Source organism: Oncorhynchus keta, chromosome 17 (assembly GCF_023373465.1).
Source record: "Oncorhynchus keta strain PuntledgeMale-10-30-2019 chromosome 17, Oket_V2, whole genome shotgun sequence".
Taxonomy (NCBI): Eukaryota; Metazoa; Chordata; class Actinopteri; order Salmoniformes; family Salmonidae; genus Oncorhynchus; species Oncorhynchus keta.
The window spans coordinates 5257539-5366333 of NC_068437.1; the positions used below are offsets into that span (position 1 = coordinate 5257539).

The 108795-nt window shown below is 43.9% G+C and overlaps 6 protein-coding genes and 1 long non-coding RNA gene across 9 annotated transcripts; 4 read left to right on the forward strand and 3 right to left on the reverse strand.

The window, feature by feature from the left end:
* Positions 1-3431: 3431 nt before the first annotated feature.
* LOC118396325 (transcription initiation factor TFIID subunit 6-like) lies at positions 3432-15602 on the forward strand. Its single transcript, XM_052465338.1, has 15 exons — positions 3432-3648; positions 7750-7910; positions 8101-8187; positions 8596-8749; positions 9004-9060; positions 9222-9338; positions 9583-9704; positions 10331-10408; positions 11343-11444; positions 11684-11866; positions 12014-12088; positions 12197-12322; positions 13910-14083; positions 14291-14482; positions 14725-15602. The coding sequence occupies exons 2-15, from the start codon at positions 7755-7757 to the stop codon at positions 15019-15021; spliced, it is 1920 nt and encodes a 639-aa protein (XP_052321298.1). The 5' UTR covers positions 3432-3648; positions 7750-7754; the 3' UTR covers positions 15022-15602.
* Positions 15603-30516: 14914 nt separating this feature from the next.
* On the forward strand, positions 30517-46072 carry sat2b (spermidine/spermine N1-acetyltransferase family member 2b). Its single transcript, XM_035790453.2, has 6 exons — positions 30517-30689; positions 35999-36050; positions 36141-36224; positions 42975-43076; positions 43323-43363; positions 43567-46072. Exons 1-6 carry the CDS (start codon positions 30627-30629, stop codon positions 43744-43746), a joined length of 522 nt encoding a protein of 173 aa, XP_035646346.1. The 5' UTR covers positions 30517-30626; the 3' UTR covers positions 43747-46072.
* A 14048-nt stretch (positions 46073-60120) lies between these two features.
* LOC118396329 (ATP synthase subunit g, mitochondrial-like) lies at positions 60121-68777 on the reverse strand. Of its 2 annotated transcripts, XM_052465354.1 has the most exons (4): positions 68312-68480; positions 62383-62543; positions 60282-60418; positions 60121-60159 (listed from the first exon to the last, which is right to left on the reverse strand). In XM_052465354.1, the coding sequence occupies exons 1-3, from the start codon at positions 68361-68363 to the stop codon at positions 60320-60322; spliced, it is 312 nt and encodes a 103-aa protein (XP_052321314.1). In that variant the 5' UTR covers positions 68364-68480; the 3' UTR covers positions 60121-60159; positions 60282-60319. The 2 variants fall into 2 exon arrangements, with proteins under 2 accessions (XP_052321314.1, XP_035646347.1); XM_035790454.1 differs by having other exon boundaries at positions 60121-60418; positions 68312-68777.
* Positions 68778-73086: 4309 nt separating this feature from the next.
* On the reverse strand, positions 73087-75187 carry LOC118396207 (histone H4 transcription factor-like). The gene is made up of 5 exons (XM_035790308.1): positions 75183-75187; positions 74382-74465; positions 74023-74161; positions 73671-73795; positions 73087-73426 (listed from the first exon to the last, which is right to left on the reverse strand). The coding sequence occupies exons 1-5, from the start codon at positions 75185-75187 to the stop codon at positions 73087-73089; spliced, it is 693 nt and encodes a 230-aa protein (XP_035646201.1).
* A 113-nt stretch (positions 75188-75300) lies between these two features.
* On the forward strand, positions 75301-76586 carry LOC118396208 (histone H4 transcription factor-like). Its single transcript, XM_035790309.2, has 4 exons — positions 75301-75526; positions 75785-75896; positions 76135-76287; positions 76396-76586. Exons 2-4 carry the CDS (start codon positions 75830-75832, stop codon positions 76569-76571), a joined length of 396 nt encoding a protein of 131 aa, XP_035646202.2. The 5' UTR covers positions 75301-75526; positions 75785-75829; the 3' UTR covers positions 76572-76586.
* A 3458-nt stretch (positions 76587-80044) lies between these two features.
* LOC118396330 (nuclear cap-binding protein subunit 3-like) lies at positions 80045-94546 on the forward strand. 2 transcript variants are annotated; one of them, XM_035790456.2, is made up of 12 exons: positions 80045-80303; positions 84749-84851; positions 84977-85102; positions 85173-85307; positions 85516-85652; positions 85750-85858; positions 86595-86694; positions 89884-89984; positions 90302-90614; positions 91164-91351; positions 91620-91802; positions 93360-94546. In XM_035790456.2, the coding sequence occupies exons 1-12, from the start codon at positions 80145-80147 to the stop codon at positions 93647-93649; spliced, it is 1944 nt and encodes a 647-aa protein (XP_035646349.1). In that variant the 5' UTR covers positions 80045-80144; the 3' UTR covers positions 93650-94546. The 2 variants fall into 2 exon arrangements, with proteins under 2 accessions (XP_035646349.1, XP_035646348.1); XM_035790455.2 differs by having other exon boundaries at positions 80048-80303; positions 91164-91357.
* A 9619-nt stretch (positions 94547-104165) lies between these two features.
* LOC127908185 (uncharacterized) lies at positions 104166-105036 on the reverse strand. The gene is made up of 2 exons (XR_008066234.1): positions 104577-105036; positions 104166-104370 (listed from the first exon to the last, which is right to left on the reverse strand). It is a non-coding gene; the product is annotated as an uncharacterized LOC127908185 (long non-coding RNA).
* Positions 105037-108795: the final 3759 nt, after the last annotated feature.

The following is a 108795-nucleotide window of genomic DNA, read 5'->3' on the forward strand; positions in this document are numbered from 1 at the left end:
CAGCTGATTCTCGTTGTCTCGGATTGGGAACCGTTTATTTAGGCAGCCTGAGTGCAACGTTGTATTTCGTGGGTGATTGTACCTGTCTTAGTGTTAGTCACCAGATAGGCTGTATGAGTTTCATTCGTTTGTTGTTTTCTTCTTCCGTTATTTCATGTACCGTATTAGCTTCATTAAAAGTCATGAGTAACCTACACGCTGCATTTCGGTCTGACTTACTTCAAACAACAGACGAATATCATTACACAATTGTGCAGGTTCTCCAACTTAAAAAGATGAGAGATGCCTGTAATTTTCATCATAGGTACAATTCAACTATGACAGACAAAATGAGAAAAACAAATCCAGAAAATCACATTGTAGGATTTTTAATGAATTTATTTGCAAATTATGGTGGAAAATAAGTATTTGGTCACCTACAAACAAGCAAGATTTCTGGCTCTCACAGACCTGTAACTTCTTCTTTAAGAGGCTCCTCTGTCCTCCACTCATTACCTGTATTAATGGCACCTGTTTGGACTTGTTATCAGTATAAAAGACACCTGTCCACAACCTCAAACAGTCACACTCCAAACTCCACTATGGCCAAGACCAAAGAGCTGTCAAAGAACACCAGAAACAAAATTGTAGACCTGCACCATGCTGGGAAGACTGAATCTGCAATAGGTAAGCAGCTTGGTTTGAATAAATCAACTGTGGGAGCAATTATTAGGAAATGGAAGACATACAAGACCACTGATAATCTCCCTCGATCTGGGGCTCCACGCAAGATCTCACCCTGTGGGGTCAAAATGATCACAAGAACGGTGAGCAAAAATCCCAGAACCACACGGGGGGACCTAGTGAATGACCTGCAGAGAGCTGGGACCAAAGTAACAAAGCCTACCATCAGTAACACACTACATCACCAGGGACTCAAATCCTGCAGTGCCAGATGTGTCCCCCTGCTTAAGCCAGTACATGTCCAGGCCCGTCTGAAGTTTGCTAGAGAGCATTTGGATGATCCAGAAGAAGATTGGGAGAATGTCATACGGTCAGAAGAAACCAAAATATAACTTTTTGGTAAAAACTCAACTCGTTGTGTTTGGAGGACAAAGAATGCTGAGTTGCATGCAAAGAACACCATACCTACTGTGAAGCATGGGGTGGAAACATCATGCCTTGGGGCTGTTTTTCTGCAAAGGGACCAGGACGACTGATCTGTGTAAAGGAAAGAATGAATGGGGCCATGTATCGTGAGATTTTGAGAGAAAAATTCCTTCCATCAGCAAGGGCATTGAAGATGAAACGTGGCTGGGTCTTTCATCATGACAATAATCCCAAACACACCGCCCGGGCAACGAAGGAGTGGCTTCGTAAGAAGCATTTCAAGGTCCTGGAGTGTTCTAGCCAGTCTCCAGATCTCAACCCCATAGAAAATCTTTGGAGGGAGTTCCAAAGTCTGTGTTGCCCAGCAACAGCCCCAAAACATCACTGCTTTAGAGGAGATCTGCATGGAGGAATGGGCCAAAATACCAGCAACAGTGTGTGAAAACCTTGTGAAGACTTACAGAAAACGTTTGACCTCTGTCATTGCCAACAAAGGGTATATAACAAAGTATTGAGATAAACTTTTGTTAGTGACCAAATACTTATTGTCCACCATAATTTGCAAATAAATTCATTAAAAATCCTACAATGTGATTTTCTGGATTTTTTTTCTCCTTTTGTCTGTCTTAGTTGAAGTGTACCTATGATGAAAATTACAGGCCTCTCTCATCTGTTTAAGTGGGAAAACTTGCACAATTGGTGGCTGACTAAATACTTTTTTGCCCCACTGTATAACAGATTGACCCCGACACATAAACTACTGCAGCATAAATACTGGAGCTTGAGACAGGAGGGGTCGGGACACACTGTGGCCCCACCCGACGATACCCCCGGACAAGGCCAAACAGACAGGATATAACCCCACCCACTTTGCTAAAGTACAGCCCCCACACCGCTAGAGGGACTATCATTTGTTTTTCAACAGGGCAATGACCAAACACACCTCCTGGCTGTGTAAAGGCTATTTGACCAAGAAGCAGAGTGATGGTGCTGCATCAGATGACCTGGCCTCCACAATCACCTGACCTCAACCCAATTGAGATGGTTTGGGATGAATTGGACTGCAGAGTGAAGGAAAAGCAGCCAACAGGTGCTCAGCATATGTGGGAACTCCTCCAAGACTGTTGGAAAAGTATTCCAGGTGAAGCTGGTTGAGAGAATGCAGAGAGTGTGCAAAGCTGTCATGAAGGCAAAGGATGGCTACTTTAAAGAATAAAATATATTTGTTTCACACTTTTTTGGTTATATGATTCCATATGTGTTATTTCATAGTGTTGATGTCTTCACTAGTATTCTACAATGTAAAAAAATAAGAAAAACCCTTCAATGAGTAGGTTTGTCCAAACTTTTGACTGGTGTATATATATATATATTTATATATTTGTTTGTGTGGAATTGGTCTGAGGACCTACAAAAGGGGGATGGCCCGTTTACCGCCAGTGGCCCATCTGCTGTACAACAAAGTATGACCTGTACTTTGTTGTATTCTAACCACATTCATGTTCCCATTATGCCTGTAGCACCCCTTTTGTGGGGTGAGACATCCCATGTCCCTGTTCATTAATAAAGATGACCTGTAAACTCAACCAGTGGAGGCTGTTGAGGGGAGGACGGCTCAAAATCACTGGAATAGGGTAAATGGAATGATATTGATACCATTCCATTCACTCCATTTCAGCCATTATACTCCATTACAGACATTTTCATGAGCTGTCCTCACCTCAGCAGCTCTACTGAATTTTTTATTTTATTTAACCTTTATTTAACTAGGCAAGTCAGCTAAGAACAAATTCTTATTTACAATGATGGCCTATCCTGCCCAAACCCTAACCCGGACGATGCTGGGCCAATCACGGCCGGTTGTGATACAGCCTGGAATCAAACCAGGGTCTGTAGTGACGCCTCTAGTGCTGAGATACAGTGTCTTAGACCGCTGTGCCACTCGGGAGCCCAATCTGAATTATAGATTGGTCCCCAGATTAAAAAGAAGTGGATAGGTGTAAGAAATATTATGATTGCATTCCTTTCAAACCTGTGGATTAGGGTTGGAATGAGTTGTATGAAGTAGATTTAGGGCAAATAGCTCAGAATAAAACTAGAACCATCACTGACAGGCAGAACTAGCCGATTGGTGAAAACATCCAACTAATCTTTACAGATGTGTAGTATCAAATATTTCTAAAATCGTTTTAAAAAATAGTATATTGTAGAGAAATAATTATTGGAACTACATTTTACAATAAGACCAACTTCATAAAAATGTATACCACCATAGATACAAATTTACCACGGTTCAAAATATAGGATGACATTACATTCAAGTAAACATGTTTGAGGACCTTGAAAAACAAAACAAGATGGCGGATTTTCTGAAAAAGGGTTCGGAGCTGCAAACCATAGCTAAATCAGTTAAAAATAAATCTACAAATAAATAAATACTGTAATTAGTTAGGTTGGCAAACGAACCACTGTCAAACATTTAAATAGTATTAGTTTGTTTTGAATAATTTTGTATTTTCTCCTGTTGCTGTATAACGACCGTATTGGTAACTTTGGAAGGTAAGAGCGCTATGCTAGGCTAACCAACTTGGCTCGCTAGCATTAGCTAACCATTACATCAACAAAATGCACGGAACTGTATACAAATTGTTTGAATAACACATATATCGCAGAATCTGCTGCATATGTTGTTTTTGGTTCTGATGTGTAATTCGCTTGTAAACTATCGGGTAAAATCTCAGACCGGGTAGGTAATTTAGGCTGGAACGGTCTAGTAGCTAGCTATGCTAACTAGCCTGCATGCCTGCAAGTTGTTATTACATTTTGATGACTACCGTTCGCTCTCTGAGTTTTAAAGAAGAAGCCTAACGTAGCTTTATAGGCTGTGGACCGACCCTATGTAATCAATCAATTGGCTAATTGTTTGGATTCAAATACCAGGCTTGAGCTTCTTCTCATCTCATTTTATTTTATCTCCCGGACCGAAGGCTCGTTCAAAGATTAAGAAATGGAAGCAATTTTCCTCCACTACACACAAGGAGTTTTGAACTCATGAGAACAACCCTGCACTGTAAAAAAAAGAATGCTGTTGTTTTTACAGTAACTTAATGGCAGACAGTCACCTGTAAGTTACTGTAAACAAATAGTACAGTATGTAACTTTGGTTAAACAGTACAGTAATGTCCAAATAAACATAGGTTTAACAGTACAGCACTGTTAAATCAACGTTTCTTTAGAATTTACGGTAACATACTGTACTTTTTAACATTAACTTACAGGTAACTGGCTACCAGTAAGTTACCATTAAAAAAACAGTATTTTTTTACAGTGTGTGGAAGGAGCTCAGTCTATGGAAAACATGCAGACGAGGTGGTAGGAAAATGATCAGCAAATTGAACTGCGAGCAGTACAACATGGACACTGGGGTCCAAAATCGCTTGCCAGTTCTGCAGGCTGACCCTCAGGCAATTGACGTGACCCACTCCAAGTCAATCCTGTTTATAATTGACATGCTCCCTCTCGGCCAAATCGTCAGAGATTATAACATCGACTTCCACGCTTTCGATAACCAAACCGGACACCATCTCTGCCCAAGCAAAACTCAGCAGCTGCCTAGAGGACATCAGGGCATGGATGAAAGGTAACTTTCTCCAATTTAACAGTAGCAAGACTGACGCTTTGCTTATTGGGACACCCAAACAGTTTACCAGTGCTGCAAACATCTGCCCCACAATCACTGGCCAGGCCATCCACGTGTCCTCTGTCATCTCCAACCTAGGAGTCAAGTTTCATCCGTCTCTGTCCTTCGATGCCCACATAAAACAAATATGTAAAACACAATTTTTCCATCTTACACTGAACACAAATATAAATGAAACATTTTCTAAGATTCAACTGAGTTACAGTCCATATAAAGAAATCAGTCAATTGAAATAAATAAATTAGGCCCTAATCTATGGATTTCACATGACTGCATCTGTTGGTCACATATACCTTAAAAAAGGTAGGGGTGTGGATCAGGAAACCTGTCAGTATCTGATGTGACCACCATTTGCATCATGCTGCGCGACACATCTCCTTCATAGAGTTGATCAGGCTGTTGATTGTGGCCTGTGGAAAGTTGTCCCACTCCTCTTCAATGGCTGTGCAAAGTTGCTGGATATTGGCGGGAACTGGAACACGCTGTTTTACACATCGATCCAAAGCATCTCAAACATGCTCAATGAGTGACATGTCAGGTGAGTATGCAGGTCAGCTGGTGGATGAATGGCACAACTACGGGCCTCAGGATCTCATCACGGTATCACTGCATTCAAATTGCCATTGATATAATGCAATTGTGTTTGTTGTCTGTAGCTTATGCCTGCCTATACCATAACCCCACCACCACCATGGGGCACTCTGTTCACAATGTTGACATCAGCAAACCGCTGGTCTCCACAACGCCATACGTCTGTCATCTGCCCGGTACAGTTGAATCTGGGATTCATCTGTGAAGAGTACACTTCTCCAGTGTGCCAGTGGCCATCGTTGGTGAGCATTTGCCCTCTTATGTTGGTTATGATGCTGAACTGCAATCAGGTCAAGACCCTGGTGAGGACGACGAGCACGCAGATGAGCTTCCCTCAGACGGTTTGTGCAGAAATTCTTTTGGTTATGCAAACCCCCAGTTTTATCAGCTATCTTGGTGGCTGGTCTCACACGATCCTGCAAGTGAAGAAGCCGGATGGTTACATGTGGTTGTGAGGCTGGTTGGACATACTGCCACATTTTATAAAGCGACGTTGGTAGAGAAATGAACATTAAATTCTCTAGCAACAGCTCTGGCTGACATTCCTGCAGTCAGCATGCCAATTGCACGCTCCCTCAACTTGAGACATCTGTGACATTGTGTTGTGTGACAAAACAGCACATTTTAAAGTGGCCTTTTGTTGTCCCCAGCACAAGGTGCACCTGTGTAATGACCATGCTGTTTCATCAGCTCTTGATATGCCACACCTGTGAGGTGCATGGATTATCTTGGCAAAGGAGAAATGCTCACTAACAGGAATGTAAACAAAATCTCTCAGAATTTGAGAGAAATACGCTTTTTGCCTATGGAACCTTTCTGCAATCTTTTATTTCAGGTCATGAAACATGGGACCAACACTTTACATGTTGCATTTCTATTTTTTGGTCATACCCTCACTCTCCCAGCCAGATGCAGATAACCTAATCCATGCCTTCATCTTCTCTCGGATCGACTACGGCAATGTGTTGTTTGGGAGTCTCCCAGCTAAATCACCACAGAGGCTCCAACTAATCCAGAACAATGCTGCCAGGGACCTGACCAGGACCAAGAAGTCAGATCCCATCACCCTGATCCTGGCCCAACTCCACTAGCTACCGGTCAACTGCAGGATTGACTTCAAAATCCTCATCCTTGAATTTAAACCCTTGAATGGATTGAGGTGCACCTACATCAGTGACCTCATCTCAATCAGCGAGCCACCTCACACTCTCCGCTTCAGCAACTCCCTGCTGCATCAAGTCTCCAAGACACGTCTCTGAACTATGGGGGACCGAGCCTTCTGCTCCCTTGCCCCTCGCCTATGGAATGCTCTCCCTGACCATCTGAGAGCTGCTCCGTCACTCGGAACTTTTAAAACGGGACTTATAACCCACTACTACAAGACTTAGTCCTAGACCCAATGTAAAATGTATTTCGCACCTAGCCCACTATTGCTATTTTACCTCCATTGATTCTAAATGTATGTTATTTTTATTGCATATAATGTTTTACTTTTTTCCTCAGTTGAGCTTTGAGATAACTCTACTGAAAAGCAGTTTTACAAATTAAATTTATTCTTATTATTATGTAAAGTTGAAGACACATGCATGCAAAGCTTTTGCCCATTCGGACAGAATCAGGGAACATAAGCTGACTGGCAGCTAGTATATTTGTGCTGCCTTCAATGAGAGGTGAAATGTGTATTTTAATGACGTTACAGTAGAGTAACGTCATCTGATCTGGAATATCTCTAATCATGAGGTTTTTATGTTTTTATTTATGCAATCTTGCATTCACCATCCATTCATGAATTTCCAGAAGCCTAACATTAGATACAGTGACAGCCTGGATTCAGAGGCATGCTTTGTGTTCAAAACAAATGAGTCGTTTTAAATTAATCATAATGTTTGTTTTTATAAGATGCAGCTGGAAGTGAGTTATATTTAGAACCCAAAACAAAATGAGTCGTCTTAAATGAATCAGAATAATGTTTGTTTTCTAAGATGCAGCTGGAAGGGAGTTATAACATGGCCATTAGAACCCAAAACAAGATGAGTCGTTTTAAATGAATCAGAATAATGTTTGTTTTCTAAGATGCAGCTGGAAGTGAGTTATAACATGGCCATTAGAACCCAAAACAAGATGAGTCGTTTTAAATGAATCAGAATAATGTTTGTTTTCTAAGATGCAGCTGGAAGTGAGTTATAACATGGCCATTAGAACCCAAAACAAGATGAGTCGTTTTAAATGAATCAGAATAATGTTTGTTTTCTAAGATGCAGCTGGAAGTGAGTTATAACATGGTCATTAGAACCCAAAACATAGGAAAAATTGTTTTCTTTCAGCTTGACGTCCCTCATTCACCTTCCAACTATTCCTCTATCCCACAGCCACCATGGCGGAGGAGCGGAGGCCGAAGCAGTGCACTGTGGTTCTGCCCACTGAGTCCATGAAGGCCATGGCAGAGTCCATAGGAGTGGGGCAGCTACAGGAGGAGAGCTGTGCCGCCCTGAGCGAGGAGGTCAGCTACAGAATAAAGGAGATCGCCCAGGTAAGAGCAGGGCCGAGTTCAGTAGGGCACACCGTAGCAAAGTGATTTGCGGAAAATGAGAATCTGTTATTTTTGGATGACTCACGCTGACATGTTGCACCTCAGTTCATATCAATACCAATGTACACAGGGTAATTATGTTATGAAATGTGATCATTTTCTGTTTTCCCCCTCCCTTTTTGTCTTCCAGGACGCGTTGAAGTTCATGCACCACGGAAAGAGACGTAAACTGACGACAAGCGACATAGATCATGCTCTTAAACTGAAGAATGTAGAGGTGAGGGGGACTATACTACGCCATCATGGAGAAATGGTTCTTTCTTTGGAGAACTTTTCACAGGACCTCAATGAAATATATAGGCTATATTGAAAGCAACATTTTAGATGTTATTTTTCATAAACAGACTTGGTTAAAAATGTCAGTAGAGCAATTACTAAGCTATCTTCAGATAAATGATTAAAGCCTCTGTACAAATGAAACCTAACCTGTTTTGGGTTGCTAGTGTTACAGAATGTATTGATATCAGTCAATTGGTGGCATACTTATTGATGGCAGTTACTACACATGACTTGTTAATTTCAAGTCACTGCACATATACATGCACCATTTCAGTTTCAGTGTGTATCTATGCGAACAGTATTAGTCATCCCAGTGCTCGGTTTCATAGAGGCCTCTCCTCCACAGCCTCTGTATGGGTTCCAGTCGCAGGAGTTCATCCCGTTCCGCTTTGCCAGCGGAGGAGGGAGGGAGCTTCACTTCTACGAGGAGAAGGAGGTGGACCTTAGTGACATCATCAACACACCCCTCCCTAGAGTCCCACTTGACGTTTCACTCAAAGGTATACTTCTGTTTTGTTTTGTAAAAAGGTTGTATTAACTTGACAAAAACATATACCTCCACACAGAATGATACTGACCCATTTAAACATTTCAAAGGTATAGACCTACTTATATTGATGTTGATTGTATTTTATTAGATCCACTTCCATTGTTATCCATATGTCATATGATGGTATTATCTTTAAACAAGTGTTTGGGTTTGTTGGTTATACAAGCTCTGGTTGTACCTCCTCTCTTGTTTTCTGTTCCTCAGCTCACTGGTTAAGTATTGAAGGTGTCCAGCCTGCTATACCAGAAAACCCACCCCCAGGTGAGATGTCTGTCTGTGTCTGTTTCCATCCTTCTCTATCATCTACTTGAGTAAAGCAGCATTCTTCTCCAAACAACCACATTTCCATCATGTGTATATTTTCACTGTGTATATACCATCTCACTTCTTTCCCCTTCTCTTTCCCCTTCTCTTTCCCTCAGCCCCCAAAGAGCAGCAGAAGGCTGAGTCTACAGAGCCCCTCAAGGTGGTCAAGCCTGGTCAGGAGGAGGAGGGCTCCATCCAGAAGGGCCAGGGAGCTATATCTGCAGAGGCTAAAGGTCAGGAGCTTCTGATGTGTCTGTACGCCATCTTAAAATTGTACGTGACGCATAACATGTCAAACCGAACCATACTGTGTTGGCTCTGATATTTTATTTTCACATTGTCCTTTCCAGCACGGTTCAAGCCGCTATGGTAGATGTGTAACTAAGCCAGTGAAGTGCAGCTTGGCTCAGCACGGTAGTGTGAAAAGGATACTAGAAAAGCTATTCTTATTTAATCAATGTTTGTGGTCCCTCCCAGGTAAGAAGGAGGGTCTGATGAGGATGAAGCCCCGCAGTACTCACGAGCTCTCAGTGGAACAGCAGCTCTACTACAAGGAGATCACGGAGGCCTGCGTCGGGTCCTGTGAGGCCAAGAGAGCTGTGAGTTTTGTGTCTTGAGTCAACCAGGTTTCTGGCTAAAATGTCCCGGTACTGGGTAGAGTTCATGATGCTGTTGACCTTAACAAGGGCCCAGGACCAGTGGAAACAAACTAGCCCCATAACATCAGAGATCCACCACCATATTTTACAGTAGGTTTGGGGTTATTTTCTGCTTATCACATCTTTCTCTCAAAACCACCACAGGTGTGCGTGACCAATTGAGCTATATTTTAATGTCATCCAACAAATGTAAATGCGTGCATTTTGCTAAAGGGCATTGGCACTTAGATTGGACCCGGTGCTATGGTCAGATGACATGAAAAGAGAGCTCTTTGTCTTTCGACCCCCATCTTTTTGATAGAAAATACATTTTACTTGTTAAACAAAATATATTTCTTTGAGCAATTGTATTAATATCAATAATAAATCATTTTCATTTCATTTTTCTGCATACAATATAGCTAATTATGAATATTATTTATTTTATACAGTATTTTTTTGCTCATTTTTATCAAGGGTGCCAATCATTTGGGTCATGACTGTATTTCTGTGTGTATGGTTTTCTTATTGTTGCCACGTTATAATGCCATCTCTCTGACCCAGTATATCTCTCTTGTCTTCTTCAGGAGGCTCTACAGAGTATTGCTACAGACCCTGGGCTCTACCAGATGCTCCCCAGATTCAGCACATTTATCTCTGAGGGGGTGAGCTTCTCTTCCTTCCTGTCAATCTCTAGTCTCTACTCTGTCAATCTCTAATCTCTACACTATTTCCCAATTGTCGAAACAAATCTTCCCTTTCTTCATCCTCATCTTATTCACTGCACTGATCTGAAAGAACTGACCAGGTGAACGCTAGCCTAATGATGAGCTTACGCTATATTGTTTTCACCTGTCCAGTCATTTCCAATCATTGCAGCTGAGGGAAAGGAGATGAGGAGAAGACATTGTCAAGTTATTTAGATAGAGCCTAAGTGTTTCAGTGCATTAGGGATCATGGCCCTGTGACCTTTAGCTTGTTCTTCTCTCTTACGTCCTCCTCTCCTCCTGTAGGTCCGTGTGAACGTGGTGCAGAACAACCTGGCCCTGTGACCTTTAGCTTGTTCTTCTCTCTTACGTCCTCCTCTCCTCCTGTAGGTCCGTGTGAACGTGGTGCAGAACAACCTGGCCCTGTGACCTTTAGCTTGTTCTTCTCTCTTACGTCCTCCTCTCCTCCTGTAGGTCCGTGTAACGTGGTGAGAACAACCTGGCCCTGTGACCTTTAGCTTGTTCTTCTCTCTTATGTCCTCCTCTCCTCCTGTAGGTCCGTGTGAACGTGGTGCAGAACAACCTGGCCCTGTGACCTTTAGCTTGTTCTTCTCTCTTACGTCCACCTCTCCAACTGTAGGTCCGTGCGAACGTGGTGCAGAACAACCTGGCCCTGTGACCTTTAGCTTGTTCTTCTCTCTTACGTCCTCCTCTCCTCCTGTAGGTCCGTGTGAACGTGGTGCAGAACAACCTGGCCCTGTGACCTTTAGCTTGTTCTTCTCTCTTACGTCCTCCTCTCCTCCTGTAGGTCCGTGTGAACGTGGTGCAGAACAACCTGGCCCTGTGACCTTTAGCTTGTTCTTCTCTCTTACGTCCTCCTCTCCTCCGGTAGGTCCGTGTGAACGTGGTGCAGAACAACCTGGCCCTGCTCATCTACCTGATGAGGATGGTCAAGGCCCTCATGGACAACCCCACACTCTACCTAGAGAAATATGTAAGAGTTTTAACACAACTAAATATCATACACAGTTTACTGAAAACTAAAACTAAACACATGACACAGGTCAATATTACACACAGTAAACTGAAAACCAAATGATACTATAATTCTAATAATCTTTATTTCTGGAGCATTTTGACACAGACAGACCTCAACTCAGTGCTGATCATAACACCTGCCATTTGATGTGTCCCTCTCTTGCTCCTCTCTCTGATTCCCTGGTGGTGGCCTAGCTGCATGAGTTGATCCCAGCGGTGGTGACGTGTATAGTGAGTAAGCAGCTGTGTTTGCGGCCTGACGTGGACAACCACTGGGCTCTGAGGGACTTCGCTGCCCGTCTGATGGCCCAGAGCTGTAAGACCTTCAGCACCACCACCAACAACATCCAGTCACGCATCACCAAGACCTTCACCAAGGTATGTGGAGATGCGTCCGATTGATCAACTTTTACTTGGAAGGAAGTGTATGTGTGTTTTTAGTTGAAATAACATATAATACTGGGATTGAGACAGTAAGTGTTATTATGAGCCATGAACATCTCCTTCTCTTCATCCTTCTCTCAGAGCTGGTTGGATGAGAAGACCCAGTGGACGACACGGTATGGTTGCATCGCTGGACTGTCTGAACTAGGACCTGACGTGAGTACTGCCTTTCTGCCATTTTGAAGAAATATTCTCACCCTGGTCTGAGCTGTGGTATAATAGTGTACTCTGTCTCTCACCCTCTCATCTCTTTCTCCCCTCCAGGTGATCAAGACGTTGATCCTGCCCAGGCTCACTGTAGAAGGAGCTCGTATCAAAGCTGTGTCTGAGGGACCTGTGGTCTCCAACATCGATAAGATAGGAGCCGACCACGTCCAAAGCCTTCTACTGGTGAGGAGCCGAACACAGACTGTTATTGTTCTACTTATTATTTTATTTTAATTTATTTCACCTTTATTTAACCAGGTAGCCTAGTTGAGAACAAGTTCTCATTTGCAACTGCGACCAGGCCAAGATAAAGCAAAGCAGTGTGACACAGACAACAACACAGAGTTACACATGGAGTAAACAATAAACAAGTCAATAACACAATAAACAAGTCAATGACACAGTAGAAAAAAATAATCTATATACATTGTGTGCAAAAGGCATGAGGAGGTAGGCAATAAATAGACCATAGGAGTGAATAATTACAATTTAGCAGATTAACACTGGAGTGATAAATGATCAGACGAACATGTGCAGGTAGAGATACTGGTGTGCAAAAGAGCAGAAAAGTAAATACATAAAAACAGTATGGGGATGAGGTAGGTATATTGGGTGGGCTATATACCGATGGACTATGTACAGCCGCAGCGATCGGTTTAAAGTTGGTGAGGGTGATAAAAGTCTCCAACTTCAGAGATTTTTGCAATTCGTTCCAGTCGCAGGCAGCAGAGAACTGGAAGGAAAGGTGGCCAAATGAGGTGTTGGCTTTAGGGATGATCAGTGACATACACCTGCTGGAGTGCATGCTACGGGTCGGTGTTGCCATCGTGACCAGTGAACTGAGATAAGGCAGAGCTTTACCTAGCATGGACTTATAGATGACCTGGAGCCAGTGGGTCTGGCGACGAACATGTAGCGAGGGCCAGCCGACGAGAGCATACAGGTCGCAGTGGTGGGTGGTATAAGGTGCTTTAGTAACAAAACGGATGGCACTGTGATAAACTGCATCCAGTTTGCTGAGTAGAGTATTGGAAGCTATTTTGTAGATGACATCGCCGAAGTCGAGGATCGGTAGGATAGTCAGTTTTACTAGGGTAAGTTTGGCGGCGTGAGTGAAGGAGGCTTTGTTGCGAAATAGAAAGCCGACTCTAGATTTGATTTTGGATTGGAGATGTTTATTAATGAGTCTGGAAGGAGAGTTTGCAGTCTAGTCAGACACCTAGGTACTTATAGATGTCCACATATTCTAGGTCGGAACCATCCAGGGTGGTGATGCTAGTCGGGTGGGCAGGTGCAGGCAGCGAACGGTTGAAAAGCATGCATTTGGTTTTACTAGCGTTTAAGAGCAGTTGGAGGCCACGGAAGGAGTGTTGTATGGCATTGAAGCTCGTTTGGAGGTTAGATAGCACAGTGTCCAAGGACGGGCCGAAAGTATATAGAATGGTGTCGTCTGCGTAGAGGTGGATCAGGGAATCGCCCGCAGCAAGAGCAACATCATTGATATATATAGAGAAAAGAGTCGGCCCGAGAATTATTGTTGACTACAATGTTAATATTCCATTGAAGATGGATCTTTATGATAAAACATGTTTGTTTTAAATAGGACCACAGACAACATATCATATTGACCACTACATACATTTTGGGCTGGTTTCCCAGACACAGATTAAGCCCAGTTCTGGACTAAAAAGATCCACTGAACATGTCTAAGACTGGCTACACATACCCAACTGGAAGAGAGACATTGACTAATATCCTCTTCTCTCTCAGAAACACTGTGCCAGCGTTATCGCCAAGACTCGTCCCCTGCCTGACAACATGGAGCAGTACCGGACAGACTATGGTTACCTGGGGCCCACGCTCTGTTCCCACGTGGTTAAAGCCCGGGCCCAGGCAGCACTACAGGCCCAGCAGGTCAACAGAACCACACTTACCATCACACAGGTAGGGCACCTAGATGTGTAAAACCATGTATATTAACTGCCTAAGGTCAGAGTCAATTCCATTTCAGTTCAATTTATATTCCAATTCAAATTTCTGTTAACTTCCAGAATTGAAATGGAATTGACTTCAACGCTGATATGAACTGACAATATCAGCAACTGTAATGATCCAACGTTACAAAACCCCATCTGTCTGTCTGTGTTGCAGCCTCGGCCCACCCTGACGGTGTCTCAGAGCGGGATAGGAGGGTCGGGGGGGTCCCGTTCCCCCAGCATCATCAAGGTTCCCAGCTCCCTCACCCTCATGTCCACCCGACCAGGCACCCCAACACAGCCATCGCCACCGGCAACCAAGTACATCGTCATGGCAACCAGTGCAGGGGCGTCCTCCACCCAGCAGGTACTGGACGGTAGTCTTGTTGTTGTTTTTTTATCTTGATTTGCAATTATATGAAATAGTAACAAAAACAAACTCTTGTATTCACTCTATGTCCTCCTAGATTCACTAGACATTTAATATACAGTCATTGATATCCTATACATTCCTTTTTTTATAGACCTTCAAGTTTCTCTGATAAAAGCCTCTAGATTATCTCGATGCCCTAGTTAAGTGTTGTAATGTAATATTCCCCTCTCCTCCAGGTGATCACCCTGAGTTCCTCCTCGGGCTCCTCGGTAACCAGCACGGTTGCCAGCGCTACCTCCACCCTGCAGCCTCTGGTCAAGCTGGAGTCCAGAGGGGCCGGTGGCCTCGGGGGGTCGCGACCCCTCCAGAAGTACATTGTGGTGTCTCTCCCCACGTCCGCCTCTTCCTCCCTGGAGAGTAAGAGTGGCATGCTCCCCCCCTCCTCTTCCTCCACCTCTCCCATCTCGCTGGAGGCCGGAATGAAGATGGATCGCTCAGACTCTCCCGGGGCCAGCACACAGTCCCCGCACTAAGATACTGGCTGCATCCCAAATGGCACCCTACTCCCTATATAGTGCGCTACTTTTGACCAGGGCTCATAGGGCTCTGTTAAAAAGTAGTCCAGGATCGGTAGGGCTCTTGTCAAAAGGAGTGCACTATATGAGGAATAGGGTGCCATTTGCGACGCAGACACTGGCTTGTAATTGGCTTAGGGTGGTCAGACAGCCCGCTGATTGGATGTGGATGTTGATGGTGATAATGAGAAATACCTCTACCTCTCTGATAGGACAGAGATTAGGTGCTTGAAGGGGGAGGAAGGGATTACTTTTGGGAGCCGGGGTGGAAACTAGCAACTTCTGAGTCTAGAGTAGCAGAAGAATTGTCAGAAAAGGGGGATATTATGCGAAAGTGATTGATAGAGACCAGATGGGATGGCGGGAGGAGTGGATGGATGGGTGCATGCAGTAAAGTGCACAAATCGCATCTCTTTTCTTATTGTACATACATTCACACGTGTCTCAAAGCTGTGTGGGCATTTATAATGGTTCAACCAACATTCTAATTGATTTTATGTTCCTTTTTTACACTATAATAAACCTGATTTTGTAATGATTTTATGGCGATTGCTTCGTATTTTAATTAGTGGAGGTAGCCTGGGTGTCAGTCAGTTTCTGCTCTCTTGTCAGTTCCTTATGGATTTTTCTTCCAGACATGACATGTTTGGCTTCACAATGACAGCAGTGGAGTTGGCGAGAGAGCAAACGGATCTAGGATTAAGCTGAAGTGTAAGAGGATGATTGACAATATGGTTAACAGCTGACAATAGAAATAAAACTTAGTAGCCTAAAGACCTACATTCCTTACATAAACATCCTTACATTCTTAGGAAGCAATGCAGGTTGTTGTTGCTGAGACTTAACATTGAAGAGGCGGGAAAGGAATTGTGACAAACGTGCCATATACAGTGACTCCTGTAAATATTGGGACTTGAAGCGTTTTTTCTTCTTTTGACTCTACTCCAAAAGTTTGAGTTATAACTCAAACAATGACTATGAGGTTAACGTGCCGACTGTCAGCTTTAATTTGAGGGTATTTTCATCCATATCGGGTGAACCGTTTAGAAATGACAGCACTTTTGTACATAGCCCCCCCCCCCCCACACGGATATACCCCCTAGACATGCTAACCTCTCACCGTTAGTGGTAGGTCAGCATTTTTTGGGGGGGGTATGATATTTGTTAACTGCTAGGTTACCTGCCGCTAGGATGCTGCTCATCCTTTTAACAAATAAAGAGCTGTGCCTGCCTTAGCTCTGGTCCTGGGCCCGTTTCCTAAATAAAGAGCTGTGCCTGCCTTAGCTCTGGTCCTGGGCCCGTTTCCTAAATAAAGAGCTGTGCCTGCCTTAGCTCTGGTCCTGGGCCCCGTTTCCTAAATAAAGAGCTGTGCCTGCCTTAGCTCTGGTCCTGGGCCCGTTTTGTAAATAAAGAGCTGTGCCTGCCTTAGCTCTGGTCCTGGGCCCGTTTCCTAAATATAGAGCTGTGCCTGCCTTAGCTCTGGTCCTGGGGTCGTTTCCTTTGCTCATTTCCCAATAGCGATGGAATTTAGGCTTACAAGTGTTTTAAACTATCCATATTTTCTACAACAGTCGTAAATGTAACATGTGTTTCCCAAAATGCCATGCAGAGGGAATGGTCGCTAAGTGCGTCATTGGAGCAATGCTGCTTTCATATCAGATTTCTCCATTCAAATCTTTCCTTAAACATTAGAATTATGTCACAATACTAACGACTGAGATATTACCACCTACGGCTGCAAATATTGAGGCAGTTTATTATAATGCTTTACCCAATAAAAATTCACAAAATCCCCGATTTGGCACATCATTGCGCACATGTTAGGTCACATATCATTGAATGCAGTATATTGAGACAAATTACAGCCAGTAGCCTACATGTTGCAAAATAGAACTCAATATTCAACCATGCTGGTCATTTATGAACATTTGAACATCTTGGCCACGTTCTGTTATAATCTCCACCCGGCACAGCCAGAAGAGGACTGGCCACCCCACATATGCTCTCTCTAATTCTCTCTTTCTTTCTCTCTCTCGGAGGACCTGAGCCCTAGGACCGTGCCCCAGGACTACCTGACATGATGGCTCCTTGCTGTCCCCAGTCCACCTGACTGTGCTGCTGCTCCAGTTTCAACTGTTCTGCCTTATTATTATTTGACCATTCTGGTCATTTATGAACATTTGAACATCTTGGTCATGTTCTGTTATAATCTCTACCCGGCACAGCCAGAAGAGGACTGGCCACCCCACATAGCCCGGTTCCTCTCTAGGTTTCTTCCTAGGTTTTGGCCTTTCTAGGGAGTTTTTCCTAGCCACCGTGCTTTTACACCTGCATTGTTTGCTGTTTGGGGTTTTAGGCTGGGTTTCTGTACAGCACTTTGAGATATCAGCTGATGTACTAAGGGCTATATAAATAAATTTGATTTGATTTGATTTGAATTGAATGAACATGAAATGTAGGCATATAGCCTACTGCTAGTTAAGATGGTTCTGTACTGGATGGCCACCATTTTGCAAGCTCTGATCCATTTTTTTGTGTGATTATTTTGTCATTTATTTTTACTCTATTTTCACTAAATGTATCCACTATTATTTCCTACAACCAACAAGAAGTCTTTAACATCAGATTGGGCTCTCTATGTAATTCCAACCCAAGAGGAAACGCCAGCCTTACAGAGGCAAGAGAGGGGGGATCCTGGTGAGATTAAGGCGAAGGGAAAACCGACCACCTCTTCCCTCCATTCTACTGGCTAAGGTACAGTCACTTGATAATAAAATCGATGACATCCGATCACAGATTTGCTACCAACGGGATTCTCAGAACTGCAATATTCTTTGCTTTTCAGAAACATGGCTCCCGGACAAGATACCCCCCATGGCTATCCAACTTGATGGGATTCTCCATTCACCAGGCAGACAGGACAGTGAGGTCGGGAAATCTCGAGTGGGGGAGGGTTTTGCCTCTTCATCAACTCCAACTGGTTTGCTAAGCTAATACCCGCGTGGTGGAAGTGTCTTGGAATACCTGATGTTGAAATGCCGACCCTTCTACCTCCCGAGGGAGTTTTCAGTTGTTATCGTGACTGCTGTATACATTCCACCTCCGGAAAATAAAAATAACAAGCTGGTGCTAAACAAACTGTACTAGCCTATAAACAAGCAGGAAAACCTACACCCTGAGGCTGCCTTTCTGGTTGCCGGGGATTTTAATTTGTCGTCACTAAGACACGTGATGCCCAACTTCCAACAACACGTCTCCAACACCACTAGGAGTGATAAAGTCCGAGACCCCTGCTATTCTACCCACAAGCAAGCATACAAGGCCCTCCCTCGTCCGCCGTTCAGCAAATCAGGTCATGACTCTGTACTATTACAGTAGCAGTAGCAGAAAACGGAAGTACCCGCGAATCCCTCCTTTGAATAATGGTCACCAGAATCAGAGGTTATGCTACACGACTGCTTTGCTAGCGCTAATTGGAATATGTTTTGAGACTCCGCCGATAACATTGACGAGCTAACTACCTCCGACACTGGCTTCATTAGAAAATGCATCGGCTATGTTGTACCCACGCTTAGGGTTCGCTGCTTCCCCAATCAAAAGCCAAACTATACTAAAGAACATAGCTACCGCACACAGAGCTATCGTAGACAACCCTGACGCTATGGCAGAGGACAGGAATAAGTACAAGAAGGCCCGCTATGACCTCCGCAGAGTCATTCAATGAGCAAAAGGACAATATAAGAATTAGGTGGAATCATATTACATAGGCTCCGATGCAAGCCGCATGTGGCATGGGCTACAGTCCATTACGGATTAGCCAACTGCGATCTGCCCAACGATGCCTTTCTACCAGACAAACTCAATGATTTTTATGCAGGCTTTGACAACTACAACATTGAGCCGGGTGTGAGGGCCATCACAGACCCAGAGGATTGGGTGATCTCACTCTCCAAGGCCAAGGACAGAAGTGTCTTTAATCAGGTCAACAAGACTGCGGGCCCCAACGGTATTCCAGAGCATGCGCAGAACACCTGGCAGGCATATTCATGTTACTTTTCAACCTCTCCTTGTCCCAGTCTGTAATCCCCACATGTTTTAAGATGATCACAATCATTTGTGTTCCTAAGAACATGCCACAATGTCTACCACCCTGTTGCACTCACTTCTGTAATCATGAAGTGCTTTGAGAGGCTGGTTATGGCTCACAATAACACCACCATCCCAGACACACTAGACCCACTCCAATTTGCATACCGCCCCAACAGATCCATCGACTACACTCTTCAAGCTGCCCTCACCGACCTAGATAAGAAGAATACCTATGTGAGAATGCTGTTCATTGACTACAGCTCAGCGTTCAACACCATTGTCTCCTCCATGCTCGTCATCAAGCTTAGGACTCTGAACACCTCCCTCTGCAATTGGATCCTGGACTTCCTGATGGGCCGAACCCAGGTGGTGAGGGTAGACAACATCACCTCGGCAAAGCTGAATTTTAACACAAGGGCCCCACAAGGGTGTCTGCTTCGTGCCCTCCTGTACTCCCTGTTCACCCACGAACGTGTGGCCACGCACGACTCCAACACCATTATCAAGTTCGCTGACGACACGACGGTGCTATCACGACGGCCTGATCACCGGCGACTATGAGTGAGCATAGCATAAAGGGAGGATGTCAGAGACCTGGCAGTGTGGTGCTGGAGCAATAACCTCTCCCTCAACGTCAGTAAGACCAAGGAGCTGATCTTGGACTACAGGAAACGGGGGGGGGGGGCACGCCCCCATCCACATTGACGGGGCGGCAGTGGAGCATGTAGACTGCTTCAAGTTCCTCTGTATCCAAATCACGAAAAATACTTAAAATGGTCCAAACAAACACGCGCAGTCGTGAAGAAGTGTGACAGTGCCTCTTCCCCTTCAGGAGGTTGAAAAAATGTGCAATGGGCCCTCAAATCCTCAGAATGTCTCTACAGCTGTACCATTGAGAACATATTGGATGGTGATAAGGATCAGGATCCAAGATGGCAGCATGTCAAGTCATTTGTCTGTGACTAGTAGATTTTAATTTACTAAAAACCTATTAATTTATGGTGGAGCAAATCCACAATTTCCTTGTTGTGTAGTGCAAACTATTTTGTTTTGCTGGTGTAAAGATCGCGGGTCTCCCACAACTCGGATACATTTTCTTTCTTGGAAATCAGATACATACATTTTCTTTCCTGGAAATCAGCATTTGTTCTACCACTTTTAGAAGGGGGAGATCCAACTCTTTTAAATAATTATAGGCCAATCTCAAAGCTGTCACCCATGGCGAAAATACTTGAAACACTTGTTAGTGGAGAGCTAAAAGAGGTTTTATATATTAACTCTATTTCCTCAATGTACCAATCGGGCTTCGGGAAGAAGCGTAGCACAATTACAGCGGCCATGAAGGTTTTAAATGATATCACTGAAGCCCTTGACAAAAAACAGCACTGTGTGTTTAACTTTTTATTGATCTCTCTAAGGCTTTTGATACAGTTGATCATGCTATACTAAGGCAGAGATTGTCGAGTGTAGGTCTTTCAGAGCATGCAGTTGCATGGTTTGCTATCTATCTGTCTGATGGAACTCAGTGCACTCCATTTGATGGGTTCGTGTCTGTTAAATTGTCTGTCTGTAATGGTGTGCCCCAGGGCTCTGTACTTGGTCCCCTCTTATTCACTATTTATATAAATAATTTAGACAAAAATGTGCAAAATGCGCACCTTCACTTTTATGCCGTTATTTATTGTTGTGCCTCGTCTCTCACGAAAGCTTCCCAAAACATGCAAACTGCTTGTTGTACTGTTCAACATACCTTGTGTCAATTGAAGCTTATTCTCAATATTGACAAAACTAAACTAATGGCGTTTTCTAAAGCAAGAAATAGACCTCTGAACCTTTCACCTATTACTACCTGTCAGGGCAATGAGATTGAACCTGTAACCTCATATAAATATATTTTTAATTGATGACGGCTTCTCTTTTAAACAACTTACAAAACAATTAAAGCATTTATTGGAATTTTATTTTTAGGAATAAGGCCTGTTTTTCTTTTGAAGCTAGAAGGAGGCCTTTACTAGACTATGGGGATATTTTATATATGAATGCTTCCGCTCAGTGTTTGAGATCAATTGACACCCTTTACCATGGAGCATTGAGATGTATTTTAAACTGCAAAACCCTTACGCACCACTGCCCTTTATATACAAGGGTTGGCTGGACTTCTCTAGTCAATTGTAGGCTCAGGCACTGGTATACTTTTATTTACAAAGCCATTTTGGGTTTACTACCATTTTATTTGGGCATTTTTATTGTTCAGAAATGTGGTGGGTACTCTCTTCGTTCGCTGGACTTTATCCTGTTAATTGTACCAAATGTCCAAACTGAATTTGGTAAAAGGGCTTTTATGTATCCCTGTCCGCCATCGGCTTGGAACGCCTTACAAAATACTTTTAAACTGGAAAAACTTATCCCGATTGGTGTTTTTAAATCATTGATGAGGGATTTTGTGGCTGATTGTGTAATGACTTGTTGCTGACTGTCTTGGCCAGGACACTCTTGAAAAATAGATTTCAACTCTCAATGAGCCCTTCCTGGTTAAATTTACATTTACATTTAAGTCATTTAGCAGACGCTCTTATCCAGAGCGACTTACAAATTGGTGCATTCACCTTATGACATCCAGTGGAACAGCCACTTTACAATAGTGCATCTAAATCTTTTAAGGGGGGAAGGATTACTTTATCCTATCCTAGGTATTCCTTAAAGAGGTGGGGTTTCAGGTGTCTCCGGAAGGTGGTGATTGACTCCGCTGTCCTGGCATCGTGAGGGAGTTTGTTCCACCATTGGGGAGCCAGAGCAGCGAACAGTTTTGACTGAGCTGAGCGGGAACTGTACTTCCTCAGTGGTAGGGAGGCGAGCAGGCCAGAGGTGGATGAACGCAGTGCCCTTGTTTGGGTGTAGGGCCTGATCAGAGCCTGGAGGTACTGAGGTGCCGTTCCCCTCACAGCTCCGTAGGCAAGCACCATGGTCTTGTAGCGAATGCGAGCTTCAACTGGAAGCCAGTGGAGAGAGCGGAGGAGCGGGGTGACGTGAGAGAACTTGGGAAGGTTGAACACCAGACGGGCTGCGGCGTTCTGGATGAGTTGTAGGGGTTTAATGGCACAGGCAGGGAGCCCAGCCAACAGCGAGTTGCAGTAATCCAGACGGGAGATGACAAGTGCCTGGATTAGGACCTGCGCCGCTTCCTGTGTGAGGCAGGGTCGTACTCTGCGGATGTTGTAGAGCATGAACCTACAGGAACGGGCCACCGCCTTGATGTTAGTTGAGAACGACAGGGTGTTGTCCAGGATCACGCCAAGGTTCTTAGCGCTCTGGGAGGAGGACACAATGGAGTTGTCAACCGTGATGGCGAGATCATGGAACGGGCAGTCCTTCCCCGGGAGGAAGAGCAGCTCCGTCTTGCCGAGGTTAAGCTTGAGGTGGTGATCCGTCATCCACACTGATATGTCTGCCAGACATGCAGAGATGCGATTCGCCACCTGGTCATCAGAAGGGGGAAAGGAGAAGATTAATTGTGTGTCGTCTGCATAGCAATGATAGGAGAGACCATGTGAGGTTATGACAGAGCCAAGTGACTTGGTGTATAGCGAGAATAGGAGAGGGCCTAGAACAGAGCCCTGGGGGACACCAGTGGTGAGAGCGTGGTGAGGAGACAGATTCTCGCCACGCCACCTGGTAGGAGCGACCTGTCAGGTAGGACGCAATCAAGCGTGGGCCGCGCCGGAGATGCCCAACTCGGAGAGGGTGGAGAGGAGGATCTGATGGTTCACAGTATCGAAGGCAGCCGATAGGTCTAGAAGGATGAGAGCAGAGGAGAGAGAGTTAGCTTTAGCAGTGCGGAGCGCCTCCGTGATACAGAGAAGAGCAGTCTCAGTTGAATGACTAGTCTTGAAACCTGACTGATTTGGATCAAGAAGGTCATTCTGAGAGAGATAGCGGGAGAGCTGGCCAAGGACGGCACGTTCAAGAGTTTTGGAGAGAAAAGAAAGAAGGGATACTGGTCTGTAGTTGTTGACATCGGAGGGATCGAGTGTAGGTTTTTTCAGAAGGGTGCAACTCTCGCTCTCTTGAAGACGGAAGGGACGTAGCCAGCGGTCAGGGATGAGTTGATGAGCGAGGTGAGGTAAGGGAGAAGGTCTCCGGAAATGGTCTGGAGAAGAGAGGAGGGGATAGGGTCGAGCGGGCAGGTTGTTGGGCGGCCGGCCGTCACAAGACGCGAGATTTCATCTGGAGAGAGAGGGAGAAAAGGTTAAATAAATAAAGGTTAAATAAAATAAAATAAATATTGACTGGCTGCATCACTGCTTGGTATGGCATTAAGACTGCCCTCGATCGTATGGCGCTACAGAGGGTGGTGCGGACAACCCAGTACATCACTGGGGCTGTGCTCCCTTCCATCCAGCACCTCTATATCAGGCAGGATGAAAAGAAGGCCCAGAAAATGGTCAAAGACTCCAACCACCCAAGCCATAGACTATTTACTCTGCTGCCACGCGGCAAGAGGTACCGGTGCGTCGAGTCTGACACCAACAGGCTCTTGAACAGCTTCTATCCCCAAGCAATACGACTTATAAATATCTAACATAATATCTACATGGACTATCTGAGTTAACCTTGTATCTTTATTGACCTCTATGCACACTCACAAGGGCTCTACACACTCACACACACTGTCACTCCAACCGTCACACAAACACTCACTCCATCATTTTCTCACTCACACATAATATGCACATACATTTAAACTGACTCTAGACTCCCGCACAACCACTAACATATATCTTATTTCCTGTTGCATAGTCCCCTTACCCCGATACATATTTACCTCCATCACTCCAGTATCCCTGCACATGTAAATATGGTATTGGAACTGACTTTATAAATAATTCCTGTATATAGTATGCTTACTTACTTACTTTTTTCATAATTCCTATTTTTATTTCTCGTGTGTTTTGTTTCTAGTAATACATTAATATTGATCATTGCATTGTTGGGTTTTGAGTTAGCAAGAAAGGCATTTCACTGTACTTGTGCATGTAACATTAAAACTTGAACTTGAAAAATGACGTTTTAAGTGAAATATTAGCTTTTGTCTGAAGCACAAACAAGGCTGTTCAGCATCAGCAGCTTGACTACTGCTAGAGCACTGTACCTTTATTGATCTACTGTTCTTCAACATCAGATGTATTCACATTGGATGGGTTGATTAGGGTTCATACCTCTCAAACAGCCTAATACATTCTCTTCGAGTAGGTTTACCCAACATGTGACTCAGTAACAGACATAACATACATAACAAGAGAAAAAAAATCTATGCACAAATTTCAAAATTGCACCTGGTGTATTTTACTATTCTTACTCTCAATAGTCATTTGAGACCCCAATGAGTTCCTAAATGTTTTTTATGTTTTGGGTCGGGGGCCCTAAGTGACATGCCTGGAACCATCTCTGATTACTGTGCATTGTAATGGCAGCATAAAGTGGTTGTTTTTAAAAATGGTACAGCTCTATAACAGTTTAAGCTACAGATACTGGATTAAACCAACTGTAAAAAGGTCTTACATAACTAGTTGATTAACTATTTCATGTTTTAAATGTGCATTCATTTGCATAAAATGAATACATTTACCACAGTACCCAACTTCCCCCATGAGGGATTTTATGAATACCCTGCTGGGCCGAACAACGCTATTTACCTGGTTACTTGTTTATTTGAATCCCCAGATCGAAATGTACTGCGGGGAAGGGTGGTCCAAAATAGGGGAGGGTTGTCAAACTTGTTTTTTTTTTGCTTTGGGGGGGGTTGTGTGTTTGTTTTTGGGGGGGCACAGGGGAGGGTAATGAGTTTTTTGGGGGCACAGGGGAGGGTAATGAGTTTTTGGGGGGCACAGGGGAGGGTAATAAGTTTTTGGGGAGCACAGGGGAGGTTAAATTAGTTTTTGGGGGCACAGGGGAGGGTAATGAGTTTTGGGGGCACAGGGAGGGTAATGAATTTTGGGGGCACAGGGGATGGTAATGAGTTTTTGGGGGCACAGGGGAGGGTAATGAGTTTTGGGGGGCACAGGGGAGGGTAATGAATTTTGGGGGCACAGGGGATGGTAATGAGTTTTGGGGGGCACAGGGGAGGGTAATGAGTTTTGGGGGCACAGGGAGGGTAATTCGTTTTTGGGGCACAGGGGAGGGTAATGAGTTTTTGAGGGGCACTGGGGAAGGTAATGAGTTTTTTGGGGGGCACAGGGGAGGGTAATGAGTTTTGGGGGCACAGGGGAGGGTAATTACTTTTTTGGGGGCACATGGGAGGGTAATGAGTTTTTGGGGGCACAGGGGAGGGTAATGAGTTTTGGGGGCACAGGGGAGGGTAAATTAGTTTTGGGGGCACAGGGGAGGGTAATGAGTTTTGGGGGGGCACAGGGGAGGGTAATGAGTTTTGGGGGGGCACAGGGGAGGGTAATGAGTTTTTTGGGGGGCACATGGGAGGGTAATGAGTTTTGTGGGGGCACAGGGGAGGGTAATGAGTTTTTGGGGAGCACAGGGGAGGTTAAATTAGTTTTTGGGGGCACAGGGGAGGGTAATGAGTTTTGGGGGGGCACAGGGGAGGGTAATGAGTTTTTGGGGGGCACAGGGGATGGTAATGAGTTTTTGGGGGGCACAGGGGAGGGTAATACGTTTTTGGGGGGCACAGGGGAGGGTAATGAGTTTTTGGGGGGCACAGGGGAGGGTCATGAGTTTTTGGGGGCACAGGGGAGGGTAATGAGTTTTTGGGGGCACAGGGGAGGGTAATGAGTTTTTTGGGGGCACATGGGAGGGTAATGAGTTTTTGGGGGGCACAGGGGAGGGTAATGCGTTTTTGGGGGCATAGGGGAGGGTAATTAGTTTTTTGGGGGCACAGGGGAGGGTAATGAGTTTTGGGGGGCACAGGGGAGGGTAATGAGTTTTTGGGGGGCACTGGGGAAGGTAATGAGTTTTTTGGGGGGCTCAGGGGAGGGTAATGAGTTTTGGGGGGGCACAGGGGAGGGTAATGAGTTTTTTGGGGGGCACATGGGAGGGTAATGAGTTTTTTGGGGGCACAGGGGAGGGTAATGAGTTTTTGGGGGGCACAGGGGAGGGTAATGAGTTTTGGGGGGGCACAGGGGAGGGTAATGAGTTTTTGGGGGGCACTGGGGAAGGTAATGAGTTTTTTGGGGGGCACATGGGAGGGTAATGAGTTTTGGGGGGCACAGGGGAGGGTAATGAGTTTTTTGGGGGGCACATGGGAGGGTAATGAGTTTTTTGGGGGCACATGGGAGGGTAATGAGTTTTTGGGGGGCACAGGGGAGGGTAATGAGTTTTTGGGGGGCACAGGGGAAGGTAATGAGTTTTTTTCTCTGGTTTACATTCGGCTCTTCTGCTCTTATTTTCCCTTTAAACAATGGCTTGACTTAGTTTTGATATTTCCCTAATAAAGTTTAGAATAGTTTGTGAAGGTTTGGTATGGTGTCTTAAGCTTTAGCAACTGCAGGCCTATGATATGAAGGCATTGCATCCCGGCACTCCAACTCACTCCATCAGTTGAACTTGAGGTGAAGAAGTTTGTTTCAGGCCTACCAGAAGTTACTCCTATAATCTACCAACATAATGCTTCTCTTTATACAAAATATACTGATTGAAAATGTATGAATTACCCTCCTGTATAGCAGACGCAGTAGCCTTCTGACATAAAGAAATGCATTTCGGTGTCGAAGGATGACACCGGCATATCTCTGCCTCTCTGGGTTAGGCCTAGGCTTCCGTTTTTATTTTATTTTATTTTAGTATTTATTTTATTTGACCTTTATTTCACTAGGCAAGTCAGTTCAAGAGCAAATTCTCATTTACAACAACAACCTGGCCAAGATAAAGCAAAGCAGTGTGACACAGACAACAACACAGAGTTACACATGGAGTAAACAATAAACAAGCAAATAACACAATAAACAAGTCAATGACACAGTAGAAAAAAATAAAGTCTATATACAGTGTGTGCAAAAGGCATGAGGTAGGCAATAAATAGGCCATAGTAGCGAAGAAGTACAATTTAGCAAATTAACACTGGAGTGATAAATGAGCAGATGATGTGTAAGTAGAAATGCTGGTGTGCAAAAGAGCAGAAACGTAAATAAAACAGTATGGGGATGAGGTAGGTAGATTGGGTGGGCTATTTACAGATGGACTATGTACAGCTGCAGCAATCGGTTAGCTGGTCAGATAGCTGATGTTTAAAGTTGGTGAGGGAAATATAAGTCTCCAGCTTCAGTGATTTTTGCAATTCGTTCCAGTCACTGGCTGCAGAGAACTGGAAGGAAAGGCGGCCATAGGAGGTGTTGGCTTTGGGGATGATCAGTGAGATATACCTGCTGGAACGTGTGCTACGGGTGGGTGTTGTTATCGTGAACAGTGAACTGAGATAAGGCGACGCTTTACCTAGCATAGACTTATAGATGACCTGGAGCCAGTGGGTCTGGCGACGAATATGTAGCGAGGGCCAGCCGACTAGAGCATACAGGTCGCAGTGGTGGATGGTATAAGGTGATTTGGTAACAAAACGGATGGCACTGTGATAGACTGCATCCAGTTTGCTGAGTAGAGTATTGTTAATGGGATATGTTTTAATAAATGATTAGAATATTACACTCTGAAACCATATGATTGTATGAAATTGATTAGAATCATTAGATTATTTTATTGCTGTGTGTGGTTTTAGTCAGTAGAATTATATATCCGGGAGTGTAGTTCTTAGTAAGAATTAATGTTTTGGTGACAATATGTTTAGTATCTTGATAACAGACTGTCTCAGCAAGATTCAGTGCCCCTTGTCTGGGGGCACTGAGAACTTCCCAGGGTCTCTCCCTATCTTGAGGGAGGGCGGGAAGAAGTTATTCTCACGGACTCCCCTAATCTCTGTCGGCTGGGTAATAGGACAGTGTGGGCGTAGGATACCTAATGTTTTGTGTGAAAGTATGTGTGTCACTATAAAATGAAGGTCTTTGTACTGTGCACGCCAGAACGTTCCTGTGAATAAACATTTGACTATTGTAGACTGGGCCTCTGCCTGTTTTCATTTCAATCCGTATCTATTTCAATCAGTAGCTGCCACGGTCAACCCCCTCTTCAAAGGTGGAGACACTCCAGACCCAAACTGTTATAGACCTCTATCCATCCTGCCCTGCCTTTCAAAAATCTTCCATTTCTGAGCTGGTCATGGGTGCACTTCAGCCACGCTCAAGGTCCTAAACGATATCATAACCACCATCGATAAAAGACAGTACTGTGCAGCCGTCTTCATCGACCTGGCCAAGGCTTTCGACTCTGTCAATCACCGTATTCTTATCAGCAGACTCAATAGCCTTGGCTTCTCAAATGACTGCCTCGCCTGGTTCACCAACTACTTCTCAAATAGAGTTCAGGGTATCAAAGCGGAGGGCCTGTTGTCTGGACCTCTGGCAGTCTCTATGGGGGTGCTACAGAGTTCAATTCTCGCGCCGACTCTTTTCTCTGTATATATCAATGATGTCGCTCTTGCTGCGGGTGATTCTCTGATCCACCTCTATGCAGACAACACCATTCTGTATACATTCGGCCCTTCTTTGAACACTGTGCTAACTAACCTCCAAACGAGCTTCAAGGTCATACAACACTTCTTCCGAGGCCTCCTGCTTTTAAATGCAAGTAAAGCTAAATGCATGCTCTTCCACCGATTGCTGCCCGTACCCTCCTGCCTGACTAGCTTCACTACTCTGGACGGTTCTGACTTAGAATATGTGGACAACTACACATTCCTAGGTGTCTGGTTAGACTGTAAACTCTCCTTCCAGACTCACATGAAGCATCTCCAATCTAAAATTAAATCTAGAATCGGCTCCCTTTTTCGCAACAAAAGCATCCTTCACTCATGCTGCCAAACTTACCCTCGTAAAGTTGACTATCCTACTGATCCTTCAAAATAGTCTCCAACACTCTACTCAGCAAATTGGATGTAGTCTATCATAGTGCCACCCATTTTGTCACCAAAGCCCCATATACTACCCACCACTGCGACCTGTATGCTCTCGTTGTCTGGCCCTCACTACATATTCGTCGCCAGACCCACTGGCTCCAGGTCATCTATAAGTCTATGCTTGGTAAAGCCCTGCCTTATCTCAGCTCACTGGTCACCATATCAACACCCACCAGTTGCACGCGCTCCAGCAAGTATATTTCACTGATCACCCCCAAAGCCAACACTTCCTTTGGCCGCCTTTCCTTCCAGTTCTCTGCTACCAATAACTGGAACAAATTGCAAAAATCACTGAAGCTGGAGTCTTATATCTCTCTCTCTAACTTTAAGCATCAGCTGTCAGAGCAGCTGTACCTGTACACAGCCAATCTGTAAATAGCCCACATAACTACCTCATCCCCATGTTGTTACTTATCCTCTTGCTCTTTTGCACCCCAGTATCTCTATTCTCTACTTGTACATCATCGTCTACACATCTATCACCCCAGTGTTAATGCTAAATTGTAATTATTTCGCCTCCATGGCCTGTTTATTGCCTTACCTCCCTACTCTTTCACATTTACCCACACTGTACATAGATGTTTCTATTGTGTTATTGACTGTTCTTCTGTTTATGTGTCACTCTGTGTTGTTGTTTTGTCACACTGCTTTGCTTTATCTTGGCCAGGTGTAAATAAATAAAATAAAATATAAACCAATATGTGTTGCATATCCAGTGATAATACTGGCCTACTGGTGAAGTATATATATGTATATATTTTAATAAATCAATATTTTGTTGGTATGATTCTTGTTTATTTACTGGTGCTATTGTTCAACGATTCAATTTTGAAATGATGGTTTAAGAAAAGTCTTACTGTATTTTGTTTGTAATTGCACAAACAAATTGCACTGTACGGGAAAAACGATTCCATTGGCCACAATGCGAATCACTGTATATAGAATACATATAAGCTTATAGAGCAAAAACGATTCTATGTGCTGCAGTAAAAGATCTCTAGGGAGTACTCAGTAGGGTCTGTAGAATGTGTATATGGTGTCATTTCATGGGGCTCTGAATAATACAGTGTGTTGCTGAACTTTTACTGTTGTCAAACAGCTTAAAATGGGTTGCCTGGACACTATACGGTACAAATATAGCACTGTACAGGAAAAACTATTCTTTATGCCGATGTTTCATTCTTAAGTTTTTATTGTATCAGAATACAAAACGTAATGAATCATTGTTAGTGTTTAAACAATTATTTTTCATATATCGTTAATAAATACAGGCTATTGACGTTTTATACTATTACGTGGAGGACTTTTATTTATTTTTTTAAATCTGAAATTCCGTGAACCGGAAGTCGCTGACGTAACAGTGATGACATATTTCCATTGATTTGTACAAGTCGATACCAGTCGATTCGTTGCTGAAGTTTGTTTATACCGTAGCCAACGTCCGCTAAAATACAGGTTTAAAAAAATGCATTTTAAAGTCCGCGCTGCAGCAAAAGAGGATTGTAAGGAAATATCTAGAATGATTATGGTGAGTTTGCTAAACAACATCGCTACAACGTTGGACACTCAACTTGTCACATGTTGCACAGTGATTTTGCTGCACTCACTGCTTTATTACATTGTCGCATTCGCAAGCCAAATAGCCAATCATTCATAATAGCTGCATTTATATTGCAGTATAATTGCCTGTGTCCAAGTTGTGTTAGGCTGCTACAGTTTGCTGAGTGCAGTCATTTTGCAGTTCAAGTGCAGATTTATTTTTACATTCTGCAAGTTATGTAAGGATGGAAGTAGAATGCTGGTTTGAAACCCGGGGTGCATTGTTTGATTAAAGGTTTGTTACGTTGCGTAACGGCTTGTCCTGTGTAATCATTCGTCCAAAACGTTTTGCAATGGAAACCGTTATCTCCAAACGGAAAACGTTTGGAGTTATTTTTACTCTGCTGCTACTCACTGTTTGTTATCTATGCATAGTCACTTTACCCCTACCTACATGTACAAATGCCTCGACTTGTACCCCCGCACATTGACTCGGTATATAGCCTCCAGGTTATCAAATGGCTACCTGTCCTATTTGCTTTGTGCCCCCCCAACCCTATTTTTTTACGCTGCTGTTACTCTGTTTATCATATATGCAGTGTCACTTTAACTATATATACATTAATGTACATACTACCTCAATTGGCCCGACAAACCAGTGCTCCCGCATTTGGCTAACCGGACTATCTGCATTGTGTCCCGCCACCCACCAACCCCTCTTTTACGCTACTGCTACTCTCTGTTCATCATATATGCATAGTCACTTTAACCATATCTACATGTACATACCACCTCAATCAGCCTGACTAACCGGTGTCTGTATGTAGCCTCGCTACTTTATAGCCTGTCTTTTTACAGTTGTTTTATTTCTTTACCTACCTATTGTTCATCTAACACATTTTTTGCACTATTGGTTAGAGCCTGTAAGTAAGCATTTCACTGTACTACACCTGTTGTATTCGGCCCATGTGACAAATAAACTTTGATTTGACATTGACTCGGTACCCCCAGTATATAGCCTCCACATTGACTTGGTACAGGTACCCCCTGTATATAGCCTCCACATTGACTTGGTACCGGTACCCCCTGTATTAGACCGCATTTTGCATTGGAGGCATACATGTCTACTGTATAGCCTTACCTATAGTGTGCACCAATAAAATGGGGTATCAGCCTACTCAGTGACACCCAAAGATTACAACTCTGTAGATTTTACAATAAAATGAGCGTCATAGCTCTTATTGCAGCTTTTTGAATGTGGCAAGTGAGGACTCATAAAGGTCATTTTGAGGGTTCATGAAAAAATGTCACCACCCTCCTAATTTTCACATGACTCCTCTTGTAGGGTGAACATTTTTTGCACCCCCTCATTGAATTAACTCAAAAATAATGATTACGACCACAAACAATAATTGTAGAGACCCTTTATTTATAAGAGTGAATATCGACTATCACTTCAGCATGCTTTTGTGCCACAGTCGATGCCACGCAGGGCTACAGGGCAGAAGGTTGAGAGTTCGCTGACCACCACAGACGAGACGCTACCTGCCTGTTTTATTACACTACAATCAGAGCCAGCTGCAGAGAACAAGGGGGCACCTGGATGGTTCATTGGCTGTTGGTGAGAAGGGCCTGGGGGGTTGGGAAATGGGCCGGAGAGGTGATGAACCGGGCCAGGGAGATGATAACTCAAGGGCCGATGAACCATCTGTAGATTGGCCCTCGGGGCTCTGCTCCATCTCTGGACTGCCCAAAACACTATACCCTTTCAACACCTACAAGCAGATGGCGAAAACATTAGAATACAATACAAGCAATCTTAAATCATCTCCATGGTCTCCTTTTGACTTAAAATTCTTAATCAAAAGAACTGATTTCATAAACATCTCAATCTAATTAACACATGGTTATTTGTAGTGGCCTTTTCAAGTGTTCTGTTTTCAGATGTTTTAACTAGCTCTGCTAATCATTATGACAATACAGGGATCTAATATTTCCCTCTCACAATTTCTCCCATCCAGAAAAAAGAGCTGATTTGACATGTTCTAACTAGGTCTGCTAAACCGTAATATGTAATGATACCGTAAAATACTTCAGTTGAAAAACTCACTCAATACTTCCCCTCAGTCTTTGCAAGGAATGATACGTTGAGTTTCAATTTCCAGGTAGAATAAAACGGTGTTGAACAACGAAGCATATTACAAGGAGCCACTCGTTTTTTTTTAACGAAAAAATGAAATTGCAACACTGCACTACACTCCGTCGACTTTGGACAAACACTGCTATGGCCCAATAGTCATTGCATAGGCTGTAAACCTAAATGTAGGCCTACAAAGTCTTACATTGGGGATGGGCACGATTATTTGAAAAGACATTAGTATTTAGTTACTTAGGCCTATATATTTTTCTAAAAATGATATACTCTCCTATTTTAAGAGGCTCCATGTGAAGTGGGGTTTTTCTAATCAATGCAAAATGGAATTAAAATGATGGAATTAAGTTGGCTAAATGAGAAGGAGTAGGCTACATGATCATACTAATACTTACCTGAATACTGACCTGAGATCTCGACCGCCTTGGGCCCGGTGTGTTGATGCTCAGGAGGAGACCTGTGTGTAATCCTCTCTGCCAACTCCTGCAGGACAATGGAAACACCAACAACCACTCACATTCCAAGTATTCTGAAGAGCAAGTTTCCACCCACTTTCTAGTTGTTATAAAGTTACTAAACCCGTCCCACAACACAAATCTTTACCCTAGACCGGGTCTCTAATATATTCCCAACTCTACTCCCTGAACCTTTACCCTAAACCGGGTCTGTAATCTATTCCCAACTCTACTCCCTGAACCTTTACCCTAAACCGGGTCTGTAATCTATTCCCAACTCTACCCCCTGAACCTTTACCCTAGACCGGGTCTGTAATCTATTCCCAACTCTACCCCCTGAACCTTTACCCTAAACCGGGTCTGTAATATATTCCCAACTCTACCCCCTGAACCTTTACCCTAAACCGGGTCTGTAATCTATTCCCAACTCTACCCACTGAACCTTTACCCTAAACTGGGTCTGTAATCTATTCCCAACTCTACCCCTGAACCTTTACCCTAGACCGGGTCTGTAATATATTCCCAACTCTACTCCCTGAACCTTTACCCTAAATCGGGTCTGTAATCTATTCCCAACTCTACCCCCTGAACCTTTACCCTAGACCGGGTCTGTAATATATTCCCAACTCTACTCCCTGAACCTTTACTCTAAACCGGAACTGTAATATATTCCCAACTCTACCCCCTGAACCTTTACCCTAGACCGGGTCTGTAATATATTCGAACTCTACTCCCTGAACCTTTACCCTAAACCGGGTCTGTAATATATTCCCAACTCTACCCCCTGAACCTTTACCCTAAACCGGGTCTGTAATATATTCCCAACTCTACCCCCTGAACCTTTACCCTAAACCGGGTCTGTAATCTATTCCCAACTCTACCCACTGAACCTTTACCCTAAACCGGGTCTGTAATCTATTCCCAACTCTACCCCCTGAACCTTTACCCTAAACCGGGTCTGTAATCTATTCCCAACTCTACCCCCTGAACCTTTACCCTAAACCGGGTCTGTAATCTATTCCCAACTCTACCCCCTGAACCTTTACCCTAAACCGGGTCTGTAATCTATTCCCAACTCTACCCCCTGAACCTTTACCCTAAACTGGGTCTGTAATCTATTCCCAACTCTACCCCCTGAACCTTTACCCTAAACCGGGTCTGTAATCTATTCCCAACTCTACCCCCTGAACCTTTACCCTAAACCGGGTCTGTAATCTATTCCCAACTCTACCCCCTGAACCTTTACCCTAAACCGGGTCTGTAATCTATTCCCAACTCTACCCCCTGAAACTTTACCCTAAACCAGGTTTGTTATCTCTACTCAACCCCTTCCTAAATTATATATTTTTATTTTTAATCTTTGCATTATATTATCCAATAAAGTTTGTTTGAATTCAAACCGAGTCGCGGAAAACCAAAGGAGAACTCCAACACCCCTCCCCTTGTCCCTTGCCAAACTTCACCTCACCCTATTGCTGGTGACCAGCATGCTGCTACACTGGTGCTGGTCACCAGCAAAAGAAAAACATGAAGGCGGTGCTAACTACAACTAAGCATTTAGCCCACTAAGCTACCACTAACCTGCTGAGCTGTACAGACCCCACGGTCCGGCTTTAAGTAGCACACGTATAACCCAGCTAACGGAACATCTCGCCCATAGCTATGGTTACTGCTTTCCCTGTACTGGATGAACTAAACCAAGCACTCGAATTTGAATGCTTCGTGCTGCTTATTCCCTCCAAGGTGGAAGAAAGAAAAGGGGTGATTCCAACGCCAGAATAGCCCAATAAATATGTTAACAATATGGATGAGTTTAACATGCAGCATTTTTTTTAAATTCCTTAGACGACTTAGCACATGACATGTGTAGTTAGCATAATGTATGAAATTAGGAAACGTTTTATACTACATCTGTTCAAATTGTTGCAAACTCTGTTTTACATAAAGCATGAAGATATGTTAATAATATGACCACCCTACTTTGAGTGATAAGTTACTGTAATGATGTATTCCGTGCAAATAGTCTGGGTAGCCATTTGATTAGGTGTTCAGGAGTTTTATGGCTTGGGGGTAGAAGCTGTTTAGAAGCCTCTTGGACTTGGTGCTCCGGTACCGCTTGCCGTGCGGTACCAGAGAGTCTAAGACTAGGGTGGCTGGAGACATTTTTGAGGGCCTTCCTCTGACACCGACTAGTATAGATGTCCTGGATGGCAGGAAGCTTATATGTTTACTAATGTCAAACACCCTATCTTGAGATATTGGACAGAAAGTGTTGAATTTAAGATTCCAGACAAGTAATTTGGTGCCTCATCGGAAGGGATTATCATTGACCTTTTCCGATGACTTGAAAATAAGGTCTCAACCATAGTAAGTCCTATCCTGATTTAAATCTAGTGTGTTTCTGAGAAGTTGTTCTATATCATGGAATACACCCGAACCAAAGTTCTATTTTGACCCCCATCACCCAACTTACATGGGAAGTGAAGTGGTCCGCTATTGGCCGTTGCTCTTGTCAGTCTATGAAGCACATTGTGTCATTGGATGTTCCTGAGACTCTGCCCCTACGAGGAGTTACCCCATAGTGAGACACCATCATAGAGCCATGGTTACTTTAAGTAACCTTAAGTTTCTTCATGTAGGCCTACTGTCTTTTTACATGTCCACCCCCCCACATGTGTCTGTTTCCCTTAGGAGTTGGCTGTGTATGAGAACATGCCAGACCAGGTGAAGACTTCTCATGAAGGTTATTTTACAACTTTTGCCAGTAATTTTAAAGTTATTTCTTTAAACTTGAACCTGAACTTAACCTGTCTCTGTTTCTCTGGCACCCCAGACTTGGAGCGTGATGGGTTCTCTCCAAACCCCTTCTATGAATGCCTGGTCGCTGAAGTGCCAGATGAACACAAGACCAAAGATGGTAAAAAAAAATCTGCATTTCAATGCAGCTTAATGCCTGTACATGTGAAAATGTATTGTGCTTGTTTGGAAGCTCATGTTCATATCAAATTTGATCCGATTGCAGTGCTTAATCATTAGTATTCATCCCCCTTGGATTTCTTTACATTTTTATTACAAAGTGGGATTACAATTGATTTAATTGTCATTGATCTACACCAAATACTCTTGTCAAATGTTTTTTTTTCTCGACTGAGGGACCTTACGGATAATTGTGTTTGTGGAAAGAAATGGGCTAGTCATGCAACAATCATGTTGCACACAGAGTGAGTTCATACAAGTGATGTCATTTGCTAAGCAATTGTTTACTCCTGAACTGTTAATACTTTGTGCACCCTCCCCTGGCGAGGATAATGGCACTGAGCCTTTTTCTGTAATGTTTTATAAGATTGGAGAAAACATTGAGATGGATGTTAGTCTATTCTCCATACAGAATCTGTCCATATCCATGGAATCATTCGATCTGCACCCATTCAAACCACAGGTTTTTCAATTGGATTCAAGTATGGAGACTGAGATGGCCATTGCAAAATGTAGATTTTTTATGTGTGTTTGAGGTCATTGTCTTGCTGGAAGATCCACTTGCGGCCATGTTTCAGTCTCCGGGCAGAGGCAACCAGGTTTGTGGCTAAAATGACTTGGTAGTTGGTAGAGTTCATGATGCTGTTGACCATAAAGTCCCCAGGACCAGTGGAAGCAAAACAGCCCCATCATCATATTTTACAGTATGGTATTATTTTCTGTGCATGCATCATTCTTTCAAAACCAAATCCAGCACTGGTCTGCATGGCCAAATAGCTCTATTTTCATCTCATTTGCCCATAGCACCCAATTCCAATCCAAGTGCCAATGCCATTTAGCAAACTGCAGCCGTTTACATTTTCTGGTTGCTCTCAATAAAAGGCTTTTTTTTATGTCAACCTTTCTAAGTAGCCTATTATCATGGATGTGGTGTCGAATTGTAGATCTGTAGACTCCAAGATGCAACCAAGTTCTTAAATTCTCCAACTTTGGCTTTGGACTTTTCTTTGCCTCCTGAAGCATCTTCCTCACTGTGCGTGGGGACAAGATACACTTGGATCCTCTACCAGGCAGGTTAAACGTCTTAAATGTTGCCCTAATGATGGTAAGATCTGTATGTGTTTTTTCAGTAGTTTTCTTTTGTACCCATTGCCTGATTTGATGAAAGTCAGCAACCATTTGTTTCTTTCCCCATGGTGATCATGACGGGGATTGTACAATCTAATTTCTATACCCCAGTGGCGACATGAAAAAATGATATAGTATACTTTGGTCTAAATACTGTAGTATTACAATATTTAAATACTATAGTATTCACTAGTGTTTTTGGACATGACTGTAGTAAAATATAGTATTCACTTGTGTTTTTGTGGACTTAACTGTAGTATATTATAGTAACGCCTGCCGATTTAGAGTTAGCTAAAATGACATAACTACCAGACTAAGCCGGTTACTGTTTAATGAGGAGAACACCTCGACCAGAACATAAGACACGCAGGTTCGTGACAGGCCACCTATTGAGTTGGGTCAACAGTTCTGAGAAATGCAACGGACCAGACAACACCTTAGCAAAAATATAAACAATGCATTACAATTGTAACATCTAAACGTTAGACAGGTTCTAGGCCAAATAGAGGGAAACCGTATAGAGGCAGATATGAAGAACAGGCAGCGTTTAAAGCTTAGAGGATTAGGTTTGCTTGTTTGACACAAATAACACATTAACAAGAGTACACCAAAATGACTTATTTGATCAGTTACTTTCACTGGATATACAACAGTGGTTTCAGAGATTCAAGTTCACAAGATGCCCAAAAACAGAGAGAAACAATACTGTACTTCTGATGGTAGAAAATAACAGTTAATTAATTAATGTTAATGTTATGTTAATTAATTAACTTAATTTACATAAATCGATATTTTAGAAATACAAAATGACTACTTAAAGACAGTCACCTTTAGTGGAGGGTGCTGCCAATAAACTGCCTGGACCTCAAACCAGCAAAGCCTCTTCCAACAAATGAGCTGAAAACAAAAGGATGACATTGCAGTGGCTTTCCATAAGGAACATCTTTAAAATGTGTTACACATGAATAAACTCACCGATGGTCAAACTCAACACACCATTTAGAACTATCAACCACACCCTTTAACATTTATTCAAGACCGCATGGTCACCAAATGGTTGCTCACAAAAACAAACCGACGCTGCCGTACAGTCTATAAACAAAAAGGACCTTCCCGTTTACAAAGCTCTCCCCTGAACATGATCAAGGGGTGCTTTTTATACAGTTCTTGCATGTCCTCCCCTAATAAGGGTGCCCAGGGAAACACTGACAAAAACTTTGGTTCCTAGCCTGTCACACAATATTCTTTAGTTAAATGATTAACTGATTGAGGGTTATGGTGATGCCCATCTACTGTGGGACTCCAGTTAAAGAGCAGGTGGAGGCTGTATATGTATATATATATATATATATAGTAGCAGTTAATAATGAAGGACCAGAAAGGGGGTGGAATAGTATGCAGCATGGCAGGCCGAGGCTATAGCAGACCAAATGATCAATGGCTGCATAGTATGGCAAGCAAACAAAATAAAAATAGCAAGCATAGCCATAAAACAGGCCTAGATAACAAAGGCCATGCACCAAAAGGGCAACTATTATTAACGTGTCAATACGTCAACAATCATAAATATGCTATAGGTATTTGAAATGCTCCTCTTTGAGAATATGATATGTGACTTCAAGTCTTAAATATTTATGATTGAGTAGAGCAAGCCACTATCTGGGTATTTTATACTGAACAAAAATATAAACACATGTAACAACTTGTAAGATTTTACTGAGTGTAAGTTCATATGAGGAAATCAGTCAATTTAAATAAGTAAATTAGGCCCTAGTCTATGGATTTCAGAGATATGCATCTGTTGGTCACAGATGCCTCACAATGGGCCTCAGGATCTCGTAATGGTATTTCTGTGCATTCAAATTGCCATTAATAAAATGCAATTGTGTTTGTTGTCCGTAGCTTTTGCCTGCCCATACCATAACCCCACCACCACCATGGGGCACTCTGTTCACAACGTTGATATCAGCAAACCCACACAACACCATACACGTGGTCTGCGGTTGTGAGGCCAGTTCGATGTACTGCCAAATGATGTAAATTGATGTTGGAGGTAGCTTATGGTAGAGAAATGAATATTCAATTCTCTGACAACAGCTCTGGTGGACATTCCTGTAGTCGGCATGCCAATTCCACGCTCCCTCAACTTGAGACATCTGTTGCATTGTTTTGCACATTTATGAGTGGCCTTTTACTGTCCCCAGCACCTGTGTAATGATCATGCTGTTTAATCAATTTCTTGATATGCCACACCTGTCAGGTGGATGGATTATCTTGGCAAAGGAGAAATGCTCACTAACTGGGATGTAAACAAATTTGTGCACGAAATTTGAGAGAAATAAGCTTTTTGTGCGTATGAAACATTTCTGGGGTCTTTTATTTCAGCTCATGAAACATGGGACCAACACTTTACATGTTCTTTTTAGATTTCTGTTCAGTGTATTATTCATTGTCAGGTAATTGTTAATTTCTGGGCATGGTAATAATTGCTGCCAGTTGTTTATTAATCTTTGTACAGGATTCACTGCTCTGTGACTTGGATGCAGGGGAGGGCATTTGTGTCAGGTTTGCCCTCTATATAACTCTATGGTAAGGTATTTATATAGGATGGTTCGAGGGCGTCTCCTTTCGAAGGCAAGCAATGTGTACCGGTGGCGACGGGAGTAGAACAGAGTTGAGTGTGAGGGTTGTTTTTCTGTGTGGCGACTGCTCATGCTCTCAGAATGTTGGCACCCGGAAAAGACACATTTCCGAGTTGAAAAGGACTATTATGAGATGGAGTTACATTGAGATGCCACCGGGCTGCAAGAAAAGTCGGGCGAAGAGGAATATTGGGACAGGGTCTATTGAGAATTTTCCAGAACATGTGTGGTCATTATACATTTCAGGATAGTCAGCAAGATGAGTGCACTCTATATGTGGGTCTGGGTCATCAGACAACCATTAGACATGCACCTGTCTGGGGAGTGGACATGACTGGTTATTTCTGTGACAGTGTTGTGGCCTAATATGTACTGTTGCTATGGTTACACCTCTTGGGTCTTTTCCAGAACATGGGTGTTCCTTTCAGAGGAGTTAGCAGGATGACATGTCTGGTTATTTTTGTAAAGTGCTATGGACTGTTGCTATGGTCCTACATCCATGCACCTGTCTTAGTTGAGAACAAGTCTGTATTTTTTTACTATTGCTGTGACTTTACAGTTTCCATGCCCTAGTATGAAACCAAACTAAAATTAGTGCAAGGCAATACGATAACTGTGGCTAAATGCCAGAGGGGATGTGTGACGTCAGGAGGAAAAATGTATAAGAAGTTTGTGCCAAGACTGGAAAGGGAGTTGTTTTCATGAACCAACTCAGCTTTTATTATGTCGTAATAAAAGTCTGTTTGAACTCACTGGCTCCGTTATTTGAGAAATATGATTGGCTGAATATTTCCACGATAGGACACCGAAATGTGGATTTCTGATGTATTTCAAGGCCTACCTTCAAACTCAGTGCCTCTTTTTGCTTGACATCATGGGAAAATCAAAAGAATCAGCCAAGACCTGAGTTTTTCTTTTTTTAGACCTCAACAAGTCTGGTTCATCCTTGGGAGCAATTTCCAAATGCCTGAAGGTACCACGTTCATCTGTACAAACAATAGTATGCAAGTATAAACACCATGGGATCACGCAGCCGTCATACCACTCAGGAAGGAGACGTGTTCTGTCTCCTAGAGATGAACGTACTTAGGTGCGAAAAGTGCAAATCAAATCCAGAACAACAGCAAAATAAATTGTCAAGATGCTGGAGGAAACAGGTACAAAAGCATCTATATCCACAGTAAAACGGGTCCTATATCGACATAACCTGAAAGGCCCCTCAGCAAGGAAGAAGCCACTGCTCCAAAACCGCCATAAAAAAGCCAGACCACGGTTTACAACCGCATATGGGGACAAAGATTGTACTTTTTTGGAGAAATGTCCTCTGATAAGATGAAACAAAAATGGAACTGTTTTGGCCATAAGGACCATCATTATGTTTGGAGGAAAAAGGGGGAGGCTTGCAAGCCGAAGAACACCATCCCAACCGTGAAGCACGGGGGTGGCAGCGTCATGTTGTGGGGGTGCTTTGCTGCAGGAGAGTCTGGTGCACTTCACCGTTCTTGTGATCATTTTGACCCCACGGGGTGAGATCTTGCGTGGAGCCCCAGATCGAGGGAGATTATCAGTGGTCTTGTATGTCTTCCATTTCATAATAATTGCTCCCACAGTTTATTTCTTCAAACCAAGCTGCTTACCTATTGCAGATTCAGTCATCCCAGCCTGGTGCAGTTCTACAATTTTGTTTCTGGTGTCTTTTGACAGCTCTTTGGTCTTGGCCATAGTGGAGTTTGGAGTGTGACTGTTTGAGGTTGTGGACAGGTGTCTTTTATACTGATAACAAGTTCAAACAGGGGCCATTAATACAGGTAACGAGTGGAGGACAGAGGAGCCTAGTTACAGGTCTGTGAGAGCCAGAAATCTTGCTTGTTTGTAGGTGACCAAATACTTATTTTCCACCATTTGCAAATAAATTCATTAAAGATGTGATTTTCTGGATTTTTTTCCTTCTCATTTTATCTGTCATAGTTGAAGTGTACCTATGATGAAAATTACAGGCCTCTCATCTTCTTAAGTGGGAGAACTTGCACAATTGGTGTCTAACTAAATACTTTTTTGCCCCACTGTATGTCAAATACTGTGTATATGTTTAGGCCTCCCGAGTGGCGCACCACAACGCATCACAGTACTGAGGTGCCACTACAGCTATGACTAGGAGCCCCATAGGGTGGCACACAATTGACTGTCCGGGTTTGGCTGGAGGGCTTTGGCTCATTGTGCTCTAGTTTGTCTTTGTGGTGGGCCGGGCGAAGCTGACTTGGGTTGTCAGTTGAACAGTGTTTCCTCTGACACGTTAGAGCGGGTGACTTCCAGGTTAAGCGAGCAGTGTGTCAAGCAGCGCGGCTTGGTGGGACATGTTTTGGCGATGAGACAAGGTCGTAACTACCAATTGGGTATCTCAAAATTGGGGAGAAAATTGTCAAGAAAATGTATACTGTAAGTATGTTAAAAGCACTGTGTGTGAGTATCCCAAACCTTGCCAACAGACAAAAAGAGCTGTACATTTATCAGTAGTTCACCAATCAAGGAATTTATGGGCTTGGCGACAGTAACAAGGTGTGATGTGTCAGGTCCCAAACATTTGGCACCATCAGGCGACGTCCTGACAACTGATACACATTAATGTTCTTGCACTGTCCCATAAAACGTGTCTAGAACATGAATATTCTGGAAACATTGTAACCGTGCTCTAGATATGTTCTGCTTGACATTAAGGGAATGTTCTCCTAACTTTAACACCAAAAAATTCTAAAACGGCTCTCATAAGGTTTTTGCTAACATAGATAGAATATTCTCCTAACTAACGGAAAACTGGACGCTCAAACATTAGGGGAACATTACGGGTAGCATTACAAAAACGTTCTCTCTTCATAGAATTTTTAGTTGCGTATCAGCTGACACTGCTTGTTTGTTGTGTGAAGGGTACACCGTCGTTGGGTACGCCCTTTACTTCTACACCTACAGCACATGGAAAGGGCGGTCAGTGTACATGGAGGACCTCTATGTAATGCCTGACTTCAGAGGTAAATATGCACGTACACTTATTAGCCTACTGTACAACTATACTACAGTATCTGTACAACAGTGTCTGTTAAGTTCATATTTGAATCAGCCAAATGTCCTACCAGATGTACAGAAATAAATGGAAAATTGGAAGAAATAAATGCCACTTTGGGCTTTGCATTTGGTGTTTAAACACGGGAATGAGAAAGTACTGCTCTTAGGCTAGAAATGCTCCACCTTATGTCTGTTTATTTTTCTCCCTGTAGGAAAAGGCATCGGAACGGGACTGATGGCCAAAGTAGCTCAGGTCGGTTTCATGTTCCACTGTATGGCTGATCCCAACTGGAACTCCTCCATCTATCTCCCATGTTTATTATTATGTATGATTGACACATGAATGACATTGTGTGATGAGAAGGTTAATTTATTGCCATTGAACCACGTCCTCTGAATAGAAGTGATGCTGTGTTCTCTCTATGATTGATTAGTTGTGTACGGTTGCTTCTCTAGGTAGGGGTGGAGAAGCAGTGTGTGCGGCTGCAGTTTTCTGTCCTAGAATGGAACAAACCATCACTAGATTTCTACATTGCCAAAGGTGCCGAGGACCTGACTGCCAAAGAAGGTTGGCACTTCTTACGGTTTCATGGACAAACCCTGGACACATTAGCTAAGGAAGCACCTAAAGATTAGATTTTATAGGCCTGGGTCTAGTTTGGTTCCGCCCATAACATCACACAGTGGGCAGGTTCATTTTGCGTTGGTAGGTGGGTGGAATGGAAATTCCGCTCAGCCGGGGCCCTGGGCGATGCAAAACAAACTCTCCCAGTCATCCTTTATGTTTAATGTGCATTTAAATATAGTCAAACATTATTACATTTTTATACATATATATATAACGTTTGGACACACCTACTCATTCAAGCGGTCATCAAGGCAAACAGTGAATACTTAAAATGTATTTTGATTTGTTTAACACTTTTTGGGTTACTACATACTACATTGGTGTCTTCACTATTCTGCAATGTAGAAAATAGTCCAAATAAAGAAAGATCCTGTAATGAGTGGTACTGTATGTGTATAAATATCATTTGTTTAGGTTGATGTGTCCTCAAGCTGTATTTAACCTACATCTATAAATCAGAAAATGTACATTCATACCTTTTGAGGTACAGCAGTAATTTTGCTGGATGTGCAGGAAGTGGTGATATAGCAGCAACTTTGCACTAGCACATAGCCGGTTGAGCATTTGTCTGAACATTGTGAGCAAGCATATTAACTGATTGGCTGATTTCTTTTGATTTCCCATGATGACAAGCAAAGAGGCACTGTTTGAAGTTAGGCCTTGAAAAACATCCACAGGTACACCTCCAATTGACTCAAAGTATGTCAATTAGCCTATCAGAAGCTTCTAAAGCCATGATATCATTTTCTGGAATTTTCCAAGCTGTTTAAAGTCAACTTAGTAAACTTCTGACACACTGGAATTGTGATACAGTGAATTATAAGTGAAATCATTTGTCTGTAAACAATTGTTGGAAATATTACTTGTCATGCACAGTAGATGTCTTAACCGACTTGCCAAAACTATAGTTTGTTAACAAGAAATGTGTGGAGTGGTTGAAAAACAAGTTTTAATGACTCCAACATAAGTGTATGTGAACTTCTGAATTCAACTGTACATATCTCCCTGGTATATTACATCATTAATTCACCAGCATACAATACATGTTTGGGCTCACCTTGTGCTGTGCTCACTTGAACAGTAAGGTGGCGATTCGTGGGAAAATTTTCTCATCAAAGTCTGTCATTCTCTGTATTTATGGTGCTTTCAAGACAACTGGGAACTCAAGAAAAAACAAGGTTGAATCATGACATCAGTGATCCTCAGTTCAGAGCTCTACATCGAGGCCCCAGTTCCCAACTTGGAATTCTGAGTTGGATGGCCGTTCAAAACATCTTTTCCCAGTCAGAGGTAGTTTTTTTCCTGGGTTCCTGGTTGTCTTGAACTCACTGAAGTCCTGAGATTTCCCAGTTCTAAGTGTCCAGTTGTTTTGAACATGGCAGAAGTCATATCCTTTTAAGCTTGAAAACGTGACCCTTAAACTCAGACTTTGACCACACACCCTCTCCACTGAATAGCTGGCTAGTGATTGCTTTGCAACATTTGCAGTTAGCCACTGATTCCTTCCAAACCACTCATTGTTGAATTTGCGATTTCCAACTTGTTGTGTAATGTATATGTCCAATGGCGGATGAGCACCGATACATTTTATCTATAATTTCTGTTCATATGACAAGGATTGAAAAGGATTTGCCAGTAGATTGTCGACGTGATTCATGATGTTGACTGCTTGTCTAGCTTGCTAGCTAAGATTTTGAAAGTATGATGTTGACATGATCAGTCAAAGCTACTGTAGGTATAATGTGATTTGAAATAATTTTATCTGTGGCCAATGACCTTTGAACCTTTTTTGGATGGGCGCTTCAAATGTAACTCTATGGCAGCACCGAAGGGGCTTGAATTCTTTAGCTCTCCTCGTAGATTTTGCGGTGACATAGTGTCCCCATGAGTGACAGAACACAGACAATCACAGCTTAACTACAGAACAACAGCTACATCCCGTATTTTCCGGAAACAAGAGACCATGTTTGTATGCAGGTTTTTTTCAATCATTCTTTTTTTTTTACTTCATTTTTTAAGCTTAACAGGTGGGCTCAAAACAGGTGGGGTTTTGCCCTGAATAACAGGTTACTGGCTGGTGACAATAAAACAGGGATTGAAATTGTTGAGGAGTTAGGTCTTTCTGGTTTCATTCTACAAAATGTCCCTTAGAGTGTAGTGTTGAGCTGATAGGCCTGATACGTACAGTAGATGAAGTTTATTTTTAATTTTATTTATAGGCTATACAATTAAAGATAGGCTACATCATTATAATCACATATGATGATGATGACAATAATAGTACATTAGAATTCTTAATGTTCCACAATAGTAAATAAAGAATGTTTTAATACATTTCCTTTTGTATGAATAATTGAAATGTATCATTCCACTATTGAAATTACTCATACAACTTATCCTTCTTTACATAATCATTCTTAAATTAATGGAGTTTGGAACCACCAAGTCTCTTCCTAGAGCTGGCCACCCAGGCAAACTGAGCAATCGGGGGAGAAGGGCGAGATGGTCAGGGAGGTAGGTGACCAAGAAGCTGATGACAGAGCTCCAGGGTTCCTCATCTCTGCAGCATTCCACCAGTCAAGTCTTTATGGTAGAGTGGCCAGACGCAAGCAACTCCTCGGTAAAAGGCACATGACAGCCTGCTTGGAGTTTGCCAAAAGGTACCTAAAGGAAACAAGATTCTCTGGTCTGATGAAACCAAGATTGAACTCTTTGGCCTGAATGCCAAGATTGGGAAACTAGTCAGGATCGAGGGAAAGATGGACAGAGCAAAGTACAGAGAGATCCTTGATGAAAACCTGCGCCAGAGCATTCAGATTAGGGCAAAGGTTCATCGTCCAACAGGACAACGACCCTAACCACACAGCCAAGACAACATAGGTGTCTTTGAATGTCCTTGAGTGGCCCAGTCAGAGCCTGGACTTGAACCTGATTGAACATCGATGGAGAGACCTGAAAATAGCTGTGCAGCGACGCTCCCCATCCAACCTGGCAGAGAAGAAAGTGAGAAACTCCCCAAATACAGCTGTACCAGCTAGTAGCGTCGTACCCAAGAATACTCAAGGCTGTAGTTGATGCCAAAGGTTCTTCAACAAAGTACTGAGTAAAGTGTCTGAATACTTATGTAAATGGGATATTTCATTTTTATTTTTGTGCTAATATTTGTAAAAAACAGTTTTTATTTTTGTCATTATGGGGTATTGTGTGTAGATTGATTTAGAGAAAAAACGATTGACTCCATTTTAGAATAAGGCTGTAACGTAACAAAATGTGGAAAAAGTCAAGGGGTCTGAATACTTTCCAACGGTACTGTATGTGAAGGCTATTCCAGCACTAAGGGATGATGCCTTCGCTTGCCGAGCAAGTTACCTCGTCATGTAGAGCAGGTATTACATTCTTCACATTTTCAAACAGTCCATTTATCTGGTCTGTTCATTGACTACAGCTCAGTGTTCAACAACATAGGGCCCTCAAAGCTCATCACTAAGCTAAGGACCCTGGGACTAAACACCTCCCTCTGCAACTGGATCCTAGACTTCCTGACTGGCCGCCTCCAGGTGGTAAGGGTAGGTAACATCACATCCGCCACGCTGATCCTCAACACAGGGGCCCCTCACAGGTGCGTGCTCAGTCCCCTCCTGTACTCCCTGTTCACTCATGACTGCACGGCCAGGCACAAGTCAAACACCATCATTAAGTTTGCTGATGACACAACAGTAGTAGCCTGATCCCTGACAACGACGAGACAGCCTAAAGGGAGGAGGTTAGATGATTGTGGACTACAGGAAAAGGAGGACCGAGCACGCCCCCATTCTCATCGACGGGGCTGTAGTGGAGCAGGTTGAAAGCTTCAAGTTCCTTGGTGTCCACATCACCAACAAACTAACATGGTCCAAGCACACCAAGACAGTCGTGAAGAGGGCAAGACAAAACCTATTCCCCCTCAGGAGGCTGAAAAGATTTGGCATGGGTCCTCAGATCCTCAAAAGGTTTTACTGCTGCACCAATTATGATATAATTTTCTTAGCTCTTACTTTTTAAATATTTTTTATAGGTATTTTCTTAAAACTGCATTATTGGTTAAGGGCTTGTAAGTAAGCATTTCACTGTAAGGTCTACACCTGTTGTATTGGGTGCATATGACATACAATTTGATTTGATTCTCCTAGCGCTGGCTGCAACAGTCATCCACAAGGTGTATCTGTCTAAAGTACCCCTTTGGGTCATTGACACGTAAATTATCTGATGAAGTCAAACTCATTCTGAAGAGGTTGCAGCCTACTAGGATACTTGGTTTTCTTTCCCTTGGCATGTGCGCTTGTGTAAGCATAAACACACATGTACAATGGAACATTTAATGAGCATTTATACTAGGATCACATAAGGGTCCCAGCAAAATACCAGCCTTGGAAAATTGACCCTGAAGCCCTTTGACTCTACAACTACATTAACCACCAGTTTCTCCCCAGAGGTCCACAGGTCATCCCTGTAGACTGTCCGAAGCTAGTGCCTTACAGCTGTAGATTTATCATGTAGTTATCAACTTAGGATAGTGCTCTAAGCAACACACCACTAATTAGGATCGCCCTACATTAGACAAAATGGCATCATTTAGCCAAGACCGTGGACGTATATAGAATACAGTCCAATTAGATTTTTTGTTTCATTTTCTTTGACACTTAGGAAGTGATAGAGCCACAAACAAGTTCCCCATACGACCACTAGTAAGTGCCACAACGGCGCTCATTTGGGGAAGAAATGAAGTGATGTTTTGCGTGAGTGTTGTGCATTATTAACGTCTGTCTAAGTTACTGCCTAGATCCACCATTTTGGAGAACCAGACGATGTGTCCAGAACAACTATCCACAACCAGGACATCCCCTGGCCATTCTTGTGGTGGTCTGGAGCTTGCAGAAATCCTACCAGGGTAAGCCAGCAGAGGGGGACTGCTACGATGATCCACAAACCAGGACATCCAATAGTCATTCTTATGGTGGGTTGCAACTTGTAGAATCGTTCCAATCAAATAATCAATAAAATATATTTATAAAGCCCTTTGTGACATTGACTGATGTAAAAAGTGCTATACAGAAACCCAGCCTAAAACCCCAAACAGCAAGCAATGCAGGTGTTGAAGCATGGTGGCTAGGAAAAACTCCCTAGAAAGGCAGGCACCTAGGAAGAAACTAGAGGAACCAGGCTCTGAGGGGTGGCCAGTCCTCTTCTGGCTGTGCCGAGTGGAGATTATAACAGTACATGGCCAAGATGTTCAAATGTTCATAGATGACCAGCAGGGTCAAATAATATTAATAATAATCACAGTGGTTGTAGAGGGTGCAACAGGTCAGCACCTCAGGAGTAAATGTCAATTCGATTTTCATAGCTGTGCTCAGAGTTAGAGACACCAGGTGCGGGAGAGAGAGTTGAAAACAGCAGGTCCGGGACAAGGTAGCACACCCGGTGAACAGGTCAGGGTTCCATAGCACTTGACTATAACCATCACAACCATCGGCCGTCTAATATGTCCATTATTAGAACTCAATCAAATAGATGTTGATAGATGATGATGCACTAATAGTAATGGTATTATGTAGACAAAATACTAACCACAACAACCAAACATGTGAATCATTGTGAGGGCAACAAACTTGTGAGAAACAATATAAAATATATATTTTTTATCGAGCATATAGAAATCATTAGTGAACTTTTTGAACGGTTTTATAATGATTTACTAAACTTCTCTTCATGGATATCTATGCTCCTGGTTTTAATTCCAAATGACCTAACCTACAAGACGGCCGATGCCCAGGAATAGGGATAACTACCCTGACGTGAATACAGTATGAAACAACTTTGGATGATTACCGTGATCAGGTGAAATAAAGGTTTATTATGGACATTTAAAAAAATTGTCTTTGTATCCTTCTGAAAATGACAAACAGTGTAAGTAATTTTTATTTTTTGCTATAGCAGTTGTACAAGACAAATAAGACAAAATAACATAACAGAAAAAGAGAAGTGTAAAAAGGACAAGAACCACCTGGTGACCAGATCGTTTGTGTCCATTCCCCTGACTATCCAAACCAATCAAGTCCCTTTCTTTTTCGGCTGGGCTTCCCACACCTCCTTGGTGAGGTCCAGTGGGCTGTTTAGTCTCTTCCCGTAGAGGAGTTTGAAAGAGGGAAAACCTGGTGGATGACTGGGGCACTTCTCGGACCGAGAACATTAGGTGGGGTAGTAGCTGGTCGCAGTTCTTTCCGTCCTGCTCAATGACCTTCCACAGCTTTTGCTTGAGCGTTTTATTGAAACGTTCGATGAGCCCATTCCATTGGAGACCGCTACCTGTAGGGGAATGGCCTTGGGATATCGGGTGGCATAAGCTACTATTACCAGGATGTACTGGCGTCCTCACGCAGGTTTTACCAGGGGCCTCACTATGTCCATGGCGATGCATTCAAATGGCACCCGATGATCAGTAAATAAATAAAATAAAAATATTAGTGTAACAACCGTTTTAGAAAGTAATACTGAAGTCGTGCACAATTATCAGTTTCTATTTAGGTTTTGGGAAGTGTGCATTTGGTGCAGTGATTTGACACTCCGGGCAGATGGGACAATAGTCTTCCACGGCCCTCCTCATCCCGGTCAGCGATCCGTTCCCGGGTCTTCTCCATTCCCAGGTTGCGCCCCCAACAGATGGTGTGGGAAAACTGGAGAATGGTTCCCAACAGCACCTCTCGAAGTTCCCCCTGTTGGTGCGACACCGGATAGAAACGGTTATTCTTGATTTGGAAATGGGAGTATCGCCAGCCACTCACCCCTGGAAGTAACTGGCCGTCCACTGCTATCAATCATGTGGGCCGTGGTAATCACTTGCACCATACTTGGTAATAAATCAATAGAATACTGAGATGTTGAAATAGCAGCAGTTGTGTTGTATGGTACAGGATTTCTTTCGATTCAATTATTTCACCTGAATTTGGTGCTGTCTCTGGTAGTACTGCCGGACGGTATATGAAATAACATTTGTCCATATTGTTATCGGCTTTGTTGTCACGGCGCCGGTAGCTGATTTATTGTGCTGTCTTCTGGAGTGAGGACCTCACAGCCTATTAGGAATGAAGCCAGTGTATTGCCCTAGGGGATCAACATACTTGTTTCGAACACGTCAGACACAACATCTAGGGATCACCCACTCTGTTCCCTTGTCCCAGGGCTCCATACTGCCAAACAACATATTGTCTGTATGCTGCATTTCGGTACGCCTTGTGGTCTGTGCCTGGATCCTGCAGATCACCCAATGCCAACATGTCATTTCTTACAATTTGGATTAGCCGCAAAATCCCCTCATTCCATGTGTGCCGTTCTGGTCACACATCTGTTGGGGCCCTGGTCGCAGCACATCCTCTCCAGGTCAGTGGGCATTGCCCGGAAATTCAGGCAGGTGCAACAGTGGGTCTGTCATCTGTCTAGGATGTCTGGGGATCCTGGGATAGGCCTTCAAAACTTCATTATGTCAAACATCCCTCCTGGTAGATGGATAGCGACTTGCTCCAGGACCTCTTCCTCCAGAACAGCTCTCTCAAATTAGCCTGTAAAGACAGTGAAGAAAAAAAACAGAATTAAGTAAAATATTGTGTAAGAAGGTCTCATGCACACTTCTACAATCAATATGATACACATCTTGATATGCAATGTAGCTAACAAAATCACCACTTGTACTGAAACCAAATTAAATGCAGTAATTATATATTTTTAAATGTACACCTTTTTTCGTGGTATCCAATTGGTAGTTGTTAGTCTTGTCCCATCATCGCAACCCTACGGACTCGGGAGAGGCGAAGGTCGAGAGCCATGCGTCCTCAAAAACACAACCCAGCCAAGCCACACTGCTTTTTGTCACACTGCTCGCCTAACCCGGAACCCATCCACATCAATATCTTGGAGGAAACGCCATCCAACTGGCGACCGTTGTCAGCTTGCAGGTGCGCGACCCACCACAAGGAGTCACTAGAGAGTGATGGAACAAGGAAATCCCTCCCCTAATGACGCTGGGCCAATTGTCGCGCCGCATGGGTTTCCCGGTCACGGCCGGCTGTTCCATGGCCTGGGATCAAACCGGGGCTGTAGTGACACCTCATGCACTGCGATGCAGTGAGGCCCGCAGTAGCTGTAATTGATTTTTAAAAATGATGAAATTGAATGGGTTGCCTAAAAAAAATCTTATTTGGTGCACATTTAGCACCCGTTGTCTTGTTCACATTAGGATCTATTACATCAAATAATGGAACCTCAGTTATGAGAAAATGTCCCTTGAATGTTTTGGTATCTACTGGAGAGTGCTTCTTTCTCTACAACCATTCAGCATCATTCACACCCTCTTAAAGTCTTTAGCCACACCCATCTCTTTAAGGATTCACATCTGAGGCTAGCTACTAAACAACTAAAGATCTAGTTGTTTAGTACATAGCCTGGCTTATATTTTTTTATTTTTTTTATTTAACCTTTATTTAACTAGTCAGTTAAGTCAGTTAAGAACAAATTCTTATTTACAATGACGGCCTACCAAAAGGCCTCCTGCGGGATCGGGGGCCTGGGATAAAAAATAAATACAATATATAAGACAAAAAACACGTCCCTAGAGACACCACTAAATAGAGAGACCTAAGACAACAACAAAGCATGGTAGCAACACAACATGACGACAACATGGTAGCAACACAACATGGTAGCAGCACAAAACATGGTACAAAAATTATTGGGCACAGACAACAGCACAAAGGGCAAGAAGGTAGAGACAACAATACATCACACAAAGCAGCCATAATGGTCAGTAAGAGTGTCCATGACTGAGTCTTTGATTGAAGAAATTGAGATAAAACTGTCCAGTTTGAGTGTTTGTTGCAGCTCATTCCAGTCGCTAGCTGCAACGAACTGAAAAGACGAGCGACCCAGGGATGTATGTGCTTTGGGGACCTTTAACAGAATGTGACTGGCAGAACAGGTGTTGTTTGTGGAGGATGAGGGCTGCAGTATATATCTCAGATAGGGGGAGTGAGGCCTAAGAGGGTTTTATAAATAAGCATCAACCAGTGGGTCTTACGATGGGTATACAGAGATGACCAGTTGACAGAGGAGTATAGAGTGCAGTGATGTGTCCTATAAGGAGCTTTGGTGGAAAATGTGATGGTAAAGAACATCTAGCCGCTCGAGAGCACCCTTACTTGCCGACCTATACATTTTAAGTCTCCGTAATCTAGCATGGGTAGGATAGTCATCTGAATAAGGGTTTGTTTGGCAGCTGGGGTGAAAGAGATTACAATAGAGGAAACCAAGTCTAGATTTAACTTTAGCCTGCAGTTTTGATATGTGCTGAGAGAAGGACAGTGTACCATCTAGTCATACTTCCAAGTACTTGTATGAGGTGACTACTTCATGCTCTAAACCCTCAGAGGTAGTAATCACACCTGTGGGGAGAGGGGCATTCTTCTTTCCAAACCACATGACCTTTGTTTTGGAGGTGTTCAGAACAAGGTTAAGGGTAGAGAAAGCTTGTTGGACACTAAGAAAGCTTTGTTGTAGAGCATTTAACACAAAATCCGGGGATACTACGGGTGTGTTTGAAAATGTTTTCTGGAGTGCCAGAGTGTGCTCTGTGTAAAATCATTGTCAGATCGGCCGTTCGTAAATTCAGAGCGTTTCTGTCTCGGAGCATTCAGAGCGCACACTTGCAGGTACCTAACCAAAACAAATTCAAATAATAATATATTCCATTACGGGAAAGGGGGGCTGAGATAATACAAAATACAAAAATAAATTAAATAACCATCTCACTCTTTCAGTCACATTTAAATCACATCCTTAATAAACAGGCTCAGGTACCTGTGAGCATTAATCGACAGGATTCCATGTAATGCCTCTACAGAAAAAAAGTCCTTGAGTCCCAAAAAACGCTCAGCTGCACTCACAATGATCCCTATTTTCTCCCATTTCCTCTTCGTTTACGCTGTGCAGTTGATAACCAAAGTAATAAACACGACAAAGTCCACCTTGTTAACATGCAACATGTCAGAATCCCTCTGCTGACAAGGAACATCATCTGGTGTCTCTGCTCCTACTACCATTACTTCTTCAACTTCACTCCTTTCTTCCACTCTTCTCAACCCCTCCAGATAGGAAACGTTCTGGACAGCCCTTATTCTTGCCATATCCATCTCCTTCATCCTAACAGGACACTTCAGAAATGTGGGTGCATGTTCACCACCACAATTGCAGAATTTAGGTTCAACTGGCATATAATACTCCTCCCGTCTACATACACTTGACACATTAGGGAATAATTGACATTTATCACACTGCATGGGTTTGGACACGTAGGCTTTCACATGGAATCTTATATAACCCAAATACATGAGAGAATTGACAGAATTTTAATTAAAAAACTATAGAATGGATGGAGTGGGCTTCAGCACTCCCATGCGGGTCAGTCATTGTGCACCAACCACTTGATCAAATTATTCATGTATATACTTTGAATTTACTTCTAGCCCCCCAGAGATAACACACTTATTAGGCTCCCTGCTTCAAAGATTCACACACAACACATTCCAATCCAACATCCTCTTAAGGCGCAAAGCTCGCTCCTTCTATTCCATAGAAACACAAAAACTAAATAAGCCCACTTATCGTTATTCTCATTGAAGTCACCTCATCCAACGCATCCACAATTTTAAGAGACTTCAAACAGATCTCCCAGCTAACAACATCGATCCAAAACCCTTATTCCAACCAAAAAAGACCCACAACTGGGTTTGGATTTACACTACCACTTTACTTCTCTTATTTCCTTTTGCATTTGCCACTGTAATACAATTCTTATCACTCTCATCTCCACTTGACAATCCATCTGATTCAAACAGAACTTCCGCTTCCGACATTTTCCTCCTAGCTGGGAGAGTTGGGGTTTCTGGGAAATTGAGTTCTAATCTAGAAAAAATACAGCATTCTAGCCGGAGGGGTCTCTAAAAACACCTGTACACACAAACTTACATAGAGCAACTTTAAGAAAAATTACAGACATTAGTGCTCTAAATCCTTGAATACAAAACTTTCGCTACATGTCCTAAGTAATGATTTAAGCCATAGACACAGGAAGTAGTTTGGGGGTAGGGGGTGCTGTGATTTTTCTTTGTCGCTGGCTATGCTGTGATAAGCTGTCTAACTCCAGTAAAACATGTCATAATTTATAAATGTCAGTATAAATCTGAAAAGTGAGTACTCACAGATTTGGAACAGAACATACATTTTAAGTATTGATAGTCGTTTGTCAGCCGATGCCAGTTGATTCATGCATATCTGTCTCGTTCTGAGTCCAGACACGTTCACTACTATGGGACAGCTGGAGATCGAATTTGAATATTGAAACAATGTTGCAAATGTCGATGAGACAGATAGCAAGGTTTATACAAATCTCTGCTGTTGAAAACTAAATGTTAGTCTAAAATAAATGTGAGAATGTCTAGATGCTTTTTATAGTGATCAAGTTAATAAATTGCCTGGCTGGGCTGATGAAAAGTTTTAGAACACCTACTCATTCAAGGGTTTTTCTTTATTTTCCTATTTTCTACATTGTAGAATAATAGTGAATACATCAAAACTATTTAAAAAACCCATATGTAATCATGTAGTAATCAATATTTTATATTTGAGAATCTCCACCCTTGCCTTGATGATAGATTTGCACACTATTGGCATTCTCTCAACCAGCTTCATGAGGTGCCTTGCCTTGTTTAAAGTTAATTTGTGAAATGTCTTTCCTCTTAAATGTGAGGAAATGCTCAAACTTAATGTTCAAATGCATTAAGAGGAAATAAAGGGTGGGAATCTCAAATATAAAATACATTTGGATTTGTTTAACACTTTTTTGGTTACTGCATGATTTCATACGTGATATTTCATATCTTTTAATGTCTTCAGTATTTTATAATGTAGAAAATAGTCAAAAATAAAGACAAACCCTGGAATGAGTAGGTGTGTCCAAACATTTAACTGGTACTGTACTGTACAGACACACACACACATACATACACCACTGTTCAAAAGTTTGGGGTCACTTAGAAATGTCCTTGTTTTTGAAAGAAAAGCACATTTTTGTCCATTAAAATAACATAAAATTGATCAGAAATACAGTGTAGACATTGTTAATGTTGTAAATGACTATTGTAGCTGGAAACAGCTGATTTTGTATGTAATATCTACATAGGCCCATTATCAGCAACCATCACTACTGTGTTCCAATGGCACGTTGTGTTAGCTAAATCTAAATGTATCATTTTAAATGGCTAATTGATCATTAGAAAACCCTAAAATTATGTTAGCACAGCTGAAAACTGGCCTTCTTTAGACTGGTTGAGTATCTGGAGCATCAGCATTTGCGGGTTCGATTACAGGTTCAAAACGGCCAGAAACAAAGAACTTTCTTCTGAAACTCGTCAGTCTATTCTTGTTCTGAGAAATGATGGCTATTCCATGTGAGAAATTGCCAAGAAACTGAAGATCTGGTACAACGCTGTGTACTGCTCCCTTCACAGAACAGTGCAATTCTGGTTTTAACCAGAATAGAAAGAGAAGATGGAAGGCCCTGATACACAACTGAGGAAGAGGACAAGTACATTAGAGACACCTCAAGTCCTCAACTGGCAGCTTCATTAAATAGTACCTGCAAAATACCAATCTCAACATCAACAGTGAAGAGACGACTCCGGGATGCTGGCCTTCTAGCCAGTGTTTCTCTGTCCAGTGTCTGTGTTCTTTTGCCCATCTTAATCATTTCTTTTTATTGTCCAGTCTGAGGTATGGCTTTTTCCTTGCAACTCTGCCTAGAAGGCCAGCATCCCGGAGAAACCAGTGGTATATGGTCTTTTTAGGTGAGTACTGATGCCGCCCTGTGGCCACTTTGTTAAAGGCAGGTGTGCAAAATATTTTGCTTGGCCATTCCCAGAGCGCATCCCCAGAGCGCATCCCCAGGATGCTGTTGGAGAGACGCATCGCTGACGTCTTTTTTTGGTGCAGTCCGGACCGGCCTTGATTTCCACATCCACCCATTGACATTGGTTTTTGGTCCGGACAGGACTTTCATTCAGAACTGAAAATGAACGTGATTTCAACGTCCGGAAAATACTTATTTTTCAACGTACAGGAAAGATGCCTTTTAGACCTGTTGTCACCTTCGCTTTGCAGGTCTCAGCAGAACAGCAAGCACTGGCCCTGGAGGGGAGTTCAGATAAGACTCGTTCATACTTCCCAGTCCGATAATCAGATTCTTTGTCAATCAATCATTCAGCAAAAGCTCGGTAAGATAACTTCTACAACTCTAAGTGCACCATTAAACCATTGTTGTGTTCAAATGATACTGGAGTTTGAATCTCAGAATGAGGGAAGTGGTGACAATCATGTCTTGAAGTGAAACATTGGGACTGTGCTGGAGATTTCAGGTAAGGGCCAATATGCCATTTCAAACCCATTTCACATCTGAACTGTACCAGTGGAGGCTGCTGAGGGGAAGACGGCTCATAATAATGGGCGGAACTGGGTAATTGGAATGGCATCAAACACATGTATTTGATACCATTCCACTCATACCGTTCCAGGCATTTCTACGAGCCCATCCTCCCAAATTAAGGTGCCACCAACCTCCTGTGAACTGTACAGTGTACACCTAACACAGAAACTCACTCGCAGCTTTTGGGAATTAGTCAATTAACAGGTTAATTCTTTCACTTCAATGTTAATTATGAATCTGTCCATCAGAATTCCCAGCAAAACTGAATACTGCATTGCAGTTACATTATGTCCATCTCATCAAAGCTACTACTTTACTAACTTGCCTCTTCATGTCATGCTGGCCAGCATCTGTGAAAAACTCCCAACAGTGTAGTGATAGTGTTCAACCACGCCGCCTGGCAGAAGTAGAGACATGGCACTACATGCTCATCTCTTCCCAGTGTCTGCTGATGGCCCACCACAAACCTGGCAGTGGAGCAGATAACCTTAGACCCAACCAGTGGAGGCTGGTAGGAGGAGCTATAGGAGGATGAGCTCATTGTAATGGCTGGAATGGAATAAATGGAACAGTATCAAAAACATATGGAAATCTTGTTTGACTCCGTTCCATGAATTCCTTTGCAACCATTACAATGAGCCCGTCCTCCTATAGCTAGCCCACCAGCCTCCACTGGAAACAAACTAGGTAGGCCTAAAAATCAACAAGCTCCTCCTTGTGTTACAGCATGTATCAATTGCTAATACATTTGTTTTTTTCCCATTGACTTTTGAACATTTCCAACGCTCCTGATGCTAAAGGGAACCTTTTGTGAGTACATGCGTCACATATCATGTGTCACCTCTTTAAACACAGGGTTTACGCCACTGAGGCCACAATTGTCATTTGGATTTCTTTGACATGTTTTTGCATGAGTGTGCAGCCTCACATTTGAACTAACCTGAAGGAGGATCCTGAGGTTGTGCAACAGGGGTTCCGCAGGTACTTGGTCAACGTCGTGCAAACACCGTCAGAGGACCGGGAGCGAGAGGAGATGTCTATCATTAGTTAATATTGTCAGAAACCCAGGGTTCTTCATTGATCATCGCCGATGTTTGGATTTACACTCTGTAGTCAAAGGATCTGCAACCCCTTTGTGACTTCACCACAGCGCACCTCAGACATTTCTGTGCACGTTATACAGTGGTCTCCTCAGAGGAGGAAGGGGCGGACCGTCCTCAGTGAATTTCATAAAAATAGTAAAACAGTTTGCCTTTTTAGATAAACTATATTAAATATATTCACGTCACCAAATAATTGATTAAAACACAATGTTTTGCAATGAAAGCACTCTTTAGGGTAGCGCCATGGTCTAGCTGGAGGACAGCTAGCTTCTTTTCTCCTCTTGGTACATTGACTTCAATACCAAACTTAGGAAGCTCATGGTTCTCACCTCCTCCCAAGATTTACACGGTAATTATGACGACTTCCAGAGGACATCCTCAAAGCTCTTGCAGCATGAACTGACATGTAGTCCCACCCAATCAACGGATCTGAGAATGAATCTAGCAGTGAAAGCATAACCTACAGCTAACTAGCACTACAGTACATAAAATGTGGTGAGTAGTTGACTAAAATACAAGTTGAACAGTTTTGAATACATTTTTTGCCTTCTCAAACAGAGCGACGTTATATTAGCTAGCTGGCTTTGACTATCCAACAACACTGGAACCCTTCCAATTCAAGGTAAGTTTGACTACTTTGTCACCGGGGCAAACCTAATGTTATTGCATGATTGTAGCAGGTTTACTAAGGTGTTAGTTATATTAGCCATGTTGACTATGTTACTTTAGCTAATATGGTGACAATGATGTAGGCTGTGTGTAGCGGTTTTGAAATGGTTTGGAAAAGTTTTCACCTGGTCACATACAGCTGGTGTGAATTGAAGTACACAAGCAAAGGGCAAATATGAGAGGCGGAGAGCACGTAGTTGTGAGACTGATTACACTGGATGCTATGAAAGTAAACTCTTTACGCGTGATCAGGGGTACATTCATTCTGCCGATTCTGTTGTAAAATGTTTATTATAACAGAAGCAAACGGAGCGGGGATAAAAATACCTGGATTTGTCCAATAGAAACTCTCGTTTTCAACTGCTGGACTAATGATTTCGCCCTAGATCAAATGTTTCTCTGGATCTGTGTGCACCTACATTGTAAAAACGTTCAGTATCATGTAGTAGCCTAAACCCATCACTGCTACATTGAACTGGGTGAATGGAATATGAATTAGTCATCCAATATGCCATAATAGAAATAAGGCCATGAGCATGAGACAAAAAAAATAAAATCCTCCGTCATCTTAAAACACCGACCGCCACTGACGTCAGAATTTATTCCAACTTTAACCAATCCGCCGTCAGCGACCTCTCATTTTACGTAACATAATTCCACCGCTATCTAGATTTGAGGTGGCACAAAGAAAGCTTAACCAGAAAATGAATCTTTGTCAACCTTCAACTGCACTTGGATGTTTTGTTCACAGGAGGTTGGTGGCACCTTAATTGGGGAGGACCGGCTCATGGTAATAGCTGAAACGGAATATGTGGAATGGTATGAAATACAAATACATAGTTTCCATGTGTTTGATGCCATTCCATTTACTCTGTTCCGGGCATTATTATGAGCAGTCCTCCCCTCAGCAGCCTTCACTGATTGTGTTGTTTGTATATAAAAAAAGTTCTAAAATGTCTACTATTAAACACTTTACACTAAAAAGTCTCAGAATAAAGTTGGCAACTTCAATAAGTCCTGAAGTGTCTAAAAAAGATAGGTAACAGTTCTTTAAACAATGGACATTTATTAACTGATCTCCACAGGTGGAAGGTAAGAGTACAACAGTTCTTTAAACAATGGACATTTATTAACTGATCTTCACAGGTGGAAGGTAAGAGTACAACAGTTCTTTAAACAATGGACATTTATTAACTGATCTTCACAGGTGGAAGGTAAGAGCGTACAACAGCAACAGAACAAGGTTTAAACGGCGTATCCAACAATGCCTCCTTTTCCGATGCACTCTCCAATGTAGAACCACATCAGCACTTCAGTGCAGACCAATCCATTTCTGAATGCATCCTGTAACAAAAGCATATTGACATTAATCCCAAACAAATACCAGAGTCATATCTAAAAACCAACATGGCAGACAATTCCATATTTCCCAATTGGTTAGGATGTAGGCCTAATGTCTCCACTAGTGGATTGCAGCTACTTATTTTGATAATGACGGGACTACATGTAAGAGTTGAGATAAGTCACAACCAATGTTCCCGCTAAGCTGTGAGCTTGTGCAAGCAGCAGCCCCAAGACTACTAAGACTGAGCTGCCACTCAGAAATATCAGCCCACAGAGAGAAGCAGGAGATTGAACTTGACAAAGTTTTCTAGAGCAGTGGTTACAAACCAGTTGATAGCAAACCTGGTCAATCTCCAAGTCATTCCTAGACAATCGACTCAACACTTTGTATTCAACCCTTTTAAACCACAAAATGCATGTTCCTTCCATTTCCACTCAGCACTACAATAGTAATGCATGAGTAGTAATGTATCTATAGGCTTGGGTTATTTGTAGCCTGGGTCTTTTTTTAATATCGAGGAATATTTCACTTCCTCTGTTCATAGGCATAACGTGATTTTGTACATGAGGAAATAATGGATGACTGCCCCTTTTGGTCAGTGTCAGCGGAGGAAAGGGAGAGCGGAGGGATGAGAGGCTCAGTCTGCTGCCCTCTCCCTCCACTAAAGCTGACTACAGCTGTAGACGCCATCATTCCAGTAAAATGAAAAGCGAATTATTGAAATGTAGACTCACTCAACTGTGTTTCACAAGTAATACAACAGATCCATGACCAGTGTGGTCATATAGCCTACCTCATTTTTTAAAATAGAATTTGTACAAAAGAAAATGTCCCAAACAACAATGCATTGGCAGGGCAATTCAACCAAAGCCAGTATGGGGTGGTAATATATTGGGCCTATAGCTTACTGCACAAACCTCATTGCTAGAATACTGTTTTAAACGGGTTAATGTTGCATATTCTTACAAGTCATTAGCGGTAGATCTCGGCTAGTATTTTGACCCCAGAAAAGGTTTGTGACCACTGTTCTACAGTTTTCCCTTTACTGTGGCAATTGGGACACGCAATATTAGCCACTTTCAATGCAACATACCGACACAAACTATGCAACAGATTTTGTTGTAGGCAGAATGCATTGCAGTAGGATTCTATTGCATTGACACGCACTACTCAGACCGGTGCAGCATTAGCGGTCGTGAGTAGATGCGCTTGTTTAGAGATCAAAGCGAGAGCTGCATGTAGCCACGTGTGCACATTGTTCATATCCTTTGCTAGTTAGTGAGCCCAGTGATCATTTGTAGTCAGCACAAAACATGTACATTTCTAGACATCTTTGAAAAGAGAGTCAGGTAAAGAGCTTTTTTATGTCTTAAAGGGGCAGTGTTGCATTTTGGACAGGCTTTGAATAAGCTAAGTAGCCAATAGGCAGAGGGTAGCATAATTTGTCTGATTATCTGTAATAATGGTATGGGGAATAATAATGCCCTTTATTTAGTAAAGTGGTTTCTTACATCAAACAACATTTTCAGACACATCCTTGTCTGAAGGACAAGAGGATAAACAGATGTCAAGCCCTGCATGTTTTTTTCCCCCATAAGTGTCATGGAATGTAGGCCTAAATTGAACACCACACATTGGCTGCTACTGTAGGCTGAATGATAGAACAGCTATTTCCATGTTAAATGTTATGAGATGTATTTTCTCCATTGTTTTTGATGGTAGACCTACAGTATGATAGCCACAGTACTACAGACCCAGTGTTCACAGCAAATGCACACTGGAAGTTTACAACGTTCAAGTTTGCGCTCAGCAGACCTGAAATTTGCTCAGTGACAATTTGTTTTTGAGGGAACATTGATCACAACACCCACATTCAGAGAGCCAATGGGCAAAAGAAAGAACTTGCTAGCTACTTATACAGTATTGCATTGATACCCACTCAAGCAATCTTCTCAGTTCTCACCTTCACTGTCGTCTGTCCAAGGCGTCCACTGTTGACACCGGTGAGGATGTTCTTGATTCCTGCAATGGCCTGGGGAATCTCGGCAGGGGAAGGTGGCACAAGCTCGACTTTAGCGTAGTGCCAGAAGGTCGCTAGCCGGGGCTTGGAGTAGGTGGCAGCGGCTGAAAAAACAAGATGAACACGTCATGAAATGTGTCCTCTGCTGCATGCTGCTTGGTCAAGCAAGACAAGAAACATTAGCTAACGTTAGATGTAGTTTACAGGTGAGACAGCTAGGTGACTCAAAGAGCTTGTCAGAAGACCTACCTGAGATTGACATTAGCTAGTTAGGTAGCCAAGTTACCTAGCTAACACCATCTACTATAATTAGTTACCACATGTAGCTAACCAACACTCAGTTGGAAACAAGTTTTTATTTGAGATTGATGGTGACATGGCTTGTTCGTTTGCTTACCATTAGCTAACTACACGGAGTGCACAAAACATTAACACCACAAGGATATACACTTTATTCAGTACTACTGCAGTTAGTAAATAATTCCAATAGATGGAAGCATAAGACCACAAATTACATTTCTGAAGAATATCTAGCTTTCTCCCTGGATACACCACTCCCCTCACAGGAAAATTCCTGCTCGCGCTTTTTTCTGTCCCTTCCTTTCCACACTGCTAACGAAAAGGAAGAACTGAAAAAGCATTTAACAGATTACTGTGGCGTAATATAATGATGCTTCATGTTTATTATTACCAGTTTTTATATCATGTTTATACTTCAGGATTATTGATAATCGTTATAGTAATGAACATTAAATTCAGTCACCTCTGGTTGACAAAAACGTATTTTCCTAGGACATTCATTGTCAAATTCATCAACCAGCATCGACCCTGCTCTGCCTTCTCGCGCAAGCGAGGGGCATGTTGAGGTAAATTTGCTAACCGCGAGGATTACATGTGACTTATTGGCGAGCTGGAAGATGCACTCGTCCTCTCTATTCCCGAAGCAGTTTACACCCAATATGATTAAGTTATGGTCTTTTTATAATGCAATTCTACTAGGGTTGGGGGTAGCGCATCTGACTAGTGATTATTTGGCTGGGGTTCAGTACCTGCTATAGTCACAATTTGTTTGCTCTCCCAAAAGCAACACAGCCCTAATACGAGATATATAGCTAACTGTAAAGTAATGAGTGACCATTGTAGAAAATCATGGGACATATAGTCTTTGGTTGCATGCTATTTTAGGTCACTCATATTGCTGCTATAGCCTATAACTGATGCGTCGGGATCTTATGCTGCCATCTATTGGAAATATTTAGCAATTAAAAGTTATCAATTCACATATAGACATCAGTGAGGCATTGTGACACAAACCAATGGGCTGGGAATAGAACCGTTCGGAAGGTGGGTTGGTGCAGCGGTGCTCCATACAAATAATAGGAGCTTTAATTTTTTATTTTACCTTTATTTAACCAGGTAGGATAGTTGAGAACAAGTTCTCATTTACAACTGCAACCTGGCTAAGATAAAGCATAGTAGTGTGAACAGACAACAGAGTTACACATGGAGTAAACAATTAACAAGTCAATAACACAGTAGGAAAAAAAAAGAGTCTATATACATTGTTTGCAAAATGCATGAGGAGGCAGGCGAATAATTAATTTTGCAGATTAACACTGGAGTAATAAATGATCAGATGGTCATGTACAGGTAGAGATACTGGTGTGCAAAAGAGCAGAAAGGTAAATAAATAAAAACAGTATGGGGATGAGGTAGGTAAATTGGGTGGGCTATTTACCGATATCCTATGTACAGCTGCAGCGATCGGTTAGCTGCTCAGATAGCAGATGTTTGAAGTTGGTGAGGGAGATAAGTCTCCAACTTCAGCAATTTTTGCAATTCGTTCCAGTCACAGGCAGCACAGAACTGGAACGAAAGGCGGCCAAATGAGGTGTTGGCTTTAGGGATGATCAGTGAGATACACCTGCTGGAGCGTGTGTTACGGGTGGGTGTTGCCATCGTGACCAGTGAACTGAGATAAGGCGGAGCTTTACCTAGCATGGACTTGTAGATTACCTGGAGCCAGTGGGTCTGGCGACGAATATGTAGCGAGGGCCAGCCGACTAGTGCATACAGGTCGCAGTGGCGGGTGGTATAAGGTGCTTTAGTAACAAAGCGGATGGCACTGTGATAAACTGCATCCAGTTTGCTGAGTAGGGTATTGGCAGCTATTTTGTAGATGACATCGCCGAAGTCGAGGATCGGTAGGATAGTCGGTTTTACGAGGGTAAGTTTGGCGGTGTGAGTGAAGGAGGCTTTGAGGCAAAATAGAAAGCCGACTCCAGATTTGATTTTAGATTGGAGATGTTTAATATGAGTCTGGAAGGAGAGTTTACAGTCTAGCCAGACACCTAGGTACTTATAGATGTCCACATATTCTAGGTCCGAACCATCCAGGGTGGTGATGCTAGTCGGGCGTGCGGGTGCAGGCAGCGAACGGTTGAAAAGCATGCATTAGTTGTGTTTTTTTACTAGCAGTTGGAGGCCACGGAAGGAGTGTTGTATGGCGTTGAAGCTCTTTTGGGTGTTAGATAGCACAGTGTCCAAGGAAGGGCCGGAAGTATACAGAATGGTGTCGTCTGCATAGAGGTGGATCGGGGAATCGCCCGCAGCAAGAGCAACATCATTGACATATACAGAGAAAAGAGTCGGCCCGAGAATTGAACCCTGTGCCACCCCCATAGATCCTGCCAGAGGACCGGACAACATGCCCTCCGATTTGACACACTGAATTCTGTCTGCAAAGTAGTTGGTGAACCAGGCAAGGCAGTCATTAGAAAAACCGAGGCTACTGAGTCTGCAGATAAGAATATGGTGATTGACAGTCGAAAGCCTTGGCCAGGTCGATGAAGACGGCTGCACAGTACGGTCTCCTGATTCTGCCTCCTCAACCCTCCTCTCCTCCCTTACTGCATCCTTTGACTCTCTATGTCCCCTATCCTCCAGGCCGGCTCGGTCCTCCCCTCCCGCTCCGTGGCTCGACGACTCATTGCGAGCTCACAGAACAGGGTTCCGGGCAGCCGAGCGGAAATGGAGGAAAACTCGCCTCCCTGCGGACCTGGCATCCTTTCACTCCCTCCTCTCTACATTTTCCTCCTCTGTCTCTGCTGCTAAAGCCACTTTCTACCATTCTAAATTCCAAGCATCTGCCTCTAACCCTAGGAAGCTCTTTGCCACCTTCTCCTCCCTCCTGAATCCTCCCCCCTCCTCCCTCTCTGCAGATGACTTCGTCAACCATTTTGAAAAGAAGGTCGACGACATCCGATCCTCGTTTGCTAAGTCAAACGACACCGCTGGTTCTGCTCACACTGCCCTACCCTATGCTCTGACCTCTTTCTCCCCTCTCTCTCCAGATGAAATCTCGCGTCTTGTGACGGCCGGCCGCCCAACAACCTGCCCGCTTGACCCTATCCCCTCCTCTCTTCTCCAGACCATTTCCGGAGACCTTCTCCCTTACCTCACCTCGCTCATCAACTCATCCCTGACCGCTGGCTACGTCCCTCCCGTCTTCAAGAGAGCGAGAGTTGCACCCCTTCTGAAAAAACCTACACTCGATCCCTCCGATGTCAACAACTACAGACCAGTATCCCTTCTCTCTTTTCTCTCCAAAACTCTTGAGCGTGCCGTCCTTGGCCAGCTCTACCGCTATCTCTCTCAGAATGACCTTCTTGATCCAAATCAGTCAGGTTTCAAGACTAGTCATTCAACTGAGACTGCTCTTCTCTGTATCACGGAGGCGCTCCGCACTGCTAAAGCTAACTCTCTCTCCTCTGCTCTCATCCTTCTAGACCTATCGGCTGCCTTCGATACTGTGAACCATCAGATCCTCCTCTCCACCCTCTCCGAGTTGGGCATCTCCCGGCGCGGCCCACGCTTGGTTGCGTCCTACCTGACAGGTCGCTCCTACCAGGTGGCGTGGCGAGAATCTGTCTCCTCACCACGCGCTCTCACCACTGGCGTCCCCCAGGGCTCTGTTCTAGGCCCTCTCTTATTCTCGCTATACACCAAGTCACTTGGCTCTGTCATAACCTCACATGGTCTCTCCTATCATTGCTATGCAGACGACACACAATTAATCTTCTCCTTTCCCCCTTCTGATGACCAGGTGGCGAATCGCATCTCTGCATGTCTGGCAGACATATCAGTGTGGATGACGGATCACCACCTCAAGCTGAACCTCAGCAAGACGGAGCTCCTCTTCCTCCCGGGGAAGGACTGCCCGTTCCATGATCTCGCCATCACGGTTGACAACTCCATTGTGTCCTCCTCCCAGAGCGCTAAGAACCTTGGCGTGATCCTGGACAACACCCTGACGTTCTCAACTAACATCAAGGCGGTGTCCCGTTCCTGTAGGTTCATGCTCTACAACATCCGCAGAGTACGACCCTGCCTCACTCAGGAAGCGGCGCAGGTCCTAATCCAGGCACTTGTCATCTCCCGTCTTGATTACTGCAACTCGCTGTTGGCTGGGCTCCCTGCCTGTGCCATTAAACCCCTACAACTCATCCAGAACGCCGCAGCCCGTCTGGTGTTCAACCTTCCCAAGTTCTCTCCACGTCACCCCGCTCCTCCGCTCTCTCCACTGGCTTCCAGTTGAAGCTCGCATCCGCTACAAGACCATGGTGCTTGCCTACGGAGCTGTGAGGGGAACGGCACCTCAGTACCTCCAGGCTCTGATCAGGCCCTACACCCAAACAAGGGCACTGCGTTCATCCACCTCTGGCCTGCTCGCCTCCCTACCACTGAGGAAGTACAGTTCCCGCTCAGCCCAGTCAAAACTGTTCGCTGCTCTGGCCCCCCAATGGTGGAACAAACTCCCTCACGACGCCAGGACAGCGGAGTCAATCACCACCTTCCGGAGACACCTGAAACCCCACCTCTTCAAGGAATACCTAGGATAGGGTAAGTAAGGGTAAGTAATCCTTCTCACCCCCCCAATAAGATTTAGATGCAAGTGGCTGTTCCACTGGATGTCATAAGGTGTATGCACCAATTTGTAAGTCGCTCTGGATAAGAGCGTCTGCTAAATGACTTAAATGTAAATGTACTGTCTTTTAATCGATGGCGGTTATGATATCGTTTAGTACCTTGAGCGTGGCTGAGGTGCACCCGTGACCGGCTCGGAAACCAGATTGCACAGCGGAGAAGGTACGGTGGGATTCGAGATGGTCAGTGTCCTGTTTGTTGACTTGGCTTTGGAAGACCTTAGATAAGCAGGAGCTGTTGGCCGAGGTTGGAGTAGCCAGGAGGAAGGCATGGCCAGCCGTTGAGAAATGTTTGTTGAAGTTTTCGATAATCATGGATTTATCGGTGGTGACCGTGTTACCTAGCCTCAGTGCAGTGGGCTGGCATTGTGACGCAAACCAATGGGCTGGGAATAGAACCGTTCGGAAGGCGGGTTGGTGCAGCGGTGCTCCATACAACTAAAAGAAGTTGGCAGGGGTGAAAGATCCTTTATGAGTTAACGCGATTACTTCATAAACTACGGGAAGCTGCTGGAACATACGGTCTTATGAAACTCGGCCCCATGCAATTAACTCGTTTATTTAAAACAGCGTTAAATGTCAGCCTACTGTGGGAAGCATTGGCGTCAACATGGGCCAACATCCCAGTATAACACTTTTGAGACCTTGGAGTCCATGCCGCGACTTATTGAGTCTGTTTTGAGGGCTAACAACTCAATATTAGGAAGGTGTTATTGTTTTGTACACTCAGTAGTTAGCTAGCTGCAGCCGGGAAGATGCGCTAAACTGTAACATAGCTAACTACTAGCATAGCCACCGATGCCAGCGTGACCGTCAACTTGAATACACTAACATGTTTTAATAGCGTCGACGTTAGACTTATGTCTAAATACAATCATTTAACTTACCTCCGATCAAAGTAGGTACTTTGGCCACCAATTTCTGGACTGCCTGTGCCATGGTGGTTTGCTTTAGAGTCGTGAAAAATACGCAATCGGCTATTTGCTGCAACTGAATGTCACCTCCAGCAAGAAGGACCCTTCAAGTGCGGCTGCCCTATGATCTGCCTGAACGGAAATAGCTGCAGAGCTGCCTAATTTATTATTAATATTAATATATATATATTTATAAACCTTTATTTAACTAGGCATGAATCATAAACTACTGTTATTCTTTTTTTCCCCACTTAATCTCGATGTCGAAATCTTTTCAGAAAGGTGAAAAATCGTTTTCAATGTCAATAACAGACTGGCAAATTGAGGCCAGTGTATGAAAATAAAATAGTCCCGTAAATGTTCAAGAATGAAAAGTATTGTAATGAAACAGCAGGGAACAGATCTCGAACCCTCGACCTTCGAGCCCGAGTTCCGGCGCGCTATCGACTGTGCCGCAAAAGCATGCTCGTGCGGCAGAGTCGATTTCCAGTATGATTAGCACCTGTATAATCAACGTTTATTTAAAACAGGACCTTCGTGAAATGCTTACTTACAGGCCCTAACCAACTGCAATTTTTAAGTAAAAAAATAGGTATTATGTGAACAATAGATAAGGAAATAAAAAACAACAGTAAAAAGAAAGACAGTTAATAATAACAGTAGCGAGGCTATAAAAGTAGCCAGGCTATATACAGACACCGGTTAGTTGGGCTGATTGAGGTAATATGTACATGTAGGTATTACATTTACATTACATTTAAGTCATTTAGCAGACGCTCTTATCCAGAGCGACTTACAAATTGGTGCATTCACCTTATGACATCCAGTGGAACAGTCATTTTACAATAGTGCATCTAAATCTTAAAGGGGGGTGAGAAGGATTACTTATCCTATCCTAGGTATTCCTTAAAGAGGTGGGGTTTCAGGTGTCTCCGGAAGGTGGTGATTGACTCCGCTGTCCTGGCGTCGTGAGGGAGTTTGTTCCACCATTGGGGGGGCCAGAGCAGCGAACAGTTTTGACTGGGCTGAGCGGGAACTGTACTTCCTCAGTGGTAGGGAGGCGAGCAGGCCAGAGGTGGATGAACGCAGTGCCCTTGTTTGGGTGTAGGGCCTGATCAGAGCCTGGAGGTACTGAGGTGCCGTTCCCCTCACAGCTCCGTAGGCAAGCACCATGGTCTTGTAGCGGATGCGAGCTTCAACTGGAAGCCAGTGGAGAGAGCGGAGGAGCGGGGTGACGTGAGAGAACTTGGGAAGGTTGAACACCAGACGGGCTGCGGAGTTCTGGATGAGTTGTAGGGGTTTAATGGCACAGGCAGGGAGCCCAGCCAACAGCGAGTTGCAGTAATCCAGACGGGAGATGACAAGTGCCTGGATTAGGACCTGCGCCGCTTCCTGTGTGAGGCAGGGTCGTACTCTGCGGATGTTGTAGAGCATGAACCTACAGGAACGGGCCACCGCCTTGATGTTAGTTGAGAACGACAGGGTGTTGTCCAGGATCACGCCAAGGTTCTTAGCGCTCTGGGAGGAGGACACAATGGAGTTGTCAACCGTGATGGCGAGATCATGGAACGGGCAGTCCTTCCCCGGGAGGAAGAGCAGCTCCGTCTTGCCGAGGTTCAGCTTGAGGTGGTGATCCGTCATCCACACTGATATGTCTGCCAGACATGCAGAGATGCGATTCGCCACCTGGTCATCAGAAGGGGGAAAGGAGAAGATTAATTGTGTGTCGTCTGCATAGCAATGATAGGAGAGACCATGTGAGGTTATGACAGAGCCAAGTGACTAGCGAGAATAGGAGAGGGCCTAGAACAGAGCCCTGGGGGACACCAGTGGTGAGAGCGCGTGGTGAGGAGACAGATTCTCGCCACGCCACCTGGTAGGAGCGACCTGTCAGGTAGGACGCAATCCAAGCGTGGGCCGCGCCGGAGATGCCCAACTCGGAGAGGGTGGAGAGGAGGATCTGATGGTTCACAGTATCGAAGGCAGCCGATAGGTCTAGAAGGATGAGAGCAGAGGAGAGAGAGTTAGCTTTAGCGGTGCGGAGCGCCTCCGTGATACAGAGAAGAGCAGTCTCAGTTGAATGACTAGTCTTGAAACCTGACTGATTTGGATCAAGAAGGTCATTCTGAGAGAGATAGCGGGAGAGCTGGCCAAGGACGGCACGTTCAAGAGTTTTGGAGAGAAAAGAAAGAAGGGATACTGGTCTGTAGTTGTTGACATCGGAGGGATCGAGTGCAGGTTTTTTCAGAAGGGGTGCAACTCTCGCTCTCTTGAAGACGGAAGGGACGTCTGGTTAAAGTGACTATGCATATGTGATAAACAGAGGAGCAGCAGTGTTAAATAGGGTTTGGGGGGGGGGGGGACACAATGCAAATAGTACGGGTAGCCATTTGATTACCTGTTCAGGAGTAAAAGCTGTTGAGAAGACTTGGCACTCCGTTACTGTTTGCCATGCGGTCGTAGAGAAAACTATGACTGGGGTGGGTGGGGTCTTTGAAAATGTTTAGGACCTTCCTCTGACACCGCCTGGTGAAGAGGTCCTGGATGGCAGGCAGCTTAGCCCCAGTGATGTATTGGGCCGTATGCAGAGCAGTTGCCGTACCAGGCAGTGATGCAACCAGTATGACCCATGCCAATTATTTTTTGTTTCCTGGGGGGGAATAGGCTTTGTCGTGCCCTCTTTACGACTGTCTTGGTGTGTTTGGACAGCCCCGCCAATGAGAATGGGGGCGTGCTCAGTCCTCCTTTTCCTGTAGTCCACAATCATCTCCTTAGTCTTGCTTACATTGAGGGATAGGTTGTTATTCTGGCACCACCCGGTCAGGTCTCTGACCTCCACCCTATAGGCTGTCTCGTCATTGTCGGTGATCAGGCCTACCACTGTTATGTCGTCTGCAAACTTAAAGATGGTGTTGGAGTCGTGCCTGATCATGCAGTCATGAGTGAACAGGGAGTACAGGAGGGGACTGAGCACGCATCCCTGAGAGGCCCCTGTGTTGAGGATCAGCGTGGCGGATGTGTTGTTACCTACCCTTACCACCTGGGGGGTGGCCCCTCAGGAAGTCCAGGGTCCAGTTTCAGAGGGAGGTGTTTAGTCCCAGGGTCCTTTGCTTATTGATGAGCTTTGAGGGCACTATGGTGATGAATGCTGAGCTATAGTCAATGAATGGCATGTCCAAGTTGGGAAAATGCAGTGTGGAGTGCAAAAGAGATTGCATCATCTGTGGATCTGTTGGGACAGTATGCAAACCGGAGTGTGTCTAGGGTTTCTGGGATAATGGTGTTGATGTGAGCCATGACCAGCCTTTCAAAGCACTTCATTGGCTATAGATGTGAGTGTTACGGGTCGGTAGTCATTTAGGCAGGTTACCTTAGTGTTTTTGGGCACAGGCACTATGGTGGTCTGCTTAAAACATGTTGGTATTACAGACTCGGACAGGGAGAGGTTGAAAATGTCAGTGAAGACACTTGCCAGTTGGTCAGCGCATGCTCGCAGTACATGTCCTGGTAATCTGTCTGGCCCTGCGGCCTTGTGAATGTTGACCTGTTTAAAGGTCTTACTCGCATCAGCTGTGGAGAGAGTGATCACACAGTCGTCCGGAACAGCTGGTGCTCTCATACATGTTTCAGTGGCAGAGGAAAAAAGCAGATCACCAGTATGGGACTATTACATGGAATTGGCATCAGGGAAAGCAAGGCGTCTTATTTGTGATAAAGTTGTAAGCATGGGGTCAGCAACAGCTAAATCAAAAAATACCACCAACCTGTAGAATCACCTTAAGAACACCCATCCAAAAGCCCATATTATATTAAGTTAAAATAAAAGTGTTCATTCAGTATTGTTGCAATTGTCATTATTACAAAAATGTGTGTGTGTACATATACATATATACTCGTTTTAAAAATCGACCGATTAATCGGTATCGGCTTTTTTTTGGTCCTCCAATAATCGGTATCGGCGTTGAAAAATCATAATCGGTTGACCTCTAGTTTAATTCAACATATGTTCTCTTTTCGACTCACTCTGTATATTTGCATATCTCCTTAGCTATCATACTCTGCTTCCACTGGACATTCTACTGAACTCAGTCCTCCTCTATAATGTTATAGACAGAAGCAGACTACATGGCAGACCAATCCAAACTCATCTCTGGGCATGTCCAGCCAATCATGGCTAGAGGGAAGGTTCCTGGCTTTTTCCATGGCTCGTATTTTATTCCTATTTACAGATGGCATAAACATTTGTTATTAAAGGGACATGAAAGTTCACATGTTCCAGAACACATTTCTGCCAACAAAAATAAAAGTTTAGTTCAAATGCCTCCTGTGAAGTAATGACGCTTGACATAGGGCTAGTTTCCTGAAACGAGTCACATTTAGGCAAGTTCGCTGGTTCATTGATTTATCCTGCATTATAATATAGGCTACCCCTATCTAGTCCCTTCAGCTTAGCGCAAAACATTTTATGATGCAAAACATAGCAACTGTCTGGGTCTTCACAAATAATGGATCAGTTGTTGGAAAACACCTCTTCAGTTCAACTCCACATCTTCTAAAATGTGTGCTGTGATGAGTGCGCCCTGCACTGAGGGCAGATAAGAAGAGGAAGAAGAGGTCCTCCTCCTCACACTCAGACAGGTGTGCCCAGTGACAGGTGCAGCTCTCCCGTCCTGGTGCCTCTCTGTGCTGGGTCACTGCCCAGATGCGAGAGCCATGAGAGAAGCAGTATGTGTAAGAGGTTGTAGTAGTTATACGACCTGCATGCCCAGCTGCTGAGCAGTGTCCTGTAGCATCACAGTGTCCTCCCCTGCCTGAGACGGGTCAACACTAGTCAGAACATAGAATACCCCATCCCCCTGATCCCACACCCCACCCAACAGCACCCCTCTCATCTCCACCTGTACGTCCGTGAAGTGTGCTACCGCCCTGGCATCCTCCTCGTCTTCTCCAGGCCCCAAGCTATCTGTCTGGGAAGCGTCCTCTCCCTCCTCCCCCTCTGGTCTCTCTCTCATCAGTTGCTCTGTCAGCTCCATGCTCTCATAGCGAATCAGCTGCAGACGCATAAAGCCGTCCTCGTGTTTCTTATACCTGGGAGAGAGAGGGAAGAGAGAAACAATACTTAGCCACAAGACCAAAATGATGATCCAAATAGGCTCAGACTTTCTCATTCATTCCCATTCACCCACTAATGATTCTGGAGCCAAACTACTTATATAGAATGAGATCTTACCAATGCAGACTATCTCAACCACATGCACTTTCAAATTGGTTGTCCTAGTATCCTGGCTATAAATGTTCTCTTTGCCATGTTGAATGGCTCAGTAGTTGGTACCTGAATCGTGGGTGTCCAGAGGGCCATTTGAACTGGTGCTTCTTGCGGAGGTGGGCAGTGAGGTTGTTTCCCCTAGTGAAGCACTGCTCACAGACATGACACTTGTAGCGAGCCACAAAATCTCCCTGAGTTGTCAACACAAAAGGTAAACATCTTCAAATAGAGTTTAGGCTTTGAGCGCATACATTATAGTTGTCTTTACATGGCTGACTTGCACAACAGGGCTTCAAATAGTTATTTTCAGCATGGTTCCAGCAAACTATGGTGGATGCATAACTAGGCCTGTCCAGTATAGCTTAGCTTGGCTCAGCAGAGTGAAAAGTATAAAAATGTTGACATCTCCCTCTCTCACCTCATGTACGTTCTTGTAGTGGTTCTTGATGGAGTGCAGTGAGCGTGTGGTGTAGTCACAGTTAGTGAGGTCACAGCGGTAGGCCGGCTCAGTGCTGTGGGTGTCCAGGTGTTTACGAAGGTCGATAAGGTTTTTACAGCTGACACACACACCACAGGAAAGATGGGTTATGATGGGTCACCTTTTACTAACATTCAGGCAATTGTTAACACTTGACCACACTAAACAGGTACTTCTTAAACATAATTTATTTCCTTTTATAATAAAGTATGGACATCATCTCTGTCAAAGAGGGATAGTGTTGGCTTATCATATAGACCGGGAGTCCTGGGTATTACTTTAGTATCTACCTAACCTACCTGTACTCGCAGTATTCACAGCTGTAAGGCTTCTCGTTGCTGTGGCGGAACTTGACGTGGTTCCGCAGCGATGAGCAATCTGCGCTGTGCTCTTGCAGTCATCTTTACAGGATGGCCACTCTTAGGGAGAGTAGCAACAGTGCTGAACTTTCTCCATTTTCAGACAACAACAAAAAAGGCATGCACTGATTCTCACACACAAGCCTGGCATCATTCACAAGTGATAATGTAATCATTCACAAGTGATATGATAATATTGTCACCCATCAGACTGTTCTTGATCTAATCTTGTCTTTACATACAGTGGGGAGAACAAGTATTTGATAACCTGCAAAATCAGCAGTGTTTCCTACAAAGCATGTAGAGGTCTGTAATTTTTATCATAGGTACACTTCAACTGTGAGAGACGGAATCTAAAACAAAAATCCAGAAAATCACACTATGATTTTTAAGTAATTAATTTGCATTTTATTGCATGACATAAGTATCTGATACATCAGAAAAGCATAACTTAATATTTGGTACAGAAACCTGTGTTTGCAATTACAGAAATCATACGTTTCCTGTAGTTCTTGACCAGGTTTGCACACACTGCAGCAGGGATTTTGGCCCACTGGTCATTTTACAACATTAACAATGTCTACACTATATTTATGATCAATTTGATGTTATTTTAATGGACAGAAAAATGTGCTTTTCTTTCAAAAACAAGAATTTGTAAGTGACCCCACTTTGTAACGTAACAAAGTGGAAAAAGTCAAAGGGTGTGGATACTTTCCGAATGCACTGTAAACAGTGTACATCATGACGGTCTTCCATAATTATGGGATAATAATGTTGACCGAACCCTGTGAGTTTATATTTGGAATTTCGTAGTCACAAATTGAAATTCATGTCTCTTGTTTGTTTTCTGTCACTAGGAGCACAGTTGTATATGGAAAGAATGTGGGTTCTGTTCTGTGGAGAGTGCTGAGGAGTTGAAGCGCCACGTCTATTTCCACTGTTACCACACCAAGCTGAAGCAGTGGGGCCGGGGGGTACTCAAGGCCCAGCCCAGCCTCGGCACCTGCACCATTGGCCTCCACAACCGCAACATCGTGCCTGACATCACAGACAACTTAATCTGCCAGTGGGACCAATGTGAGGTGAGACGCTGTTAGTGTGGGTCATATCTAGCTTAGATGTGAAGCTTGTGGACAGACATAGCATTAAGCCAGGCATAGACAAGGAACATGCACAGAACACACACAGCTCTTTTCTTTTAGATGGGTTTAGGTTCTATTCAAGTGGATGAAGCACATCAGGTTAAGTGGGGAAGTTATCAGATCATGTACTTTTGTTGGTCTTACTCTCATAGTAACGGTCTTTGACAATAACACGTCTTTTTGTATGTGTGTTTGCAGCAACCCTCTCTGGTCAACCCAGAGTGGTTCTACCGCCATGTGGAGATGCACAGCATGTGTATGGACGTACCCTCTGCTGAGAATGATACATTGGTGTGCTGTGGCTGGAAGGGTGAGTCCACTGACCCCTGTCAAGATGGTAGTATAGAAAGTAGCAGCTTACAACTATTCAGGAGAAACCACTGAGTCTTTCAGTTGGTGTGTAGTTTTTTATTATCTTGGCATTGACTGTGGATGAAATCGGTAAGAGCAGGGTTGGCCTATAACTGGCTGTAATGATACCTGGAACCAGAGTGAATACCACAACTGAGAATATCAACTGTACTTATTTTCCCCTGACTTTTCTTCAGACTGCGAGGCCAGGTTTAAAGGGCGTTTTAAGCTGCGGGAGCACCTGTGGAGCCACACTGGGGAGAAGGTGGTGGCCTGCCCAATCTGTGGAGGGATGTTTGCCAACAGCACCAAGTTCTTTGACCACATCAGATGGCAGACCACAATCGAGGGTGAGAGGGGAAGGTCAGGGGTGGATTGGATTAATGGCTTTGCTAACATTGTGGAGTATAACCCAATAACATATTTACTACCTAATGACTGTCTCGTACCTCTCGTAGGTCAGAGGTTCCAGTGCTCCCACTGCTCCAAGCGCTTTGCAACGGAGAGACTACTGAGGGACCACATGAGGAATCATGGTCAGTCCCTTGAACTCCCTTCTTTGTATTTTCGATCCCTCCGATGTCAACAACTACAGACCAGTATCCCTTCTCTCTTTTCTCTCCAAAACTCTTGAGCGTGCCGTCCTTAGCCAGCTCTACCGCTATCTCTCTCAGAATGACCTTCTTGATCCAAATCAGTCAGGTTTCAAGACTAGTCATTCAACTGAGACTGCTCTTCTCTGTATCACGGAGGCGCTCCGCACTGCTAAAGCTAACTCTCTCTCCTCTGCTCTCATCCTTCTAGACCTATCGGCTGCCTTCGATACTGTGAACCATCAGATCCTCCTCTCCACCCTCTCCGAGTTGGGCATCTCCGGCGCGGCCCACGCTTGGATTGCGTCCTACCTGACAGGTCGCTCCTACCAGGTGGCGTGGCGAGAATCTGTCTCCTCACCACGCGCTCTCACCACTGGTGTCCCCCAGGGCTCTGTTCTAGGCCCTCTCTTATTCTCGCTATACACCAAGTCACTTGGCTCTGTCATAACCTCACATGGTCTCTCCTATCATTGCTATGCAGACGACACACAATTAATCTTCTCCTTTCCCCCTTCTGATGACCAGGTGGCGAATCGCATCTCTGCATGTCTGGCAGACATATCAGTGTGGATGACGGATCACCACCTCAAGCTGAACCTCAGCAAGACGGAGCTCCTCTTCCTCCCGGGGAAGGACTGCCCGTTCCATGATCTCGCCATCACGGTTGACAACTCCATTGTGTCCTCCTCCCAGAGCGCTAAGAACCTTGGCGTGATCCTGGACAACACCCTGTCGTTCTCAACTAACATCAAGGCGGTGTCCCGTTCCTGTAGGTTCATGCTCTACAACATCCGCAGAGTACGACCCTGCCTCACACAGGAAGCGGCGCAGGTCCTAATCCAGGCACTTGTCATCTCCCGTCTTGATTACTGCAACTCGCTGTTGGCTGGGCTCCCTGCCTGTGCCATTAAACCCCTACAACTCATCCAGAACGCCGCAGCCCGTCTGGTGTTCAACCTTCCCAAGTTCTCTCACGTCACCCCGCTCCTCCGCTCTCTCCACTGGCTTCCAGTTGAAGCTCGCATCCGCTACAAGACCATGGTGCTTGCCTACGGAGCTGTGAGGGGAACGGCACCTCAGTACCTCCAGGCTCTGATCAGGCCCTACACCCAAACAAGGGCACTGCGTTCATCCACCTCTGGCTCTCTCGCCTCCCTACCACTGAGGAAGTACAGTTCCCGCTCAGCCCAGTCAAAACTGTTCGCTGCTCTGGCCCCCCAATGGTGGAACAAACTCCCTCACGACGCCAGGACAGCGGAGTCAATCACCACCTTCCGGAGACACCTGAAACCCCACCTCTTCAAGGAATACCTAGGATAGGGTAAGTAATCCTTCTCACCCCCCTAAAAAGATTTAGATGCACTATTGTAAAGTGACTATTCTACTGGATGTCATAAGGTGAATGCACCAATTTGTAAGTCGCTCTGGATAAGAGCGTCTGCTAAATGACTTAAATGTAAATGTAAAATGTAAAATTTTCACGTTGATCTATCGTTTGCTATGTAATCATAGTCATGAGTTTTGCTCCCACAGTAGCTAAGAAAGTAATACTAAGTGTATGTTGTGTAGTAAGCTGTTAGTAACCCATGTGCCTCACCATTATAATGTGGTCTATTTTCACCGACGGAGGTATTGTAAACATATCGTTCCTGGTCGGCGTGTTCTTGTTTTCTAACTTTTTCAGTACAGCTTTGACAGTGCTACTGATAGTAGTAATCAAATCAAATCAAATGTATTTATATAACCCTTCTTACATCAGCTGATATCTCAAAGTGCTGTACAGAAACCCAGCCTAAAACCCCAAACAGCAAGCAATGCAGGTGTAGAAGCACGGTGGCTAGGAAAAACTCCCTAGAAAGGCCCAATTGTCCCTAGAATTTCTAAGCAAACAGCTGGAGTCAGGGCTTTCTCCTATAGAGCTTCATTTTTATGGAAGGCTCTGCCTACCCATGTGGGTGCTTGGCTTGCACGTGCAAATTCAGCACACACAACATTCTATAATAGAATTGTGTTATTTGACGTGTCAAATGAAAAGCTTATTTAACGCGTCAAATAGTGTTATGATGTGTATCTTTTTTTTTGACACACAAAGACCCAAACGGCGTCCAAAGTGCCTCACCCTAATAATTTAGTTTATTTTCACCTATTAATTTAGCCTTATTTTTTTGTTTGTTGTCCCACCAAGATTTACATGCTAAAATTGCCACTGCCTCTGCTGCAGAGGATAAGTTCATTAGTTACCAGCCTCCGAAATTGCAGCCCAAATAAATGCTTCACAGAGTTCAAGTAACAGACACATCTCAAAATCAACTGTTCAGAGGAGACTGCATGAATCAGGCCTTCATGGTCGAATTGCTGCAAAGATTCCACTACTAAAGGCTAAAGGACACCAATAAGAAGATTACTTGCTTGGGCCAAGAAACACGAGCAATGGAAATTAGACCAGTGGAAATCTGTCCTTTGGTCTGATGAGTCCAAATGGAGATTTTTGGTTCCAACAGCCGTGTCTTTGTGAGACGCAGAGTAGGTGAACGGATGACCTCTGCATGTGTGGTTCCCACCATGAAGCACTGGAGGAGGTGTGATGGTGTGGGGGTGCTTTGCTGGTGACACTGTCAGTGATTTATTTACAATTCAAGGCACACTTAACAAGCATGGCTACCACAGCATTCTGCAGCGATACGCCATCCCATCTGGTTTGCACTTAGTCCCACTATCATTTGTTTTTCAATAGGACAGGACACCTCCAGGCTGTGTAAGGGCAATTTGACCAAGAAGAAGTGATGGAGTGCTGCATCAGATGATCTGGCCTACACAATCACTCGACCTCAACCCAATTGAGATGGTTTGGGTTGAGTTGAACCGCAGAGTGAAGGAAAAGCAGACAAAAAGTACTAAGCATATGTGAGAACTCCTTCAAGAGTGTTGGAAAAGCATTGCATTCCCTCTTCTCCAAATCTCAGTCCAGTCCAACATCTGCATCTCATTTGAGCTTCATTTGAATATGATGACGGTTTATTTAATTTAAGTAACTAAGCCATCTGACTGACATCTGATAGACAAATAAATGCAACTTTGAAAAACACATCTCCACACCTGATCCCATCTACTCAGCTCACTTGCCTCCCATTGGAAACGACAGGATATGGTCTATCTTGGGTAGTTAAAAAATATATTTGCTTCTAAAGAGCTAGTTGCTCTGCAGTGCAATCTAGCTTGACTTGAGGAAAAAGTAACAAAATAAAACATGTTTATTATCACCTGAAACAATATATTTATCATGTCTTGAATTAAAATATATTTTACAATCTCCCAAAATAAATGTGATATCTGAGGAGGGACGGTCTCCTCACACTGAGTACAGTGGTTGGCGGTATTTTTTATTTATTTAACCTTTAACTAGGCAAATATTGCACCATAACGTTGGATGCCAACCGCTGATAAACCTCACCGAAGAAGAACTCAATCTTGCGTTATTAACGCTACGCTCACAGGGTTAATTAAGCAAAGCTTTGCCCACGAGACTCCGTGAAGACGACGTACGGCGAAATGAAGTACGTCACGACGTAAACCGGGCATTTTTTCCTGTTTCGAAACCTGTCGCCCGCATCATGGCCGCAGTACGCAGCCTACGGGTTTCGGTGAAGTCAGACTGCTCAGAGTCGGATTCAGACGGAGATGCCCGCGAATTTGAACCGATGGAGGTGGAGGAGGGCGAACTCGAGGTAGAGGACATCCCCGTTAACCTGTCCTTGAATGACGTGCTGCCGGTGAGTAAAAGTTTTACGAGGCCGCGGGCTCGCGTACCTTCTGGGCCTACGGATAGTGTCTGGTTATTGGGGAGCTCAATGAGCTACTGTAGCAAGACGGCCAAGTAGATAACGCTAGCCACTGTATAACTAGTCAATATCCTCGCTTTCAGTACCCATGTTTTTAGCTAGCAGCCAACTTGCAAGCTACAGTATACTTGTTGATTTTTAAGCGGTAGCAAACTAACGTTAACTTTACATACATATGACGAACTATGCGGGACACATTTTCTGATTATTATATTTTAGTATAATAATAATAATGATATTATATATTATTACATTTGTAGTCGGTCCAAATGATTAGCCAAGCAAGGGAAGTTTTCAATTTAAACCTTCAGCCCTCGTTTTCAGTGTAGTTTGCAAGTGCACAATTATGTTCAATTCGGGGCATTGAACGCCCCATAATTCAATTTGCAATGATTGTACATCTGCTAAGAGATGTCCGCCAAAACTTAAGTTGAACGTCAATATGGAGTCAACATACAAGTGTAAGTAAAAATGTCAATTTTCCTTCTTCGGAAGTAGCTTGGCAGGCTAACGTTTAGTTAGCTAATTCATTTGCTAGCTATCATACAGTAGGCGTACACTAACTATATAATTATTAATATAAGTAATCACAATTGACTGTGGCGCAAACTACCGGTGGCTGAAAACAACACAATCGTTGCGGGATGAACGAGTGAATTTCCGGGCAGTCCATTTAAAAATAATTCCTTCCTCCCTCACCCTGCCAGTGTATAATCTGACAGCTCTCTGGATTTAGGAACGCACAGAGCGCACTCTGGCACTCCAGATTGCCCATTCGTAAATACAATCTGGCAACGCTCTGGATTTCCGAACACCCAGAGTGCTCTCTGCCACTCCAGATTGAATTTATGAACACACACGAAACCGTAAAATGTTTAGCTCGTCATTTGTTATGCTAGCAATAGGTTGCATAGTAACTAACATCAACTTCTAGTATACTCAACTGAAACGATACCATTTGTTTAGTGTACGAAAATGAACTAGTAGTATATACTCAATTAAGTATGTAGTATACATCATGCAAGTATGGGTATTCGAAAAAACATCTTAGTTGATTGGTAGTTTTGAAGTAATCGTGAAAAAAACAGGTCTTATTTTAGGGCATTTTTCACCCTGCCAGCTCTTATTAGCACCGTGTCACCAACTGGCCTTCTGAACATTCTATTCCTAGCCCATTGTTTTACGTCACAATACCAGCATTGCCATTGTGAGCAATGTAAACTGCCAGCGTTAACCTTGATGGCTGACCCATGGTAACTTATTATTAACAAGGTTATGGCTACTTCATGAGTGAGCTCACCATTCGCCTGGTTACATGTTGCGGTGACTCACGATGCTAGGGATGCATCAAATGTTAAACATTTTCTGGTCATGGGGTAACATATATATATATATTTTTTAATTCTCAGAAAAAGGTGGGAAAATCCGAACAAAACGCTAGACTGTCATTGAAAATAACAATTTGTTCGTAACTGACTTGCCTAGTTAAATAAAATACCCTGAAGCATCGGTTAAGGGTACAAGCAGCAATATGATTGACATAAATCAGCATGCAACCAATGTTCCATGATTTTCCAAATGGTCACTCATTACTTTGTGTGTATAATCTCGTATTAGGCCTGTGTTGCTTTTGGGAGAGTAAAAAGATAACTATAACAGGTATTGAACCCCGGCCAAAGAGTTTACTAGTCAGATGTGCTAACCTCAACCCTAGTATGTGTAACTGATGTGAAATGGCTAGCTAGTTAGCGGGGTGTGCGCTAATAGCGTTTCAATCGGTGACGTCACTCGCTCCGAGACCTTGAAGTAGTGGTTCCCCTTGCTCTGCTGCAGCTTTTGTGGATCGATGAGTAATGATGCTTCGAATGTGGCTGTGTGCAGAGGGTCTCTGGTTCGAGCCCAGGTAGGGGCGAGGAGAGGGACGGAAGCAAAACTGTTACATTGATGCTGTTGACCCCGATCACTGGTTGCTGTGGAAAAGATGGTGGTCAAAAGGGGGGTGAGTGTAACCGATGTGAAATGACTAGCTAGTTAGCGGGCGTGCGCTAATAGCGTTTCAATCGGTGACGTCACTCGCTCTGAGACATTGAAGTAGTTGTTCCCCTTGCTCTGCGTGGCCCACGGATTTTGTGGAGCGATGGGTAACGATGCTTCGTGGGCAGTTGTAGATGTGTGCAAAGGTTCCCTGGTTCGAGCCCAGGTAGGGGTGAGGAGAGGAACGGAAGCTATACTGTTACATATACATGCATTATGAAATCATCTTAATATCTCACATGACCGTGTGAATGAACAGCGTCTGAATATAAAATACATAAGCGTGCGTCTTCCACAGCCAGCCAAGAAATAACGACATGCAACCCTTGTGGTTAACAAATTTACCTCAACATGCCCCTCGTTTCAGCGAGAAGGCAGAGTGCTCGCTGCCGTTGACGGCACAAGTTTTTAGCGGACCTTTTTGAGATGGCTACTTGTGCGAGAAGGCAGAGCGGCTGGTTGATGAATTTAACAATGAATGTACTAGGAAAATTTGTTTCTGTTGACCAGGGGTGACTGAATTAATGTTCATGATTATTGATAATAGTTATAGTAATCAAGTATAATATGAAAACTGGTAGTATTAAACATAAATCATCATATTACAAAGTAATAGGTAAATACTTTTTCAGTCCTATGTCTTGAGTTAGCAGTGTGGAAATGGATGGGGGAAAAAACTTACGCAGAGTTTTCTTCTGAAATTTAATTTGAGATCTTAGGTTGTAATCTATTGGAATTATTTAGCAATTGCAGTAATACTGAATAGTGTATATTCTTACTCAAGTAGTAATTACTCAGAATTGCAAAATATAACATTTTATAATTAAGTTGATCACTTACAACCTTAAAATAACAATTTATAGCATAACAATGAGACTGACACTAACCAAAAACACCATACTATTTATACGTCAATATAAATCTGGTAGCTCTCAAAAGAGCCTTTGCTTTGCGGAGCAGTTCGTTTTCCAGAGTTTGCTGCCTGCCATGTCATCAGTTATTGCTACGCTTTCACAGAGAGGCCTAGTTTACATTTAACATTCTTGTCATTTAGCAGACACTCTCGTCCACAGTGACTTACTAGAGCAATTCGGGTTAAGTGCCTTGCTCAATGGTATATTGGCAGATTTTTCACCTAGTCGGCTTGGGGGTTTGAACCTGCCACCTTTTGGTTAATGCCCTTAACCGCTAGACTACAAACTACAAAAAGGCAAATGGTGGTAGATAAACCATATGCTGGTTAAATAAGGCTGCTTTTAGAACTTTCATACAGCCATTGTTTTGCGGAAATGGGGACATGACTATTTCGCCAAATATCTCAAGGTATATTTCCCCCTTCTGATGACCAGGTGGCGAATCGCATCTCTGCATGTCTGGCAGACATATCAGTGTGGATGACGGATCACCACCTCAAGCTGAACCTCGGCAAGATGGAGCTGCTCTTCCTCCCGGGGAAGGACTGCCCGTTCCATGATCTCGCCATCACGGTTGACAACTCCATTGTGTCCTCCTCCCAGAGCGCTAAGAACCTTGGCGTGATCCTGGACAACACCCTGTCGTTCTCAACTAACATCAAGGCGGTGGCCCGTTCCTGTAGGTTCATGCTCTACAACATCCGCAGAGTACGACCCTGCCTCACACAGGAAGCGGCGCAGGTCCTAATCCAGGCACTTGTCATCTCCCGTCTGGATTACTGCAACTCGCTGTTGGCTGGGCTCCCTGCCTGTGCCATTAAACCCCTACAACTCATCCAGAACGCCGCAGCCCGTCTGGTGTTCAACCTTCCCAAGTTCTCTCACGTCACCCCGCTCCTCCGCTCTCTCCACTGGCTTCCAGTTGAAGCTCGCATCCGCTACAAGACCATGGTGCTTGCCTACGGAGCTGTGAGGGGAACGGCACCTCAGTACCTCCAGGCTCTGATCAGGCCCTACACCCAAACAAGGGCACTGCGTTCATCCACCTCTGGCCTGCTCGCCTCCCTACCACTGAGGAAGTACAGTTCCCGCTCAGCCCAGTCAAAACTGTTCGCTGCTCTGGCCCCCCAATGGTGGAACAAACTCCCTCACGACGCCAGGACAGCGGAGTCAATCACCACCTTCCGGAGACACCTGAAACCCCACCTCTTTAAGGAATACCTAGGATAGGATAAAGTACATTTAAGTCATTTAGCAGACGCTCTTATCCAAAGTAATCCTTCTCACCCCCCTTAAAAGATTTAGATGCACTATTGTAAAGTGGCTGTTCCACTGGATGTCATAAGGTGAATGCACCAATTTGTAACTCGCTCTGGATGGAGCGTCTGCTAAATGACTTAAATGTAAATGTTGACTTTGTGTTTCTAGGAGGCGATTGAGAGGACGGAGAAGAGCACAGAAAGTTCCCACTTCTGTGCACAGGCCAACCCAGCCCAGATTGTGGTGCTAGACAGAGACACCATGAAGAAAGGTACATACACACACACAGCGCTGGATAGAGACAAAATGAAGAAAAGTACATGCAAATAGACTTAGCTGGCTTTTTTTTAATCACTTTCACACTTATTCATATACTGAATACACTCTCTTTCTCAGCCATCCCTAACTTGCGCCTGGAGGCGTTGCACGTGGCGGGTGTGGATGATATGAGCACCCAGGATGTGTTTGGCTACTTTAAGGAGTACCCTCCAGCACACATCGAGTGGATCGACGACACCTCCTGTGAGTAACACACAGCGGCAACTGACAACAAATGGGCTGTTTTAACATGTCATTAAATATGGTTTCCTAGGTAACGTGGTGTGGCTGGATGATGTCACTTCCACCCGGGCTCTGATCAACATCAGCCACGTGCCTGACCCAGAGGTGGTTACCAAAGAGACAGACGACACCAAAGAACTTGGTGATCCCACCCAGGAGAGCAAGGGTACTGTTCGGAGCGTGTGTGCGCTTGTTCATGTACTGTCCAGTGTGTGTGTCCTTGTTCCAATGTTCAGTGTCTATGTTTTATGATCAGATATAGTGGGTAATTCTGTGTTAATGGTCAGAACTGCGATGTTGTGCTTGTGTGGTCAGTCATATGAAGCATGTACTTGATGTGTTTTGTCACTGAAATTTGCCTGCCATTCTCTCAGCTCGAGGGCAATCCGATGATGATGATGGAGATGTGGAGGAGGAGCAAAAAGAGCCGGTGAAAGAGAACCGTGAGGAGAGTGAGGGAAAAGCCAGCGTGGGAGAGACTGAGGAGAAAACAGAGCCTGAGACCACTCAGGTAAAACTGTATGCCTGACTGTTTTCTGTGGAAAACATTGCATGTTAGTAACCTGTGTGTCTGTGGAAAAGCTGCATGTTGTTTATCTTTGTTTCAGGTGGACCTGCTGTCCCAGGCAGAGATTGAGTCACTGCTCCGGAATGACCTACGTCCAGCCACCAAACCCTTCAAGGGCAACAGACTCTTCCTGAGGTTGGCCACTCACGGTGAAAATGCTTGCATACATACATGCATGCATACATGCTAACATGCATAACATACATACAGTACCAGTCAAATGTTTGGACACTCTTTTCTTCTATTCTTCAAAGTAGCCATTCTTTGCCTCGATGACAGCTTTATACAATCTTGGCATTCTCTCAACCAGCTTCATGAGGTTACCTGGAATGCATTTCAATTAACAGTTGTGCCTTGTTTAAAGTTCATTTGTGTCATTTCTTTCTTTAATGAGTTTGAGCCAATCAGTTGTTGTGACAAGGTATGGGGTGGTATATAGAAGATAGCCCTATTTGGTAAAAGACCAGGTCCATATTATGGCAAGAACAGCTCAAATAAGCAAAGATAGACTTATTTATCATTACTCTAAGACATGAAGGTCAGTCAATCCGGAAGGTTTCTTCAAGTACAGTCGCAAAATCCATCAAGCACCATGACGAAACTGCCACAGGAAAGGAAGAGAAAGAGTTACCTCTGCTACAGAGGAGTAGGATGGTCAAATAAAAATCCTTGAATGAGTAGGTGTGTCCAAACTTTTGACTGGTACTGTACAGACACGCTCACAAGACGTATACACACTACAAACAAAGGCTTCGGACACCAAGCTAGCAACATTTATAAGTCACAAGTATTAGTTTCTTCTTGAGAATTTGAAGATGTATTTGACATCTGAAGGAGTGGCACGATTAGGATTCTGGTACAATGTTTCTCTCACTGTGTGTTCAGATGATAAGAAGGAGCTGGGTGCTGCGAGGAAGAGCAGATATTACATGAAGTACGGCAACCCCAACTACGGAGGCATGAGGGGCATCCTCAGCAACTCCTGGTAACCACACACACACCTACTTCCTTGCTTCAACATTCATTCATACATGCTGGATAGGCACACCAGATGACCCTGTGGTGCGTCTCCATGGCGATACAGTGGTGTGCTAAGCCATCATGGCAGCCGCCACCAGACAGTCAGACCCTCATCACCACCATGGCTGACCGGAACTGATATGCTGCTACATGTTGTACATGGTCCTCCTTTGTCTTTTTGCTCACTATTTCCTGACATGAGTCTGCACTTTCCCTCTATCAGAAAAATACAAGGTTCAACATTACTAACATTCAGGGATGCAAACTAGTCACCTTTCGGCTGAATTTCGCCATTTTGAATCCAAAATAGGTGACCTACGTGAATCGTGTAGATCCGATGGGGGCTTTGGATCACTCCTGGCTGTAAGCGAACAAGTGATGCGCGTTTGTAAGCGAACAAGTGATGCGCGTTTGTAAGCGAACGAGTGATGCGCGTTTGTAAGCGAACGAGTGATGCGCGTTTGTAAGCGAACGAGTGATGCGCGTTTGTAAGCGAACGAGTGATGCGCGTTTGTAAGCGAACGAGTGATGCGCGTTTGTAAGCGAACGAGTGATGCGCGTTTGTAAGCGAACGAGTGATGCGCGTTTGTAAGCGAACGAGTGATGCGCGTTTGTAAGCGAACGAGTGATGCGCGTTTGTGCGAACGAGTGATGCGCGTTTGTAAGCGAACGAGTGATGCGCGTTTGTAAGCGAACGAGTGATGCGCGTTTAAGCGAACGAGTGATGCGCGTTTGTAAGCGAACGAGTGATGCGCGTTTGTAAGCGAACGAGTGATGCGCGTTTGTAAGCGAACGAGTGATGCGCGTTTGTAAGCGAACGAGTGATGCGCGTTTGTAAGCGAACGAGTGATGCGCGTTTGTAAGCGAACGAGTGATGCGCGTTTGTAAGCGAACGAGTGATGCGCGTTTGTAAGCGAACGAGTGATGCGCGTTGTAAGCGAACGAGTGATGCGCGTTTGTAAGCGAACGAGTGATGCGCGTTTGTAAGCGAACGAGTGATGCGCGTTTGTAAGCGAACGAGTGATGCGCGTTTGTAAGCGAACGAGTGATGCGCGTTTGTAAGCGAACGAGTGATGCGCGTTTGTAAGCGAACGAGTGATGCGCGTTTGTAAGCGAACGAGTGATGCGCGTTTGTAAGCGAACGAGTGATGCTGGCTCTATCCGAAGGCTCAGCCAATCATTCACATAGCAGAAGGAAGCACGCGACTGAAGAGAGAAGAGGCGACCAGTTTGCTCGTTACAGAATCAGTGCGCGACTGAAGAGAGAAGAGACAACCAGTCGCCATGTGTGCAGTGTTTGCTCCGACACATTGGTGCAGCTTGGCTGGGTTGTGTTTCGGAGGGCGCACGGCTCTCGACCTTTGCCTCTCCCAAGTCCGTACTGGAGTTGAAGTGATGAGACGACTAACTACCAATTGGATACCACAAAATTGGGGAGAAAACGTTGTTAAAAAATCTAATTAAACCTAACCAATTCGCTATAGTATTAACTGGTATACGACTCCTTGCCGTTCCTCAAGTTATAACGCGTTAGTTGCGTACTGGACCCTGGCAATCTGTGTGAAATGTTGACTAGCTAACAAACTGTTTTCCCTCTACAGTATGTGGTTAATTCTCAGAATGAGAGAATTAGGTGAAAAATTAGGTGTTGCTTGTTAATAAACAAGTGGATTCAGGGATCAAGTGTAGCTGGAGCTGGGCCTGGCTTAAGCTGGGTGCCACTATAGAGGTGAAAGAAAACACTTTCCTTCTTTCAATACAGTGGATAAAAGGGGTATGCCAGGTGTACTCTGCCTGAAAGAGATCTATTATGCCACGAAAAGGGTCTCATGCTCTGCTGGCACATTGGAGAACAGATGTCCACAGGCAAAGTGTTCAATGTAATACCGTGCATTGTAGCCCAAAGATATTGCTTTTGTTGTGTTTAACTTGACAGTAAAACTTTTGTATGAGTGAGGGGGGATTATTAAATATTTTACTCAGTGAATGTTATTTTTGCACACATGTAGCCTTGTGCACTTGATCAATGTCTACTATAGTGGTCACTATAATAGAGCAGCAAGAGAATGCCTGTTTGTTTCATTATATTTCTACTTTTAAGATGTTTTTTTCCCCAAGTGCAATATTTAGATGTGTGTGTGGTCAGAAGTGTTCTATTATAAAGGCTGGCATGGTAACTGTAATATTAGTGCATTGTTTTTTTTCTCAAGACTTGAGTGTAATTTGCAGTAAAATCTAGGCAACAAATCCCATTGGATTGCTTTCTTTACATTGTTTTAGCTGTGAGTTAGGTTCACATGAACCACTTTTTATTTTACACCCAGACTGATCATGGAGATCATGTTGTTTAATTAGTTAACATCCCTGCTCGGGGGAAATGCAGGTTTTCAGTGAAGAAGAAAGGTGTCATCTTTTTGAGACCTCACAGGTTTGCATCCCTGAACATTTGTTAGTCATCCGTGTCTTGAACACAACAGAAATCATTCTCTTTCCCTTTTATTCTCCCATCACTCACTTTCTCTACTTATCTATTCTGTCTTTTTTCAGTTTATTTCCACTTCTATCACAATGCTGGACATGCTGCTTAGTCTAGAATCCCCAAATGTATAACTGGACTTGGTAGCCAGTTCCAGTACTTTAATTAATTATTCCCTCTAATCAGAGACTGATCTAAACCTGGGACACCAGGTACAACAGAAAACCAGCAGTACTCTGGATCCTGTAGGGAAAGATTTGAATATCCCTGGACTAGAAGGTTAAGGGGATGTGGTTAGGTTAGAAGTTGAAGATGTAGGTTGGGTACTAGGTGAGGTATAGACTGTGCTGTGTGAAGTATAGAAGATATAGGGTGGGTGTTAGGTGAGGTATAGACTGTACTGTGTAAGGTATAGAAGGTAGAGTGGGTACTAGGTGAGGTATAGACTGTGCTTTGAAGTATAGGGTGGGTACTAGGTGAGGTATAGACTGCTTTGAAGTATAGGGTGGGTACTAGGTGAGGTATAGACTGTGCTGTGTGAAGTATAGAAGGTATAGGATGGGTATTAGGTGAGGTATAGACTACTGTGTGAAGTATTGAAGGTATAGGGTGGGTAGTAGGTGAGGTATAGACTGCTGTGTGAAGTATATGAGTGGGTATGTCTGTCACCTTCTGCAGGAAGAGACGGTATCACACACACAGAATTGTGAGCAAGAGCAAGAAACCCCTCATAGGGGACAGCATGGGGGACACACCACCCTACAAACACAGCCACTCTGGTAAATACACATCAACACACTGCTCTACACACACACACACTGCCCTACACACACACTGCCCTACACACACACTGCCCTACACACACACTGCCCTACACACACACACACTGCCCTACACACACACACACACACACTGCCCTACACACACCAACCCTGGGAACAACACACTCACACGCCACCCTAAATATACTTGGGTGACAACACTCACACACAAACAGTTACAGATGAGGCCCAACTGCCATGTGCAAATGTTAATTTACAGATCCCCTGTGTTAATCTGACTTCCTCCCCTTCTCTCGCCTTCACCCCCTCTCCAGCTGACCTGATCAACCTGCCAGAAGAACCAATAGAAGAAGAAGAGGATGAGGAAGAGGGGGAAGAGGACATGGACTCAGACGACAGGGTTGTGGAGTACAAGGAGAAGGGGGAAAGAGGGAGGTTGAGGGTGGGGGGCCCAGTGGTGGCCCTGTGGAGTCGTTTGGGAAGACCCTCTTCCCCCTCGGTCTTGTCGGACTCAGACGAGATGGACTATGACTTGGAGCTCAAGATGATCTCCACCCCCTCTCCCAAGAAGAGCATGAAGATGACCATGTACGCAGACGAGGTCGAGACCAACCTCAGGACTATACGGTCAGTGGGTGGTGGGTGACCATGTATTCTGACAAGGACATGACCAACCTCAGGACTATACGGTCAGTGGGTGGTGGGTGACCATGTATTCTGACAAGGACATGACCAACCTCAGGACTATACGGTCAGTGGGTGACCATGTATCCTGACAAGGCCATGACCAACCTCAGGACTATACGGTCAGTGGGTGGTGGGTGACCATGTATCCTGACAAGGCCATGACCAACCTCAGGACTATACGGTCAGTGGGTGACCATGTATCCTGACAAGGCCATGACCAACCTCAGGACTATACGGTCAGTGGGTGACCATGTATCCTGACAAGGCCATAACCAACCTCAGGACTATACAGTCAGTGGGTGACCATGTATCCTGACAAGGCCATGACCAACCTCAGGACTATACGGTCAGTGGGTGGTGGGTGACCATGTATTCTGACAAGGACATGACCAACCGCAGGAGATTAGTCTTTTTCTGTGAGTGTGTAGAATGTGGACCCTTTTAATATAGGTAAACATAGTGAAAACATTTGCTGTCTGTGTTTTTCAGACACTCTGCTGTTCGGCGTGACAGCGGCTCGGGGGGTAGTGGCATCCGGAACAGGATTGGTGGAGGATCGGTGGGCGAGACCAAAAGCAGTGCGATGGAGAAAGTGATTGACGTGAGGCAGCTATTGGAGGAGAAGAGACGTGGCCTATCCCAGCACAAACATCGCCACCCTGTGGCCAGCATTGGAAGTACGGGTCAGTTGTCCACCACTCCAAAGTCAATCAACTCTTTTTTTTTTGTCAGGTGGCGAATACAACCGGTGTAGACCTTACAGTGAAATGCTGAATTACAAGCCCTTAACCAACAATGCAGTTTTAATAAGAAAAGTGTTAAATTATTTACAAAAATAAACTGAAGTAATACGTAAATATACATAACATTATCAATGTAATATTGTTCCCAGACACTGTGTATGTTGAGTGCTGTATTTAACCATGTTCTGGGTTGTGTGTGTAGATGTGAGGCAGCGGTTAGGGAAGAGGCCGTACTCTTCTGAGAGACGACACTCCACCTCTCCCGTCGCCTCCCGAGACTCTTCCCCTCCCCGAGAGCCGATCACAGATGTGCACAGGCGACTGGGCGTGGTAATACAAGACACCCGCAGCCTCCACCCCGATTCGTCCAAAGACAGGAAATCAAGTAAATAAGGAAGAAAAACGCACATGTCCATATACTGCTATTAGTCAATAATGCAGTAGTTTTGTTGAAAAGACACTGATAGAAAGTGCTTTAACCTCTCTGGGATATTTGGGACGGTAGCGTCCCACCCCGTCAACAGCCAGTGAAAGTGCAGGGTGCCAAATTCAAAACAACAAAAATCTCACAATTAAAATTCCTCAAGCATACAAGTATTTTACACCATTTTAAAGATATAATTCTTGTTAATCCAGCCACAGTGTCTGATTTAAAAAAGGCTTTACAGCGAAAGCACCACAAACGATTAAGTCACCACCAAGCCACAGAAAAACAGCCATTTATCCAGCCAAAGAGAGGAGTCACAAAATGCAGAAAGACATCAAATGAATCACTAACCTTTGATGATCTTCATCAGATGACACTCATAGGACATCATGTTACACAATACATGTATGTTTTGTTCGATAAAGTGCCTATTTATATCCAAAAATCTCAGTTTACATTGGCGTGTTATGTTCAGTATTTCCAAAACATCCGGTGATTTTGCAGAGAGCCACATCAATTTGCAGATATACTCATAATAACCATTGCTAAAAGATTCAACTGTTATGCATTGAATTATAGATCCACTTCTCCTTAATGCAACCGCTGTGTCAGATTTCAAAAAAGCTTTACGGAAAAAGCACACCATGCAATAATCCGAGTACATCGCTCCGAGACCAAAACAGCCAAAGAGATATCCGCCATGTTGTGCAGTCAACAGTCAGAATTAGCATTATAAATATTCACTTACCTTTGACGATCTTCATTAGAATGCACTCCCAGGAATCCCAGTTCCACAATAAATGTTTGATTTGTTCGATAAAGTTCATAATTTATGTCCAAATACCTTCCTTTGTTAAAGCATTTGGTAAACAAATCCAAAGCGCGTGCAAGTCCAGCCGAAAGGTCGGACGAAAAGTCCAAAAAGTTATATTACAGGTCGTAGAAATATGTCACTAAGTATAGAATCAATCTTTAGCATGTTCTGGCATCTTTAAAATAGCTGCCAGAAGAAAGTCACACAAAATAAGAAAATATAACTACAAATAAGTAAAGTACAAAACACACACACAATAATATTCCAACCAAAGAATTCCTTTGTCTGTAAAAAAGCAATGGAACGCGAGGCAACTTTCACATTAACGCGCATCACGAGCCCAGGGCTCTCTGCCAAACACCTTACTCATTCCCCTCTCATTTGGCCCTCCTTCACAGTAGAAGCATCAAACAAGGTTCTAGTTGACATCTAGTGGAAGCCTTAGGAAGTGCAACATGACCAATATCCTACTGTCTTCAATAGGGAATGAGTTGAAAAACGACCAACCTCAGATTTCCCACTTCCTGGTTGGATTTTTTTCTCAGGTTTTCGCCTGCCATATGAGTTCTGTTACACTCAGACATCATTCAAGCTGTTTTAGAAACTTCAGTGTGTTTTCAATCAAAATATACTAATTATATGCTACTCAATACTGCCCCCCAGTCACCAAGAAATTAATATTGAACCCCCTCCCTCTCCAGGTCGTCTGTGGAACAGGCTCGGCCCCTCCTCCTATAAGGGCGAAGTTCCCGAGCGGAAGCCTCCCAGTCACAGAGCGGGTTCGGGATCAACCAGCTCCAGGTTGGGGGGGCGGGGAGAAGAAGACGTTGAGAAGGAGAACGACTCTGCACTGCAGAAGGTGTGGGGGGCCTTGATCAAACAGAAGGAACAGCAGACCCACAAGATGAAGAGGAGTCGGCTTGACAAACTGCCCTCGCTACAGATAGAGATCAGCCGGGAGAGCAGCATTGGGTCCGACTCAGACTCCTGAGGGAGGGGAGGGGTAGGGAGGAGGCAGAGAATGAGTAGGGGAGTGAGACGTGTTGATAGAAACTGAGTCGGGGGAAGAGAGGTGTGAGTGAAATGCAGAATAAATACAAATGGTGGGGGATGGTTTAGATCAGTGTGGATGGGGTCATGCCTTCATCTAGAGCAGAAAGGTGACCACCCCCACCCTTGCTCTCCTCTTGAGTTACTCGTCTCTGTTTAGATCCTTATGGGCCCCCGTCGCTGTGACCTAGTCCATCGTACCAACACAAAAGAACTGGACAGAATTGTCTGATGTGGAAAGAAGTTGTTTGTTAGGACAGGAGGCACATGATCTCTGCAGCCCATGGGACTGGTGTTCTGATCAAATGTGTTCCTGTGACATTTTACTGATGGCCTACCTACAATTCATGTCATGTCAAATATTTAAAGGGCAATATAAATGTCTCTGTTGGCCCCTGTGATGTCAACTACAGAAGAACTGGGACAAGGATACGATTCGGATACTGAGCGCTCTCCCTGTCTCTGTGTGGACCCAGACACAGGATCATACAGTCTATGGTATATATGTGTGAGTGACTTTGAACAACAAATATTGAGTTTGTGGCATTTAATTTCCTTCCACAGGCTTGGCCCATAGAGACCACTAAACCAGATGAATCGATTCTCTACTGAAAGGTTTTGTACTGTCTCAATGTTTTATGTGCAAATGGCCAATGTTAAGTTTTTCAAGGCGGAAGATTCTTCAATGGCTGTGCCATCATTCAAAGCCCCATAGTACACTACTTTTGACCAATGTAGGGAATAGTGTGCCGGTTTGAGGACGACCTTACATTCCCAGACAGAAAAGGAATTGATTTCATTAAGGCCTAAGCAGAAATAAAACATGTCAACAACTGTCTGCTTGTCTTGGCAATGGTGACAACTCTTTATTTGACCTGGTAATTTGACTGCGAATACGATCAACTAGGTCATTTTCCAAGAAGAAACATTGATAGGATAGCCTTAAACATGTTGGTTTGGTGTCTAACAGTTCAAGAGTTATGGTTGGGAAGTTATTGTGTGTGCACACAGTCAAGTTTGGTTTCATTTTTCCATTTTCTACATTATAGAATAATAGTGAAGACATCAAAATGATGAAATCATATAGTAGCCAAACGTGTTAAACAAATCAAAATAGGTTTGAGATTCTTCATAGTAGCCACCCTTACCCTTGACAACTTTGCACATTTGGCAATCTCTCAACCAATTAACAGGTTTGCCTTATTAAAAGATAATTTGTGGAATTTCTTTACTTAATGTGTTGGAGCCAATCAGTTGTTGTGACAAGGTAGGGGTGGTATACAGAAGATTGCCCCATTTGGTAAAATAACAAGTCCATATAATGGCAAGAACAGCTCAAATAAGCAACGCGAAATGACAGTCCGTTACTTTAAGACATGAAGATCAGTCATCTGGGAAATGTCAGGAACTTTGAAAGTTTCTTCAAGTGCTGTCACACAAACCTTCGAGCGCTATGATAAAACTGGCTCTCATGAGGACCGCCACAGTAAAGGAAGACCCAGAGTTACCTCTGCTGAGAGTTACCAGCCTCAGAAATTGCAGCCCAAATAAATGCTTCACATAGTTCAAGTAACAGACACATCTCAACATCAACTGCTCAAACGGAGACCACGTGAATCGGGCTTTCATGGTCGAATTGCTACAAAGAAACCATTACTAAAGGACACCAATAAAAAGAGGAGACTTGTTTGGGCCAAGAAACACAAGCAATGGACTTCAGACCAGTAGAAATCTGTCCTTTGGTGAACTGAGTCCAAGTTTGAGATTTTTGGTTCCAACCGCTTTGTCTTTGTGAGACTTGTAGAGAAATAAACATTCAATTACCTGGCAACAGTTCTGTTGGACTATATATATGTGTATATATATATGTATATACGCTGAACAGAAATATAAATGCAACGTGTTGGTCCCATGATTCATGAGATGAAATAAAAGATCCCAGAAATGTTCTTTACATCCCAGTTAGTGAGCAGTTTATCCTTTGCCAAGATAATCCATCCACCTGACAGGTTTGGCATATCAAGAAGCTGATTAAACAGAAAGGTCATTATGCAGGTGCACCTCGTGCTGGGGACAATAAAATGCAACTCTAAAATGTGTAGTTTTGTCACAGCACAATGCCACAGATGTCTCAAGTTTTGAGGGAGCATGCACGAGGCATACTGATTGCAGAACTGTTGCCAGATAATTTAATGTTAATTTCTCTACGATAAGCCACCTCCAAGGTTGTTTTCAATCATTTAGCAGTATGTCCAACTGGCCTCAAAACCGCAGACTGTGTAACCACGCCAGCCCAGGACAACCACATCTGGCTTCTTCACCTGCAAGATTGTCTGAGACCAGCCACCAGGACATCTGATGAAACTGGGTTCGCACAACTGAAGAATTTCTGCATAAACTGTCAGAGACAGTCTCAGGGAAGCTCATCTGCGTGCTCGTCGTCCTCAGCAGGGTCTTAACCTGACTGCTGTTCGGTGTCGTAACTGACTTCAGTGGGCAAATGCTCACCTTTGATGGCCACTGGCATGCTGGAGAAGTGTACTCTTCACGGATGAATCCCAGTTCCAACTCTCCCGGGTAGATTGCGTCGTGTGGGCGAGCAGTTTGCTGATGTCAATGTTGTGAACAGAGCGCTGCATGGTGGTGGTAGGGTTATGGTATGGGCAGGCATAAGCTACGGAACAATGAACACGAGGCCCATTGTCATGCCATTCATCTGCTGCCATCACCTCATGTTTCGGCATTATAATGCATGGCCCCATGTCGCAAGGATCTGTACACAATTCCTGGAAGCTTAAAAGTGTCCCAGTTCTTCCATGGCCTGCATACTCACCAGACATGACACTCATTGGGCACGTGTGAGACGCTCTGGATCGACGTGTTCGCCAGCGTGTTCCAGGACCCGCCAATATCCAGCAACTTCGCACAGCCATTGAAGAGGAGTCGGACAACATTCCACATCCCACAAATGGTGGTCACACCAAATACTGACTGGTTTTCAAATCCACGCCCCTACCTTTTTTTTAACGATATCTGTGACCAACATGGAGAGATTGTGCATTCCTGGTGTAACTCGGGCAGTTGTTGTTGCCATCCTGTACCTGTTCCGCAGGTGTGATGTCCGGATGTACTGATCTGTGCAGGTGTTGTTACATGTGGTCTGCCACTGCGAGGATGATCAGCTGTCCATCCTGTCTCCCTGTAGCGCTGTCTTAGGCGTCTCACAGTACAGACATTGCAATTTATTGCCCTGGCAACATCTGCTGTCCTCATGCCTCCTTGCAGCATGCCTAAGGCACTTTCGCGCAGATGAGCAGGAACCCTGACCCTGTTTTTCAGAGTCAGTAGAAAGGCCTCTTTAGTGTCATAAGTTTTCATAACTGTGACCTTAATTGCCTACCGTCTGTAAGCTGTTAGTGTCTTAACGACTGTTCCACAGGTGCACCTTCATACATTTTTTATGGTTCATTGAACAAGCTGTAGGCAGTTGCAAATATATACATTTTCTTTCATGCCTGTCTCAGTAGTAGTCTACTGAGACAGGCATGAAAGAAAATGTATATTTTTGCAAATGCCTACAGCTTGTTCAATGAACCATAAAAAATGTATCCACTAATCCATTGCGGAGGCAGCAAGTGGCATTAGTCATAAATTCAAATTCATGGAACCTGCAGATACCCTGTAAACGTATTCCCCTCATCAAACCTCTGAAGACAGGATATCAACTTGTCCTCAGGTTTGACTGGGAAATGGTGAAACTTGGACAGCTAAAAAGGCCACGATTGCAATTTAATATTATTATTATTTACCAGGTAAGTTGACTGACAACACATTCACAGCAACAACCTGGGGAATAGTTACAGGGGAGAGGAGGGGGATGATTAGGTGACTGTGATGGTTAGATTGATAATTTAGCCAGAAAACCAGGGTTACCACCCCTACTCTTATAATAAGTGCCATGGGCTCTTTAATGACCTCAGAGAGTCAGGACACCTGTTTAACATCCCATCCAATAGACAGCACCCTGCCCTAGGGAATTGGGATATTTTTTAAGCCAGAGGAAAGAGTGCCTCCTACTGGCCCTCCAACACCACTTCCATCAGTATCTGGTCTCCCATCCAGGGACTGACCAGGACCAACCCTGCTTGGCTTCAGAAGCAAGCCAGCAGTGGTATGCAGGGTGGTATGCTGCCGGCTAATGCAGAACAGTATGTACTGTCATAGACACAATCCATCTTCTGACTAATACAACCAAAAGAGCTCTATGCATTCTTATACAAAACTATCATGATCTAACGTGAGAAAACAACACACACTTTGCGTATCTAACATGTAAACTATTATTTTATTTATTTTATTTTTATTTCACCTTTATTTAACCAGGTAGGCTAGTTGAGAACAAGTTCTCATTTGCAACTGCGACCTGGCCAAGATAAAGCATAGCAGTGTGAACAGACAACACAGAGTTACACATGGAGTAAACAATTAGTAAGTCAATAACACAGTAGAAAAAATGGGCAGTCTATATACAATGTGTGCAAAAGGCATGAGGAGGTAGGCGGATAATACAATTTTGCAGATTAACACTGGAGTGATAAATGATCAGATGGTCATGTACAGGTAGAGATATTGGTGTGCAAAAGAGCAGAAAAGTAAATAAATAAAAACAGTATAAAAACAGTATGGGAATGAGGTAGGTGAAAATGGGTGAGCTATTTACCTATAGTCTATGTACAGCTGCAGCGATCGGTTAGCTGCTCGGATAGCTGATGTTTGAAGTTGGTGAGGGAGATAAAAGTCTCCAACTTCAGCGATTTTTGCAATTCGTTCCAGTCACAGGCAGCAGAGTACTGGAACGAAAGGCGGCCAAATGAGGTGTTGGCTTTAGGGATGATCAGTGAGATACACCTGCTGGAGCGCGTGCTACGGATGGGTGTTGCCATCGTGACCAGTGAACTGAGATAAGGCGGAGCTTTACCTAGCATGGACTTGTAGATGACCTGGAGCCAGTGGGTCTGGCGACGAATATGTAGCGAGGGCCAGCCGACTAGAGCATACAAGTCGCAGTGGTGGGTGGTATAAGGTGCTTTAGTGACAAAACGGATGGCACTGTGATAGACTGCATCCAGTTTGCTGAGTAGAGTGTTGGAAGCTATTTTGTAGATGACATCGCCGAAGTCGAGGATCGGTAGGATAGTCAGTTTTACTAGGGTAAGCTTGGCAGCGTGAGTGAAGGAGGCTTTATTGCGGAATAGAAAGCCGACTCTTGATTTGATTTTTGATTGGAGATGTTTGATGTGAGTCTGGAAAGAGAGTTTGCAGTCTAGCCAGACACCTAGGTACTTATAGATGTCCACATATTCAAGGTCGGAACCATCCAGGGTGGTGATGCTAGTCGGGCATGCGGGTGCAGGCAGCGATCGGTTGAAAAGCATGCATTTGGTTTTACTCGCGTTTAAGAGCAGTTGGAGGCCACGGAAGGAGTGCTGTATGGCATTGAAGCTCGTTTGGAGGTTTGATAGCACAGTGTCCAATGACGGGCCGGAAGTATATAGAATGGTGTCGTCTGCGTAGAGGTGGATCAGGGAATCGCCCGCAGCAAGAGCAACATCATTGATATATACAGAGAAAAGAGTCGGCCCGAGAATTGAACCCTGTGGCACCCCCATAGAGACTGCCAGAGGACCGGACAGCATGCCCTCCGATTTGACACACTGAACTCTGTCTGCAAAGTAATTGGTGAACCAGGCAAGGCAGTCATCCGAAAAACCGAGGCTGTTGAGTCTGCCGATAAGAATATGGTGATTGACAGAGTCGAAAGCCTTGGCGAGGTCGATGAAGACGGCTGCACAGTACTATCTTTTATCGATGGCGGTTATGATATCATTTAGTACCTTGAGTGTGGCTGAGGTGCACCCGTGACCGGCTCGGAAACCAGATTGCACAGCGGAGAAGGTACGGTGGGATTCGAGATGGTCAGTGACCTGTTTATTGACTTGGCTTTCGAAGACCTTAGATAGGCAGGGCAGGATGGATATAGGTCTATAGCAGTTTGGGTCCAGGGTGTCTCCCCCTTTGAAGAGGGGGATGACTGCGGTAGCTTTCCAATCCTTGGGGATCTCAGACGATATGAAAGAGAGGTTGAACAGGCTGGTAATAGGGGTTGCGACAATGGCGGCAGATAGTTTCAGAAATAGCGGGTCCAGATTGTCAAGCCCAGCTGATTTGTACGGGTCCAGGTTTTGCAGCTCTTTCAGAACATCTGCTATCTGGATTTGGGTAAAGGAGAACCTGGAGAGGCTTGGGTGAGGAACTACGGGGGGCGGAGCTGTTGGCCGAGGTTGGAGTAGCCAGGCGGAAGGCATGGCCAGCCGTTGAGAAGTGCTTATTGAAGTTTTCGATAATCATGGATTTATCGGTGGAGACCGTGTTTCCTAGCCTCAGTGCAGTGGGCAGCTGGGAGGAGGTGCTCTTGTTCTCCATGGACTTCACAGTTTCCCAGAACTTTTTGGAGTTGGAGCTACAGGATGCAAACTTCTGCCTGAAGAAGCTGGCCTTAGCTTTCCTGACTGACTGCGTGTATTGGTTCCTGACTTCCCTGAACAGTTGCATATCACGGGGGCTATTCGATGCTATTGCAGTCCGCCACAGGATGTTTTTGTGCTGGTCGAGGGCAGTCAGGTCTGGAGTGAACCAAGGGCTGTATCTGTTCTTGGTTCTGCATTTTTTGAACGGAGCATGCTTATCTAAAATGGTGAGGAAGTTACTTTTAAAGAATGATCAGGCATCCTCAACTGACGGGATGAGGTCAATGTCCTTCCAGGATACACGGGCCAGGTCGATTAGAAAGGCCTGCTCACAGAAGTGTTTTAGGGAGCGTTTGACAGTGATGAGGGGTGGTCGTTTGACTGCGGCTCCGTGGCGGATACAGGCGATGAGGCAGTGATCGCTGAGATCCTGGTTGAAGACAGCGGAGGTATATTTGGAGGGCCAGTTGGTCAGGATGACGTCTATGAGGGTGCCCTTGTTTACAGAGTTAGGGTTGTACCTGGTGGGTTCCTTGATGATTTGAGTGAGATTGAGGGCATCTAGCTTAGATTGTAGGACTGCCGGGGTGTTAAGCATATCCCAGTTTAGGTCACCTAACAGAACAAACTCTGAAGCTAGATGGGGGCGATCAATTCACAAATGGTGTCCAGGGCACAGCTGGGAGCTGACGGGGGTCGGTAGCAGGCGGCAACAGTGAGAGACTTGTTTCTGGAGAGAGTCATTTTCAAAATTAGTAGTTCAAACTGTTTGGGTATGGACCTGGAAAGTATGACATTACTTTGCAGGCTATCTCTGCAGTAGACTGCGACTCCGCCCCCTTTGGCAGTTCTATCTTGACGGAAGATGTTATAGTTGGGTATGGAAATCTCTGAATTATTATTAGAGCCATAGCTAAGATAACTATTTCATCAATCTCTACAAAATAATTATATAAATGTTTCAAACTTCACCAGAATAAACTTCCACAATATGAGATAAGTAGTTGAAGAATAAGTTGCGTGGAGAGCGGTTACAGTGACCGTATTACCGCCACACCGGCAGTCACGAGAAATGAAGGCAGTCAAATTCCACTTGACCATTCAGTCATGGTAATTAGGCTTCACCAAGCTCTGATGCTGCTGCTGGTCATTAGTAGCCTACCTAACTTGTTAACTGTCTGGTACTCAGCACTATATTGTCCCTTTAATCACTCTGACATCATTGCAAATGTGATCTCAAATCTAATCAATCACTTAATGAGAGCCCTGCTCATGTTGAGCAACATTTTTTATAGGCTATACAATTGTGTGAGAAAAGTTTTGATATCCGCTATTACAAAGAGGAGGATCCCATCAGCTTTCTATAGGCTAGGCCTACTATAGTTATTTCTCAACGTATTAACCTCTTGAAGCTAGAAGCACTATTGAAGCACTATTTTTATGTTTGGAAAAATAACGTTCCCAAAGTAATTTCTCAAGACCAGATGCTAGAATATGCATATAATTGACAGCTTAGGATAGAAAACACTCTACATTTTCCAAAACTGTAAAAATATTGTCTGTCAGTATAACAGAACTGATATTGCAGGCGAAAGCCTGAGAAAAATCCAATCAGGAAGTGACTCTTATTTTGAAACCCCTGTGTTTCTATGCATCCCTATTGCCCAAACGCTTGTATTGCTTTCGCTGTAAAGCATAATTTCAAAATCTGAGACGACAGGGTGATTAACAAAAGGCTAAGCTGTGTTTCGCTATATTTCACTTGTGATTTCATGAATATGAATATTTTCGAGTAATATGACTGCTATTCAGCGTTGCTGATGACAAATATACCGGATCCGGGATGGGTGGTTCTTTAAGCACTGATGGGTTCGGACTTATAAACTTGAAATAGTGTTTGAAATCAGGTATCCTATGGAAAGGAGAAGGGCCACAGTCTGGTTGCTACACCAGAAGTTAATGGTTATCTGTAGGAGGAATGTATATGGTGGTTGTCAATTAAGGTTGGATATGAGCCAGGGGCTTGGAATTTAACTGAATAAGGGAAAGGCAATCACATGGTTACAGTCACTGATAAGGGTGGAGAGATGTGTTTTAGTGAGGAATCGGGGCTGAGGTCAGGCCACATTAAGGGAGAAGGAACAGTTTATTGCCCGCATCACTTAACTGCCTAGCAATAAAGATGTTTAGAGGGAAGGAGGGGACTTCACCTAAATTGGGGTATGTTTACTTGTGCTGGTTGGAAACATGTTTTTGTCTGTTCAGCTGTCTGACACATTGGGTGAATAAACTTGGTTTGAGCTTTTACAGTTGTCCGACATTGCTCTTCTTTACAACAGCAGTATAGCCTACTTGGCTGGCATGAAAACGAACTACGGGAAAGCGTCCTCCATTCGCTATTTAAGTGCACAGAGACTGTTTCGAGATAGGTGCATGATAATAGTCTATTCTAAAATAAAATGTCACACACATTATTTAGTGTATGTAAAGACAAGATTAAATCAAGAACAGTCTGATGGTTGAAAATATTAGCCTACCACTTGTCAATGATATATTATCACTTGTGAATGATGCCCAGCTTTGTGTGCAGTAAGGCAAGAAACAGCGCATGCCTTTTTTTTTGTGTCACTTTTTCAAATCATAGTCTCACACCTCATATAGCCTAGCCCATAAGCCTACATGTTTTGATAAGGTTTGTATCGCAATTAAAGTGGACAAATAACTTCTTAGAATTGAGCATGTTGATCTGCTATCGGGTGTAGAGGCGAACTGGCATACATACGCAGCTCGCGAGTTTCAAGTTTGGGGAAGATCACCATAAGAAAGCACCTTTTATAATAAAAGAATTACATGCAGAATGCATTTGCGGTCACTTCTGAGAATGGTGTTTTCCCACTAATTGATTGCATTTTGGAACATTCGCGCTCATTGCCAACTGCCATGTGCACATTGCTGTGCTTATAATGCGAAGAAATGGCCTAATAATTTATCAACATTTTAAGCGAAATGTTCTGATCTGTTGCGTCAGCCACATTGCTTTAAAATAGCTTTTTTCATGCTAGTGGTTGTATTCATTTGGGATCTATTTCAGCCCACAACTGTCCCAGACTGTGCTTGGAATATTTATTTCTAACACAGAATAAAATAGGTCGACTTCTGTACTATGAGGGATAGTAGATTGACATGGGCCAGTGCTTTTGCTGTTCGTTAGACCTACTCATATTGTTGGCTGCCGAAAAGTAAATGTGGACAGTTCTTCCAACATCTTCAATACGCACCTCGGAATTGGAAAAGGACTTGCGCAGTTGCGTCCCCGATGTGTGTGTCTTCACCTGTAGCCTGTGAGAAGGACCCAATCATGTGACAGGCATTGGTTAATAAGAATTAAGATACACTACATAACCAAAAGTATGTGGACACCTGCTTGTCGAGCATCTCAATCCAAAACCATGGGAATTAATATGGAGTTGGTCCTCCCTTTGCTGCTATGCTGTCCACATCCTTTTGGCCATGTAGTGTATCTGAGAGAGCCATGTGAGTGAGAGGTGCTTCGGAGCATGCAGCCGGGAGAAGGGAATTATATTTGTTGTTTTCAGCTGAAGGGCTGATCGCAAAAGGCATGGCATTTTTTAAGGGGCATTACAGCCACACAAAGGGGATGCCGCCGGGAAATTTGAGCCATTAAGTGCTTGTCAAATTGGGAATGAGAGACTGATGAAGTGTGTTCAGCCTGCGATAAAACAAATAAGCAAGGTTCATGCCTTTCATACAACTTTTTTCAAATCATCGTTAGAGTTGCATCATGCAGCCTTAGAATGTATTGAACATCAAAACATATGCCCAAAGCTTGTTTCACAACTAAAGTTGCATAAATAACTTACAGTATGTGTTATTCAGCTGCAGTACCAGTAAAACGTTTGGACACACCTACTCCTTCAAGGGTTTTCCTTTATTTGACTATTTTCTACATTGTAGAATAATAGTGAGGACATCAAAAATATGAAATAACACATAAAAAGTGTTAAACAAATCAAAATATGTTTTATATGAGATTCTTCAAAGTAGCAACCCTTTGCCTTGTTGACAGCTTTGCACACTCTTGGCATTCTCTCAACCAGCTTCATGAGGTAGTCACCTGGAATGCATTTAAATTAACAGGTGTGCCTTGTTAACTTCTCTAGGATAGGGGGCAGCATTCAGAATTTTGGATGAAAAGCATGCCCAAATTCAACTGCCTGCTACTCATCCCCAGAAGATAAGATATGCATATTATTAGTAGATTTGGATAGAAAACATTCTGAAGTTTCCGAAACTGTTTGAATCATTGTGAGTATAACAAACCATTCAGATCTTCTTTTTTTTGAGGTCACTCGCTTTTCAATGGGTTTTCACCCTCTCCTCCAGCAGTCTGATCCTCTCCTCTGGTGCTCTGTTCTTCTCCTGCTTCTGCTTTTTCTCCTGTTGTATTTGTCTCACCACAGTCCAGAGTGCAGATATGTCTCTCTCCAGCTCCATCTCTCCAGCTCTGGTTAAGGGGGTGTTGTTGTGATGGACTGTTGTCTGGGTCTGTGCTGACGAGTGTAATCACCTGCTGTTCTAGCTCCACCTGCCTTACCTCCAGCTGGGTAAATGTATCTTTCATTTCAATGAGGGAGTAGAACTCTGTGCTGGGAGGTTGACATTCTGCTTGGGGTTGCTCGTCTGTGGGGTTATATAATGAAGAGGTCTGGTTTGACCCACTCGGGGTGTGAGGTATCTTTCTCAAGGGAGAGCTTCTCCTGCTTAGCTTAGACACGACAGTGTGCTCTATCGAGGGGAGCTGCTGCTGAATGTGACTCACAACTTTCACAGTGTGTAAGAAGCAGAAGTGAAAGCAGTTCAGTGACTCAACTTCCTGTGAGGAGCAAAGATGCAGTTAGAGAGAAGAGACAAATGTTTCTACACACCTTGAAATACTGTTGGTTTTCTCTCAGACAATTGACTGAGCTTGCCTGATGCTATGGAAGCCAATGGAATCGTCCCAAAATGTCAGATCCCTACGGAACTTTCATTATGCACACTTTGCCCCTATTCCCAGTGATTGGTAATTGTATAAGTGTGCCCTTGGTTTACCAGTGTCCTGTCGATTATTGTTACAATGTCCATTGGTGTGTGTGAGTACCTGTGCTGTGTGTTTTGGCTTTTATGCCATTGTGGATTGTGCAGATGATTATAGGTCTCCTCCCGTGGGTTAATCACTGTGGGCGTGTGTTATTTATTCGAGGTACTCCTCACTTTTTTGTTTGGGTTTCAACCCTGTGTTTTGTATAGTGTTTGTTTGGTCTTTGTCCCCGTGCCTTTACACAGCACTCCATAATTTGGGTAAGAAATAAAAAAAACTCTTATGCATTCCTGCGCCTGTCTCCCGACCCAACATGACACAAAAGTGCAATCCAAGGCCCATAGTCATAAAGCCGGCCCCAATGGACTGCACATTTTTGTTCCTGACCAGCACTTATACGCCTGCTTCAACTAATCAACCGCTTGATGATTAGTCGAGATGAATTAAATAACCTAAATAAAGCAGTGTTTAAAACATTATTATGATCCTAGCAGAAATATACTTTGGGGACATTGCATTGTAATGCCATTAGTTTGTTGAATATTTTCAAGTATCTAGTTTGATCATTCATCCATGCACTGTTGATTCATTGGATATGAATAAACGTGTTACCTCCATTAGGTCTGCAGTTCAGTGCGTTACAGAGTAGGGCTTCACTATCCTTCTCCTGCCCCAGCAGAGATGCAGTGGAGCTCTGGACATGTTTTGACAGATAGGGCCTGTAGCCTACAGTAGCTACCAGGGCCGTTTAAGATTAGGGAGGATTCAAATAGTTTTATGAGCATGGTGTCACACCCTGATCTCTTTCACCTGTCTTGTGCATGTCTCCACCCCTCACCAGGTGTCTCCCATCTCCCCCAATTATCCCCTGTGTATTTATACCTGCATTTTCAGTTTGTCTGTTGCCAGTTCATCTTATTTTGGCAGGTCTTACCAGTGTGTTTCACTTGTTCTGACGTTGTGTTTTCTAGTCTTCCCGGTTTAGACCTTTCTGCCTGTCCTGAACCTGAGCATGCCTGCCGTTCTGTCCCTGATTGACTCTGTCTTGGATTATGAACCTCTTCCTGCCATTTACCTGTCCTTTGCATTTGTTATAATAAATATTCTGAGAATCAAACTGTCCGCCTCCTGTGTCTGCATCTGGGTCAAATCAAAGTGTGTCACGTGCGCCGAATACAGGTGCAGACCTTACAGTGAAATGCTTACTTACAAGCCCTAACCAACAGTGAAATTTTGAAGTAACAAATAGGTATTAGGTGAACAATAGATAAAAAATACCAAATAAAAACAAAACAGTAAAATGACAATGAAAAAGCTAAATACAGGTGGTACCGGTACAGAGTCCAAGTGCGGGGACACCAGTTAGTCGGGCTAGATGAGGTAATATGTATGTGAATTTAAAGTGAAAGTGACTATGATTAGATGATAAACAGAGAGTAGCAGCGGCGTAAATGAAGGGTTGGGGGGGAGTGGCGGGACACAATGTAAATAGTCCGGGTAGCCATTTGATTACCTGTTCTGGGGTATTATGGCTTGGGGGTAAAAACTGTTGAGAAGCCTTTTGGACCTATACTTGGTGCTCCGGTACCGATTGCCATGTGGTAGCAGAGAGAACAGTCTATGACTAGGGTGGCTGGGTCTTTGACCATTTTTAGGGCCTTCCTCTGACACCGCCTGGTATAAAGGTCCTGGATGGCAGGTCGCTAAGACCCAGTGATGTACTGGGCCGTACGCACTACCCTCTGTAGTGCCTTGCGGTCGGAGGCCGAGCAGTTGCCATACCAGGCAGTGATGCAAACAGTCAGGATGCTCTCGATGTTGCAGCTGTAGAACCTTTTGTGGATCTGAGGACCACGGCAAATCTTTTCAGTATCCTGAGGGGGAAGAAGTCTTGGTGTGTTTGGAACATTCTAGTTTGTTGGTGATGTGGACACCAAGGAACTTGAAGCTCTCAACCTGCTCCACTGCAGCCCCGTCGATGAGAATGGGGACGTGCATGGTCCTCCTCTTCCTGTAGTCCACAATCATCTCCTTTGTTTTGATTATGTTGAGGGAGAGGTTGTTATCCTGGCACCACACGATCAGGTCTCTGACCTCCTCCCTATAGACTGTCTCGTCATTGTCAGTGATCAGGCCTACCACTGTTGTGTCATCTGCAAACTTAAAACTTCTTGGCGCACCCATCCCGTTAGCGGGATCATTTTCGTCAACATCCGCTGAATTGCATAGCGCCAAATTCAAATTAAATGATAAAAAATATTTATTTTTCATGAAATCACAAGTGCAATATAGCAAAACACAGCTTAGCTTGTTGTTAATCCACCTGGTGTGTCAGATTTCAAAAAAGATTTACAGCAAAAGCTATCCAAGTGTTTATGTTAGGACATATCTCTCAGCAGACAAAACATTACAAACAGCTAGCAGCAAAGTAGATTGGTCACGAAAGTCAGAAAAGCAATAAAATGAATCGCTTACCTTTGATGATCTTCGGATGTTTGCACCCTCGAGACTCCCAGTTACACAATAAATGTTCCTTTTGTTCCATAAAGATTATTTTTATATCCAAAATACCTCCATTTGTTTGGCGCGTTTTGTTCAGAAATCCACAGGCTCGAGTGGTCACGACATCGCAGACGAAAATTCCAAATAGTATCCGTAAAGTTCGTAGAAACCTGTCAAACGTTTTTTATAATCAATCCTCAGGTTGTTTTTACAATAAATAATTGCTAATATTTCAACCAGACTGTAGCTTTTTCAATAGGAGAGAGAGAGAAAATGTCTGTCATAAGGTGAATGCACCAATTTGTAAGTCGCTCTGGATAAGAGCGTCTGCTAAATGACTTAAATGTAAATGTAAATGTCTGCTCCAAGCTGTTGCGCATGCTAAACTCAGCTGGCACCCAGCCATCCACTGACGCGATGTGATCATTCTCGCTAATTTTTCAGAATAAGACTATTCACACCATGTGGAAGCCATAGGGAAAGGAATCTGGTTGATATCCCTTTAAATGGAGGGAAGGCATGCAATGGAACAGTGAGATTATTTTCTCTTAGGCACTTCCTTGTTGGATTTTCTTCAGGTTTTCGCCTGCAATATCAGTTCTGTTATACTCACAGACAATATTTTGACAGTTTTGGAAACGTTAGAGTGTTTTCTATCCTAATCTGACAATTATATGCATATTCTAGATTCTGGGCCTGAGAAATAGGCAGTTTCATTTGGGTTCCTTTTTTCATCCAAACATCAAAATACTGCCGCCTACACTCAACAGGTTAATGATGGTGTTGGAGTCGTGTCTGGCAATGTAGTCGTGGGTCAACAGGGAGTACAGGTGGGGACTGAGCGTGCACCCCTGAGGGGGTCCAGTGTTGAAAAGCAAAGCAGAAAACAACGACATAGTTAAATATTAATGCATTGAAAATGTGTCCTATGTTTTCATCGATTGTAGGGCTGTGTAG

Bases quoted from the DNA above. Each gene is read 5' to 3' on its own strand.
- LOC118396325 (XM_052465338.1), top strand. From the start codon at position 7,755: ATGGCGGAGGAGCGGAGGCCGAAGCAGTGCACTGTGGTTCTGCCCACT. The intron at 8,750-9,003 runs GTATACTTCTGT...TCTGTTCCTCAG, and splicing joins ACTTGACGTTTCACTCAAAG to CTCACTGGTTAAGTATTGAA. The intron at 12,323-13,909 runs GTGAGGAGCCGA...CTTCTCTCTCAG, and splicing joins ACGTCCAAAGCCTTCTACTG to AAACACTGTGCCAGCGTTAT.
- sat2b (XM_035790453.2), top strand. From the start codon at position 30,627: ATGCATTTTAAAGTCCGCGCTGCAGCAAAAGAGGATTGTAAGGAAATA. The intron at 36,225-42,974 runs GTAAAAAAAAAT...TGTTGTGTGAAG, and splicing joins TGAACACAAGACCAAAGATG to GGTACACCGTCGTTGGGTAC. The intron at 43,364-43,566 runs GTCGGTTTCATG...TTGCTTCTCTAG, and splicing joins TGATGGCCAAAGTAGCTCAG to GTAGGGGTGGAGAAGCAGTG.
- LOC118396329 (XM_035790454.1), bottom strand. From the start codon at position 68,363: ATGGCACAGGCAGTCCAGAAATTGGTGGCCAAAGTACCTACTTTGATC. The intron at 62,544-68,311 runs GTAAGTTAAATG...TTGTTTTTTCAG, and splicing joins AGTACCTACTTTGATCGGAG to CCGCTGCCACCTACTCCAAG. The intron at 60,419-62,382 runs GTGAGAACTGAG...CTTTTGTTACAG, and splicing joins TTGGACAGACGACAGTGAAG to GATGCATTCAGAAATGGATT.
- LOC118396207 (XM_035790308.1), bottom strand. The intron at 73,796-74,022 runs GTGAGAGAGGGA...TTGACAACTCAG, and splicing joins ACTACAAGAACGTACATGAG to GGAGATTTTGTGGCTCGCTA. The intron at 73,427-73,670 runs GTACCAACTACT...TCTCTCTCCCAG, and splicing joins TCTGGACACCCACGATTCAG to GTATAAGAAACACGAGGACG.
- LOC118396208 (XM_035790309.2), top strand. From the start codon at position 75,830: ATGCACAGCATGTGTATGGACGTACCCTCTGCTGAGAATGATACATTG. The intron at 75,897-76,134 runs GTGAGTCCACTG...ACTTTTCTTCAG, and splicing joins GGTGTGCTGTGGCTGGAAGG to ACTGCGAGGCCAGGTTTAAA. The intron at 76,288-76,395 runs GTGAGAGGGGAA...TACCTCTCGTAG, and splicing joins ATGGCAGACCACAATCGAGG to GTCAGAGGTTCCAGTGCTCC.
- LOC118396330 (XM_035790455.2), top strand. From the start codon at position 80,145: ATGGCCGCAGTACGCAGCCTACGGGTTTCGGTGAAGTCAGACTGCTCA. The intron at 85,103-85,172 runs GTGAGTAACACA...ATGGTTTCCTAG, and splicing joins GTGGATCGACGACACCTCCT to GTAACGTGGTGTGGCTGGAT. The intron at 89,985-90,301 runs GTAAATACACAT...CCCCCTCTCCAG, and splicing joins CTACAAACACAGCCACTCTG to CTGACCTGATCAACCTGCCA.